The 129,698-nt window shown below is 46.2% G+C and overlaps 1 protein-coding gene across 3 annotated transcripts; it reads right to left on the bottom strand.

Moving 5' to 3' along the window:
- Positions 1 to 11,719: 11,719 nt before the first annotated feature.
- Positions 11,720 to 112,874, bottom strand: COX10 (cytochrome c oxidase assembly factor heme A:farnesyltransferase COX10). Of its 3 annotated transcripts, none has more exons than XM_072025868.1 (7): positions 112,740 to 112,874; positions 111,411 to 111,535; positions 110,276 to 110,600; positions 101,085 to 101,209; positions 44,834 to 44,904; positions 26,071 to 26,303; positions 11,720 to 14,046 (listed from the first exon to the last, which is right to left on the bottom strand). In XM_072025868.1, the coding sequence occupies exons 2-7, from the start codon at positions 111,411 to 111,413 to the stop codon at positions 13,604 to 13,606; spliced, it is 1,200 nt and encodes a 399-aa protein (XP_071881969.1). In that variant the 5' UTR covers positions 111,414 to 111,535; positions 112,740 to 112,874; the 3' UTR covers positions 11,720 to 13,603. The 3 variants fall into 3 exon arrangements, with proteins under 3 accessions (XP_071881969.1, XP_027327036.2, XP_071881970.1); XM_027471235.3 differs by lacking the exon at positions 112,740 to 112,874 and adding an exon at positions 112,139 to 112,294; XM_072025869.1 differs by lacking the exon at positions 112,740 to 112,874 and adding an exon at positions 111,611 to 111,931.
- Between the last annotated feature and the right edge of the window lie 16,824 nt (positions 112,875 to 129,698).

Here is a 129,698-nt window from a genome sequence, read left to right as displayed (position 1 = left end):
ACGGAGCGGGCGGCAGGGCGATAGGCGACACGGCCACGCGCTGTCGCGACAGGCGACGCCCCACGCCCGTGCTGCTCGGGTGCTGCCCTCAGCTCCCAAGTCCCCAAACCAACCCCCCTTTGGGTGCTGGGGGCTGCACCGTGCCTCCGCCGCATCTCCAGCCCTGCAGCCGGGGCTCCTCCGCCTGCTGAGCGCTGTTCTCCCCGCTCTGACCCCGCAGCCCCCAAATTTCGGAGCCCCCCGAGCCCTGCTGTGGGGTGGGGAAGCGGCACCCGCCCTGCCCCGGGCTGCCGGCACCCACCCCTGAAACAGCACCGCGGGGGGGGGGGTTCCTCAGGGGCTGTGTCCATGGGGTCTGCGCCTCGCCTCCTGCTGTAAAACCACAAAAAATGGGAGATTTAAGGGGATTTCAGGCCCGAGCCCACAGCATGAGATTTCTCCCCAACCCGGTGCGCCCCCGATCCCCGTGGGGAGCAGCCTGGCCCCAGCAGCCTGGCCAAGACACCCCCAGCCTGGGCTGCCCCCCGGGGCCTTCACACAAGAATGTTAACCTTTATCCCCAAACAAGATGTAATGACAAAATAGTAAGTTTAATTGCTAGAGGAAAGACGCGGGTTCAGAGGTCTCTCTACTGTACAGACACACAGGAGAGCCGTAGGACAGGATGATGCAGTTTGGGATTTTGCCTGTCAATCCGCATTGCCCTGGGTTCGGCACGGCTCCAGCTGCGGCCCTCCTGCAGGCCCTCGGCCAGGCTGGGATTCACGGGGACCCAGGACCATCCAGGCTGGGAAAGACCTTCAGGATCACGTCCAACCACCTACCAAGTCCCTCACTAATCACGTCCCCATGTCCCTCACTCCCCTGCGCTCACTGCTGCAGGGATTTCCCAGCTGGGGCTTGGGCACTCATGGCACAGGGTGACACTGGGGACATCTCTGCCATCGCCTCCTCCTCCTCCTCCTCCCCAAAGCACTCGGATGTGTGAGAAACAAAGTGGTATTTCTGCAGAAGGATGTGTTTGTGCAGTGATCGTTTCCCACAGATATGCCTCTGCTGTGGCTTTTTGATGAGCCACCCTCCCGTGGCTCTGTGTTTGACGAAGTCCCTGCCTCTCCACAACCCCCCTGTGAGGTTGCTCACCGCCCGTGTGCTGGGAGCAGCAGAGGTCAGGCAGCAGCCAGCAAAAGCAGAATTTGTGCATCTGGCAGAGCTGACTGCGGCAGCGCTGGGAGCCTCCGCTCCAGGACCAGGTCACGCCGGTGTTTTCCAAAAAGCCTGCGGGAGCTTTGCACACACCACGGATGTGCCCAGTGTGACGCTCATCCAACACGCACACAGCCTGGCAGCTTCAGTGCACGTTCAGTGCAGCTTTTTCTACCACTAAAGACGCAGAAAATACCGTACTGAATGAGCCTGATTTCAGAGCTCTGTTGCTCTGAGGGAACAGCGAAGCTTTGCTGAAACCTCTGCCTTTTTTAACGTTTGGCACCAAACTGTTGCAGAACAACAGGCAAATCTTTTACCCACCACGGGCCTTGATCTTGTGTGTCAGAAGTGACAGTGTGATGCCGATTCCTTCATGTATCAGCTTTACTCCTTCATGTTTCAGCTTTCCACCAGCTCATGAAAAGCCCCGTGGAAGAGCTGGTGGTTCTGATCACGCTGGGTGTCGTGCTATATCATCTAGTAAAATTACCCCTGCTACAAAGAGTTACGGACTAATTAAACCAGACAGATCGAAGAGGAGAAATAAGGCCCTGAGAAGTGTGTGACTTCTCCAGGAGTTACCCAGAGAGCTACCAGCAGAGCTAAGAGTGCTCGGGCCACCCAAAGCCCACCAGGAGCAGTGCCGGGGAACCATCCTGCCCAGGACCAGGTGTGTGCGAAGCAGGCGTTGGGAGCACACAGGGAGATCCGTGCTGCAGCTCCGGAGCCAAACTGCGAGGCATCTCAAAGCACTCCTCTGCTGTGAGCTAAAATAGACGGCGTTGCTGGGCTGGCTGGGGTATGGAGGGTGCCGTGAAGCAAGCAGTGATGAGAGGCAGGCGCAGGAGGAATTGTTTTCTAGTTCCTCTGCATGCTGGCAAAGCTCTGCCAGCCGGGTAATTGGAGACAGAATTAAACAGGAGATGTCCAGGGCTGAGCCCCAGCTGCGGGCAGCAATGTGCCTGCAGGTGGCACAGGCTGGCTCTGCTGGACCCGGCCGCTCTCCTCTCTGCCCCGTGCTTCCCACAGCCCCAGAGCCTGCTGCTTCCACGCACAGGTTGCTCCCTACAGCCAAGGGAAAGAGGAAAACCCTTTGGATGGAGCAATTCTTCCTGTTCCTTACGTCTACCAGCACCAGCCAGGCTAACATCAACAAATGTCACAGAAAGTTTGGTTTAAGCTCTTAATATATGTCAGCTGTAGCTTGTAAAAGCTGGATTGGCTTTTTAAGCAAAATAGCCCCAAGATAGGTTTTACTGTAATTGTATCTTCTGCAGTTGGCCTTCGGTTTTCTTCCTAGGACTGCCAAACAGGTAAAGTATCAGAAAGAGCAGCCGAGCTGAGGCTGCTGGGCTGCCCATGGAGCAGGGGCAGGCGGGGAACCAGCGGGGGCTCCGGCCAGACCCACCCGGAGCTGGGCTCCAGCAGGGCTCCAGTGCCTGCCCCTGGCTCCTGCAGTTTGTCCGTGTGCCACCTGCAGCAGCTGGGCTGGAGCACGGGGCTCCTGCCCTGCTGGTCAGAGCAACCGGGGCTGCATCAGGAAGGAATGGGCACAAGGAGAAATGCCAGGCTGGGTTTGCTCCGTGCTGCTGCCCTTGGATCACGGCAGTAGCAGATCACTGCTCAGCCCCTAATGCCAAGCTGCTTCTTGCTTTGCCTTTCCCCAGATAGAAAATCCGTGCGTCCTTTTGGCAAGAGATATTTTTTTCTGCCACTGAAAAGGCCGTTCTGCAATGCCAGGTGTCCTCTTTCTTTTTTTCTGAACTAGGAAGACTTTTATGTTCACGACAGGGTGCGCACAGCCCTTCAGAGCTGTGCAGGAGCAGCTGGTCCTGCGGGGGGAGAGAAATGGGAGCAGGGACCCGAAATCAAGGCAGAGTGCTCCTGGTCCCACTCCAGACAGGGCGCAGCTTTCCTGATGTGGTCTGAAGCACTTCTCTGTTTCGTCTGAGAACAGTCATCACCTCATCATGATAATGACATTAATCAGGTGTGTGTTCGTGGGGAATTGAGTATTTGGAGCAAGCAGCCCAGGATTGCTGTGACATGCAGTGACCTGGCCGGAGAGGAGGTGGCCAGCCCAAAGCACCTCCTCCTGGGGACCGTACAGAAATATGAGAGGTTGGGCTTTGGTCTGCAGCTTCTGCTTGCTACCACTGCCCTTTTACATCCACACGTATCCGTCTATGATGTTTTTTCTTTGATGGCCTTTCACAGCACGCTGAGATGTCCCTAAGTCACCAGGCCATTTCCCCAGCCCTTGCCCCTGTGCGGGGTCCCAGGGAAGAGAGCTCCTGCAGGTGTTTACCCCATTTCTTCCTCGCTGAGCAGCCCTCGGTGCTGTCCTCTCTTCCTCTCTGCCACGTGTGCCCTCTGCAGGGTGTGCTGCGGTCTGGTGCACCGCTGTGATTTTGGGGCCAGAGGAGGGGAGCTGGGACACCCGGCGTGTGTCCTCTGTACCCCGGCAGCTCCCTCACTGTCCACATCCGCTGCGCTCATTCTGATGTCACAGCAGTGAGGTGACAGCCAGGGGAGAGAGCTGAGGGCATTTTTCTCCCGAAAAACACGTGCTTTAGTACCAACCCAGGGGGCACAGCTTGCCCTGAGCGCTACCTGGGCCGGGACTGCTGGCAGAGCAGCCAGTGCCCACCCCAGGGGGGTGCCAGGGCTTTTACCCCAGTGCCACAGGCTGCCCCTGAGCTCCCAGATGTGGCTTCAGAGCCACGTCAGTGCCCGGGGACACCCTGAGGACGTCGCCGCCTCTCGCAGCAGCTCGTCGCGGAGGCCCGGGCGTGCTCCAGCCGGGCAGCGGGCAGCACCACTGTACAGATGTAAGAGGAGATCTTGTTTCTCTCAACCTGAAACCATTTCCTTTCCCCCGCTGCCCTCCCTCCCCTCCCTCCCTAATTTGTCCCCGAGGGTTTAATATCTATTTCTCCAAGTGCCACGGGCCAAATTTACTGCTCGCATAACTCCACCGACTTCAATGGAGAAGAGCGTTTAGGGTGCTCCAAGGAGGCGTAAGTAGGAGTGATGTGATGGAATTGAGTAAAGGAAAATATAGCCTGATTGTCAAGAAGAGTTTCCTACCAGCGAAATCTATAGACTGTGGAAGTTTCCCATGGGAACAGGCAGAAACCAAGTTGCTGAAGTCATTTTAAAACAGCACAAGAGAATAGGAAATCAGCCCAGCGACCGGCCAAAAGGAAAGGCGAGATGACATAATGCTACTTCTCCTCCTCTCGTTTCTGTGGCTGCATTGCTTTGTCTATGCAATTATTTTCATGCAACTGGATTTCTCCTTGTTTCTGAGCGATGCGACAGCCCTTGCTGCTCCTGCAGATGTTTGGGTTCCTGTGCTAAATTCTGTCCTGGCTTACAGAAACACCCGCTGCAGCCCCCGCTGCTCCTCCTGTTTGTCCTGCTGAGCGCACACCTCCTCTGGGCTCTCTCCAGGTTTCTCCCCTGCCTTACCTGACTCTTGGGCTCCTGCATTTATGAGGCTGTACCAAATCAGTCAGCCTAATTTGGGAATAATGGCAGGGCTCCTTCAGGTTGACACAGGCTACGGATGCTACCGATGCATATCTGCAACTTACTGGCAAGCAGAGGAGAGACCAGGGCTGGAAATCTTCCTATCTCCATGGGTCCTTCAGGCAGATTCCTGGTAGATCATCTGCTGGAAAATCATAAAGGCAATTAGCACATCAGGAACACTCCTTTCCCTGGTGACTATCGGGTCCGGCAGCTCCCGCCTGCCTGTTTCGGGCTGGGTATAGGAAACCAGGTCCGCACACGCCGTGGGCATGCCCAGCTACGACCCGGTGGCTTTTGCAATCTCTTGCACATGGCACTTTCTGATGTATTTATTAATGACTTAACATTCGCTCATCGTCTCAACATTAGCAACTTAAAGCTTTGCTGCTCGCAGCCTCCTACCTCGCACAGATAATTACAGATTAGAAGCGGCTAATTTTTATTTTTGTAAAGCTGTCAGAGATCTATGTTTGTTATTATTGTCTCCTAGGTTGCCAGTTGCATAAATACATATGTAAAAACCCCTTTGATCTCTAAGTATAATGACACAGATTTATCAAATGTTTGCCTTTTTCTGTCTCTTTGAAAAGCCTGATTTATGGAGTGCAGTCCCTACCTCCCTTCCTCTCTTGAAATATGAAGTGTTTGTGAGCAGCCAAGGTAATATTTAATATCCTGCCAAGAATCCTTTGCACTTCCTAACAAATGAACTACAACCTAACCAAATGGTTCACATCTGTTTAGCCTCTTCTCCTTTTTAACTAAACAAATTAGCATTAGAATACCTGGGAGGCACACAAAGTCCCTTTCTAGATGACAGAACACAGACAATTATTAGCAAGGGGAGTAACTGTACTGAAAGGAGCAGGCATGGACCCAGCAGATGTTTTCACATCTCCTGTAGTGTCCATGAATGACCCGCACCGCGGCTGACATGCCGCCGTGGCCTTTTGAAGGGGGTGAGGAGTCCATTCACTGCCCCCTCTGAATGCAATTAACGGCAGCGGCCCCTGCTAGTGAAATCACGCCGCATTTCATCACAGCAAAGGTAAAATTTGGTGTTTTTTTTCCCCCCAAATGGCTGAAAAAAAGAGCATCGCCCCGTTCCTGCCACCTTGCAGCCAGCTGTCCCGCTCGGAGGGAGAGCGTTCCCCGTGCTTCAGACAGGGAATGGGCAATTCTGGGGTTATTTCTGGTTTTGCCTGTGGCTTATCCCAAGTGCCTCAGACCAGCCAGCTTCATTGCCAGTCCCCACTGTGAAAGAAGGAATCAGGAGAACAGCAAGGTGTAACTGCACATCTGCAAGGTAAGGTCGGGATTAGCACGGGCTTCTCCTGCTGGCACACTGGCACAAATCCACACTCCTCCAGCCATGTGGGGCCTGTCAAGCACCCCTGTTCCTGCCGGAGTCTCCAACACCTTTTAATCAGGCATTTATGAGTGGATTTTGGGGCTGCGGCAGGACAGGATGCAGTGGGATGAACTCTGCCGAGCGCTCCCTTAATTGGATTCATCGCTGACGAAGGGAGCCAAGTGAAACACACGTTTTATTAGGGCTAACACTCAGCTTTTGTTGTAAACGTTTTGAAAAAGAAAACACTTTAAAGCCTCGCAGAGATACTGCTATTAATATATCATCCAAATAACAAGTGATTAAAACCAACAACAGCTACTACGAAAATGTGGCTTTGTAGCACCGGACCGCATGGGATGCAGCAGGGAAAATCATTATGAGCACACCAGCAGGGTGCAATTATAAATAAACCCAGCTCTGTGCAGGCTACAAAAGCAGCAATAATCGGTCCAGTCTGTGGTTTAGTAAGGGCTAAAGCCATTAACCGACGGCGCTATTTATTACCAGAGACAGGGACACGACTGGATTGCGGGGTGCAACTTCAGGATAAGTCAACAGAGGGAGTTCAGTGCCACCGCGGCCAGGCGAGGCGCAGCCTGTGCATCCCAGCGAGCGGCTGATCATTGCCTGTCCCTCTGCCTGTCTGTCCATCTGCCTGTCTGTCCATCTGTCCATCTGTCCATCCATCCAGCGTGGCCTTCGTGCAGCCCCCATTACAGCACGCGAAGGGCTGCTGGTGTTGGAGCAGCCTCCTTGGCTCGGAGCTGTGGGCTCCGCTGGAGTCCCTTTGGTGCCGCGCTAAGGACAGACCCAGCAAGGCTGAGCTCTACCGGGCTTTGGCAGGGGTTTAGCAGTGGGGTGAGCCGGGCTTTCCCCAGCGGGTGCCTCCCCAGCTCACCCAGCAGTCTGCAAGCGGCCTCATGGAGCCAGGAGGGCTGATCACGATCAGTCCCGATGTATCGCCAGCTCCTGCCACCACTCGGCTCAGTTACAAACCAAGCAAGCTGCAGACTGGGGAGAAGACATCTCAGGTCCTCCCGCTACCACAGGGTGACTGTGTGGCCACGGGCTGCTTGCCTCCCCCAGCTTGCCTCAGTTTCCCCCTGCGCTGGCTGGGAGTCGCTGCTGACGGGTGGCGCGTCCACCAGCGAGCCCTTGGCTGCTCCGGTAGGAACCTCGGAGGGAAGCTGATAAACTCAGCCTGTTCCTTCCCCCGTCTGGATGCCGTCCAGCAGCTCCCCTGGAAGCACGGCGGAAATGCCTTAATCACCTCGTTTGCATCTCCGTTTCAAGTTTAATTTGATACAGCGCCTTCTCTCCGCAGCCAAAAAAATCCCAACCATCTCCCAGCCTTTGTTAGCACCGCAAATCGTGATCTTTTTCACTGCTTGGAAAACAAAAGCCGAGTCCCCGTGCCAGCCACATCTTGCTGAATGAGCTCCCACCGCCGTGTGCTGGGCTCCGTCCTGGCAGCCAGGTACCCCCTGGCAGAGGACGACCCATGGCAGAGCCCCCCCTGCCCGGCTCCTGCAGGGTCCACCCCCCCCAAGGAACCACGCTCTGGTCTCTATCTCTTCCCTGACCCAGGGGCTCCCATTTTCCCCATCCCCTTTTTGGAGGAGGATGATGGGCAGCTCAGTAGGGTCCCAGTTTAGGCAGTCTGGGAGAGGCTTGGTTTTCAGTCTCTCAGGGCTGAATTCCCTCAGGTTTGTGTTTGTGTTTAAAGAAAAGACCAACTGGCTACAGCTGCAGTTTGTACTGGTATGAACGGTGTATTTTGTAGTACAGAATTCATGAAAAATAGATATCCAAGGAGAGCCAGTCACAGCAGAAGGTGGTGAAGAGGTGAGGGGTGACCAGGACAGACCTTGCCACGTGTCTTGGGCAGCACCGCGTGAAGTGCAGCAAAACCAGGGGGACAAAACGATTCCCCGGGCTGCCCTGGTGCTCTCGGGGCTGCACGCTTCTGAGACCCACCAAGACACCCTCTGGGTGTTGCACTCTGCATCACTTAATCATGGGATCATGGAAAGGTTTGGGCTGGAAGGGATTGCCAGGGATGTGGCACCCCCAGCTCCTCGGGCAGCCTGTGCCAGGGTCTCACCACCCTCTGAGCACAGAATTTCCTTTGAACATCTGATCTAAATCTCCCCTTTTTTTACTTTTAAACCACCCCCCCCATGTCCTATTGCTATCTGCCTGCTGCTCTCCAGCTTTTCTATAAGCTCAAGTACTGAAAAGCTGCTACAAGGTCTCCCTGGTGCCTTCTCTTCTCCCTCTCCGGGCACCCCTTTGTAGCCCCCGGGCACCCCTTTGTAGCCCCTGGGCTTCACTAAAGCAGAGGGACCGTGGCAGCAGCTCCCCACCAGCTCCCCGGTCGGCTCCGTGCCTGACACGCTCTGAGCACCGGCTGCATCCCTTCGGAGCCATCAGCAGCAGTGCTCAAACAAGCGTTTGCAAACAAAAACCTCGCAGAGGCTCGGGGAACTCGCAGGATCATCACACATGGACGCACCGACCTGAGCCTGCAGAGCCCGCTGCCAAGGCATCAGTTCTCGTTCCAAGGCCTGGAGGTGCCAGAGCTGGGTAGGAGCAGAAGGAAAAACATCTCCGCATTGTGGGAAACCAGCTCCTTTTGCCAGCCCCGTCCTGCGAAACAGTCAAATTGCGCCTTTTGAAACACTGGAAACTCAAAACCAGCCCAAGGCACTGACCTCGGCTGGAAAATCTGCAGCACAGTTAACGCTGGCGGCGGAACACCAGAGGTGGCGGAAAGCGAACGAGGCAAAGCCGAGGGGAGATGCACTGCACACATGGAGCTCCCACCACCTCCTGCTGTTCGGGCCAGGGCAAGCCCGACCAAAGCGAGCCCCAGCAGGGCACAGCGATCGTCTCGCTTCCAAAAAATCCTTCCCATCGGGCTGACAAGGTTTGGAGGGCAGCTCCCGAGCTTGCTGAACTGTCACAGCCCTAAAAGCCGTTCTCTTTGGCACGATGGGGATGCAGCTGTGGGGCAGCAGCCCTGCCCTGCAGACGGATGCTCCCCACAGGCAGTGAGCAGAAGGGGAAGCAGCCCCACGAGGCTGAGCCACGGCCACGCGGGCAGCACGGGTGACACGCCGAGCCCTGAGCCCCCACCGCGGCCGGCTCTTCCCATGGTTAAGAAATACCAGGACTAGAAACGCCTGCCACGGGGCTGCTAGTGTTACCACCACCAACCGGGCTGCCTGGTAGGAAAACAGCGCTGCTATTTCTGTTCTAAAAGCAAAGCCTCCCGTAGACAGCGTTTCTAAGGGGGGATATCTAACCACCTCTGGAGAGCAACCTGGATAACATGCTTTCTATCTGTAACCATCATGATTTCTAATAGTATCCCTCTGTTTCCATCCCATCCTCATGGGACTGCCGGAGCTGAAAAGACCGTGTGTGTTTTGTGTAAGCCCTGAAACGCCGCGGCCGGGCCGAGTGAGAAACGCTGCTGGAGCCAGGGGAGTGTGAATGTGCTGCTCTGCTGGGGCAGATTATATCGGAGACTGATACAGGAAGCGAGAGAAAAACATGTGGGGAGAGCAGAAGGGAGGGAGCTGTGTGCACAGGGGTTGGGTTTCCTCCCTCGCGCTGGAACAAAGCGGGGACCCCCACCGACCGCTCGCTTTCGGGGCCGCCTGTCACGCCGAGGTGCCGCAGGCGCTGCCTGGATTCCTGCAGCAGCCCTGGCTCCTGGCGAGCGCTGGAGCTCGGGGCAGTCTGAGATCACGGAGCTGGGTTTCCCAAGGCCTCCTGCCTGCTGTACCGAGGTTAAGCAATCTGCTGAAGGTCAGAGCAAGGAGCAGGAGCGCAGGGGGACGCACGAGGCAGCTCTCCGCAGTGCCGCTCAGATGCCAGCACTCTCCTCCAAGGCCCGTGAAGAACAATGGGCAAGGGGCTGACAAAACTTGGGCTATCGAGCTGTTCCCTCGTCCAGCCAGGCTAAATATTATCATCCCTACTCTACAGATGGACTGCATTTCCTCGGCAGAAATCTGGAAAGAATGAAGATCCCCGGAGCCTTAGGGCTACTGTTTTATCCACAAAACCAGACTTGGAGGCACACAAAAGGTTTAAAGTTCACATAGACTAAAACAAGCTTCGTCTTCTCCACTCACTGGCCCAGATTCCTCCGTCAGCCTCAGCACAGGCTTCAGGAGGTGCAATGCTGCCAGCGAAGGATTTCCTTTGCAGAATGCCATAACAGCAAGCCCCAAAAGGGACCACCTCGGCACCAGCAGAGCCCGGGGCTGGAGGGAAACAGCACAGCGCTGCTGCCTTCTTCCTTCCACACAAAGCAGTCTGCCCCAGGAGGGCCAAACCACACGGAGACCCCAAGTAACCAGGATAACGGGATGCCAAAGAACCCATGCTCAAGTCCTGTACACAGGATAACAAAACAGCATTGCAGTTCTGTGTAGAAACCATCGCTTTGGATCTGTGGAGCTGTGCAAAGCAACCCAGTGCTTGCAGAGTCTGGGACAGAGATGGAAGCCCAGCTTTAGCCCCCGGCATTTACAATCACAGCAAGTCACCAGCATGCCCCTCACCTGCTCTTCCCTTGCAGCATTCAGGCACTAACATCAGCGGTGCTGGAGCAGGGAGAGCCGTGTTAATCCTGGATGCAGGGTCACAGCGATCACAAACACCTTAGGATGTGGGCAGGCAGTTTTAGAACCTGTCTCATTCCCACAGCAGCACCCCGAATGCTGAAATGGACACCTCACACGCCTACCACGCTGTCTGTACGTACCCGAGATTTCCATTTGGCAGTTTTCATTTTCACAGTATGAGCAACAGCAAAAATTCCTGTAGGCAGTTAAATGTCTTCATCCATATCTGATGCGTGGCCATTTTACGGCATGGCACAGAACACCTCCTGGCTGAAAAAAGGCAGTTTTTTTCTCCTACCAATAAATAAATAAATAAATTGTATTTCTTACCTGTAAATTCCGGATCCACGCATTCCAGAAAGATGCTCTCTCTTCAGGCCAGACTGACCAGGTGCGGAGATGGTGGTGCAATTTCGTGACCTGCATTTTGCAGACACTCAGTGATGATTACAAAGCTCCCGTCTGGACTGAAAACCCGTGAATGTTACACATTCTGGCCCAAGAAAAGAAGATGTCCACTCTTCAAAACTGAACCACAGGCATGTCCTCAGGTCCTTTAATCAAAATCGACTGCCAGGACAGCACCCGTACTTGCAGGCCATCCTGAGGCTGAGCTCAATCATGACTTAGGAGAAAACCACAACCCTCCTGTTTCAGCACTGCTTTCTGCCTCTGGGAGCCAATCCTGCGTTTTTTGTGAGCCATCTGCTATTTTCAGGTTCCTCTCCCAGCTAAAGGTTCACCAAATTCTTTGGTTTTGCTCAAACTCTTTCCATTCACATGCAACCTATTGCAGTGTGCTTTTTGCACAATAACCCAGTATTTTGCAAGCCATCCTCGCTCTTGCAAAGATCAAGAAGAATACTGGTGCTGGGAGAGATGCCACAAAACTATCATCAAATAACTTTGCAATTAACCAAACAGTACCAGAGTTTCAATTACACATCAGTTGTTTAAAAACAGCTTCCGAGCACTCCTCTCTTTTTGTACAGTATGCACTTTATTGCCGAGAAGACTGAATGCACTTTTAAAACAAATTAAGAAGTTGTACAGTTGTACAGTTTCCAGATACTTGCACGAAGCGTTCCCCCCGGTAACTTGAGAATGATGGAGATGCCCAGAAACTGGGAACTCAATCCTGTCATCTGCAATCACTTGAGAGAGCCAGGAAATCTTGCAACCGATTATTTAAGAGCCATGTAAAACAGGTGGCTCTGCTCCTGCGGAGCACCTCCGCCAGCAGCACAGAGGTTACCGGTGTCACTCCTGATTTACACCGGCGTAACTGAGACCAGAAGTTGGGCTTGGAGCATTAAAGCCGCCAGGGAAGATTTTATGGCAGCTTGATACACACAGGGTGGCAGATTTGTGACGTCTCTTGAAGGGCTTTCTTCAGGATCAGGTTAGGGAACTGTCTCCTGTTTCAGATATTGCTGCATCTCTGGGTCGATGTACAACTGTGCCGCCCAGTTCTCCCCACATGGGAAAGAAATCTTGGCATGGAAACGCATCAAGTCATAACAGGCATTAACTACCACAATAAACTGGAGCACGGCCTTTGTCTACACGGGATGCCGGCGTGTTTGGAAGCATCCCAGCTGCTCGCAGCCAGCCCCAGGTATGCTGAGGGTGAGCCACAGCCCTGGACTGGCATCACAGCCACGTTGCACCGTGCCTAGGGACACATTCCATCACATCACTTAACAAAGACAATGCATTTTCCTAATAGGACCATCCCCAACCGTTCTTTTGAGAGACACTGGCTGCATCAGCAATTTGAATGGTACAATATTAGAAAAAAATCCTAAACATTTTTTTTTTCCCTATAAAATGTGTTTTCTTACTGATGACAAACCCCAAGCGAGACCTTCTCTCTGATCCACAGTGGTGGGCCACCAGATACCGTTCGAATTCTTGATGCAAGTCCAGAGCTCTTTCAAGGACACTGGGACCGAACGGGCTGGCACAGGACACATCAGCACAGAAACGCCTTACAGCTACCAGACTGAGATCTGCTCCCCTCCTCCTACACCTTTTCAAAGCTTGCAATGGCAGTTTTTACCCGCTGAAGATCTGGCACACAGGGCTCAAACCTTAATGATGTAAAACCACATGGGAGCTGGAAATTCACCGTGATGGATGTAGTAGGAAAATGGCTAAGAGTGTGTTCAAGTATATGCTACGGAATAGCTGCTCATCTGGAGGTTGTTTAAATGCTGATGTGTAGTGTGCTGAAAGACAGTTTTCTTAACTCGTTTAGCATCGTGAAAGCATTGTGAAAGCTAGGTGAAAGCTACAAATATCCTAGGGTGCATGGAAAATCTTGGGAGAAGTAACTGATAGGAAAAAGGCTCAGAAACGGAAGGTTTCTGTGTAATAACAGAGCAGGGACGGCATAGACCGAGATGATACAAGCTCACCCAGCCCATCATGAGCCTTAAAGCTTAATTTGGAAAGGATGCTTGGGGCAGGGGTGATAAATCATTCATTTGTCGCTTCCTGACTTCTTCGCCAAGGCTGCCAGTGCTGGCGGTCAGTGAGTGTGCGCTTGTGACTTGCTAAGCGAAGACCCATCCACGAGGTGAGAGATCAAGACTCACAAAGGCCGTGGAAGGGCATCCGAAAGTGTGTGCTTCTGACACAGGCAAAATTTTAATCTGTGGTGAGTGAATGAATGGGCCTGCGGCCCGTGAATGCTCAAAGCAATCTCGTCTATTCCCTTTGAGAAGAAAATAGAAAATCATCGCATGAAGTGGTCACCAGGCACAAATGATTCTTCTTCAAACAAATCCCACAGGTTTCCCCCTTGTAACTACTAAAATACACTACCTGATGTGTCATGAGGATGACAAATCATTGACATTTAAGGCAATCTCATTTCCATAGCCCTCCCGGGACTTCCACCGTGCAGATCGCCTTTTTCTTCCTTCTCCAGCAAAGACTTCTTGCAGGAGAACATGACGAGCAGCAGCATTGGCAAATGCCACAGACTGCAGAAGAAGAGCTTCCTGGAGCTGCTGCGGTCTGCATCCCTGTAGAACCGAAAGCCGAGGTAGGAGATGTAGAGGTTAATGGGGAGTGAAATGATGGGGAAAGTCCACGTGGTGATGTCGAGGACGGGAGCCACCGTGGAGAGTCCGATTAAGGCCACGCAGTGCCGCAGAGCCACCCGCCTGCACAGCCCCGGGTGGGTCACGGACATCATACAGTAACCTCCTCGGGAGTAATCTTCCCGCAGCCCCCAGCTCAGGGCGTTGAAATGAGGGAACTGCCAGGAGTAGAGGATTCCTCCCAGCAGTAACGCACCTGCAGTGGGACAGAGAGAAGGAAAACGGGCGTTAGAGGGCCCAGCTGGGCCACCACAAGTGCTGCAGGAAGACCTCAGCAGATACAGGGCTTGTTTTTGCAGAAAGTCAGTGCTACAAACCTGCTCCATGCTCCCTGCAGAACGAGGCATGCTCTGCTTTTAACAGCACTTACAACGGGTCGCGCTTGGTGGTTCTTCTGCTTTTGCCACTCTTAATTTGCAAATCAGTTCAACAAGTTGCTTCTTCCCAATGAACCACTGCTGCATCACTCCCACTTTTGTCCCCTAGTTCGTGCATCCAGAGGAAGCCTAGGGTCCGAGTGCTGCCTCACAGCTGTGCTGCTGCCCAGAAACGGGGGCCCTGCTCGGTGGGAGCAGAAGAGGAGAAGCTCACCTCCTCCAGAGAGCTGGGCCAGCACCCTCAGAGCCTGTTTGTCTGCTGCACAACAGGAGGAGAGTGCACACAGCAGGGCCGTGCTTCGACCACGGACCCCAGGGGCAGCAGAACTGGCACAAGTGGCTAACGAGGTGGCAGCAGGTGGAGAACCGGGCTCCAGAGCTGCTCTGGTACCGTGCAAATAACCTCAGCAAGTAGCAGCTCACACTGACCAGCCACTTTTACGGTGCAAAAGCAGCTATGAGCACACAGCGTTTTCAGCACTGTTCCAGCTATCCCCAGGACGTGATACTGGTCTTATCAAGGCAGAAGGAGCTTATGCTGATTTCAGTGAGCTTCAAGGAGGCCCTCAGACTAAACTCTGATCACAAGTTTTGACTGAAGACACCAAAATCCCCCAAGGCTGTTGCACATTATGAGCATTCCTGGATTTTCCTCCCATTTCCCCAGCTCCCAAGCACTCTGTTCCAGTATTAACACTTTCTTTGCATCTTCCTGCTTCCACAAGTTCATCCTCTATGGAAACTGCTTCTCACTTGGAGCTGCAAATCTATCACTTGCTTAATGAGTCGACAGAAATGGCACTGCTCTGAGGTTCGTCCTCTCTCTGACTGTTTTGGCTGCATGTTCCTTGGGGCTGGGCACATCCAGCTCTTGTCTTAAGCAGCACGCCATGCAGCGGTGTTGCCGTGCAAATAATGATAAGAGTAATTTGTTTTAGAAGTTTTTGTTTGTTGTTTTTGGTTTTTTTTGCCCTACTTTATCAACAAGTGAAGGAACGGAATCCTAGAATCAGTAAGTTTGGAAAAGACCTTCAAGATCACCTGGTCCAACCATCACCCGACTACCAACATCACCGTTAGACCTCATGCAGGTTTCCAGTTGCCTACAAGACACAGCAGTGGTGTAGAAGACCTGGCTCATCCCTTTTTAAACTGAGTAACCACCACCTCCGCCAGGTTAGTGCAAGCCTCTGAAAGTTGATTACCTTAAGCACGGAGATGGAGATGCAGTGAGCATGCAGCTTTCAGAACAACACTGCCTGATACAAATTCAGGTGATTTCCTGGCCTATGGCCAAAAACATTTGCAGATCCTGCCATCTGACCCTCCCAAAACCTTACTCCCAGGGGACAAATGCTTAGTGCCTCCTCTAAATCAGAACTTCATAAGACGGTTCAAATGGTGCACCCCAAAGTCACCATTAATTTCATGGCCAGTGCCAGCAACAGTGATGTTGACCCTAACAAGACAGGATTTGGTTCAGTTCTGCTGAAACCGAACGGCGTAGGCTTCACTCAAATAAACTGAAATAAAACTTCCTCAAGGAGCACCTCAGTTTCACCCTACTCCAGGAGAAATCACGGGGAAAATATTCCTGCAATATATCATTCTTTAGCTTTTTCCTGCTCTTGTAAAACATATCACCAGAGGCAAGATCCTGAACGTGATAAAACTGGGATGGGAATACCCGTCAAGTCTCACATCCGAGGTGCTTCGGGGACATCAGGCTGTCGGTTTGTGCAGTGCTGGGAACGGCAAGCTGCAGTTCCCCACCGGCAGAGGAAATGTGCGGGGCTGGAGCCAGGGCCAGGATTCGCACAGAGGCTGCCCCCGCTTCCCACGGACCCGGCACGGGCTGCGAGGCCGCCTTCCCTGCTCAGTTCTTCAAACGCCGTCTGCAGCCAAGCTCCAAACACGCCCTAAACCTCAAGCACACAGAACGCTTTTACGGTTCTCAAACTGTAACACCATTAAAAAAATAGTCATCTGGAGAAACTTTGAAACACAAACAGGGCAACCCGACTACTTGGGGCTGGGCTCCCATTTACAAAGCTCTGGTTTTTACATGCAAGCCTTTGGAATTTAATTGCTTTGATTACATTACAACCATTGAGATAATTGATATTTTACAGAGAAGCTGAACAGTAAAACAATTTAATAGCCCATTATGAAGATTTTAACTGGCCTGGTCTTTTTGTTAGTTTCCCATGTGCCTTGGACATCCTGCAATTTCCTTTGGAGATTGCCAGGCTGTCGGAGATTTCCAAGTGTCACACAAGACCGACGACTTGCAAAGCACAGCACACGGTGAAGGACGATTCAGCAACAAATAAGCCCCAAGCAGGAGTCCTGTCAAGCCCAGAGCAGACACGGTAATACTCAGTAATTACTAGATGCATGTTAACTGTGTCATAATTAGGTCAGTCGTGTTTTTAAGCAATACTGTAGTGAGACTGACTCTGGAGAATTACCTGGTTCAAAACCCTGCAGTCTGCTGTTTCTTCCGAGTAGTTCCCAACAATTTGGGAACTCGGTTTAATCAAAGCAAATCTCCTTTTTCTCCACAGAGCTTATAATTAAGTGAAGACCAGGCGAGGCTGTTCACAGCAGATACATGTGGAGCTCTGGATTTTTATCCAGACTTTCCATCCCCAAGCTCCCCTGGCTCCTCCGTGGCACATGAAGGTCCTGAGCACACACCAGCCAGCACGAAACACCCCTAAGATCTCCAGCTCTCCCTAAGTGGTTATGCATAGCAAGACCTCAGGGATATCCCAAACTCTTTTGCCTTTTTGGCCAAATTTTGAATAACTGCAAGTTGAGCCCGTTTATCACCACCTCCAAACTCTTTGCTTCCCCAGTGTGAGAGCTGCAAGCAGCCCCGTATAAACCCCGTAACTTGGCAGAGGAGTCCTGTTTGATCTCGGAAACCAAATGGAGTCTGTTCAGGGAGACAGAACCCAGTATTCTTTCACTGTTAGGTGCAAAATAGCCATAAAGTGTTTTCACTTCAGTTCCCGTTGTTTAATTGGTTTGTACTAGCTTAAATCATCTGGAAAGCCAGCCTCGCAAAGGACCAGGTATGTCCCTATAGCATGCGCAGAGTTAAAGAACAGATTTTACCACTCATCATGAATTTTAAGGTTAAGCTATTATTTTTTTTCTTAAATTCTTTTAAAAGTACTTAAATAGTAATAATAGATCTTCTTTTTAATAAACAAGAACAAGCTGAGATTTTTATTTTATTTTAATATCTAAGATAAAGCCAAAATGTCAACGGGAGCTGAAGAAGGTGGAAAATGGTTATTTCTTTCTGTAAATATATTTTTATCTAGTAAAATACTGAAGCTCTATAAATTGCACCTTTCCTAAAACAAACAAGAGACTAAATTCCACAGACATTGGGAAACTGCTTGGCAAGACATTTTAAGGTTCAACAAATTTGAGTAAGAGTTGGAAATAACAGTGAGGTGACTTCCAAGAGCAACTAGTGATGCCGGGCTTTCAAGCTGCAGTAGTTGACAGTCTAATTCTCAAAACACAAGAACAAGAAGCGTCCACCTCTGGAGTTATGCTGTTCATGGTGTCAAGAAGGCCTTGCAGTACCTCAAAATGTTGATTAAAATTTTGTGCTTTATTCCTTTTAAAGCAGTTTATGGTGACACCTAATCTGCAGGACGTCCCGAATCCCAAGCTAGGGAGTGCCTGAGCCCACTCTGTCCCTGACTCTCTGCTAAGAGCACAGTGAAGAGCAGGGAAATAAATGGGAGATTGTTCCCATTTATTTGGTCCCGCAAATCCCTAGTGCAGTCCCCCAAATCCCTAGCAGAGTCCCCCAAGCTCCCCACACCCTGTGAAGGACCCAGAGTCTTTTCCAACCCAAATATCTCTTGCTGAAGAAACGGTGGGCACATTCCCTGCTGAGCAACAGTGCCAAGAGAAATCTTGCTGGAAGCATGGATCTGAACAGTTTCCTTCATGTAAAGCAACCCGAGGGCTGCAAACCTCTTTCCTCAACCCCTGCAGGGCAGAAGTAACCTCTGGCTCCTGCTGACCCCCCTGCCGAGGACGCTGCTCTCTGAAGCCCTCGTCTGAGCAGGGTCCTGCTGGCAGGCGATGCCTCCCACCGTCACGGCGCCGTCTGCAGCGTACAGCCGGCACGTGGAGCAGCGCGACGATTTCACCCACAGCTGAATTCGTTCAGTTTCCCACTTTATAACAAGGCACAATACTCTCGGACGATGTGATCGAAATTCTCTGCAAACTTTCTGCGGGCGAATTGTTCCAGGGCAGAACAGGAGCGGAGCAAGAGAGGGCAGAGGCTGGAGCCCCGGGCACGAGCTCGGCACCTCGGGCTGGAGTCCTGCCAGCGCGGCGCTGCCTGCGCATGCTGGGGCAAACGTGCCCAAGGTTATCTGCAGGGCCGCTGCTGTGTCGACACCATGTTCCTGAAAACACCCAGACGAGCAGCTTATTCTGTCCTCTTGTCCTTCCTACTGCTCTTTAGATAGCACGCATGGTGCTTTCTGTTCTCACCCAGGGACCTGCAAACCTCTGCTATCGCTTGCAAGCTCTGGGCAGGACAAACAGCCAGATACTTAACCAGGACAATAAACCAACAAAAAAAGAAACAGAAAGAAGGGGGAGCTGATGTGTAGCATCAGTTCAGGAATGGACTCACTCCTTCTGTCGTTTCTTTGGTGCTGTGTATGTATGACTGGGAACTGGCCAACCAGGCATTAAAATAAACACGGAATGGTTAAAATATCAGCTCCAAAACAGATGTTGAAATCTTATTGCATTTCCCAAAGCTGGTGTTTACTGCCTTGGCAACCTAAGAATGCTGTTTTGCTTAAAGCACAATTTTAGTAATTCTTCTGCCTTGAATAATGCGAAGGAATTTTCAAATTATTTCCAGACCTCGGTAGCTCCCCGCCTTATTAGAGGGAAGCACCGGCCTTTTGTCTCTAGGAAACTGCTCCGAGGTTGGCTCCTGTCAGGAGGGGAAGGCTTTGGTAGCCTAAGCTTCGCCTCTTAATGGACTGTAGTCAGGAAACAACCACACACCGTTTTACTTGATAGCACACAACTGGCTCTCCTCAGCTAAGAGATGTCGAACAAATTGCTCCTCTTTAAGCCAGACAAGGTAGATTAGAGCTCCGAGCCTTGAACTGCTCCAGCTGTATCCACCTGCTCGGAGCAACCATGCTGTCTCCGACTGCATTTTTCACCTTTTCTACAAGAAATCTGACATAACCGGTCCAAAAGGTTTCACCGTGGTTCTGCAGGCTCTTTACAGGCTGTCACACCGGCAGGAAACGTACAGGGTACACCCCCAAAGCTTTTGTTTTCTGGCTTCCAAGTGTGTTCACAACAGGTCTAACCCAGGAGATTCCCCGGAGATTTCGAACTACGCAGCAATTACAGGTGTAAAGGAAGATTGTGAAATCTCATCATAACCGTGCTGCCCACTGCAGGTACAGTGACACACCAAATATCCCCAGGGTTATCTGGGGGAGCTGGGACAAACACTCGGCACCCACAGCACCGCTGTCCTGTAGGAACTGCTTCACAAAGCTGCCGGCAGCGTCTTCTGTTTGTGCAGCAGTCGGGGCACGCACTAATTGGGATCTTTCCTTCAGCTTGTTTCAGTGATGGAAAATAACTATTAGGGTAAATCAATTGGCCTCAGATTACATGTGTTCAAGATACTGCCCTGATAAAATCTCCCCGAGGAAACATTTTACCTACTATTTAATTTTTACCATTGTCTTCAGGAGCAGAAATGGGATTAGCTCTACAAAATTTACATCTTAATTCGTGATTACGAAGCATTCTCAGCCACAAAGGCATTTAGGAATTATCTGCTCACAAACCTTAACCAAACCGAGACAAATTCCCCCGTACTTTACCACTGCAGCGTTTCCTACATTAGCAGCAGAGCAAGACAACAACCGGCACTTCTGCCTCCACGGGGAAACAAAAGCACATGCTATTGCTTGCTCCAGATGACACGCGAGTGGCTAAGCAGCCTTGAGGAAAAAAAAAAAGGAAACGTATCGCTTCCAAAGCCTTGCACAAGGTCCCTCGCCGTGGACAATGGGGCGGGCTGCGGCGCTCGGCTGCCTTTGTGAGCCTCAAGGCTGTGCGGGGGAGAGCGTGGCAAAGCTACAAAGCTTCATGGTCATGGGTTTCTATAGGTGGCTCTTTTGAGGGGTGGCACAAAAGGCTTGTGCAGCAGGACTGTCTCAGGGCTGCAGGAGATTTCTCTGCGGGAGCAGGTAAAGGGGAGGGGTGCTGGGGTGTGCGCGCTCTGTCGGCAGAACAAGAGGAGCACCCTCGGTGTCCACCACGAGTAGGAAATGAAGTTGGCAGTGGGGTTTCTCACCTCCAGGGAACGTTGCTGGCCACTGGTTTTAGCAGAAGGAAGCCAGATGTCCTCATGTGTGCTCGCCATGGGGAGAAAGATAGTTGCCGTGTGCAGATACTGCGTACAGGTGAAGATATCACATACAGATACACGCAGGCACGCACAGTTTTGTGCAACACGCAACCGGTTATTGCTGCTGACAGCCCCACAGGGAAACACCTTTCATTGTACAGCCACGGTTGCGTAAAACAATGCCCTACATAACTCGTCTCAGCTACCCCAGCAACATACACCACAAAAAATGCGAGCCTGGTGGTTACGATGGAATTACCAGAGCATTCATTTGTGCAAATACGTCCAGGAAGCATTTGCCAAAGTTTCCCGAAGGACCGGGTTCAGCAGAGGACGGCAAAACTGCACAGCCACGCGGGGGCTCCCCATCGACAGCCTCTTCCAGGCTCCAAAGTGGGAGCCCCTCCTGTAGCCCCCGGCTGGTGCCTTCTCCTGAGGGTGCTGTGCACCATCCAGGGCACCTCCTGGGGGTGCTGTGCGCCACTGCACGGGGCAGGGATGTGGGTACTGGGGTGCAGCCTCTGAATTCCTGGGGTCAGTCGCTCCAGGTGCCCCATTACTGGAGCTGCTGCTCATCTCTTTTGAAGATGGAAAGAATAAAAAAAGCTCACCAGCTTTTGTGCTAAATTCAGACCAGCTGCTTACTAGTCCTGTCCCTCCACCCTGTTTTTTACAGTTCCTGCCCACACAAAGCATACTCCTGGCCCCCAGCTTCCAATTCTCAGATGTCGATAACGTGAACATCCCCGTTCCCTCTGTAACAGACCACTTATCCTGTTGTCTTTCGTCTGAGAAGTGAAACCCTGCACAGCTGATGTTGCTGGAGGGAGCTCGTGGCTGGAGCCCCCTCCCGCAGGGCAGCTCCCACCTTGAGGGGCTCGGAAAGCTCAGTGCTCAGCTAGAAAGGCCGGGACACTGAGATGTCCACGCTTATTTTGCAAGCAATTAAGCTGTTGCTTTGCTCTCCCTCCTCCTGGCAGCCAAATGCTACATCAGGGAAGGTATCGGAGACCTCAGGCACTGACAGGTTGGGCCACGGCCCCCCTGTGCCCTGTTTTCTTTTTTTTGTTCCTGAAACTATCCATCTGCCAAATGTCACTAGCTGATAAGAACTGCCCGTTATTAAATCCCCATTTGTAAATAGATGTTGGCTGACATAATTAATGTCTACCATACAACATAATTTGAATTACAAAGTAAAGGCAATTTAAAAATCAGCCTCCAAATGATTACAATTGATACGCAGTCTATAAATTCCATAGCCCCCAGGAATTATTTAAATTTCTGAAAATGAATGAAAATCAGTACAAGATGTCTTTCAGGAAAACGAGACCAGAAGTGGAGCATCTGAGATAAACTAAATAGTCTCTTGAGATAAACACTCTTTGGTGCAGTAATACCTATGGCTCCAGGCCACCGCGGGTCTGTAATGTCTGCTGTTGTGTCAGGGCCGTTATCTGCTGTGCCACTGCCACCTACTCAGAATAAATCCCCTTAACTGATAAGCACATTATGTTGAGGACCCCTGCCTGTCACTTCCATCCAACTGGGTGGTTCACACCAACGCTGTGGCGCTGAACTGCTCCGCTCCGAGGCAGCGACACCGCAGGCTGGGATCGAGCCGCCCGTGTAGGAGCGCAGGGAGGGGAGTGGAAGAAGTGCGAAACGTGGAGAAGCAAACACGGGCTGTGGCGCTCGGAAATGCTCACCGCAGATTTATTCCTCTGCTAACTAAAAATAACAAGTTAAGATGGGCAACAAACACTGTTAACAAGCAAGCAGCAGCGTTAGGCTGGGGAGGCAGAACAGCAACGCAAGGGTAATTTAAAGCACACATACGTATGCCCCTCGCACGCCAAGATAAATAGCTCTGGTACTTCCTCCAGACATCTGCACGATGGCATCGCACAGGCTCAACAGCAGCACGGCACCCGCAGGAGCACTGCAGAACCCGGACCTTGCACGCGGCAGGGCTCTGCTGAGCTTTGCCTCTTCCTCCTGTCTTTATGCTACCACTTAGGGCTTTAAGTGTGTTTCATTATTTTCCTGCTAGTCCTTCCTTCAAAAAATCAGCAGAAATCATTTGAGGGAGTCTAGATTTACTAGAAAAACAAATATCTTCATAAATAAATAGTACCACAAAGGAGCAATGAAGTCTGCTTTCAAGGAAGCAAACATGCTGCTGCAAATCACAGGCTGGCAGTTAAGTTCTGCATAAATACACCAGATATGTGGTAGTGATATCTATGTGATAAATTACATTTATCACGCACCTTTGACCATCTCACCTGCACTCGGATCACCCAGCGAGGAAATGTTAACATTCCCAATCTTTCATCAGTTTCAAACAGCTGCCATTAAAAAAAAAACACACACAGAAAAGCCCCAAACCCACAACAAAGAATTCCACATCTTCCCAGAGATAACCTTATCTTTCTCTTTTGAAATGTGAGGTTTTCCCTAAATTGCATTGGCACAAAATCCAGGGTTGGGGGCAGGATGCTCAATCAGGCTTAAGAGCATATAATTAAAGACCTATCAGGGACAGAAAAGGAAGCAAGCATCACTGGGAATCACCAGATCTGCAGCAGATACGTAGGGTAAGAAATATAAGTACTTATTTGCATCACTGGAGATAGAAGGTCTCAGATTTTTATCTGCAAAAATGCAATATTTGTTTCTTCTGCAAGAATCTGTCGAGGAATTACCTTTGAAATAAGAGTTACAAGTAAAATGAGGACAAATGAAAGCCAGGCTGCTCAAATCTGAGACATTTTCTTATTATCTCTGGAATCAGAAACTAGGAATCGCCTTCAGCTCAGATGGCGAGATCACCTCGCAGCGCTGCCACCGAGCCCTGGACATCGAGAAGGGTGCAGAAGGGGCTGTGCTAGGGCACGAACTGGTGTGGTGTAACACTTGGCTATCCCCTCAAACAGTAATGAAAGGTCTACACTTAAATACTGTTTCCTTTACAACTAGCAATATGTACAACAATGTGGCTGCTGTGAGATTACAAGGAGAGAAAATCCATAATGAAATGTAAACTCAAAAAAGGCCAGTTAAGCCAGGAGCACCTTCCTTCTCATTAGCTTTCTAACTCCCTTCCATCACATTCCTCTTCCTTATTCAGTGGAATAATCAATCTTTTTTTTATTTTTTTCCTTTCTTTCTTTCATTTTTTTTTTCTTTTTAAACGAGGTGCAAATGCATTTTCACACCTCTGCTTAAAACTAGGTTAAGTCTCCAAGCTAATTACACATTATTAATGAGCTCAACAACTGTGGGTAGGCTGGTTAGAGAAGGGATGCAGGTCTGCACGTCACAAGTGTGTGCATGAGGATGCACATTTGTGCTCCAGGTGGGATGGAGTCTTCCAGGTGCTGAGCTCTTTTATTTTGTAGTAGCAGAATGCAAAAGACTGAAAACTGTAGTTAACAATGCAGCTTTTTTTTAAACTATTTTTCGAATTATTATTATTATTAATACCAAAATGCATTAAAATACTACATTCAGGCCACTGTTTTCAAGTGTCTCCTCAAACACGCTTCATTACAAGACTACTGGGGTATCAGCCCAATAGGATTTCTTTCATTAACCAAAGCTGCTTGGCCCTGCTGACATGGACAGAGATGACTGCAGAAAGTTTGAGCTAACCAGAACAACAAGTACGAACAGCAGGTTACACACCAGCACAGATCATTGTGTTCTGGCAAAATCTTGGGTGATTTAAAAGTTGTCGTCTTCCACGACTGCATCAGTGCCAGAGATTATCCCCTCCGCAGCACAGCACGTGCACACCGTTAGTTGCCAACAGATAGGAAAAGCTTGTATGGGACACGGATGGTGCTCTCTGCTGATTGCTGCACAGGGACAGAGTAGCTCTTTGAGAAATAGGTCTTGAAGAGCAAATTATAACATGATGATAAAAGACAATTAAAGATAGCAAACACCACTGCCAGTTCCCTTTAACGCAGTGGGCTCTAACAGCAGCGGTTTAGCTCTACAGCAATGCCTCCCGGGAAGCCGCAGCTCCTCGCTCCTGGCTGGACTTTGCAGGGGAAGCATGGGCACAAGACAGACATCTTACAGGATCAGCTCTGCAATGAGATGCCAAAACCAACACAGGAATTCCTAAACATCCTCAGATCCAGGGTCTACACCACGGCAGTCAGAATGATATAGTTCTTAAAAATATGCGTTCATTTTGCTGTTAATTCATTCTCTTTTGAGAAATACAGAGCTTCTAACGATGTCTGTTATGCACTCCTTAACGTGAGACACTACACATGCACATACACATCATTTATATGTCTAAATATATAAAAAAAAAAAAGACGATTTTCAGAGACATAAATGTTTGTACAGAAGTAGTACGCACAACTATCAAAACAAACAACCCCTTCATCCTAGCTCTGGATTAGATCTGTATCGGAACATGTGTACACACAGCCAGCACAGCCTGACGTTTATAGCAAGCATGCAGCATAAATGAAGAATGGTGTGCTATGGATCTTGCACAGATTCTGATAATTTCTGGTTAAAAGCCTTCTTGTTGAAAGTATTATTCAAACCTTAAATATGCCACGCTGTGGGATGAGTGTGTGCTAAAAAATTCTTAACAGACCTGCTAATTGAACTTCATGCGTTTCTTCAGAATACAACTATGCGGAATATAACTATAACCACTTTGATTCTTTAGTTTCTAGCTGGCAGGAAAAACAAGCCCTAATTGTGTCAGAGTTTAGCTGCTGAAGAGATCAGTGTTTTATGAGGGATGTAAAAATGGTTCACAGTTACTAAAATAGAATTTTTTGTTTGCTTTTCAAGGAGGGGGGAAAGGAACATTTATAACTTAAGAGTCTAAAAGTGGGCAATTAAAAAATACACCAATAAATTAGTCTTCCTAGGATATTTTCTGGCCTGGGGAAAGACAGTAGTAAACACATCTGGGAATTTTCCTGCTGAAAGCTCCTGACTTGTAAGTCAGATCTAAGTGGGTATGGTTTTAATCCCAAAATTACATGTTTTCTTCCATGCAAACCCCATTTGCTAATACTCTACTTTCCTTCTAGATTTTCTTTTCAATGTGACCTAAATGCACATTTTATAGGAGAGATTCTTTTATCAGCTCATGCTTACCCCTAAAATGCCCCCATAAGGAGAATGATGCCATCATGCCTGCTTCTTCAGTCCTCCCAGTACTGTGCTGCAGGAGTTTATATTCCACCACAAACAGCGGAACAGATCTACTTTTGCAGCAGAGTCAGGCCAACAAGCATCAAGAATGGTGCTTAAGAAAAATCGTTACTTACTGCCTTTCGAGAAGGTACGTTTAGGAATCCCAAAGACAATACTGACAGTGGCTTCCCCCCGACGCGAACGTGGATTTTGCACTTACCAGCATCAAGACTACCAGTAGCTGCAGTCCAGCCCATGACAGGGGGAATGGCACCAACGACAGCTCCCACCCACGTGTTGGCAATGCTCATCCTCTTCATGGGTGTGTAGCAGCACGTGTACAGGAAGATGTTGAAGGCTCCCAGGGCGCCGGTGAGAGGGTTGACTCCCAGCGTCAGCAGGGCGATCCCCGGCACCCCGCAGGAGGCGGCGAAGCACACGGCGAGCAGAGGGCTGCGGGAGGAGAGCCGGGGCACACGCTTAGCACAGGAGCTTGTCTTTAAAGAGTTACTAGAGCCCCCCTCCCCTCACTCTTCCTCCCACTCCTCCAGAAAGCTAAGATCAGATTTGGGTTGTTTTTAGGGATTTTTATTACGCTTCCAACTCCAATTTTCACATCTCCCCCCCATCCCAAGGCAAGCCTTTCTAAACAGTCAAGGCAATTTTGCCACAGGTTTGCAATGATTTTATCCTCGTGACCAAATTTAAGCTATGCAGGCCAATAGGCCCCCCGTAGAATTTGTGCTTCCAGCAGGTCATTTTCTTTTATCCTAATAGTAGTACATTTTGACCTCTGGAAAAGGCACTCTGCGTTCAGAGTGAACGAGCATGGTTGCAGCCTGCCAGATTTTTAACTGATTGCAATTTTCCAAGGGATCTTTTGGAAGAAATACAACAGGGTTAGACATAAAATTAGGAAGCATTTAAGAGGAAAAGAGTACATTCAATCATTTTGAAATTATGCTAACAGAAATAAAGTATTTTTTGGCTTTTCAAAAAGCGGCTGAATTCTCCATGTCCCCATTTAGCTCGCACGCTCTGCTAAGCAAGGGTAGCACACCAAAGCAATTCCAGTAACAAAACCAAAATTAAAACTCATCTTCTAAGTGTAACTGGAATTAACTGAAGATATTTTAGGTTTGCCTGAAAGAACCAAACAATAAAGATGCTAATCACTTCTGCTGATTTCTACTGCACAAGAGCTAAGAGCCAAGGGAAGGCTGGAAATTCCTGTTAAAATCTGTAAGAAAGTGGCTGAAGCTGCATAAACTTCTGCTAATAAGTTCCACAATAAATACCCAAATATGATGAACAAGGATTTTTTGTTCAGCTACCAAACCCACACTTCGTGGGCAGCAAGCACCATGATGTAACCCGAAGGAAGCCTTATTTGTGTTCCCTTACCGCGATCAACATGTTTGCTGCTGTGAAAATCTCTTCACCTGTGCTTGTTCAAGGACATTTGGTGAAACGGGAAGAGAACGAAATGCCACTAAGAGGAATAATGTGGTGTGAGAGACCTGAGGAAAATGCCATTAACTGTGTTGCATTAAATAACCCATGCAGCTAAATACACACTTTTAGTCCTACATATAACAGCAAAAAACACATGTGCTTGCAGCAATGTCTCTGCGTAAACTTTAGCTTTACACGTTTTGTCTAATTTCAAACTATGCAGCCTTTGTATTCTACCATTACCCTGCCCTCTGGCTGAATCCTTAACCTTAAATACGTGTTGCAAGCACTGCTCCAACCCTTGTAAGGAAAATTTGCTGGTGGGGATGGATTTTATGTGAGTTTTATCAGCAAAAAAATCCTCCCGTTCCAATTTTTATTTTTAAAACCTTCATCAGACCAATACTGCATGGAAATCCTAAACAACCACAAGGACTAAAACGAGCATATCTCATACCAAAGATCTGCCTTCAATTTAAATTAGATTGACTGAGTTGACACATCCCAACATTTTATCCAGCTTTTCAAATCCATTGCTGGATTTCAGGTTACAGAGCACGTTTACACTCTGTGGGCAGCTTTGGGGTTACAAAGGCACTGCGGATCCAGGCTGGGCCCCGCTGTGCCGCCCAACGACAAAGCCATGTTCCCAATATGGGAACGTTTCCATGAGGGTCCTGTGAAAGGATTCAGATGGAGCTGTGCCCTTTGGGTTTGCAGCTAGTGGTGCTCTTTTTGGGAAAGGCAGCAAAATGCATCCTGCACAGTAAGCTGCCTCAGCGCTGCCTACCAGTGCTGTACTTTCCAGGCGTTGCCCCTCTACAGAGAAAGCCTGACTGGGTTTGGTTAAACAAATCTGTCTTGACTGATTCCTGACTAAAATACCATCAGGCACACAGATGAACACCAGGCTGGCACAATATATGCTCCAGAGGCGACAAAAGACCAGCCCGACGCTGCGAGGCCCAGTGCCCATGTCCGCTCCCATGGGGCGCACAGCCCTCAGTGAAGACACAGCATGACCTAAGGGAGCGAACACTTTTCTCACTAATTGAGTGAAGACCCCTCTGCATCTCTCCGAATCAAAGGGGCACCAGGCACCACGAGCCACTGATGAAGCAGCAGACATCAGCACTTCACCTCTCCTTGGGAGAGGGAAGGAGGAGGCCAGGCTCTCCATGGCGGATCCAGTCACCGCGGCCTTCCCTGCAGGGGCAGCCCTGGCACCACTGCTGTCAGAGCTGACCAATGGATCAGAAAAACCCCGCTACAAAACACATTTTTATAGAAAGGGAAAGGTGAAGTTATGTGATTGAGACCTCCAGAAAAGGCGTTCTGTTCCTGGTGGATGAAAACACGTTTTTGTTTCTTGGTTTCTTCATTTTTGCTTCTTTAAAAGGAAGCTCCTGAAGGCGGTTTGATCATGTCTGTATGTGTCTGTACACAGTCCCACAGATCTCAGGGGAGGGCATTATGTCAGCGGTGGCTGTTCTTCACAAGCAGTCAAACTGTTTTACCCTTAGACATCTAGAAAGTATCCCATTTTCTACCCCTCTCCAGTGTTTCCTTCAAAAACAAGGAACTGTAAAATTCTTCTAGAAGAGTAGTTGTGTGACTGACAAGGGCCTGCATCAGAAACTCCAGCTGAGGTCTGAAACTCCGACTGTGAGCTGATGAGTCCGCTTTGTTATTTCTGCCCCATAAAACTCTTTCACATTACAAAGACACTGCACTCAGAAATTAGGACCTGCTTTCTTGGTGAGACGCGAGGCAGAGGAGAATTCAACTCACTCTCCCAGAAATACGTCATCTTTATAAGGTGTAGAAGTATAAGCAACTCCTCACTGGGAAAGAGACAGTATTTGAGGAAAAGATACAGAGCTTTGAATTACTGGTGCAGTTTTTACTGCTTCAGTGACTTGCAGGATTTTAAGCTGGAAAAACTTAACCCAGGTTTCAATCTCAGCAGTGTCAGGGTATTCTGATTTCTAATAGCTTATGGTCTCTTAGGGACCGTGATGTGCCTCCATGCCTACGTAAGTTCTGTGAAGTCTCATGGATGTTGTGTGGTGCTCATCGATTTGAGGCATGCTCCCTTCTGTGCCTGTGCCTCACAGGAGATCAGGAGCAGGAGAAAGGCCGTGATGCTGAGCTGTCACCACATCTGCCCACTGCCTACAGTCCACAGCATGCCCCCCACTACAGCTTTGTGCCATCACGCAGCGCAGTGCACATTGCAGGAGCACAGGTAGCGGGGAGCCCAGCACCAGGGAATTCTCACATGGTGGTCAAAAGTGGCTGCGGGGTCTCTGCTGGTTTCCTTCATCCCAAAACCATCCATACAGTAAGTGCAGGCTGATGACAGACGCTGGTGCATAAGCCTCATTTCACTTGGGCGTTCACTTATGCTGAGGGAATCACTCCCATGGGAAAAAAAAAGGGCAATCTTCCATTGGAAAATTGGCCAAGGAGCTAGCTGAGAAAGCAAACATATTGAGTAAGAAACTGGGTTTTATGATGGATTCCTGGGAGGAGTTGGTTTCAGTTATTTGGCTGATTAAAATCAGGCTCTGGAAAAATACTACAAGTGCCAAATGAGTTCTCTTCAAATTTCAATGCTAAAATACCCAAGTATGTCACCACATAGGACACCTCCTACAGGAAAACCAAAAACTGGTAGTTCTGCCTCATCCCTCTCCTCTCCTTTATTGAGAATGCCTATGTCAAAGTCTGCCCAAGGAAACCTCTAAAAGACTTGCACATTCAGCTAAAAGCTCGGGAGAGAACTTCAGCTTGAACAGTGATCAAACCCTTACAAATCCAAAGAAAATCTGATGAGATTTCATTCCTCTACAGTTTGAGGAGGAGGAGGGGCAGGGGAGCATGGCTGAAGGACAGCCTGAAGCTGCTGTGGGCAGGAGGAACCCCTCGCACACACCACCCCGAGGGACCCACGTGAACCCTCACTCATCATACTGCTAACGGTGACTTCGAGACACAGCAGCCTGCTTTAATTCATGTGCTATGGCATCTTTGAATCTAGGTGCCACTTACAGATGAGCTGGTTATACATATATAATGATCTTGCACATGTGTGCATGAAGCATATTTATTTAATAGGATCCAGAGCCATGGGTAATAGCACCTATTGACTCACAGAGTTACTTGGAAAAATTGAAACAGGAAAACAAATTAAAGCATTTGCCCATCTATAAAATTAATGTAGTATTTTACCTATTTCACAGCAGCATTAGCAAGCTTAATGTCTATAAAGATCAATAGCCTCACTACTATGCATGCTCTTCTACACTATCCTTGGCATTTTGTAAAGATTGCTATCAAAGTACAGACAGAGCTACAACTAAAAAACCCAACAGTATAAAAAAGGTGATAAGGAGTTTAAAAGCAAATTGTATTTGGAAAAAGATATCTAGAAACTACACAAAATTTCCCCTTAAAACATATCAACATTCAGAAATATGAAAAATTCCAGTATCAGCATCTAACACTTCGACCTAGCTCTGTGAATATATTGACACTCATATACACATAGAGACACAAAGCCCCTATGAATTCTGAATAGGTGCATTCAAGCAATCAGCAGTTGTATGCAATTCATGTTCAGATGTTATGTAAATACATAAGAAACTTAATTTGTGACCTTGTGTTAATGGGAAATTGGGCACGCAAAACATATTTGCATAAAAGCTTAAGCTTGCGTCTAAGTGTCCATTTAAGATTGCCTGCATATTTCTCAGGTGAAGCATAAGTGCTTATATTTGAAAATTAGATTCAAAGCCCAATACAGAAGGTAATAAAACAAATTCTCTCTTCTCCCTGTCTGTCAAAAACCTTTTATGGAAACATCACCACTTCTAAAAAGGCAAACTGAAAAAAAACACCCAAACAACAAAACAACAGTGCCCTTTTGTTCTGCTGCAGCATGCCCAGAGTACCTTAATGGACTGAAACATTTAAATTCCTGGTTGGTATTTTGTATTAGATCTTACTATTACTGACAACAGTTCCTCAAGCCACAAGGCCAGGGATCTGTTCTGCCAAATGCAGGGTGCAGAACTAAAAGCTACGGGATGGGGACGGTGAAGAACAAAGCGTGGGGGCAAAGGCTGGGCTTTGGTGGGGCAGGGGTAGCGGCAGCTCGTCTGCTCCCCGGCCACCCCCAGCCATGTTTTGCCTCCTGAAGGCAATCACATCCTTTGCATCCCAGGATGGGTTTCCCATTTCCTCCAAGATGCAGCCTCAGCAACACCCCTGTGCTTCTCCCCTCACTTGTTTGCTGCAGCTGCCCCCAGAAACAGGGCTGCCTGAGCACTGGCTTCAGCATCTCCCCTCATGACAGGTAAATGAGATGATCGAGGTGAGACTGATGCCTCAGACTGATCTCAATATCGCTACTATGGACGTAAATTTCATCTGCATATAGTGTCAAAACAATTTGTCGTAATAAGAAGAGGAACAGCCTGCACCAGCCTAGCACGCAGATGGGTTGAAACTACTGGGAGCTCTGCAGTTCTTTGGCAGCACAAGAACACGAGTGATTTGCATCTCTGCAACTCCATTTTGCCATCATGGTCTGAGATACGAGTCCAGTGCATGAACAGTGTTCCAAAGCCATAATTAAAATCAGATTTTGGGAATAATCATCATAAATTGCTTATTATTACTGGAATCTGTAGGTACTAAAAAAGTCCCCCGACTACCCGCCTGAACGAGGCTGCCAGAGGAAGCCCCCTCTTTCTAACTTTTTCCAGGTCAGCAAGAAGTTATTAAGGCTTCCGAAGCCAATTCCAAGCTCAAACAAGAGCTGCAGACTGAGGTTTTTGCATTTTTCCAGCAGCGACGAGAGGTGACACAAACCAAAGCAGAATTTGCTTCTCTTCAATTCTTTCTGCAGCCAGGAAAGCTCGTTTCATGAGGGGAAGATGTCCACAGAAATCTCCAGTACAAGCCATCACCCTCCACAGCTGGTGATTTAGTTTTGCTCATGTCTTGGCATCTTCTTGGCTCCTTTGGCCAGACAACACCAAGAGTTGCCAAAAGCCAGTCCCGGGGTGGGAGCTGAGCCTGGATCACCACGACTGTCAGGAGGTACTGAGCTATGGCTCGGCCACCTCCCGCAGCTGGAGGAGCACCAGCAGGGGATTTTCTTTTTCTTTTTAAAGGATCAGCACCCAAAAACTGCTGAGCCCTCCTTGGAAACTTTGAGATCCAGCAGGAAAACTGAGGAAGGCCATTGGGCCCGGCAGCTGCCCTGGCAATCCCATACAGCTTGGAAGGGCAACGAGGAGCTGAGGATGTTACACACTGCAACAACATATGACTGTATGAAGCCTTCCTGCTCCTAGGACTTAGGTAATGGGGAAGAAAGACCATCTCCTTCCAGCACACATCTGGACTGTGTTTGCATAATTCCCAGCTCTGCTTCCCCAGATGGACAGACGCCTGAAACCGGCAGCGGGGTTGTCTTCTGGCACAAGTGCCGCAGTCAGCTGACAGCAAAAAATGAGCCAGAAAGCTGTAAAAGGCACATTTTGCCCTGAATAGCAACGGTAGCTTCCCTGAAACGATTTTGATGGGAGGCTAAAAAAAACACTCCAACAGCTTCTAAGCTCAAAGTAAGGAACAGATCATTCAAACCCAATCAGTAATCATGGCAGACAACTGAATGATGGCAATCTACCAACAGTGAAATTGAAATTTAACTTTCCACACAAATCCTTTCAGGCTGCATATTTATATATTTAGTAATAAAAACCATATTCATGACCATTGTCAGCTGTAAAAGTTATATAGTAATAACAACAATGCTAATGGAAACTGAAACTGGAACAACATTGTCTGGATCAGTAGCTTCATCACTGATGATTTTTCTAAAATGATTCTAATTTTTTGCAAAAGATATTAAACCCCAGAAGAGCCCTCCAGATAGACTGGGCTGCAGCGATAGAAAAAACATTCACACTCTGGGCTGAGATTTTAAGTCAGAGTGGTTACACGGGGATGCAGGATGGCCCCTAGTCAGCACAGCCTTGAGACAGCACATCTTTTTTACATACTGCGCTTATAGCATGACTAGCAAAATGTTTTTATATTCAACTACAGCTTTCAATTACAGATTTGATTAGTTTCAAGGAATAGTATTTCTTTCCAACTAAAAGGAAAAATAGCTTTAGCCCTGGCGGAATGCATGTGTTGCCAGACCCCTTTCTTCTTTCCTACAGATCCGACTCGGCATCAGGCAGCTTTACTGCACACAAGCAACTCTCCCTCGTGTATCATCTTCCCCAGGTACATTGTGGCTGAACACCATGAAAGACCCCCAAGCCTGCTGATTAAGGGTATCTTGCAAAGTACCAAAATGACATTAAACTGAACAAAATCTATCATAGAGCTAAACTGGAACTTTCTTAAGAGAAAAGTGTAGAGAAAGCTGTTACTACACATCCATTTATTCTCTCTCAGTCATGCAAGAGAGTCCATGGCTCATGACAAGGGCTGGAGGATGATTGATTTTAAAACTAAAATACGAAACTTTTAATTGGGAAGTCAATTTTTCCCCATTAGCTCCAAGCACCAGAATATGGGCTTGTCTGTCGTTTATTACCAAAGACTGACAAGATGTCCTTTGGGAGGCAGAAACAAGTGGGAACCTCGTAAGTCTTTTTTTTTGTGGTTTCCTTAACGAGTTACTGAATGTTGTCTTCACAGGTACAGAGTAGAATCTTCATTCTGCCGGTGTTCAGCCTCCGGTCTGAGCTGTGAGCAAACTGTGTCCTGGTGTCCCATCCCAGAGGATGTGCTCCGACAGCAAATCAGGTTCTGCAAGCACTACAAGAACTGGATATCAAATTCCCTTTACCTGGGTATAGCACTACCCCAGATTTTAAGATAACGTAGCAGACTTGTTGTAACTCTGCCTGCTGATTTGTTTTTGTTGGTTTTGTATTTGTTTTTGTAACCAGATTTTTGTAATTCAGTTTCTGGTAATAACTATGACAAAGACGTTGATAACCTGAAATTGGGCTGTACTTTTCCCCCAAATGTAACAATAAAATATGGGAAAATAATGGGAAAAAATATATACATGAAAAGTTCTAAAAGTGCTTTGTAACACAAAATCTTAGCTGGAGAGGAATGAAGTCTCAAGGGGAGGGAGGAAACTTGCAGAGTGCTCCCAAGGAGCTGGGTTAGCGAGCAGCATTTGGGCACTCTGAGATGAGGAGCTCAGCCTGCCCTTCCAGCACTGCCTCTCCTGATGAAGTTTACAGCCCTGCATTTCCAATGCACCTCTTTAAAATGCAAATCCCTTCAAAAGGAGCCTTCTAGAGGCACTAGGACATGTCCTTTGTCCCGGGGTCAGGCCAGGCCCATCAGCACCAAGCTGGTGGTGTTCTGAGGGCATCAGGACTGAGAGCAGGGCGACCAGGCAGGATTCAACCCTGAGCGATCCCTAAGGAAGGGATCCCCAAGGAAAGCAACACAGCGAGAATTTGGCATCCACAGGGCTCAGTGCTGGGTAAACTCACAGAGCTGGCTGGATGCTGTCAGGGAGCTGCTTTCTGGAGCTCTGGCACTAAATTGCCGACCACGCTCTGGCTTTGCTATCCAATATACTCGTTCAGAAGTCTACTTAGTGTAAATAAATACAAACTAGGATAAAATATCCCGTGTCTGTGTCAATTCATTTCTCTCCCAATGAAGAAACAACCCATGCATGGAGCCCAAGCCTCCCTGTCAGGGCTGTGCATCGCTATTGTTTAAAGGAGTAATTGACACTGTATTTTAACCAAATTGGAGGCAATTAGCTTCCCTCGCTCCTCAAGAATCTGAGCTGCAGATGTTCTGTCTCCCTTGCCAGAGCCAGGGACTTTAAAACTATCATAAACAAACAGGGCTAATTTAAAAGAATCATTTCATCTTGAAAGGGACACATCTCTCTTTTTTACACTTGCATAAATCAAAATTGGCTCAATTGATTTTGCTGGAAGTTTCCACAACGATGCCACATTTATGCTGAGACGAGGTAAAAGATTTCAACTCAATTGCAAAAAGAGAAACTGGAGTCCCACGCCTGGTATGGAGCTTTTTCCTAAGCACATCCTGCTCTCACTTTACCACCGTAGCTCCATGCCAATGATGCCAGGATCTGTTTTTTTGCTGCTCACAGATTCAAGTGTCTGCAGGAGGACTTGGACCAAGGCAAACACAGCCTGGGATGAGACAGCCTAGGAAACCTGGGCGCACTTGCAGTTTGTTAACACCATGTTAGCTAACGTTCAGTGTTTGCTAACAGTCAAAGTGAAATAAAACTTTTTATGCTGCCTGTTGTTACTAAGCAGAAACTTCAACTGGGCCCCATCATTTCACTCGAGGTAAGAAAAAAATTAAAAACGAAGAGGACCCGTACTTACAAAATGTTTATGCTCCCATTACATTCGCTATACACACCAGAATGCTAATCATAACAACCCTGAGCAACCCTGCCGAGCGTTAGCGCGCTCCTTGTTGTATGTCTTTGTTAGGTAGGAGTGAAAGGGTGACTAATAATATTCACAGCTTCCCCGCAGTCATGAAAATGTAAATATTTTTTTAAAGTGCTTACAAGACAAACCTACAGTAAATTTGAAAAATGTGCCCCATAATATTTAAACTAAATCCTCCTCTTTAACCTAACAAACCTAACCTTACAACATGGCAGTTAAGTGATCCATTCATTTTATTTCAAAATCTCAATTCTCTCTTCATTTAAGAACCGGAGGCCAGCTGACAAACAGAATGGATAATATGTTCTCTCCAGAAACATTTTTCTGTGATTTAGAGTGATTAAACCTAACACATGCTTCTGCTGAGCCTTCAGCCAACACTCGGAAAGCAGCAAGTAAAGAAGTCTCAGGCCAGTTCTCAATCTCGTTAAGACAGGGAAAACTGAAGTTTTAGAGGATTTATCAAACTAGTGTTCAAAAAAAAACATGTGAAAAGTTAGCCCAGCCATTCTTGATTGTGAAGTACAGGATCACAGACTCTAAATACATTCCTGGGAGCAATGAAAGTGAAGGAAATAAGTTATTCACTGCATCCAGAGACAGCAGAGAAAAAGCAATGGTCTGCAGCATGAGGACCCAGGCTGTAGACACCATTATTTGGAAGAGCACCTGAGCAGATGAGCCTGTCCATGTGCAAGGTAGGTGAGATCCTGCCTGTCTGTCTGCAGTTCCCTCTCCAACACTGTGAGCACGTATTCAATGTTCATCCATCATTTTAAGACACCACAGCACGCTCTAAAGTACTTGCCGTGTATCACCTGAGACACGAGCACTACACATCCTGGTGGCCGCTGCTACCATGGAGAACTTCTTCTAAGTCAGTAATTCCTTCGTTCAAAAACAAAGCCTGTTTATCCTTCCAAGCTACCCTTTCGTTGCTACTTATAACCTAGGTATGGTTATACTCTGACAACTGCCAGAAGTTGTCACTGACAACTGCTGAAGTTGTCAGGGTCCCACTTTTAACCTATACCAGTTAGGATCAACAGCTCTCAGTTCTGCTAGGATCAATGGTACCGAGAATGCAAAAGACAGTAACAAAAAATACCTTTGTGGTCCCTCATAAAAGACACGGGTACCTCACTGTGAGAGTACTGCAACCAGGGCTTCCATCGCTGTTTGCCAGGAGCCCAGGAAAAGGACCACAAACCGACCCTCCAAGAATGCAGGGACATTGGGCACGAATTTCGGACGGGCAGCGTGACTCAGTTCCAGGACTGGCCGCCAAGAACCAAACCCTCGGATCCTTCCTTTTTCCTCTTTCCTACAGCAAAATTGAACACGTAATGTTTTTGGGAAAATGAATCAAAACCAGAATCTCATCTCTAAAAGCCAACTGACCCTAGAGCAGGGCAGCCCACAGACACCATCTCGGCGATGAGCGCTGCCACGCCTGGCACACAGCAGGCACCATGGCAAAGCTGCTGCTTTCCCAGACTAGAGGAGGATGAGAACGGTTGTGTTTTGGGATTCCTGCTTTATTATTTTGGTGTGTTGTCTACTACGGCTAGCATCTGGAGTTATATTTTACAAATGTTCAGAAGAATAAACAAAAAAACCTCATATACCCTCAAAGTGCACAAATATAACAGAATATTGTCACACGCCGGCAGCAATATGAGTCACTGTGGCTCACACTCCTTTACAGCATGATTTATAATATAATATTCCTGTGATTCTGGACCCTAGCAGAAAAAAATCAAACAAAACATATCAAAGAGGCTCCCTGGACATCTTAACCTCAGGAATGCTGCTTTTCTAGACAGAAAGACTAAAGAGCAAGCGCCCGTGTTAGCACGAAGCTAATTAAAGTATAAGAAAAACCTTTCTTATATCTGCCTTGCCAAGTTGATAGCATGTAAATTATAACTTGCATAAGACATGATAAACTCTGTCCTTCACAGAAAGAAATGCACTTCTAACATGACTTTCTGTAAACAGATCTCAGGGCATAGCAGCTTCTAATCAGAGGCAGCTCCGTAATGGACTTGTTGAGCAGTGACATTTCCTACAACACTTGGCACGCGGTGAATAATGATGCTGTTGTGGTTAAACCAGATAAGGTTCAATACTAATACAGGGAACAAAGTGGGGGATTTTGACTGCATTAAGCCAAAATTTACAAACATGAACCTGAAATGTTTGACAGCCACGAGGCGAAAACTGCGCGGGACTTGGAGATAGGATCCTGGGTTTGAAACTACATTTTGGCTTGCTTGTGCAACATAAGAGAAAAAACTCTCTTTAACATCACCTTTAAAGAAAACTACTCACCACAAGTCAGTTAAAGGGATAAAAATTGAGGGCTAAAGCCAACGTCCAAAAGGCCCATCCACAGCAGGCACAACACTGAAGGATTAGTACACAATAGTTCGGCTGCCTCCAGCTAACGGGGCTCTACCCCCCGGCGAGGAGCTGACATGAGAGGATAAGACAACTCCATTAGGAGCCCGTATCACTTCTCTGCAGTGTTCCCCACGAGCAGATGGAGCAGCTATTTAGCCAAATGCACCGTGACTCCTGGTTTATACATGAGCATCTGGGATGTTTCCTAACGTGAGGCGATGCACAATGTACGCCGATTTATCAACTGTCCCATGTGCAATTAAGGATTCTGATAAATAATTTGGCGGTAAAGGCCCCTCAGCTGAACTGAAAAGCAGCAAGGCGTGAGGGGTCAAGTGTTTCCGCAGGATTTATATCCACCAAACAGAGCTGCCTACAAAGGAATGTCTCCATTGAGCGGCTGCAGAATCGCGGAGGGGCAGGAGGAGGCTGCTGAAGGCGCGAGCGATGCCTCCGCTTCAACTGAAATGAATCTGAATGTAATGTTAGTTCTTAGAACAGCCCTTTTTAGTGCCTTAAGAAACAAAATATAGATGTAGTTAGAGCTATGTAATTTTCTGCTAATACACATTTTGATCTAAGGATAATGTGCAGTATCACCACTTTGCTGTGAATTCTACAAAAAGACCCTAATACCTTAGAACCATTTAATCAGCATCCTATGCAGGCAGTGAATAGATAATTGAAATATAAGTACTGTCATCCATATCCCCTTTGGGAAAGTGACACAATAAGCATTATATCATTCCATTAGTCCATCCTTTGATGTGGGTTTTATTCTCATTAAACTATGTTTTAGCCTCAAGGTTTCTCCCCCCACTTCTCCATGACGTGGCCATGCCAGAAAAAAAAACACACACACACAACCTTGCTGCTCAAAACACGGCAACTACATTTTTACAAGTACTTGTACATGTCAAAAATATAAAGCTGCCTTTCTAATTTCTTGTTTACCAAATACAGTCAATGACAGCTTCTAGAAAACAGGGTGAAAAAAAAAAGGCAGCCAGGAGGGTGGTGGTGGGGCTGGAATGCATTTACTTGTTTTCAAATAATAAAGGTTGAATACAAGCGGGATAAAAAATGCTTGAAAAGGCTGCTCTGGTGGTGTCTGCTTTGAATTGTGCCCTGTTTAAACAAGAGGAAAGCCTCCCACTGAAAAAAGAAACATTTTTATCATTCAGAAAGATCTCAGGGCAGCCCCTTTAAAATGAGGTATTTTCTAAACAAAATATTGGAATGTTTCCCTGCAGGGAACTAGCATCTGATCTCTTAAAAATGATTATTCTTGAACTGTAGATTTATGGAGTTTTTGTTTTATTTGTTTTAACTTAAATACAATGAAACCTGTCTGAAATGACCACCCAAGGGAGCAGACCAATCAGCTAAGTAGAGGCTGATCTTTAAATGGAACCAAAGTTGTACCGAAACCCTTGGGGAGATTTTAAACTGCTGGCTTAAAACCCAGGGCTGGCTAAATGCTTAATGCGGGTCTCAGCCCTAAGCCGAGGACATGGATTTCCTCTCACTTACATCAGTGTAACTCCACCAACTTCAGGAGAAACGTTCCTGATTTACATTAGTGTTAGCAAGCAAAGAATCAAGCTAATTACGCTGAGTTATCAACAGTGATTACAGGAGATTTTTTCTTTTTTAATGCACGTGCACTTCCTCAGCACAGCAGCAGCAGGTCTGCTACAAGCAACCGAGTAGAAAACTCCGCTTTACACTGCCAGAAAGAACCAGACCTGAGTCTCAATGAATTTCTGAGTAAATAAAGGAAGTCTGACACGCTGCAATTTCCTATCAGAGAGCGAATCTTCAAGTTACGTACTTGCAGCTGGGACTACAGCTCATCAACACAAGCCATCAGCCAGAAATATTCCTGCCTTCAGAGCTCTTTTTGGGCTGATTCTTCAAGAGTTTGTCTTAGAGTTTAAACTGACCAAAGTCAACACTGCACTCAGAAATGTCAACAAGTAGGAAAAGTATTAACGTCTCCATTAATTACGGCAATAATTAAGAGTGGCCATAAGAACCAGGAGCTCATACACAACACGGAGGAGGTTAATGGGATTCCAGGAAAAAAGGTATTTACCAAACAAAACGAAGACTTATTTCTTTTGAAGCGTCCAAGGCATTATCTGTGTTGTGCCAAGTGAGCAGACTTAAAACTTCTTAATTGCACACGGAAAAGGAGAGCGAAAATATTTTGCATAAGGAGAGCACCGTTAAATTCCACAGCGTGTTAGTCACATGCTGAAGGTTTTTCAGATGAGACTGGATAAAACCTGGAGTAACCTGGTGTGACCTCCCAGCTGACCCTGCTGGGAGCAGGAGATGGGACCACAGCTCTGCGCGGTCCCCTCCAGCCCGAGCCACCCTCCGATGCTGCCCGCTACGACCAAGGGCTGTAGGACTGGGTCCCCAGAATCGCTGCGAGCTGCAAAACACTGCAGGGGCAGGACTGGAGGGGGTCTACACGGTCGTGAATTAGTCAGCTATTTAGAGCATGCTGTTTGATGACTGATGCGGCAATTTCCCACTTTTTGTTTTTCTGTTTTTAAGACGAAAACTGTTTTGTACAACTATTAAGTTTTTATGAGTGCTTAGCACAGCAGATCCAGCAGCACTGTAAGTTCATAAAACCAGACGCTTTTTAACAAGTGGGTATGCGGCTCCACGTGGAAGGGCAATCAAAACTGCCACTTGTACAACATAATGGAGCAGGACACTTGTCACACGAGAGGCTAAGCTCACTCAGCTACTGCAGCTAATACTGGAGATTTATTTAAATTAATCTCCAGGAAAATTAAATCCATTACTTTAAGAAGCGAGGGAATAAATCATACCCAACAGGAAACTAGGAAAAGCTGCTGCCATTTCAGTCAAATCTCGGGAAGCATGAGCACACCAAATTTCTTCTCGTCAATGACATAAAAACAACTCATAGCAGGAAAAATAATATCAGCTGTTGTTGTAATGCAAAACACAAATAGCCTTGATGAGTTTAACACTGCAACCGAAGTATGAAGAACATCTTAAGCTGTTTGTATTTCCAAACAAGACTCGAGGGGTCAGAGGAGGGAGGAGGACATGTGGGCAGGCTGGAATGATGGATGGTGTTTAGTGGCATGCTGTGTTTGGGTCTACTCTTGTTATTTTTGCAACAGGATGTCTCTGATTACTCTCTGAAGAGAGAATAAGGATGGTTACGTCTCATTGCTCAAAGGGGAATTTTTTCAGAGCCTTACAAATTAAATAGGACGTCGGGAAGCAAGCGGTCAATGAACCATCAGGTGCTGTTTGTCACAAATCTAGCAAGAGCATCAGAAGGTTCCCTGGGGGCATCAGCAGTGGGTTTGGGGCAGGCAAAAAGCTATACGTACTCTTTTCCTATGTACAGGAGACCCCAGCTCTGCAGAGTCCTTCGGTGTCATTGCCTGTATGGTTTGCCTGGTGTCAGAGCCAGAGGATTTTACAGCAGGGGCATACTGAGCGTCTTGGTAATTCTCTCAGCCATGAAGTTGATGATACAACATGTGGAGGACGTCACAAAGGATGGAAAACAATTACTGTCCCAAATTGCATCCTGCCAGAGATCTTTGCAGAACCAGCTCCTGGCTCACAGGGCGCTGCTGCCTGGTGTGATGGTCGGGCTAAAGCTGCCTTGTGTAAATACCTTTTAAGAGTGAACAGACACTCTGTGTCCTCACTTGAACCTCAGAGGCTCTGGTGACACAGACACCTCACAGCACAGCCCTGTTTCCTCGAAAGCTCCTCAGGCGCACTGATGCCAAAGCAAATTGCAGCGATTTGAACAAAAGGCTCAGTCGTGGGGACCTCAAACCCTGTGAACATGAACGCAGGTAACATGAACACACAAAAGCTTTGCCTAGACAGTTTGTTTTGGTTTGCTTTCTCAAAGCAAAGGCTTCAGACAGAAAGGACAGAAACATACAGGCTGTAAACACTTCCAGGGATGGGGCATCCACAGCACCCAAATGCCTCACCCTCTGAGTGAAGAATTTCTTCCTTATATCTAATCTTAATCTCCCCTCTTTTAAAGTGATAAATGGGGGATGGGGAGAAACTTTACAAGTCGGGTCAGTTACATGGACAGCTTTTCTTAAACCTAAATAACCTAACTAAACTGCTGAAGCTGCAAATGGAGGCCACAAAGCGAAACACATGAGAGTAATTTCCCTACTAGAGCCTAACATTTCTGATGAGCCAACCCCATAAGTTGGCTTATTGGCAAGAAAGACGTGCGCTCACCCAGGGCCTGGATGACTCAGGGACACGCAGGACCTCTCGCTGGGGTGTACCAGTGGGATTCTGGCCCAGGTCCCAAGCATCTAAGAGCTGTCACCAACCGTGACATGAGTTGCTGCAATTACTGGTATCATCCTGCTACCCGTACTGTCCTGACCCATGCAAACTAACTAGGGTGAATAAATCAAAGGGAAAGGAAGAATGGAAAATTAAGGAAATCACGTTATGTTTATGAGCAGTGACGAAGAAGGTGGATTGTAAAATGATGCACTGGGTATCACAGATGTTATACCACAACATAGTTTAAAAAGCACCCAACATCTCAGGATGTGAAGCAGCTAAAGAGAAGAAAATGTCAAAACTCAACTGTCAGACACATTTTTTGGACAAGAACTCAGCATAGACCCCAAGCTCTCTGGATTCTTTCCCAGAGCTGCGATACCAGTTTACCTACAATTTATCCAGTCTGTTTTTGACTTATTTTAGCATAAACATTTAAGGGTTTTATTTAATCAGCCAGAACAAACGAGTTCAAAGAACACCAGGGAATATGTGGCAAAAAACAGCAAGGTTAGATCACTTGCACTGGATTATTCTCCTCTGGCACACCGCAGCAGAAATAATCCCCGTCATGGTCTGTGTGTTCAAAAGTCTACAGGGAATTAGGTCAGCATTATTCAAGGTAAGTGACACTTTAAAGAACTTTAAATTAGCTGTTGACAGTCAGGTAGATAGATTGATGAGTGATTACATGAAGTCCCCAACATTGCCATTTTGTGGTGAAAGCAAATATGAAAAGGGGGAAAAGAGTAAGAAAATATGGTGAGATGGGTTTGCCGATCTGGGATGCAGTTGGTTCATTTAAGGACACTGGGAACTTCTACAACTAATTGTTTCCTCTAAATCAAAAGCTGTCAGAAAGTTTCCTAGCAGAATCACTGCAAGCAGTGCAAGTCAACTATGTAAGAAAGAAAGAGGGAAAGAGGAAGAGAGCTTTCCTTATCATCTTTCTTCCTAGCTGGCTGGAAGGGAGCAAGCCAGTGCTTCTGTTGCCGAAGGTCCACATACGAGGAGAGCAGAAGCGCAGAGCCCCTGAGCTGCACAACTCAGGCGGGCTTATTGCATGTACAACAGATGTCCTTACTGCAGTGGTCCCTAAAATACATTTTTAAATAAAATTAACTCAACTCAGGAATCTGTAATTAGCACCATCTTTGAGAACAAATCAGAACAAGTTTATTGAAGCGCTCTAACTATTTACAATGAGAGCAAATTTACCCTCAAGGTTCACTTTACTATTTTGTCTCAATTTTCTTGTAATTTCATCCATCACATTTTTTTCAGTCCTCCAAAGGTGATGGATAAAACACAGAAATAAATAGGACCAACTGTTCGCAGAAGCCTAAGGGAAAACAGAATTTTGTTATAAATAATCCTTGGCACAAATCATGGAAATGCAATACTAAAATTGTTTGTTGAATCATTTATGAATTGGGCCTTCAGTTTTAGTTTGCAAATAAGTTACAGTTTTTGTTGATGTTCTTTTTCACTTTGCTTTTTTAGCTGGAAAATGGCCTTTGAGAAACTGAACTGGTACATAATTCAGAAATCAGAGTGACTGATGGATTTTTTTAAGGGAATCCCTGTGCTAATACAGGACTCTTGTTGTATTTCAAGACAGATGATGAGAACCTAAAGGACAACCAACTTTTACAAAACTTTCTTAAGATGCCGCCATTTGGGGTTTTCATTTCAGCTTTATGCTAAACACATAAAAAGGGCAAAAACAACACGGTGCCTTACAAAACCACTAAAACAAAAAGATTTTCCACATAGGTCATTTTTAGCAGCACCTCTATAGGACAGTTTCTAAAACCGTTCAGGAAATCTTCCAAATACCTCTCCCAGGAGATTCAAATGAATGCATGTGATCCAACAGATAAATGGGAATGCTAAAAATAAGACACAATCTTGTGTTCGTTCCAAGATGGGGGATTTTGAAGATTTGTTGTTACAAACTAATGCAAACCTTGAAGGGAACATAATGGTGTGCTGCCACGCTGTGCATGTAGTCCTGTCACATGTACAGAAATCCACAAAGGCATGGAAATTTTGCTTTCTTGAGGATTTCGGTATTTTAGAGGACAGCTGATTACCCAAACTCCTCACATGAAAGTTATAAACATGAAAAAATATCAAAGAACAGAGAGATGCATTTCTTTCTTAGACTTTTGTCTGTAAATTGCTATTTTTCCTCATCTGAAGAAAGAGAGACGCTTGGAGACAGATAAAAGCAACGTAAGACCATTTCTCATTAGCTGGAGCAGGTGTGCTCAGCCTTACCTGATCTGTCCTCGCACCAGTGGTCTGTTTTTTGTCCTGTTCATATTCGAGTCAAACGGAACCTCAAAGAACTGTAAGAGAAAAAAAAAAAGGAAGAACCGAAATGAAAGGATGCCGGAAATCATGCCATGCGTGGAATGTGCCGGCTGCATCTGCAGGTGCTTTCATCTCTAGTTTTGAAGGTTCAGAAATACAACTGAAATGGCAATCTCCTTTTACTGAACTTTGATAAGTCTGCATTAATACTTTTGGCATCCCCTTAGAAAGAAAATCACCTGGAGGACAAAAACAGTTTGCACAAGTCCCCAAAAGTTAATCATTTGAAGTAGAGCCCGATTCCAAGCTCTGTTCTTGACAGCTTTGACGCAGCTTTTATACACAACAATTATATATAGACATACATGCACATATACCTCTGCCCCCGGTTTTATATTAATACAAACAGCCCTTACAAATGTTGTGCTTCTGGTATTTTAAAGACAAATGCCATAAATTTTTTTCAAGATCTTCTAACTTCTGAGAACCTATAACACACCCAAAAATCAATCAACTCTTGTAAAATGCTACTGAAACTGCACTGAGCATCTAGTTCTAGCAGCAGGGAATGAACACACCATATGGTGTTATTTAATGTCACAACCCAATTTGACTTTAAACACTGCCTATGGGAAAATTCAGGCGGCACTATCATCACGCTACGAATTCCTGCAGGCTTTTGTACGAGCCGCTTTTTAAAGAATGTTACTGGAAAAGCTGAGTGCAGTTTTCCATGCAGCGAGCGTAAAGCTGTTTCACTCTACATGCACAAACCAATAGTAAAAATGAAAAAACAAAAACAAACAGAAAAAACCCAACCATCATAGTTAGAGATTCACCAAAACTTATTTAGAGGCAGAGTAACGTGTACTTATAGAAAGAATATCTTCTACTGACATTATGTCTGAGGTTTTGGGGTAGGATCTGAATTATAGTGAATACGTAGGACAAGTAGCATAACAAATCGTAATTCCAAACAATCAGGCTGACAATATGTTGAGTAGTCAAACTGCAGACAGATTTAAGATGACTACATGATAAGATCTATTCTATTTCATCACGCTGATGCATCCTTCTACACAATAGAAGACAAAATTAGCAAATATCCTCATTCTGACAGTGCCACATTGCTTGCACTTAATGGGGATGTGTTCCCCAGTGCAGAGAGGAAATGATCATTGAAATCTATGCAAAAAATAAAAATTAAAAAAAAATATCCAAGGATTTTTAACATTTGTACATTGCAAAATTCAACGGATTTCACACGTTTATCCACACAGCCTCTTCCACGCACCAACCACTCTGGGAGGGCTGCAGGGAGCAGAGCGGAGCCCACTGAGGAACTTCCCACACAGACATGCTGAGAGGACAGCACCCACCTCTACCACTGATTGCTTTCACGTAATTAGTGCATAACAATTTGGGAACCTCTGCTGTTGCTCCTAAGTACTGCAAGCACAGCGGGGAGCAGACACCCTTGGATCACCCCACCCAATGCCGGCAGCATTCTCCCCTTGAGGTGAAGGCCCAGGTGGAATCACCTTCCTGGCAGTTTTGGTCATCCCCAAGATCGAGGTTGGAAGAAATCCTTTCTGCCTGGGTATGAGGGAGAGAGCACAGATGTGCTCGAGCCCACGTGCTACGTTTTTTTCTGTTTAAATAAGGCTTGCCAGCAATACGCTCTAAAAACAGAAAGTTTGGCAGTGGGCATCACCTCCACGTTCTGTGATGCTGATGAAAGTGCCCAAATTTGGGAAAGAACGAGGCCGAGGGAAGAAGAGACAAGGACTGGGCAGCAGCGGGGCACCCCCAGACTCCTCTCTGCCAGCCTCGACTGCCAGACCCCCAGAAAAGCAATGGCCTCGTCCCCCTCTGGCGGCTGCCCATGGTGTATTAGTGACTGCTGCTGAAGGCCCTGCTACACACTCACGTCCTCAGCGTGTCCGTGATGGTCTGAAAGCTGCCGGGGCCAGCACAGGAGGAATCCTGCACTTGCTGGCACCTTTACAAAGCGGCCTCCCCAGACAGTGGCTGCCCACTCGGAGGAGGACAGGACTTCACGGAGGAAGAGGGCTGTTTTCTAAGCCTCGTCCTCTGTGATGAGGCTGGAGATGCTGCTCCAGGAGCACCAAGAGGTCCCGAGGGTGTGCACCACACACCACTGGGTGCAGACGGACTGGGTGCTGGTGCGAGGCTGCGGTGGCAGCGCCGGGTGTCACACAAAGAGCCTCTGTACGCAGCGGCAACAAGTTCGTTCCGGGAAGAGAAAGCTCTCTGCTTGGATGTGAGGCCCGTGATTGCTTCTGACAGCTCAGCATTTTGCTAATGGGTTGTTTCACTGTTACATTTCAGAGACAATTATGTTAAATGAAGAAAAAATGTCATTTGACATCCGACTGGTAGAGCAATGCAAGGGAAAATTCTATAGAGCTGAAGTCTTTTCTTTCTCTTCTCCTGGAAATATTTTGGGCTATGTGCAGTTTGGGTTTGTCTTAAAGGCCCGGTCTTCCCTTTACTGGTACTTGCAAAGCCTGACTTCCCAGCTTTCGTCCAGTTTGAACTTGTGCTCCTGAGGAGATTCTGGCTCTTAAATAGTCTTGGCTAAAGGTACTCAGTGTGCGATGGATAAAATCAAAATAGTGCGTACATTTTAAACTCCATGCTTCTCAAACGTAACAGGGCTGAAATGAAGAACAGTTGGATGCTCAGCACCACTGAGAGAATTGGAATTAGGCAATCAGTATAACCTGACAAAACTATGATCAGTGTATGAAATATTTCCATATATTTGACATAGCAGTTAACCCCAAACATAACTTATTTTGAACAAGAAACTTCTCTGGTAAGTTAAGTAGTCCAAAAATGCCAGTCTCTGCTGTACTGTGTGACGTGGCTGCTCCTGAAATTAAGGTTACTGCCTGGTTTAGGTCTTCTTTGCTTTTCTACATCTAAGTGACAATCTGCATAATCTATTACTGTCAACTGCATGCAAGAAATTACATATCTGATTGAACTAGGGTTAGGAAAAAATCCTTTTATTTGCAATACCCCAGATTCCTTCACTGAGGAAGTTGCAATTACGTGTCAGCAAGACGCCATTTGTCAAACTTTTTACATTTTGTTCCCAGATGTTCAACAAAATTCTCCTTCCACTTGAAATTATTTCCCCCTGATATTCTAGAAAAAATGAAAAAAACGTGCATCTCAAATATCATCCCATAGGAATGAAAGGGTGAACTCAAACATCCTATCTGAGGCCAGGCCAACACCGTCCTGCCTGCTTTAGCAAACAGTAAATTCAGGGAGATGAATCCTGGCTAAATAAATATTTCAGAAGCTCTCATGAGACTATTTCTCCAGGAATGCATCAGTCCAGCCAGACGAGGCAGAGTATTTTCTCCCCCAGGTATCCGGGAGGCTAGCCACCAAAAGGACAGACAGAGGGTTAAACCTACAGCATCTAAAATCCCTGAGTGACAAAACTTGGCAATGGCTTCCAAGACCCTAACCTAAATTTTAATCAGTACGCACGAACATTTAAAACACGATGTCAGAAAAAAATAAATCAGGCCAGCTAGTACTTTGTGGTTTATTTCTCTGGCAGACTCATCAGACTCTTTGTGTAGATCTCATCTAGTTAATACGCAGTAATTATATCTTAAACACGTAACAAATCTCAGATTAGCTGTCACATTACTGCTTACAGTTATTTACAGTCGTGTTTTCACTTTCCTGAGCTGCTTCATATTGGTTTCCTCTTTGTTTCTAAGAGAAACGTTACGGATTGCTTCGCTCCTTCCAGCCACCTCCTGGCCCAGCAGCCAAGCGCTGACTGAGGGCTGTGCATTAATGCCAGCGTCTGGGCAAAGCCAGAATCACAGAATCACAGAACTGACGGGGTTGGAAGGGACCTTGAAAGATCATCAGGTCCAAGCCCCAGGCCTCACACAACATCGCCATAATGTGGCATTACGCTCCGCTGGCACTGGCAGGGTGGCACTTACCCACTTACCCTCTACCTGCACGGGATGCCCGCTCACTCTTTCCGTATCCCCACCGAGGAGCTGATTTGTAGTTCCAGACAGCACCTACTGAGCTCTCAGACACTCGGCCTGACTGCTGGTGGTTAATTTGGTCCCCGTGAGGGGATGGAAAGCCCTGAGCACGAGCCGTTTGCCTCCGCGGTCGTCCCTGCGGGAACAATTTCAGCTGCTGAATTATGACAATTCAATACCTTGATTCCTGTTAACATGCAAACGTAAATAGAGCACGTTAAGAGGAACAACATGTCACACAGTTTCTCAAATGGGTCGCCCACGCGGAGGCTAGCAGACCTTGCTCATACACCTCGCTGGATTTAGAGCGCAGCCAGGCCCAGCCTGGCCCCCGTCCAGGGCCTGCTCTAATCTGGGACACGTGGTGGAAAGAGCAGCCGCTGAGGTGGGCACAGCTCTGCCGTGTATTGACATAACATTTTGCTCTAATGCTAAACACATATTTACATCAGAACTGATAATCCCACAGGTCCAAAGACGCAGCGTATCCCTGCTATTAAAAGACAATTTAATTGGAGGCGACCCGGAGACCTTCCTGCTGCGAAACCAACCCCGAGCCCGAGCCGGTTCCAGAGAGCTCCTGGGCAGCAGCCCCACTGCTGAGGTGTCACCCCGGCCTCCAACCCCAGTCCCCTCGCCCACCAGGACACCCCCAGATAAGCTCCTACGTAAGGCTCTGTGCTCAGAAGAAGCACAAAAACTTCAGCCTGATCCTAAGGAGTCGAAATGATGGGCCGTTCCCAGTGCCTCACCCCAGACCTACAGCGTTAACCAAGCACAAGCAACTTCCAGATAAATTGCAATTAAAACACAGCAGATCAAGTTTCAGTGCGAGCAGGTGGGCTTCGAGTCATCCTGCTTAATGTTGGAGCCTTAACTAAGGCGCCGAGGCGAGGCGTGTTCTGCCCTTGGCTCCCTGTGCATGAACACAGAGGAATTAAAGCTGAGCAGCCTGCAGGCCTCAGGAGCCGCACTGCCCTCGGGGGGGATTTTGTTCTCTCCCAAGCCCACAAGAGGAGCCAAGGGCAGTTCATGGGACTTGGTGGCACAGATGAGGGCCAGACAATGTGGGGCTATTGCCAAGGGACCTGCACCTCCAGCTCCACAGTGCTGCAGTCCCCAAATCTCCCCCACTCTGCACCGCACTGCAGGGTGAGACCGAGCCACGAGGCTGAGTGGCAGCAAAGCCTCTCCTCGGCTGACGTCTCTTGCTCCAGACCCAAGCCAACATTTTAACACAAAGCAAATAACAAGTACAAGGAGACTCCCTGTGTCACCAAATGTCTGGGCTGCACGTCCTGTGCGCACTCGTCTTGCTGCATGGGAGGCTTTTGGCATCCTGTGACTTCCCTGGGCTAGAGGAAGCTTGGTCCTCTTTGGGGTTCCTTGGTATCACCAAGGAGCAAATAGCTAACCAGAAACACCATTGAAACACACACTGGAAACTAAAAAGGCAGAGGGATCGGGGAAGCATGGATGGAGCAGAACCAGGTGGAGTGTGTGGTGGCAGAGCCGAAGCCGAGTGCCCGGACAGCACCCGGAGCACTCCTGCGAGGGGGATGTTGAGGGAGCTGATCCTCTGCCAGCCACGACGCCTCCGAATTCAGCAGTTTGAGCACCAGCCCTTTCCTGTAAGGTCTGCAGCATTTTGCACGTGCTCGGGGAACAGTTGCTACAATGAGTGCTGGGAAGGCATCCGACTCCCAAGGTTCAAGCCCCTCCTTTGAGGTCTCTTCCCCTCCACGGTATCTGGTTATTTTTACTCCGCAGGTTTTCAGTGATTTATCTTATATTGTGATAAAGTAATATATAATTACACAAAAGGGAAAGAAAAACCTAACATATAATTTATGGTAAATAAGATCAAAGTCAAGATTATTACTATAGGTTTTCTTCTGGTTTCCTTTCAATCACTTTTATATGAAAACAACAAAGAATAATTAAAGTATATTACAAAGGTCTTTTTATTCAATTGTACACAGATGTGTTTAAAAAAAAAAAGCGAAGGGAAGGATTTTCAAAAGCACTCATGTACTGATCTAACACTATTCTCACTGAAGTCAGTGGCAGTTTGACTTCAATGAGAGCACAGACAGACCAATACTGAGTGATTCTGAAAATCCCACCCTAATTGTACAAACAAGGGAAGGCTTTAGAGATTGCTGGCTTGGAGATTGTATATTTGAGAATCATAAAGGGCACACAGCACCTGTTTGTCTTCAAGATATGAAAATAAAGCAAGGCAAATATTTTAAGGATTAGAAATGGCTTTTTTTTTTTTCTCTCTCTTTTTTTAAAGCAGTATCTGAAAACCCTCTGGCTCTGCAGTTTCCAGTCTAGCTATAGATCTGCTTTAATATTTTCCATTTCAAAGAGGATTCTAATTAAAAATGAGATTGATGCAAGCCTGAACAATGTTACCAACAGACAGAGAAGGGCAGCTAACCCCCAAACTGTCATTTCCCAGCGAACCCAAGAAAGGCTGCTAGGTAAAGCAGCTGCCACAGTTTGATTTTTTTTAAAAGACGCATTCCTCATGCTAGCCAGCGTTTAGAAGCCCATTGCTGTGTACAGGGAAGAGGACAGGAGGTAACCGCAAAGAAAATGTTGAGATCTGTCACATCAGAAGCATATTTTTAGGACTGAGGATGCAAAGACCTACAGACTTCAATTAGCACTTATTTGTCCTGTAAGCTTAATACCATGCCACACAGGCTCACCTTCTGGGTGCTCAAGAGAGGACACGCTGCTATCTCCCTGGCCACTTCCAGGTGCATGACTTTGTAAGGATGCTCAGACATACACTGCCCCCCAGCCCGGGACACCTTTTAGGTTGTGTTAAACACCAGGTACCCTTACTGGGAAGTGTCTCCAGGCCCCATGGCACGCTGGGGACTTGTTTTGCTGCCCCCCAGGTGCCTTCTGATGCAGTGACATCCTCCTGCTCCCACCACCCCTTGCACTCTGCTCTGAAACCAAACGAATCCCCAGCACACTCAAAGTGCTTCCAGAAGAGAGACAGCGAGTACTCGGGCAGCCGAAACCTCCAAAACCTCCGTGCCGTCCTTCACCTGGCTTTTTGAAGCAAGGCAGTGCCAGCAGGGCGGTGTGCCTGCTCTGTTTGTTGTCAGCTCATCCAAACCCCATTAGTGGGTCTGACCAACAACACAAGCACTCTAATATTAGAGTCTTGTGGCTTGCCGGCCTCTTCGTCAACGCTTTTGCCAAACAATTTCCTCTGGTGATACCACAAGCACTGTTACAAGATGCTTGAAAAGCACGCAACTGTGATAACACACAGGAGGGATAAAGGGACACGGTCCAAACACCAGCATGCCTCATTCCTGCTGCTCTGCCTGCAGGTCCCGTGGTGATGACAGACGCGTCCTAAAGTACAAAGCCCAAGGCTGCTGAAGTGTGGCTCAAGGGGCTGCTGCCACCGCAGGTGGGATGAGCGTGGGGCTCCACCTGGGCTAAGGGAACAAGGACAAAGCACAAGGCTCTGCGCACGCATAGTGTGCCCAAGCAAGGCATTGATGAAGCAGAAAATAGCTGGGACTACACGTGGTCTTCAGTTGTATGAATAACATTTCATGGGGTGTTTGCACCAAGTGTCATTTATCTGCTCCATCTTTGAATCAAATTTGCTAGCATCAATGCATAAAAAAATGAAGCTTGTTCCATCTCATTGTTCTCAATGCACAAGTAGTTCAGGACTTGAGAATGGGATTTAAAAATAAAGAACCTCCTGTTTTGGTGCTCCTGGGGGACCACTGAGGAGCCCAGCTCTTCCCACTAAAATCATATTTCGCTCAGAAGATTTTCTAACAACAACAACAAAAAAGTAAAAAAAGTAAAACCAGGCCCTTATTTTAAAAGCTGCTCAATCCTGAGAACTGCTGACAGCACGGGCCACCAAAACAGCATGTTCACGAGGTCGGCCACAGCCTCGGGGGCAAGGCAAGCTAGGTACCGCAGCCAGACGCTCACCTGCTGCGATCCACCCAGGAGAAATAACTTTCCTGGGAAGAAAGACTGGTTTCTGGCCCGCTGCCAAAGGCTTCTAATAATATTAAATATTTACCACCAACAAGTTCTTTTTATTTAGCACACAATGAACATGTCCGCAAACAAACGCTCCCTGCTTCAAGCCTCGCCCCGGCACCGCTTGCAGGAGGGGGCTGCACAGTCCCTTGCCCATCGCCATCCTCGGCCTCCTGGAACCGAGAGGAGCAATTTCCCAGCCCAGCACACGCTGCTTGCCCATCCCTTCCTTCCTTCTGGGCATGGACTTGGTCACCACTGTGCTCCTCCTTTTCACCTTGCAAAGGAAACTGCTATAAATGCGTTTCACAGGTCTGAGCTCCCCGGTGAGACGAACACCTCACGCTCTTCCCTTGTGCCAACTCACCAAATAACCTCACCTGGCCAAAAGGAACAAATTTCCCATTTTTTTTTCCCTGGAACATTTTTTGATCTATTTCACTGGATCTGGTCACCCTGGGTGAGAACACAGGAGAGGCAGGGGGTGAAGCTGTGACTCGGCTCCATCAGGGACCCCCACGAGTTGGCACCTGCGCAGAAGCAGCCACACAGCAGCAGCTCTCACCTCCAGGGGCTGAACTGCTCTCTCTGTGCAGACTCTTGGGATAAGGCAATAAAGCAACGTTCAACTCCATCTGTTGTGTTTCCCTGGAATAATACGGGAAAACGTAACCTACACATACAAAATTCAACAACTGGACTGCGGTCACCCACCACCAGCTACCTATTCACACAGGATTTGTGTAAGTTTGTGAATGATGAATTAGAAGTGGATGCCTGATACAGAAGCACATACTTTCCATTCTTTAAGGAATATTTAATTCCTATACATCTCAGGAACAATTATGAGAGCTGAAGAAAAGCACCATCTTTGTGCCTACCAAAATGCATTCAATCACTTTGCAGCGCCATGCTCCCGAAGAGATTCCTTTGCATTAAATCATATTTGTCACGATGCCAGCATGCCATAAGTGCAATGTATAATTTAAAAAACAAACAAAACTTCAAATAACAATCTCTTCGCTGAAGATAGGAATTGCACAAGGTCGGTATCTGGTTTAAGTTACTATATGTCCTAAAATACATGAGGCCAGGTCCTCTGGACACAGTGCAGCTGCTTTGAGCAATACTGCAGATAAAATCCGATACTGAAGATGGCTTAGACAAATTCCTGTGGTGGAATAAAGTTGTTACTCAGGAACTCTTGGGGAAGTATTTCTGCTCCCCAGTGCAACTGTTAAGTCAAGCAGGAGCCCCGGAGTCAACTGGGAGGCACAAGTCTCCTCCAGATGACAACTGAGAGCGAACAGAGGCAGCAGCTTGCCTAACGCCTGACCGAGACGCAAAGCCCTTATTTCTCTTTAGTAACCAACTACACAGGGATCCTGAGCTCCCAGCTTTGGCCAGGGCAGTTGTAAAAGGGGCAGGTAACTAGACAGCCCTCCACAATATCAGTATCAGCTGCTTTCAGTCCCTCGTGGCTACTATAGAGAGCTATAAAATAAAGCAGCCTTGCTGCTGCTCTGTTCTTGCCCAGGAGATTAGAGCAAGGAAGTGTAAAGGTGAGATTTAAATCACTTCCACACATCCCCTGGCTCCTACCCATGTGTCCAGGATCCAGGTCATTTTAATCAGCTTTTTATAATTTGTCACTCCGATGGTAAGAATACTAATCCACCACAATGTGCTTCCTGCCAGGCACCCGAATATTAATCCATAAACTGATCTCTTATATCATATGTAAATGTGTTCATTTTAACTGCTTGTGTCTGGCACAGCCTGTTAGCATTGTTTTTTTTTTCTTACAATACAGACAAAAGTAGCACTGCAGCAGGTTTGTCTACTTTGGGCCATAGCGAGGTTATGCATTTATTTGTATGCACATAGTTTACTTACTCAAAACACCTTTTAGTTTTGGAAATATAAAAGTAACTTTTTTTTACTTGAAGTCACTAGCACATGAGAAAAAATAATTTGCTTTGGTTTGTCTGTAGTTGGCAAAAGAAAGAGTCTTCAGCTGCTTTAGGAAAAAATACCTCAAAAGCTCGCCAACAGTAAAAAAATTAAATTAAATTAAAATCCCACACCAAAAAACAAGGAACAAAATCTTGGAACAAGATTTTAAGTGTGAACAAGGGTGTAAAACGGCATTAACATTTACTAACATGCCTCAGAAAAACAGCATGATAACTTTGCCCAACTGTTGCAAAACTGATCTGCTGGACTTAGAGCAGCTCAGACTTCTTAATATTAATAAAATCATTCCTCAAGATTTATTGCTTTAAAGTACTGAGGAGTTGATAGCAGGAAGAGTTTTAAATCACATTCTTACATATGGCATATTTAGGGAATCTACTGAGTCTATTGGAGATAATTTCAAGTACATCCTTCAACCAAAAATAAATAAATAAGTAAAACAACTTTTTCTGTTGTTCAGATGTCTGAAAAAAAAAAAAAAAAAAAAAAAGATCAAGAAATATCTGCAGGGGATTTTGTGAGTTACATTTAACTGGCAAGAGAACTTGCTTCCAAAAGGCATCTACTTTCTTCTGTTCTGCAGAGCTGTAAATGTTGAAAGACAGCATCAAAGACACCTTGATGAGTGCAACACCAACTTCATTTGTGTGATGCTGGTTTTATTTTTTAAAATAGCTTGGCAATAAGGCAAATTACCAAAAAAACAAACCACCCTCTCTCCCACGTGAACAGAAATTAACTGAGAGCTCTCAATAGCTTCATAATACATATTTTTTTCTTACTGATTTGACAGACCACAAAGGAAAGCCGTATCTCTGCTGAAGAACTCAGTAAAATGCAAAACTTCCAAAAAGCCTACAGCTAAAGATAGATGAGATACTTTTGTGAACAGCAGGATTCAGCCAAGGGTCATCAGCCTGCATGGAAGGGGTCTGTGAAAGCCTACCCAGAAAGGCAAGGTGCACACGCAACGTGGCCGGCTACACGTGGGGCAGTTTAAAGCATTCTCTGCTTTGTGAAGCCAGCACAGCTCTGCTGATCAAAAGACACAGCAGAGTTGCTCACCAAACTACATGAAAAATTTCTGTTCAAGCCTAAGGATCTTTCCCAGAGTAAGTAAGTTTTGGTAAGGACTCTATCTTCAAAATATCATGTAGAGCACGTAGACCTGCCAAATACAGTAAATAAGTACAATAAAATAACGCATATACAACATACATTTAACCAATTAGCTCCAGCTTTGCAGGTAAAACCTAGTACTTTTTTTTTCTTTTTATAAAGCATCCCAAACAAATTGGGACCTTTAAATGAGGGTGGCCGTTATTATGCTCTTCTGTTAAGGACTAGATGACAAACCTCTACACCAAGAATTCAAGTTACAGAGACATCCTGGACTAATAAACAGGTCTCACCTTTTCTTCCCCTTCATTAAGAAGAAAGTGAAGCACCAGTCTTCCAAGGACCCATCAGAAAGCACAAACACCCAAACCTGTTGCAGGGGCATCACATCATCCATCTTGCTAAAGCTGTCATGAAATGTTTGTCATTCCAGTACTGCTTGCATCTCCCCAACGCTAAGATAACACGCCCATCAATCTCGGCTAGAGTTAAAAGAGGAGTTGAAAAATAAATAGTTCTGAGTCATGTTACTAAGAGGGATTCCACACACTATTAATTTAAGCTTGGAAACCAATTAAGACACCAAATTAGCATTACTTCCCCCCATTTTGAAGGTAGAATGACCTATTCGCTTTCCGAAATTTATTTATTTTACGACAGCGATCCTTTCAAACGCTTAAGGAGCTTAAACAACAATAGTTTTAGTCCTGGCTTCTGGCAACAGGAGAATTTTGGCAAAAGGGGGTCAAAGATATGGCTGAGATAGTGGGATTCTCTCTACTAGTAGGCGACACTTAATACCAGAGAACAATAATGAGTGTAATGGCATCAATAGCGGGGAATAAACCAGTTTCTACACAAAACCTGGGATGTTCTTTGTCCCTTTTGACCTGAGCATGGCTCCTTGCTGCTGGTGAGGCCTCGGCCATCCCCTGGGGCTGCACAAGCTGCACAGTGCTCCCAAAAATGCCTGCCAGAGGGGAGCTGTGGCCTGCCTGAGTGACAGAAGGCCTCAGCTGGACTCCTGCAGCCCCATGCCACGGTTATCGCCACGAACCAGCCCTGAACTTGCAGCGCCTTTTTAATATTGACATGCAAACGTCACTCTTGGCAGATCCGTCTGCCGGGTGCCTCAAATGTCACGTGTGTTTGCTAAGTGTTAGTCCGATATGATGCTTCCTGAGTGCCTATGGACAGAGGAGAGCAGCCCTGCCCCTCGGTGGCCCCGCTTTCCCTGGGTGCCGGCACCCAGGGGTGGGGACCCTCTGAGGCCTGCACAGGCCCGCGGGATGGGAAGCCTGCACCGAGCTGAGCCGTGTGCGAGACAAGGTGCCAGTGCCCCAGGGCCTCACTAAAGCAGACCCGGTGTTTTATTAAGCCACAACAAGGAAAAAGTCACCAGGATTCAACAGGGGGGCTGGCTGACTGGGGGTCTCCGTACGAGGGGTTAAAGCCAGGCTCTGCTTTGTGGACGCATCTGGCACTGGTTTTATTTTCCGTGGAACTAAACCCAGAAACCTGAGGTGTCTTTCTGTGGTAATGAAGTGCATCACAGTGTCCGATGGCAAACCCAAACCTGGATGTCTTTATTCAGAAAAGTAGGAATGTGTGTGGGAGAAGACAAATGGTCACAAGTCCAGTATCAAGGTTTTGCTGATCCGAGCAGGCTTCCACTGCTGGCAAGCAACAGATAAACCAACGGATTTAATTTGCTTGTCTTGAAGCCCAGGGTAGTTTATGATGCCATCCACCCCACAGTACCTGTGTGCAAGCATAAAAATTAAAAAATAGAAATTTATCAGGTCTTTTCAAGACAGGACTGTAAAATCAAAATAGTCCCTCATGGAAACTCTCAGAATTTAAAATACAATAAAATAAAATCACTACAAACTGGAATGAAAACGGACACCGTAGTATTTCTATGACAAAAAAAATATCTGTTGAAACATCTACTTTTGGACCAGGTTCAAAATTCTTCAGTGAAGAAAGTAAATGTATTTGTGAAACACCACCTTAGCCATGCAAAAACAAGTTTGCAACAAAAAAGTTCTTATTCCAAAATAAAAGTAACCATAAAAAAACATTCCCGAGGAAAAAAAATGCTTTAAAATTCACATCCTACTAAAATTCAAATGAATTTCCCTAGGTAGGCAAGTCCTTAAATGTATACCTCGATTTAATTACACGGCAGTTCCTGTGTAGACAAGTCCCAAGATGCACTTACATGATAATCATTAAATATGAAGTGGTGAAATGAATTGCAACATTTAGTAATGCTTCTTATGAACTAAGATTTATAGAGGAAGCATGAAATAAAACTGAGAAAGCACATGGTTACAATGTCTGTATGTTGTGCTGAACACGAAAGGGCAGATATCAACACAGCCACTGAGAATCCTGAACGGCCGGGCACGGGCATCTTCCCAAGAGCTGTGCTGTAGAAGCTTACGCTCAGCCCACCTACCTATTTAATCCACGTAATAGGGGTATTAAAATTCGAATGCAATCTAATTACATTTTACAAGTCATTTAAACACGTCGTGAAAATAATCTGCAGAATTGTGCTATTTGGTAAATACCATTTTTTGCTTAGATCTGCACTTTAGCACTTGTTAAAATTGAGCGGTGGAAAGTTCAGGTATAGCTCTCAGTTTCACTACATAAAAATCAGAAAAAAATCCGGTTTTGTAAAGCAATCATCTGTTCACGGCTGCAGAAATGACATAAGCGCAAAATATATCAAATTGTGCTTCCAGCAAGAAGAAAAAAAAAAAAAAGAACAAAATAACAGCAATCAGATAAAAGAAACTCTGAACGCAAGTGTCTTGTTGCAGGGAAACGCAGCTGGGCATCAAACCCCTTTATGCACCTTGGCAATTTCTGTCTAAACATCCACCCGTACAAATAAAGGTTTAAGATCTATTTTCTCCACTAAAACATACACAAAACAGGTTTGGAGGATTGCTCATATGGCTTACAAGCACTTCATTTCCACACAAGCATATGCATTCACTATATAAATATTTATAGTTTGGCAGTTCATTCTCCAAATCTGCACGGGTTTTCTCTGTTGGGTTTAACCAGTGATATTTCCTCTGAATTTCCACATTTCCAGATGCTTTGCTCATGCAGCCTTGATGGAGAACAGTTGTGCCTATTAGCAGACAAGCTGCTGACAACTAAGCCCAGCTTCTAAAAGCTGGCAGAGAGATAATCTGGCACCGAGATCTGATAAGCTAAAAGAGAAGAGGCACGATGGCCAGCAAACAGTGGGAAGTCAGAGGAAACCTGGTCAAGCCCGGAGCCTTTCCTTAGGGCGCTTCTCATCTCAGTCCAGAGCCCTGCAGTCAAAGCGAGGAAAAAATCTTGTCCTAGTGAGGAAAAATCTTGTCCTAGTCGAGCAGTCTGCTGGCCAGCACCGCTCCTTTCTCAGCAACCACAGCCTCTTGCACAAAGGAAAGAGATCGTTGCTTCCCAAATTTAAAGGAATTTACTACAGACATATTTAAAAGAGCTGTTTCTCCTCCTTAGCAGTGTAAAATACGATGAAGGTGGGAAAAAAACCTGTTTTATGTCGCTATAAATCCTCTTGCCTTGCCTTTCTGAAAAAAAAAAAAAAAAAAAAAGTATAAACTGCACTTTAGAAAAGACAACATTTTGGGGGAAGAAAAAAGGAAAATGCATCTGGGAGGCTGGCGACGTTTACTACGAGTATTCTCGCCTTTTGTGAAACTACCTGAACACTGGCACTGCTGTCCCCACTGAGCGCTGGTACCGAAGGGCAGTAGCAGATGAAGTCCAAGCAGCTATGACAGCAGAGCAGCCGTGCACGTCCCTCTCAGCTGCTCACTTCCCAAACTCCTTTCTTGCACAGTTTTGAGCAGCCCATCAGCCACCACGCACAGCAAGAGCTGCAGAAACGCCCCAGCCAGGGCTCCCCTTTGCATCCTTGCGCTTCGCCCCCTCCGTTTCCATTTTCTTAATCCCCTGGCTGCCTGTCTGAGAGGTGGCCGTGGGTATAACGGGGGACCTCGGACTCAGCCTGCCAGGGCGAGCGCGGGGCCAGAGCTCAGCAGCTTGGCCCCAGTGAGGCTGCTCCATCCACCCGAGCAGCAGGTCATCCCCGCTTCCCAACGGGAGATCCACACCAGCACATCCCAGCACCATGCCAGATGGGACGGTGACTGTGTTTAGGCAGTACTGGAGTCTTTCCAGGGCAGATAAAATCTGTTTGCCTTTTTTTTTTTTTCCATGCAAAGAACAAAAAACTCATCAAAATCCAAGACCTCATTTAGACTCTTATACTCCTCCTCAGGCATTCGGTTTTGGCCACTGTTGAGAGACAGGATTTCTTTGTTTTGTCCCAGAATGACTTTCCCAAAGCATCTTCCAGGTGAAGGGAATTCCCTCCCCCTCCCTGCTGCCGCCCTCCCACCCACTCCTTAATTAAAGTCGGTACCAGCAGAAACCCTGTTACAGACTAAAAGAACACAAAAAATACATATGGGGATAGGTCTGAGAAAACAGACCGCTAGCAATTATTTCAGCGTTTGTTTATAATCTTTCAACTGTTTCAAAATAGATAACGAGGATTATTGCAATTTAACAATAAAGAGGAGGAGAAAAGCAGAAGGAAATGTGCTCCTCACTTCTGAACTTATGCCAGGGAACAGGGATCTCTTTAAGAATGCAACTAATTAAAATATATCTTTTCCAAAGTAACAGGGCAAATGGAAGCGGTGCTTAACCCGAACCACTGGAGTTCAAAGCACCGAGAGAAGCCCCACCAGCTCCGTGTTTTGGCTGGGAGCACACGGGGGCTTGCCGCCCTCGCAGACATCAAGGCCTTCGCAGAGAGCCGAGCTGCCTCCACGGTCAGGTTCATCCAAATACCTTTTCCATGAACTAATCAAGCAGGCATTTATCAGCCGAAAGAGGAATACGCAAACCAAAGGGGTTTATGTAGGAGTTTTTCCCTTCATAAAGAGTCCCAAAACTTCTAGTCCAGAAGGTCTTAGATTATCACGGCACAGCCAGACCCACACAAAGCATCCCTGATGTCTAGACCAAATGAAAAGATTAGCGGGTCTGCTCCCGTGCTGATTACACCAGGCTCATACTGTTTTTCCAGCGGATGCTTTCATAATTAAATATCAAGTAACAGGAGGCACTAACATTTATGTCACCCTCACCTACGAAAACAATAAAAAAAAAAAGTTTTTGCATTGAGAAATCTAAAGGATTAAAATCAGCCCGTAGCTGTAACAGTGACCTGTCAAGCTGCAAAGAGAAATCTCGATCCAGCGAAGAGCATCCCTGGGGAAGGGCCCGGCAGCAGCGCGTACTGGCACAGCAGAATACCAATCACATTATGCCGGTAACTAATATGAACAAAGTGGAATGAGTAATAAAAGCCAACAAAAAACAACTTTTACTCTGATTAGTGATCGCAGACTAATAGGCTTCAATTGCAATTTAAAATTAGGTGGCACCATCAATCACGCGGAGCACTCCGAGCTGTAACCGCTGCGCCTGCGAAAGGAGGCGAGGGGCCACCTTCGAGCAGGATTTCCACTCTCACGGCTGCCACAGACCGAGGTTCCTCGAATTTAGCAATTGAGTTAATTTGGAAGAGCAGCACAGCCTGTAACAGGAGCCCGAGCACAAGAACGGGCCTCAGGGGTGGATTCTCCAAGCTCTCCGTTTATTATTTTTTTGTAAAGGCACCAGACTCAGTCCAGACACAGCCATCGACTCCTTGCGATGAAGAGAGGTGACAGATTTTTGATGGTTTGAGAAGCTGTTGTTCTGCACCATGGAAATATATCACATTGTCAATTCAGACAGGGCCTTCACCAGGAGAGAGAAAAAAAGGTTTAAAAAAAAAAAAGATTTCCAAATGGAATGAGCATTTACTAGGGAAATAAACAGCCAGAGAGAAATCTGTTAAACAACGTTCATACTTTCTCAGTATTTTCATCAAAACACAAGAAGACAGGCCGGGCTTTGTAGGGGTGCTTTGTTTTAAGCAGCTGGGTGCATGTCCTGAACAAGTCACTCAGCCCCTTGCCAAAGCCCCCTCGCTGCATGAAGCTGCTGGGGCCGAGTCATCTCTGACGTGGAGGCATCCGCAACGTATGAAAGGGATTCCTGTTTTATTAATTGCTAGAGGTTTATGATGGTTGGAAACCTCCATCTAATTTTTGCCCATTTGTTTTTTTTGCCTGCACGGTTCTCCAGTTTGACCACGTCCTTTCCTCCCTGGCATCCCCCAGTGTATGCGCAGAGCCATCGCCTCCCCATCGGCGCTGTTCTGCCCGGCCACGCAGCCCAACTCCTCAGACCCACACCCCAGCGGGGCCTTTTCAGCACCCGTTCCCCTCGAATTATTTCTTCTAGCACACAGGAGAGCAGCCCCGTACACGGTTTTCCAGATGCCTGCCTGCTAATGGCATTCCTAGTTCCTTATCTCTGGGGAAATGCAGGATCGCCTTTGCCTTTTTCACACTACTGCACAGTCATGCTCTGATTAAGCAAATTAGTTGTTTTGTTTTTTTCTTTTCCTTTTTCAGTTCTCTCTGCCTGAGAAGCCTTCAGGCTTGATCCCAGAGCAGATAATATTCTGAATGAGAAAGCAAAAAACCTGGCTATTAACCTAGGTCAGGTATTAACAGCCCGCAGAGCGATCCTGAAGAAGTCACTCACTGTTTCCACGTTCCCCTTTTCATTCCCACACTTGCCTATTTAAACCCGTAACTCATTTAGGACAGGAATCACCTCGTAATCTAAATTCAGTGCCTCTCAAGGATCCTGCTCAAGGCTGGAAAAATCCTCATGTCTCCCAGGTCGGAAAGTCTCACGGAGCAGTCGAATTCTCAGGTTTTGTCACCGGCTTGTCATCGGTCGGAGAGACCCCAGTGTAAACGCACACCCCCCCCGTAGGTGTGGGATGTGGCTGGGTGTGTGAACAGGAGAGCTGCTGACGGCACTGAATCACGGCGAAGTCTCAAGGCATTTCCAGGAACCTGCAACTTTGCCGGGCCTTTTGTGACTGCTCCCAGAAACGTCCACTGCTGAGCAACCTTTGGGGAGGCTGCGACGGGTGTGAAATGGACTGAACATGAGAAGAGAAGGGGGATTCAGGGAGACATAAATTCTCCTGGCAATTTGCAATGTATGCCATAAAACCGGCCCTGGTGGGGCCAGCGTGGGTTAGAATTACTCTGGTCCCACAGCCTGTCCCCATAAACACGGAATGGGGGACAGAAGATGTATCTTCTTGGGTATTTTTCAGGAGTTCCCATAAACTAGAGAAATGGACGGTCAGCACTAACAGTGCTCGTAAAGAAATATGTAAAAACTGAAATAATCATCAGTGCTAGGAGAAAACTCCTCACTAAGGCTGTGCTGGGCAGAGGAAACCAATTCTTTCAGATGTGTCACGGGGAAAGGAGCCCCAAGCCCTGGTATTGATACAGCACCACGGTTATCAGAGACCAGCCTCACACCCCAAACAGCACCCAGACAGGAACTGGGTGTCTCCTAGCCATTGCTTCTGCAGGTTTCAGCTTACACACAGAAAAAAAGCCAAAATCCAGCCAACTGCACACCAAACGAGAACCCCACCAAACGCAGCCACAAACACTCCTAATTAAACGTGTAAGGGTGTAAGATGTGTCACTATTTAACAGAATCACTTCTGATTTTAGGATCTAAGTGCTAATTACTGTAGGTTTTTATTTTCCCCAATCAATCAAAAATAACACAGGCTGGTGCAGCAGCCAGCAGGGCGCTGGGGTGCTGCCCAGACCTTGCTAACACGCGGCCAGGGAAAGGCCTCCTGCGTGCAGTGGGACACGGGGTGAGGCGGGAGGGATCCCAAACAGCACCCTGGCCACGGAGTGAACGGGAAAATAGCTTTTACCTTGTTATCACATCAAAAGCACATCCCACGTGATGCTCAGTGAATGTTGAATGGCTCGGAGCGTAGCTGCAGACCCCCTCGTGGGCTCAGCCTGGACACATGGGTGGGTGGGAGCGGAGGAAGGTGGCAGCACTGGGAGGACTCCGGCTAATGGGGCACGTCCTGCACCCAGCCAGACCCTTTGTGGCAGCCAAGCAAAGCTCCTGGCCAGCTGGAAGGCTTTGAGAGAAGATCACACGGAGATTTTGGTGCAGTCTCTCTCCAAACCCCACACTGCAGTCACGCCGTTACGCTGCCCCGGCGCTGTGCCCTCGTGGAAGGCCTGCTTTGTTACACACACCCCTCTGGCTCTGAGAGCCTCCAGAACCCAAATGCTTGAAATATTTATTTAAAAACAAACCAAAAGAGGTTATCCCCACTTCTTGTCCTTGTGGCTCATCTCATCCCGAGCGCTTGGAAGCAAACCAGGCGCGTGTCACAGCTGGCAGCGAAGGGCCACACGGGAGGAAAGCTTGGTGGGACACCAACACTGATCTGTGGAAATAACCACAGGGCAGCCAGCAGAGCCCTGTAGGTGCACCCCACAGCACAGCCCAACCCAGGTGAAGCAGCTGAAAGCTTAGAAAACTACCGGAGGTGAAATATTAGGAATTAATCACGCTGGAGAACCGGTGATGGTTCAAGCATCGGCTGCCAACCCTGCTGGCTTCCTGGGGCACCCACGGCTGAGCACCAGCAGGGTGGCTGCCTGTGGGGTTTTGGGGAGCCAGGCAGAGATAAAAGCTTCCCAGGGGCTGCCAGGAGGCTGCTGGCACACCGAGACCCAGCAGACCACCCTGATCCCATCCATAGGGCCAGCACACGGCTCTGCTTCACGTGGGTAACACACACGTGTGCTGGTGCTTTGGATATCACAGATTTTCATGGCAAAACTCAGCCGGGCACCTCTCCCTGTTCTTTCCATGACCTGAAGACAAACACGTGGTGCTGAGCCCTCCGTCCGGCTGTGGGACCGCCGCCTGCGCGAGCTGCTCCTCCCAGCCCCGGCCTTCTTCTCAAGCACACGCAGGCACAGCCACCACGCAGCTTTCCATCCTGAGCACTAGCAACACTTCAAGGAAATTATTTTTATCCCTCATTACAGAGAAGATTACCTGAGAGGTTGCTGTTATTATTACTATTAACTGCAATTAGCACGGCGCAGCAATTCCTGTTTTCCAGACCCCGATACCAGCATTAGCAGTGTCTGCTGGCAGAAAGCCGTGTTATCCCCATTGCGTGGGAAACAAATTACAGAATTCAAGCGATTTGCGTCTTTACAATTGAGTTGGGAAGCTCGTACAAGACTTATCATGCAAACGGTGCATCGGGGATAGTTTCAGGAGACTACAAATTATTCGGAGACTCTCTGAGTCACTCCCGAGCTAAACGCTCTTCTTCTGAACTCTCTTACAGGCAGACTTCACTACAAAGCGAGAAAAACTTAAGAAACCACTCAGAAGAAAACACTAATAAAACGCCATAAAGAAAAATCACTTGTAAAACCATCATTATTAAGAATTATATTTGGACTCCAGGCTGAGAACTCAGCTGATGTAAATCTATCCTAATGCCATTTAATTGAGTTATATAGATGCAAACCGCAAAAGAATCCACTCCCAAGCCTACCAGGAAAACAATCTCTGCTCGCATTCTTTGCAAATGTTGGTCACTATAAATACATCCTGAACATGCGAGGATGAGCCACACGCCCGCAGGCTTTGGATAAAGGAATATTATGTACTCTTAAAGAGCTTTAAAAGGCATATATAACGCCCAAGGCAATGGAGGCATCTCCGCATCACGGGAGATCAGACTTGCTGGGGAGCCCCGTTCCTGACCTCTCGGCGTGGTCAGGAGCTTTCAGGAACTGTTTGGAGTGGAAAAAAAGCAGGGATCCCCCAGGGGCTGGGCACAACGCCGGGCTGGCAGCAGTGGCAGACCCCAGCACCCCACCCAACGCGTCCTCGGGTGCTGCTTCTGCCACAGCAGAAAGTCACAGACCATCGGGGAGGTGGGAAAAGGGGGTATTTTAACGCTCATCTATCACAGCGCCTCCAGTAAGTGGCAGCTCAACCAAGACTTTTCATACAGAAGCGAAACATCTGACATTTTGTCTCCTCGAATCACTACCCAAAAGCTGAATTTTGGAGGAGGGAAGAGTTACGAACCTCACAACTGAAGAATAAGGGGAACAAAACCCCACGCACCAAGGGATTTCTCAGCAAAAGAATGATATACTAGACAAAAATAAAAGGATATACCATATGTCAAGTAATAAAATTGGCAAACCCAGCCAGGTTCAAATACTGCTATTCCACACATCTGGGCAAAACGGGAAAAAAATCATTAAGCAATCTGAGAACCCCCAAACAAAGAAACTGTAAAATTCTGAACTGTAAAGCAAAGGAAACACACTTAATCCCCCGGGAGTTGAAGTATGTATTTCAACTGGGCTATCCCAGCCCTCGCACGGCCACGGAGGCGCACCGAAAGGCACAGACACAATATAGGCACTGTGAGCCTGCGGGCAGGCAGCCAGCTGCCCGCCGGACCCAGCGCCCGGGCACCTGTTGGGTTCATCATCCGCAAATGCGTTACCTCTGCGGGGCACGCAGGCAAGAAAAACACTCTCTGAAGTGCCCGGCTGCTGGCAAAAGCGCACGGCCGCGCACTGGGAACGTTTTAAATTGGGATTTCCATCCGCAAAATGAGCCCCCTTCGAAGCTGACGGAGCGGGGACGTGAGCGCATGCGGAGGTGGCGTGCGGGAACACGAGCAGGCAGCACAAAACCTAACCCTGCCCTCGTGAAACTCCATCTCATCCCCAGCCACAGACAGAACCTCCTCCCCAGCCTCCCCGGAGGCTGATTTACTTATGAACGTTCCCATTAAAAATAGGACCACGCATAGGAACCTCCTTTCCAGCGGGCAGGTTCGGTGCACAAACGCCTCGTGGCAATGCACAAACGCCTCGTGGCAATGCACGCACTCCTCGTGGCAGAACACCTCCGAGCAGAGCACGGTGCCCCCAGGCTGAGCACGCCGCCGTCTCCACCGGCCTCTCGGGCTGCCCCAGCACCGACACCAGACCCCTCGTGCTTTGGGTGGGTTTGTTTTTCCAAAGGTAATTCAAAGCTCTGCGGCCACACCGTAAATTTGGAAGGAAATTGCACAGAAGCAAGCTGCTACTATTACTTCTGATTGCAGCATTAAAAATACTTTTATATAAATATATATGTATATTACACAGATTTTTTTTACTATAACCTAATACAACAATAATACAAATTGCTTTTTTTTTTTTCTTTGATTGTTTCTCTTTAGTTTTTGACACAGTTCTCAAGATTCGTGGCAGTGAAAGGTTTGCTATTACCCCTGCCTTACGTGTTACGAAAAGGGAGGAGAGGGCTTTGCCCCAGCAGGGTGCCGGTGGGTACAGACGACCCCAGGATCCACGGGCAGTGCTGGGGGAGTTTTTAGGGCTCACTTGAAATCGTATTCTGATAAAAGGGTTTTGGGGGCATCAGGTTGGGAGAAGGGGAAAGAGAGGGAGTGTGGCTGGCTGCAGGACTGGGAAACTTTCTGGAACATAGGGGATGATGTGATTAAAAAAAAAAGACAAAAAAAGGAAAATGCAAGAGCAAGAGAAACGTGAAGAAGGCTTGGAATAATAGCAGGGCACGAGGGGAGGAAATGAAACTGAGATGCCTTTGAATGCTGAGTGCACAGAAAGGAAAATCTCTGCCATGCTTTCATCCCCAACACCACTGACTTCTGTTCGGGGCTTCTGGAAAAGCACGTGGTGGATTTGGAAAAGTCTCCAGCCATGGCGAACGACCACGATGGAAGATCTTCATGCAGGGGATGGCCTGGCGAGAGCCTGACAGCTTTCAGCAGCTGTCCTCCGAGTCCCCGCCGCCCGCGGCCGCTCCGCCGGCGGCTGCGATCGCCCTCGCTCCCTGCCTGTCATTCCCAGCCCATATCAAATGAAAGAGAGATGGGGCAGCCCTGGCAGCCTGCGTGACGGACGGGCAGGAGTGGGACCACAGGAGGAGCTGCTGAAAGGTCTGAACTCGCTGATGTGTCCCGCAGCATGAAGGACACTTGCCATGCATAATGGATAGGATGCTGACTATTTTCCCAGTATCCCAGTTGGCCTGCGGACTGCTTGCTGCCTGCTTCTCAGAAAGGAGGAGGGGGGAAAAAAGAAAAGAAAACGAAAAACCAACCCTGTGAAATGCTCTGATGTGGTTATCGCAGAACAGTTCCTAGGTTTTGAAAGACTTGTTTGTACACTGCCACTTTGCAGAAGCAACAAAACAAAATATAAAATAGTAATTAAAAAAAAAGACCCCCAAAAAATGCCAACAGAGCAGAAGACAGTTCACTGCTTGAAAACCAACATCCAAACCAAGTTTAACAGTCCAAGACGCTGGATGCCCCCTGTGCCCTGGACTTTACCATTCATTCAGGATCTCAGCCATTCAGTGCACTGAGCCAAAGCTTTTCTGGTACCCACAGTGGATTGGAAAGGAAAAACTTTAAAAAACAACAAAAAACTGAGTTCAGCTTTTGGGGTTCGCGGGTGTTGCGCTCACATTTGGCTTTTACTTAAACCCACCCCAGCAGCCTCAAGCGGGCTGCCGCAGCCCTCTGCCTGCCATTCCCAACGTAAAACACGCAGAGCTGAGAAATTAAGGCACCGTTTTTTACATCCAAGATCCCAGCTATTTCCTTCAAACCGTATTTCAAGTCGTGCTGGTACAGAACTGCAGCACTGCTCCCACCCAGCCCGTGGTGGCTCTGGCTGCATGGGGAGCACGGCCGGGGGGGGATGCACGGGGACCGCCTGCGCCCGCTGCACCCCGGGCAAGGCTGCACAAACTGCGAAAAATCGATTTCACTCACCTCCCCCAAGTGTGGAAACGGGGTTCTTTTCAACCAAATTAACTCCCAAATGTAATTAAATCCATAAAAGCTATGAGGAAATTGAGTTTGTGCTAACGCTTACATAAACAGCATGAAAAAAAACGCACGGGAACAAACACATCGAGGTCCACGCGCTCATGTAGCAACGTGAGGAAATTCTGTCCTGTTACGCTTGTTATGGCGTCCTACCACCAAAAGCAACATTTTGAGTTCCAGTTTTACAAATCTGTATTGGTGTAAGCTGTATCCCACCACAAAGGCTGCCAGAGCGGGGATTTGGCTGGATTGGTGTCAGAGCAGGAGCCGGAGCTGCTCCTGGAGATGCAAGAGCGTGGGCAGAATTTGGGGGATGTTAAAATAATAAAAATAAATGGCAATTACGTGTACTGCTGCTCACAAGACTGAAAACTTAAGCAGAAAGAATAGTAAAATAGCATCAAATATGTATGACTCTGGACCATGTTTTTTTTGGTTTGTTTTTATGATGTATAAAGAAAAACCTGACGGAATACACACTTCTTGTGGCAGCTCCTTCCTTCATTAAAACTCATCCAAAATGACTGATTTCTTTAGTTAGCAGCAGTACATACAAAAGATATCCTATATTCTGAAACAAAGTGCTACACATCCTCTTAAACACACTAGGGTACACACAAAGTGAAAACAGTTTAAGGGTAATGTATTCTTGTATTTAAACATTTATATTTAAAGATATTTTAAGGACAGCCCCATGGATTGTTCCATTGAAACGAGGATTTCTTTTGCACACATTTTCCTAAAATGCCTCATCTACGATATTCAAGTCTGGGTAGCGTTATTGGTCTCAAAAGGTTTTCAAGAGTTGACACTTTGCTCCCAGAGGTAACCTCGAAGTTGAACATCAAAGTTCACATTACTCTTCTGCATACATTTTTTTTTCCATTTTCTTTGTTTTTTTTACTCTGTATCATTTTGGAAGACTTTATAAAATGCAAAGAGTGCATGATCTCAAGAAACAACTGTCAAAGGATTGCTAAAATAGTTGATGATTACGACCAGAAGCTAAATAACAGAATTCTTCTGCAGAAAACACTTCTGGAATATTACCTCTAGAACTCTATGTAGGGAAAAGCTCGATTATTTGATCCAAATGGGGCCGATCACTTAATGCAAAGCGCTGTGTGTGTTTGGAGACAATAATAAAATACAGCTATTAATGTGCTCACCAGACTCCCACTTTTCAATTGCAATGAAGAAAACTTCATAGATTTCCAATATCGCGTGCAGCATAATCAGAAATCTCATTTATAAGGACTATTTCCTAGCCATTTCTTTTTATTTGAGAAAGATTTTCAGGATACCGCAAGCCAGCTCTCCCCTACGTGTATTTTTTCCAAAAGCACAAGGCACAGGAAACAAAGATTTTCGGATAAAGAGGGAGCACGCTGTCTAACCCAAATCCCCGCCGGCATTCCCCAGAACAAGAAGCATGTGAAAGCTGAGAGAGAAACGGGTCAGTTGAGAAGCCGGAGCTGCGAGAGCGCAGCAGAACAAACACGCGGTTATCTGATGGCTTCAGGAAAAGGAAAGTGTAGGAGGAGGAAATATCGGGGTCACCCCGTGCGTACCTTTCGCAATCGGAGCAGGAGAGGCTGTGAAAGGAAATATCGCAGCTCCACGGGCCCCCACAGGATTATAAATCTTTTGGCTCTTGGGAGCAGGTAGAAAAAAAAAAAAAAAAAAAAAAGCATTTCAATCATTAAATAATAAAGAACAGCGCTGAAACCGTAGCGGTGATAGCACGTGCAATCAGGTGCTGGCCAGACGGGCTGAAAGTGATTTACAGCAATGGCTGCAGTGGGGAAAGAGATTGGGCTTTGTAAATACAGAAAGATGGATCTAATTTACTCGTATTAAAAATCAACATGTAGATTTGGATAAATTCTCTAATCTCACAATGAATTTTATCATGTGGGAGTTCTTGGCCAACTCGTTGTGGTTTCTTAAATAGTTTTATGAGCCGAGGGAAAAGGATGAATGAAATTTTTCATTTATAGGAACCTTATTAATTTTAAACCTCGGTTTCCAACTAAAAAGCAATTAGGTTACACGTGGAACACCCCAAAGACAGGCCCGAACACTGCAATAAATATCTGAATATAACAGCGGCTTCCTCCTTAAACTCTTTCCTTGAACAAACTGGGAAACAGGCACGGATCACCAATGGAAAATGTGGAACAAAGCACGAGTGATGTTTTTGTCTTCTGTAACATCCTTCAGAGTTAACAGGAGGCAAGTAAAAGATCGCTACAGACTCCTCTGGGTTGGGATTTATGCACTACAATGCCATTAAAAACCCAGAAAACACCCCCCAACTCCACCTTCCCAGCACAGTCCCCTCCATACAATCACTACGGTGAAATAAAAATATACAGATATAATAAATAATTTATAACACAGCACAACATGTGAAACGTTAAGTGGCAGTTGTTAACAAGAACAGTAGATTTTCACATATTTTTTTGAAAAATGCTGCGAGTTGCTGACAGAGAAGATACAGAACAAAATTATCCCGTTAGCTAATTGAATTCCCAGGGCTCTTTCTAAACAGGAAGGGTTTGGTTTACTTAAAACATCTCCAGCATTTTACAAGGAGGCTTAATTTTTCTTTTTCATATATGCATATACTTTAATGCACTGATAATGAATTATAATTTAGATCAAATTATTTACAATTCTAATTAAATTACACTGCACTATAGGATTGCAGATATTGATTTAACTAATCTGGAGCTACATGATAGACGACTCAGCTGCAGGAAACAAAAACTCTAACGCTGATCTAAAGAGGCTTTATAAATTATAGGGACCCAAATCTTACAATTAAACTTTGCTCCCAGTTTTTAATCACTGTCTAAAAGAGACAGCCGGGGCGATTTTCCTCCCAACAAAGAAGCGTGCTTGCAGTTTGGCAATATTTCTGGGTTGAATTGCGTTTATTTTTTTCAGGATATGTTAGCTCAAGACCATACTACAAGTTTTAAAACTACCCGTGATGGAGGCAAATACGAGCACCTTTATATCCGTGATGTAAGCAGCAAGTGGATGTAATCCACGCTCCCCCCCAGAATTTCTTAAGCCCTGCCTTGATAGAGAGGGGTGCGTTAGAAAAAGAGACAAAGGGAAGAGCACTGCCCAGCAACCCCGCTGGTAGTTTTGCTCTGAGATCTGTAAACTGTAACTCGAAAATATTCTCAGAGAGAAAACTGAGACTATTCCCCACGGGCCAGAGCAGGCCGTTGGATTAAGCTGTGTTTTTATTATCTAGTTTTTTATACAAGTTTTGGGTATCAAACGGAGGTTTCTAGGTGTTTATAAAATGTCAGAATAAACAGCGGGTCATAAAACCCCACTTGCAGAAACGGGCTCTGCATTAGGGAGACCTAAAACCCGCTGGCCTCGTTAGATCCCCCCACGGGTCCAGCTGCTCCGGCAGCCCTGCCCCGTGCCCACCGACCCGTTTATCACTGTGCTTGTTTGCGGCCACTGAATGAAAGCAATCAGAAACCTCTGCCTGCCACCACCATCCTACAACACCCCTCTGCCCACCTCAGGCAGCGTGCCCCTGCTGGGGAGGCTTTTCCATCCAGCATTGCCTAGAGGAGATGTCCCAGAGATCCACGTGCACGCGTTTGGGCCAGCAGGCACGGGGCATTCGACACACGGCCATAACACGCCGAGCTTCAACCCAAATAATTAAAGAACCGAATTATTTCTATGAAATTGCTTCCTTTCCATAAAGCCTCCGCTTGGATTTACTTAGCTTTAAATCCAGCTCGCCTGCAAAATGGTACCGCAGCCCGGGCTGCATCAATTAGCGCTGACCCCTCACCCTTCCAGGCAGTGATTAAGGTCCAGAAATGTTATTGATTTGGCTGTTCACTCCATTTCCTTCATCTCGGAGTCCAGAAAACACTTTGTGCCACTTACTCTGCTCGCTGCCAGAGGAACTTCACCGTGTCCTCTACCAGTGACTGCTTACACAACGCAAAGCTGCTCTGACATCAGCTACCCACGGAAATTCGGGAATTAATGGATGCCATTCATCTGGCAGCAATTTTTGGTAAAGCTTTATTAGTAAAAATGGCATCATCCTTCTGATGTGAAGGATGCTACGTGGCTATTGCTCCCCAAAATGCAGGACATTTGCCACCCTCCCCGGTGCCATTCCAGCCACACCACGTAAAGGATTTGCAAGTCCCACTGCTGCAGCACTCAAACCACAGCACGCATTTAGTAAATAACAACTAATGCCCCATCCCCAAAATTTTCAGGGTACAAACAATGTGCTGCTAAGGTGTTTTTTGTTCCCCTGGTGTCTCTTAATGGAGAACAATCCTTCCCTGAGCCACGCGGTGGATTGAACTGAGAGTGCTGAGGTTTCACCTCCCCGCCGGAGTCACAGCCGCAGCTGCAGGGGAGCGGTGCTGGCACAGCCCCCGCCTGCTTCCCAAAAATCTGCACCCACAGCAGCAAAGACGGACAAAAGGAACTTTAAAAGTAACTGTGCTGTTTGGCCTAACGAGTATAGCCTCGAAAAAAGCAGAGGGGAAGTGTACTAGGGAGGAAAGTTAGCAAACTAACTCAATCAATGCCAATAACTGGAGCTGCTATTTTTTTTAAACCATTCCTATTACAAACGTTTTCCCAAAGAAAAGCGAGGGAAAGCAAAGAAAGAAAAAGAAAAGCAAACAAAGCCAGAAGTTGAAAAATATGAGCAGTTGTGCCAGCAAGATTAACTAAAGTTTTAAGCAAATTGTAGAAATTTGACAACTGAGGGAAAACTTTCCCTTACGCTAATTCACATTTATTTAAAGAATATTAAAAGCACCGTGCATCACCAAATGCACTTACTGAACCTCCACTCACAAGGATGCATTTCTCTTCTGTCAAGCTTCATTTTTCCTACTGAATCTAGATCTTGAATAATCCAAATATTTTTTTCCCCAAGTTCTCTCTCGCTTGCCTACGTAAATACATTACTATCTGGAAAGACCCCTAATGTTCTTATGGGGGCAAAGATGCTGCATAAACACCAGCTTGGTTTTTATTTATATTAATGTTTCAAATAGCTTTTAAAACATTCTAGGAAAGATGATTCTTATTTATAGCTTAGATTTTTGTGTGTCACATTTTTAAACAAAGGAGAGAGGGGAGCGAACCTCTGCTGTACCCAGGAGATGTCAGGCAGACATCAGAAAGGTGTACAGTCTCGGAATCAGAGACCAAACCATAAAAATAACATCATATTTGCTTACATTACCAACTTCTCCTCTCCCTGCTATTAAAGCTGAAATCCTGTGTTGCAGAGCAGGATTTGGGGAGGAATACACAACGCTGCTGAGAAATCTGCCCGAAACCTTCGCGGCATCGCTGCAGTTCCGAGAATAAGGAATTAGAAAATGTGACATTTGACAGGCAGCGGATAACAAGGTGCAAAAACTGCAAAGTTGCTGTAGGTAGAAAGAAAGCAAAGCAATGTAGTGGAAGAAAAAATTCCTGACAGCTCTGACACATGGGACCTATTTTTCTCCTCGATGCACATGTAGTTCTCCTGCGAGAATAATGAGTTGTGCGCATATGGGGAAGAGAAAAGATCGCTCCACACAGCAAACCCCCCAGCCAGCCCCCTTTAAAAATATTATGTCAAAGAAAATATAAAGATGTTTGGGGAACTTTTGAGGCAACTAACCTGTTTGCAAAGGCTTTAGGTCACTTCAAAGTAGGAGGAGGAAAAGGCAAATGTTTATAAGGGCTCACCGAATGTCTAATGCCTCAAATCAATCACTTGTCTACTCCGAAGATAAGTCCTCAGATTCCAGTCCCAAAGTAACAGCTACATCAATCCAGCAGAAAGCAAGGATAAGAGGATTGATGGCAAAAAGGGAGATCTCAGTGATTAAAAAATATTGTTGAATAGCTGAATTACTCAAATGCCTCCATTTAATGTTATCGATGAATTCCTCCAGCAAGGGCGATGATAGGAAACCCTTGTTACCGCCGAGAGACAACGCTAGCCCCAAAGGAGAGCACCTGGAGGACAGCAGCGGATCAGCTGCGATTAAAATCCTCCTATCTGGAATTGCACGGAGGTTCAAGCACCGAGGCACATTATGTGGACGTGAAGGGAATATTTTGGATGGCAAACGGTGACGCCGTGATCCCAATTCTCTGCGCCGTCCAGGCAGCCCTCAGAGCGAGCTGTCACCCAAACAGACGTCCCACTGCTTCACATTGAGGGCTGTGATTTTTGGTGCTGCTCTTTGCTGTGTCCAGGCTGCGGGGCTTAGAAGCCACCCGGCAGCCACACGCGTGCCACAAACCTGGGGTGAGGGTCGGGGGTGCGCGTGGAACAAACCCGGGCTTCCTGCAGTGCTGTGCTCCAAACGTCAATCTGGAGGAGTTGGCTTTTTGCCTCCATCAGCAGACAGCCCTAAAAACCACTTCTGTACCTCTCCCATATTGGAAAAGCTCAGCTCGGGTGCTGCCACGCACACACTGCTCAGGAAGATGCCGTGCAGGCGAGCTGCAGCCCATCAGGCTGAGGCACCAAGGTCGGGTGCCCGGTTCAGGGCAGGAGCTGAAAGCCGGACTCTGACCGCATCGTCTGGACAGAAGAAACAAGCACAAGATCTGCAGATCTTCACCGCAGCAGCACTGTGATAGCTCCTTCCAAAACAGCACCCTTTAGGTTTATTAATTAATTCTTAATAACTTTAGCATGAGACTGAAGAGCAGGCTGCACCTCCTAGCCAACGGCTACTGAAGAACAAAATCCATCATCTGAACGCACGCTTACACAGAATACAGGGGAGGTTGATTAAATGAGATTTCTGCTTATTTTAAAGATGTCAAAACCCAAAGTCTTAACACAGCTTTATAAGTTCCAGGATGCACCTTTTACATTTATTAAAAATGTAACCGTGTCATCCTCTTGAAAGAAGTAACAGATATTCCCCACTTCTTTTTTATTTTTTAATTCTTAGGAACATTTGTCAGCTCAAATGAAGTTCCATCCTTAATAAATAATGCTTTCCAAATGAGAGGAGAACATTAATCATCAAGGGAAAAGAAAACCCCATGATGAGCAATCCTCTTGCCAGCTTGCCAAGAAAGTGTGAGCTTAGTCTTCAAAGTTTTTAAAATTTGAAGCAAGCTCATTCTTAAAACAAACTAACTGAACATTAACTTCAGTGTTCCCTGTCCAGCCTCTTGGCACCATTTTCCCTGAAACAGCCTCGTTTTCTCACGAGGAATCACACCGAGGCAGACAAAGAGGTTCCTGCACCGCAGCCCTGGCAGGCAGGCAGGAGTGCACAGCATCCGCGTGGCTCTCTGCAGGATTCGTCTCTTCCCTGTCTGCTTTCAGACTCCACAAACTGTTTTAGGAATCCTCCTGCCACCAAACTGTGCATTAGCTGGCCAGAGGGCTCAGCCCAGAGTCAGCAAGCCCAGGTGTGGAAGCAGAGAAAACAGGGGGAAGAAACCAAATCATAGCAGTGTGGGGCTGCAGAGCACTCAGCAGGATTTGTTTCAAGAGCATCCTTAGGCACTCCGGATCTGCGCTGAACCACACTCATGAAACCTCAGGGCTGTTTGGAAACACGCGAGAGAGCAGTAAGGCCGTTCAGCATCCCCAAATTGTGAACCAGCTGGGCAGGGCCCACGTGGGCGCCCCGTGGTGGAGTCTGGACCAGCCGATGGGGCAGGGATCCGTTCCCCTGCCCGGCCCCACAAAGCCCTCGGCCCCAGACTCGGTCTCACGCAGCCCACATCCAGGCTTTGAACCCCAAATACGCCAGCACATGCACGTGCACGCACGCACACACACACTTAAAATCCCCTTTAAAACATTTGCAGAGTTCCTCCTCTCCTCGCCTGTGATTAAATGACTGAAAACCTAAATATTTGTAAATTAAAACTCATAAGGATTTAATAAAATGGACAGATATGAGAGAAGAGCTTAATAAGGATATAAACAAGGCAGCCTTTAATCCTACACCACAGTTGTTGCAAAGAAACGTGAATGGGAAGCCTAGCTGCCATCTAAAACGAAGCACGATCCCAGTGAGCAGCCAGCAGAAGCAAAACAGCAGCCTACGTGATAAATATTTAGGTGCATCTTTTACGCATTAAAATCCTACCTCTGTCCAAAGAGAGTCAACTTTATAAAAGAGGCAGAGCACGGATCTTTCCCCTGAAACTGATAATCGGTGTTGTTAATTCACTCTGTAAGCAGCTACCTATTTTTTAAGGTTTTGCAGCTTTTGTCCCTCCCAGCAGACTCAAAACCACATGCTAGGATTGTTCAAAGCTAAGCATTCAAAGCACAGCCAAAGTCAGTGCAGAAACCCTACCGAAATAGCTGGCTCTTATGAAAAGTACAGACTAGTACGTAATACATAATATCCTGTTTAATATAACAGTCAAAACTTAGGAAAATGAGAAAATGTTACCATATGTGAGGATGGGCACTTCTATAAATTAAAAGCAGAAAAAATCATTTCAAACACAAAAAAAAATCGCCAGCATGGTCTAAAATATAACTCCGGAGGCGTCCCGCAGTAACCCCGTTATCCTGACCCAAAAGCTGACCCCCAGCACCAGCGGAGGGACCGTGTGCCACCCTCCTGGCCCCAGGCTCCTGCACCCGCCGGGGCCATCACATCGTGCCCAGAGTGCCCACAGGCTCGAGGCAAGGTGGGCACCTGCAGGGCGTAGTAGTGAAAGGGAATTTTGTGCTTAAAGACCTTCAGATGAGCCGGCTGCATCCGTGTTACGCGCCAGGTTGCTCTGCTCAGGCTGCTCCTGCTTCTCCTCGCTGGACACTGAGGCCGGCTGCTTGGTCCGGTACCTGAAGGGCTGCCAGCTGCACGGGACAATGCTTAAGCAATAAAAAAGTAGGCTTGCCCTAAAGCAGTAACTGCTAATTGAAAAAAAAAAAAAAAAGCACTATTTAAATGTATCATTCATTTTAAAAATGTTATTTTGGGGGAAGAAAAATACAGAGCAGACAGTTCCGAGCAGTGAGAGGGGTGGGTTTGGTGTTTGTTTAGCTCTAAGAGGGACCCCGTGGCCATAAATGCTGCCTTCTGCCGCATGGGGCTTTGCTCTGGGGCAGCTCTTGGGGTAGGAAACCAGCGGGGCTGGGGCTGCTCAGCACCAGGAGCCCAGCAAGCGAGCGCAAGGGGCAGAGCAAGGCAAAGCCCAGCCTCCTGCACCGTGTTTAGGCGAGGTTCCCCACCGACTCCAGACATCACCTCTCACTCCGCCACACTCCACGCCCGAGATTTTGATCCTGAGTTCTTCTGACAGGATCCTTTTAAAGTTCTCCACGGCAGAACGGAGGGAAGCCAGGCAGATTTACATGCAGGAACTGCAAAAGCCGGGCTGTGGGCTTTTTGTCTTTGCGGTTTGCTGCCATAATTTAAAAACCACACACGGCGCTGAAGTCTTAGACCACTATTAGAAACGCAACTTTGGAATAAATTAAGAACACTCGTGGGAAGGAGAAGCGAACTTTCATGTGGCTTCCTGGAGGCTGTTTTGGCACTGCAGGAAAATCAGACACTACACAGTAGTGGCTGGGTAATAAACCAACCTGCGCCGGGCCTTCCAGCGGCTGTCAGGCGCTCAGCGACGCGGACACAAAGCATCTGCGGGCTGCAGCCCCGCTCCCGTTGCACGCCGGCATGCAGCAGGAATTCTTCAGCGGGTGCATAAATACACACAGCCAGACACACAGCCAGACAGACATCCACGCTGCCGGGAAGGACGGACGGGAGGGTTTTCCGAGCGGGTCTCTCGTTTGCATCCTTCTGACTACTAGCAGTCATTAGTCATGTTCTCAGAAATAAATGTGTCATTATTCGGATAATAAATACAGAGTGTATGCGTAAAACAAATAAGAAACTGGTGAGATAAAGCAGGGCTGGTGAGGTCTTCAAAACAAGAAAGAGCTTCAGCTGTGCTAGGCATAAAGATACACGCAAACTACTTCTTTGCGATTAAAAGGTCTGTTTCTGGCAATTACCACACCGCTTCCTCAAGTTTTCCATCTTCTTGGGCAGGCAGTGATTTAATTCATGTTTTAATTATGTTACAGAGATTATTACTCCGTAACAGATAAATAGCATGAGGTCAGTCAGAAGTTATTTCAGGCATTATAAAGTTCCCCGGGCTCCCTGCGGCGCGGCTCCCTTCTCCTCCAGCACCGCTCCGTCCCCTGCGAGCGGCAGAGACCTCCAGCACCGAACAGAAACCAGGGCTCCGTGCCTCCCAACGGGAAACCAACATTGGCCACGCACCAAGCACACCAGTGGTCACAGATTAAAAAAAAAAAAAAAAAATCAAATTAAGTTGACCGTCTCCCAGCACTCCTGATTACTCCAATGATGAAATGAAAGCCACCCCACGTTAGCAGTGATGGCAGCGGGGGGATGCATTAAATATGCTTTCCCTAGGAGATGTCTTCTGCTGAGGTTCGCTGCCCTCCTATTTTCCGCTAGTACATAACAATATTCCTATTTAGCTCTGTAGGATCAATCCCGTTCCTGTTAAAGGCGGTGGAAAATCTGCCCCTGATTTCTGTCTGAGCAGACTTTGGCTGAAGAAAAAGCAACAATGAACTAACACCGTCCCATGCGGTTAAACCTTAAGCATCAAGAAATTAATCATTTTCTAAGAACCCTTACATGAAATAATTAAATCTACAGTTTAACTTTTTTTTACTAAAACCTTTATTTTTGCTAATCAAAGCAGTTTTTTGTCCCCCCACCCCACCCCCTCCTCCAAATCACTCATAAGAGTTTAAAAGCCACTCTGCTGTTCAAAACACCGAACAGCCGATGCTAGAATTTACCTTTTCAGGCAAATTTATATGAGAGCATTTGAGGAACAATGTTGATTTGCTGGCAGAAAGCGGTGGGACAATTAAAACCCAACTGTTCAAGGCATGGAGGCAATTAGCTGGGATAGCACACTTCAGAAAAGGACGGAGAATCCCCCGAGATCCCCAGGAAAAAATGCGAGCGCTGGGGGCACGCTGCACCCCCAACAACCAAACACAGATGTACGATTAAAAGGGCAATTAAAGGCACATTAACCTTTAGCCAAAAATATAACAGTAGTTTAAATTAGTCAAGAAAGTCAGAGCAGAATGTTATTTCAAACTCCTTTTCCTACGCAGGCTTCTTTAAAGCGTTATCCATTCATTTCTGTTTTATGAGGGCAACACTGCCCATAAAACTAACATTTTTGAGGTTAACACATGGCTAACTTGGAGAAACAATGTTTTTGCAGGAACATAAAAAAAATATCAAAATGCCAGACTGCAGCGCACATCTCCAGCGAGCAGTCTGTGTGCTGTGAGAGCTGCGGTGCCGATGCAGGTTAAAGCCAGGATCCACTTTTGGTTGGATCCGATCTGTCACTAAAGTAGGTATAAACTTAGCGATGCATCACAAACCACGCTTACACAGGAGGGAATTTTAAAATAAACTAATTCTGAAGACAACCAGGATTTCCAAAGAGGCTGAAATTCAGGTGTTACACTGAGTTCTGTTTTTTTTAAAACTGAAGCGAGCGGCGTTCACCCATTTACCACGCTACGTGACCAGAAGACGCATCGGCACAAAATAAACTTTGGAACAAGGTTTAGAGCAGAAACGAGCTAGCCAAATGCATCCACGTGAAGTTGCTTAAATAACACACGATGCGTCCAGAGACGCACAGAGCAGGAGGAGCAGCGAGCCCGGCGGTGTGGCAATGAAGCACCAATTCTGCATTCGGCTGCGGTGCAGAGCCCGCGCTGCTGTGTGCCCAGCTTCAGGGCAGCCAGGCACCGAGCCGCTGTCTGCTGCCACCCAGAACATCCCATCTGAAGGCTTCTCGGAGGGCAGAGAATAGAGGTGAAACCCTTTCACGAGTGGCATAAAAGAAATGCCAGTCCCGCTGTGCATGCCTTTTACTCGCACAGCCCTGTGTTGTTTTGTTTTCTTTTTTTTTTTTTTGGCTTTACTATTACCAGCAACAAAACTTTCCTGTAATGTGATTTTTATCAAAAATATTTTGTGGTTAAGGGTCTGTTCCATTTTGTTTAGCTCTTCAGTTCCTCTAATATATTTTCTCTTAACTGCCCAAGTTAGATCTCTTAAAAATATTTTAATAACAGTAGTCAACATTTGTTTTTCGTACCATATTAGTAGGAAAAAAAAAAAAAAAGAGTAAGCCATTCAGTGAATGACTTGAAAATATTTACTTTAAGTAACAGGTTAAAAAAATACACAAAATTTGCCTTGAAAATTACTTTGACGGTATTTTGGGATTTAATGGTATACTTGCTACCATGGCTATTTTAAGTATCTGTCAAAGGGGCATTTTATTTGCTTACATTTACTTGCAATTGATTGCTGAAAAGACTCCAAAGACGAAGCTAGATGTTAATTAAGGTTAGCTTTCAAAAAACAAATCCTACCGATGTCTCCAGAGTAAATTTATCACCTGATTTTTGAAGCTGTGATCCGCGGAAATGTAGGCCACTAGCACAGCCGATGAACTTGAAATTAAACTTCAAAGGGAAGACCTGACGTTCGGAACTGGTTTAATACAACGCAAGAACGAGACAGCTCCCAAAGTTAGTTTTATTAATTGTAGACAGGATCCTCACAAGGGTGCTCGGCTGGCACACCGAGAGAAGTCTGCAGCCCCGCGCTGACAAGATGCGCTGCGTGCACGGTGCTTGCGGCAACGCGAGGGACCACCCAGCAAGAAACCCCACAAAACAGCTCTCCCCCCGCAGCACCAGCTAGCAGGGCACGCATACACTGAACGCAGTGTCTGAAGAACGACAAGCGTGCCAGCAAGCTACAGTAGAAATCCACGAACTGCACGAAGTCAAGCAGAAAATACTCACTGCTCAGCTGGCGACGGTAGGGCTGCTCCATCCTGCAACGCCTGTGCTACTCCAGTCCCTCAGCAGATCTGTCCCAGTGCTCTCTGGTAGAACTAATACTCCAGAACAAGAAAGGAACTTGCAATTTACGTGAATAAAAACATTTTCATGCCTTGGACAGCAGAGAAGTTGCTTTCAAGCAGCTATACATATCCGAATACTTTTGGATCAGCCAAAGCAGGAAAGCACCGCACAGTGTGCATTGCCATTTCTCCGTGATATTAATGCTTTGTTTTCACTGCATCTGTTTTAAAATATCACAGAAGACGCGGTGCTGAAAGCTACCAACCAGCCGAGCACCCTGTTGTCTCCACACTCAAGCCTCAGTCGTGTTTCTGACCCAGGCTGATGCTGAAGCATCATTAAGGGCTCCTCAGTCCCATAGAAGTGCACGGAGGCAAGCACACAACCCTGCAGTCTCCCAAACTGACCCAAGCACTAAGCAAAAAAGCAGAAACGGGCCATCAGGCACTTACACTACCTGCAGCTGTTACTTTGGAGCAGGAAGATTAAAATTCAGCAACTGGGCATTTTCCACATCCCGCTGCTGGGTGCTGCGGGAGCCTGATCCACAAAGGCACCGCAAGCGGCTGACGGGATCGCATGAGAAAAGTAGCCGTGGACCCATATGGTTTGACTTAATATTAACTGATTAAAGGTATTTTGACTAGTTCTGCAGTTAAATTACATGCACCTGTTACACACATTAGTAGCACCTACATCCCGCTGCAAACACAAGGACGCTGGCCCGGCGATGTAGGGCTCAAGAAGATTACGTTTCACGTGCTTAGCACTGGAACAGAGTAGATTTATTCATCAATTTCACAGTTCCCTTGAAATAAACCATTTACATTAAAATAATTCCACCTAATATGCCATAAAAATAACATTCAAACACTCTAATTTATACCTTCTTATACAAATTGTACTCTTAGTTTTATGATCTGTGCAAAAATAATTTATCAGCATCTAGTTTGCATTATGTATTTTCAGGTTTTCCAGAGCCAAACATTATGAATCATGGGAGAAAACGTTCCAGCCCTGCTAATAGCTTTAATTTCAGTAAATAACCATAACAAACAAAGCCAGTCTATCCGACCTGTATAAACTTTTTAATGCATTAATTATTTTTGCTCTGACAGCCTTCAGCTGGTCACCACTGTGTGTGTTTTCTCCCCCAGAAACAGGCTGCTTGTTTGGTTCACAGCAGTAGCCTGGTACTGGGGAGATTCGGCTTCAGTTTTGGGTCTGTTTTGGGTCCATTTTGGTAAAACAGAGAGACAAAGGGGGATTGTGAATATAAAGCAGCCAAACTATGCCTTGTGGGTACATCCATACGCAAGAAGGTAGCTGTGCTGCATTTCTAAAACTTTCTTTTCCTTTTGGTTAGCAGAACAGCGGACAAGACTAGCTGGGAGACAGAACACATTTTATTGGAGCAAATGATATAGTTTGGGGGGAAAAAAAAAAAGATAAGCTTTTGAGCACAGCAGTGAGCCTCCAGATCTGAAACAGATGCAGCCGCTGGGCTGAGCTGGGCAGGGAGGAGTTACTTTCTCTTCTGAGGCTAATGAGAAAAGCAAGCTTGCTGGCGAGAGAGACGGCACGGTACAGAAATACTTGGAGCCAGCCTATATGAGGGTCCTCCACCAAAATAATCAACACACCAGACGGGGACTAATGAGAAAGGAAAACAGTACGATGACTCGGGATGCAGTCTGATTTCAGCAGCAGAAAGCATCTTCCTGTTCAGATACACCGAGCCCGTTTTGAAAGGACTCCAAAGGCAATGACTGCCTGAGCCCTTACTGGTGGGTTAACACTGAGATCCCCACTCTGAAGACTTCAGAGCCTCATTCTGTCCACGTTCATCTGAAGTTCAAAAACTACATTCCCAACTGTGCGTCCAAACAAACACTTCAGAGATTTGAACAGCAAAAGCTTGGAGCAACTCTTGTTAGGGTACGGGGCACAAAGCCATCAGGAGTCCTGGGCTCACACCTCTCATCAGCCAGGGTAAGCTCAGCACACACTGCACGTGCAATCCCTGCAAATCAGACCTCTTCTGATGTTCCTGCACCAAGAATGTAGGGGAGCTACGTGCTTAACTCCTACCTACCTTTAAAATACACAACACAGCAAACCTGTCCTGGATGACACATCTGTGGTGTCCCTTTCAAAAGATGTCACTTTTTCGTAGCATGAGAAGGAGGCAGCGGTGGCTGCAGTGAGCTCTGAGCTGTTCGCCCTGCGAAATGACCCCCTGGGCAGTCGGAGACAGGTCTATGGAAGCCAGCCACTACACAGAAATTATTTTCAAGAGAAAAGAAAACAAAAGCTAGAGACACTGCACCAGAGATAGTTGATTGCTGTGATTGATTACTGTCCCAAGAGCTCTCATCTCATTCTAATTACATTAAGGAGTTGATTAATCAAATTTGCTGTTCCCAGTTCTACCCACCACCAGAATGTGTGTGTGTGTGCACGTGCACCCGCCTGTTGATGCTGCCCTACACTTACACTGCCACTGTGTAAATCCCTGCCTATACTCTCATCAGACGATGCAGTCTGGGCCATCTTTCTCAAGGAGAAGCTCACAAACCTGGCAAAAAAGCACAAAGGCAGGCAAAGGCACAGAGCAGCTTCCACACAGGGGTACCAAGACAAGGAAGGGAGAATATGAGAGGTGTCGATGGAATGCAAAGTGGAACGGAAAAGCAACAGGAAAATGTCCAGTCTTGTCTCTTCCAGTGCTAAAAACGGAGATTAGCAAATGAAATGCTCAGATTCAAAACAAATAAAAGGAAGGGGTTTGTCTTGCAGCATTTAAATATATGCCTTTGCCAGAGCATGCTGCTGAGTTTTTCACAGTTTCAACTGGAATTCAACAAAAAAGAGACGATACAGCAGGCCAAGGAGTGCTGAAGGGACGATGAAAAGGAGAAGGCAAATCTCAAAAACACACGACCAGGAAGAGCTGGGAGCAGGGACCAGCATCTCCTCCTGGAGATCCCACAGCACCTGCGGGTACTGCAGAGCTCGTGGGGCTGCCCAACGCTGCCCCACAGGGCAGGAGCATCCCATGCCAGGCTCCCTCCTCCCCATTACCTACGGGGCCAGGAAAAGATGAACGAGGAGGTACTGTACTCAAGCTGCACCTTCCAATTTTTTCCTTTGGGAACGTGGAGCAAAGCAGCCCCCCGGCATCCCGTTGCCCACCTGGGACGATGACAGATCCTCAGCTCCAAGGACGCGCTGCAGACCCCGGAGTTAATGCTGGTGACATCTCAAGCCATAAAAACAGCCTTATGGAAATACAGCGGCGCGCTCTGCCCCTGCCGTCCCAACCCGTTCCGAACAGCTCAGCTGTCTGGGATCTGTGTGCTGCATGATTTCGTCTGCCCTCAAACGTAGAAACGGATTCATAAATAAGTCAGAACCCATCACAATTAAGCTACTCTCAGCATTCAAGATCATAATCAAAATCAAAGAGATGATTTACTCTGAAGATTTCAGATGACATCTGCTGAAATAAAAATATAGTTTGGAAAAAGATTGTAAAAAGATGACTACGTTATTACCAATAACTTTTACATCTGTCATTAATTTTCACTTGGTTTTATCTGCTCTCCTAGTCTGCATCCAATTTCACATTGACTTGTGTTTTATTACAATCCCAATGCGGATCCCATCAACTGAAAAGACTAATAATTGCCTATGAAATGCCTATGAAATGCTGCAAATAGTAAGGATATTGTTTCCCTGTCCGTAGCAAACCGTATGGTCTTCAGGTCACTCGCACAAAGGAGCATCGAGAGCCTTTAAACTCTGCCTTTCCCCGACATACAAGAGGATATGAATACACGTGTATAAACCAGCATTTTTCCCCTGAAACCTGGAAAGGGTTAATTTAAGTTACACTTCTTGAACTGGTTAGTGAATGACGTTGAAATGGCACAGAAACGTTTTCAGGCACGGCGTACCCGAGACAAACTTCCCCCAGTGACCATAATTTAAGGCTACTTTTTAAAGGGCCTTTCAAAGCTCAGCCTTACAGGGGACTGCCGAGGCCTGTAACAGTATCTCCCTTGCCTTCCTTCCCTGAAAATACACCCAACTCAAAAGTATACATTTAACACCCAAGGGTCTTACCTGTCTTTAAGGAATTTTTATAAAGTAGATGGTTACCTCGGGCTATTTAAGTACTTTGTAGTAAGACATCAATGGCATGTACAGAGATATTCCTTTGATCATTACACCACTGGGGAAAAAAATAAAAACCCAACCCCTACCTCCTCACCGTATAAATTTACACTTGGAACTCGGCTACGTAAGCATCATCACGCTACAAAACCACAAGCAGCGTTCAGTTTATTCTCTGTGTTCTTGCTAATATGATAGCCTTTGATATTCTGCGGGATGAAAAATGAATACATTTTACTACAAAGATGCTTTCTGAACAAAGCCCTTTTTAATTGCAGTTTTCCACTGAAGAACAGAAAGAAAAGAAAAGTTTAAGGGTGAAATCAATAGCTAGGCCAATTATTAAACCCAACCAGCAGTAAATGAATTAAATTGAGATTTTCTCTTTTGTAATTTCTAGCAACATGTTTTTCGCTGGTTTGTTTTTCAGTTCAGGATATGAGGCAGAATTCAAACAGTTTGCATTTACAGTGCCTGCACTGGAGATATGCTACTGTCTTCCTGTAGCTGTATAATGAAAAGCTCAAGCAAAAAACCCCAACAAGTTACAGAAGTTTTATTTTAAGGACGGCTCTTGAAGAGCAGGAGGATGTGAACATCTGTGAAAAACAAGTGCAGAAAGAAAACTAAGATATGTAGATAAATCATTAGTTATATTAAGATATGAAACAGACACCCAAAGAATGGCATAAAATGTAAATGAACTTTGGGATCTGGTCTCTTAATTTGACAGCTGTTTGACAACTGCAAAATGGAAAACTGACCTCAGACAACTGTGTATAAATGAGACTATTAAGCAGAAGAATTTCACATGGAATGATACAATATACACTGCAGTAACTCCTCACAGGGGAATAGATAAATGCAGTCTGGAATTTTTATTGTCTTTGAAGGTGGTGATGTTAAAAAGACTTGAATTTCACAAAGAAGAGCTGTACGCTACATTATCACAATTAGTGGCACTCTCTGAAATCTGACGACTCGCACACAGAAGTACAGCCACACACAACCCGTGGGCATTTGTACAGATGGATGTGATGAAGCTGCTCAGGAAAACACAGAAGCAAATGTATCTTCTGCTTTGGAGATGCAAATCTGAAGCCAGCAGAAGTACACGGTGACTAGGTCGTGGGTAACTGATTTGAGGGTTTGTTTGAAAGTTACAGGCAGTGACAAGCACGGGTGGCAATGCCCACCTCCAGAGAGCACCGGGACAAGCAGACTCTGACCCGTGCAGAGAATGGCTCGGGGAAATATTCTGCAATTGTGGCCCCAATGGGGGAGCCTTCTTGGAAACGGGGGTGAGACAGCAAGGGGGAAACTTCTGCTGTGACTGCCTGAAGCAGGGTTTAAATCTGATAGTCTCATCAGTAACAGAAAATTAAACAGAGAAGAGGGAGAAAACCTACTTTTAGATGTATCCGACCATTTCTACTCATAGTTCTGCTCCAGATCCCAGTGAAACAGGGCAGATCTTGCAGGAGCATCCCCAAGCACTACTTCTTCACGTTCCCTAGCAGTGCAAAGAGCTATTTGTGATAAATACGTTTCATTCCAAAGCAGTTAAGAACACTGCTGTTTCCTTTATCCTCTCTTTGGGACAAATACTTAAAATCAACCTTCCTTACCTTTGCTTTTTAACCACAAAAGCGGCAGACGTACAACCTGTACCACAAGAGGCAAAAAACCACCCAAGCACTTGCAATGAAATCCAGACTTAAAACAAAAGATTACATCTCCAAGCACAAAAGGTTAGCAATAACAGCAGCAGAAGCAAAGCAGCTTTTCGAGGTCAACTGAAACCAAAGAGTGGGGTTTGGGGTAAGAAAGCAATTCACTGTGCAGCTTCTTTAAGCTTCAGTGGAAGCTTTGTTTAAAACCTCATGCCCAGTTGTATGTCTCAGTATTGCTCAATTTGTAACAAAAATGAAGCTAGAAAATAAACACAGCAAATCCCAAAGATGCAAAAGAAATGAGCACCAGCACCAAACCTTCACCATCCAAACCTCCTGCAGCAGAGTCCTGCAGTTCAACTGCCCGCTGGGTGAAGGACAGGCTCCTCTTGTCCTTTTAAACCTGCCTTTTGCTAAAAGATGACATTCTTTCAAGACACAGTAAATAACTGTTTCCTAATCACCTCCTCCCTGCCACTTGTGCTTTTACACACCTTCACCACTCGCCTCACTGCCGCCTACTTGATCCTATTCGGAAATCAATTAGGGATTGTATCAATACCATTGATTTATTCTTACACAATGCTGGCACAAAGACAGCTCTCAGAGTCCACGCTGACTAGTTCCTAGTTAGCATCAGTGCTACAGAACTACAGCTGCAGGATGACTTGAGGAAAGTTTGTGTTTTATAGCTTATCCTTTTTATCCTTTCTCTCTAACTCCAGCAGTACTTCTAATAAAATATTTTAACTCTTCCTACAAAAGCTGCCCTGCTCATAAGCATCTGCATCACCTCTTGGCCCCACTTCAAAAGAAACTTTAGAAACACCCGAATCAGGATGGAGTTAAAGACAACCGTCGTCTTACAGAGGAGGCACGAATGGTTTCCACCAGGAGTGGTCCTCGCTCTGCAGACTTTAATCAAGGACGAAGAACGTGAGCCCAGCGCACAGGCTGAGTTTAAAATTCCCCCGTTCTGGCTGAAGCTCGGCCAGACGATATTCTGCATTTGTTCCTTCCAGACACCGCTGTGCCACTTATCCACAAGCTAGCAGGAACATTCCTCGCAGTGAGAAAAACTCCACCGACCCTAAGCAGAGACAGGCAGGATTAGGCAGGCTGTCCTCCGCCCCGCGCGCTTCCAACGCCGGGAAGCTGCCGAAGATGATGGCAGAAACGCATCAGGAATTGAGCTCTAAGAGGCACAAGCAGCAAGTTAACCAGGGCAGAGACCTTAACTTCATCCCAGCTTCATTTCCTATTACCAGTTCGGCTGCCTCGCTGTCTAAGACATTTTCAGACAAACATTTTTCTAAAGGATGCCCTTCAAAGATAATATTTTGGTTTTATTGCTCTTTAATAAACACAAGACATGCAAAGCCTTAATGCATCCTGTAAAAGATTATTATTTTAAAAAGCATCTAATTTCAGAACATAAAAATGAGTTTGAAGCTGAATCTACTCAGCTTGCTTTCAAATGCCATCACCTTTACGATGCTCTCTGAAGTTAAAACGGATTGTCATGTCTCCGTTACGAGCATCAACATAAATCTTGACCGTAATAAGAAACAAGTCTTAAAAGGAGGATTACAGGGACAGATTTTCATCTTCTAGAAGTCTGTTTTACTTCAAAAATTTACATAATCTATACAGATCCAGACAGAGTTAGCCTTTACAGTGACCTGAGAATACCAAAGCTCAGAGATTTGCAAACGTGTTTGGTTTAAAGTCAAAGCTTGTATTATTAAGCTGCTACAACTTTTATATTTCCATGCACGTGTCCCATTTGATTTCTTGTCCAAGTTTAATGATACTTTCAACATGCCTCGTGCTTTTTAATCTGAATGATGCACCTCATGATTTTGGTATTGAAAACTAACTTCTCCTTCGGTTTCCATGCAGATGTCATAAAACCCAGAAGAAATGGATTACTGCCCAGGGCTGTGGTTTACTCCTTCGTTAAACAGCTTACGCTTCGAATCCTCTTAAAAAGTCACTTAGTGGTAAATGGCTATTCGACACTACAAATAAAAATGTTTTAAAGAATTTACTACAGCTTTCTATTCGTACCAACGTTACAATCCCACTGGGGTGCTGCTGGCGTTTGTGGTGCAATGGGGCTGGCCATTTCCCCATGGAGTCGCAGGCACCAGGGAGCAATCCGGATGCAGCACCTTCCCAAGAAGCGTGTCAGACACCCACCTGCTTAAAGCACAACAAATTTCAAGAGAAAAAAAATAAAAATCCAACCATCAGCAATTTTGTGTGGAAGAGATCTTTCAGGATAACTGACGAATGCCCCAGGAGCTGGCAGCATCGCTATGGCACATGCCACGTTTGCTCATCCCACCATAAATCAGGCGGATGACAGACTGGAAACCTCCCGAACAGAGCAGGCACGCTTCCAAGAACCAGGCAGCGTACCTTGCGAGTGCCTAGAGCGATATCCAAACCAAACTGTGAGCGGAAATATTGGGAAAAACTAGAGGGCATTTTAGGAGTAAGAATTTTAATCAGCATAAATCAACTCACAGCGACTCTCCTGTTTCTTTTAGGACGTGACACGCGTTGGTTTTTGGTAAACTCAGGGTTGACACTAGTGAACAGCCTGCTCGACAAACATGAGCTTTGACAAACCTCAATGCTTCCTTCACCCCTTCCAAGGTCCAGCAAAGTCACGTGCAGAAAGAAGATGGATGCACCTTGAGTTCGGACATGCTGAATTCAGCTAGTTTCCATTCAAGATTACAACTCCTACAACGACAATATCTTCCTTGATTCCTACCAATCTCATTTCAGCCTTCCCTCCGTGCTCCCCTGAAAAGCTGAAGGAGGTGACTCAGAGAAGTGGGTTTGGCTTTGTAAAGGCACACACGCAGGCTTTCCTGCTCTGTAGCTTCCCAGGCTGCAAACTGCAGGACACGCAGCCTTATCTTAACCTCCAACACCACTGAACTCTCAAGACACTGTTGCAATTAAAAAATAAATACATACAATTCTGTGCTAACACCAAGAAATTGCAAAGTAAAGATATGAAGGTAGGCATCCTCTGCAAGTTGCATCCACCATGACCCGCTGACTCTGCTTCGGTGCCTTCAGAACTGGAGATGCCGTAGTAGTGACACCCCAGCAGATGACTGCTATTCCACATGACGGGGAGTTTTCAAAAATGGAACCAAACCCATCTATCGGTGCCTCACTTATGTCAGAGAGAGCCTGATCAGGTTCTCAGTGACCTGCTACCCTGCCAATCCCAGAAGTGCTTTTCCAACGAAGTACTGACGGAGTGTGAAGGAAAAATCAAAAGAATTATGTCACTGCGGTACCCGTGCCAAACTACCAGGACAGTTAAACTCCCCATAAATGCAACAAAAAAGGATCAATATGACCAAGGAAAGAAGAGGGGAAATACTTAAGCACTTCATGCAACTTTATCATCAGTCCTTCTACTACTAGCATTACTACTACTAGTTATCGCATTGCTTACAGAGGCATTCACCCAAGCATGCACTGCACACGCGTGCGTTTACACCAGACCCCTACTGAGACTGAAACGGTTGCTCTGAGCTTCCCCATGTCCCCATGAAGACGATTCCCTAGGACACCCACCTGCCCCCAAACCAGCTTTGGAAAGGCTTCACTGCAAAATCTCACAGTTTTGGGGAAAAAAATGAGTCAAGAGCAATGTAAGGTAAGGTAACATCTTGCCACCCACCGAAACAAGCACATTCCAAGTGCTTGCTCCAGCCCTCCGTGCCTTTGCCAACGCTACCAGGCAGCACTCTGCTAGTGAGTTTTGCAAAGTGCCTGGTGTAACGTGGACAAAGCAGAGTAAGTCTTGGTACAAACAGCAGCAGCAGTCATGCAGAATTAAAGAGAGGGGACTTTTAGTGGTTTACTGCACATAAATCAAATCCAACGCTATGAAGACACAGAAGAATCTGAATTCCTGGCATTTACATAATATTTCTCAACAATAGAGAACTGAAAGGGAAAACCTGAGGATCATTCAATAGGAAAGGGACTGTTAGAATGCTCTGGGTTTGTGTTTCAATGAGCTATTCCCTAAAGAAATGGTACTGGGAGGCTGCATCAGGGAACCAGGAAACACTTTTCCTTAACCCTTGCGAGTCAAACTTCACGGTGCACTCGGAGTTTTTCGTGGAGCGCAGCACTCACGGCACTGGATTGCCACCGTTGTCAGCAGCCTGACTCAAGGCAAGAAGAAAAGAACACAGTTTGCATTACAAAAAGATGATGACACTTCAGTAATTACCTGACTGGGTTAGAATTTAATATTTGCATTACTAAAGAAACTCTTGTCGATTTGGAAAATGTCAAAACTTCTTTAAATACTGACAAATAATATTGACTAGTTATTTCCACTTTTCTGTTTCTAAGCTTAGAAAGGCAATAATACCACTATGGATCAAAAAGCCAAATAAATCTTATTAAGTACTACGTTTCCCTTTTGTCTGCTTCTCTCTCCACATTCCATCATTTCGGTCCTTTGAAATTCCTTTGTTCTGCCTGTGATCAGGGTTTCCAGGGGAAATCTGGCATTGGATCTAAAGGGAACCCCACACCACTGAAATACTCCTGACAATTAATCATTTGGTAAATTATTTCTTTCCCCCTACCTCCCTTGCCTCCAGGATTTTCAGGGAACATTTCAGTACGGCGCTAACGAGACAAAACCTCCTGAAGCACCAAGGTGAGGGCTACCTCGAGGGTTCGTTCACACGCTGAAGCTAAGTGGTGCCTGCAGAAACCACCCAGACGTTCCCATCTGTCAGGCTGGTGTCTCAGAATAAGGACAGGATTTGTCTTTAGAGCCACCCTCAGACTGCACGTATCACCAAAAAGTATCCGTACGAAAGAGCTGCTTCAGCTAGGGAGAAGGAAAACAAAACGGGCAGGGTGGCTTCCCCGTCTGTGTCCTGGTGGCATGGAAAAAGCCGATGTCCCCTCAACCACATCTTAATTCATTCACCGGCCTGCTGCCCCGTGCTTGTCTCAGGCATGAGCTGCTCACCAGTGAATGCAAGCAGGGAAAGAAGGTGAGCACCCAGCACTTACATGTTAACGAAATAACAAGCAATGGGACGAACTTATTTTGCACTCCTACTTATTCTGCACTCTCTTTATCAAATCCGGAAGCACAGCAATCTGGAAAAAAGGGACACGGCATTAAAAACAGCTTCATACCCACTTCCTTAGGCTTTGTTTGTTTTTTTCTCCTTTTTTTATTTATTATATATATATGAAATGTAACACAGGGAAAAGAACCCAAATAAAACATTTTCATCTAAACTTTGCTAAAATCTGAAGCTTTATGCTAATGCATGAATGCCACAGAGGGAGGCAAAGTAGTAAAAAACGATGTTGTTTTATTTATTTGCATTGCCTTTGTTGAAGATTATGCTTTGCTACAGGGGTCTAAGTGTCCTCTCTCGCCAGGGCCATGGGAAGCCATCCAGGGTCTTCCAAAGCCTCTTCATGCGCAATAGTCACGCAATATGCGTAGGAGGGGAGAGGATTTCTTCCAACAACGGTACGCATTAATTTATAACATTTATCCAAGATCCTTTATAAAGTTTCAGTTGTAGGTCAAATAATTTATGCTTCGGAAAGATAATCTCTGCATTTAAAATTTATCGTTCCTTCAGAGGTTGGTTCTCATTAGCGCTCATCATTTTCCCTGCTCATGAAATACATCTCCACGAGCCGAGCCGTTCCCACTCGATAGCAGGGATTCCTGCGCGCTAACTCGATCTAACTGCGGCAATTACCGATCATCTGACGGAGCCGTAAGTTATGCTCCTCGATGACCGCTAATGAAGGCTGCCCAGCAGTTAAAATATCCGAGCAGCATATATCAGCACGCTTCGGAGCGCAAGATAGACTTCCAGTGTTGCGCTCCTCGTGTATTTATCGTACGCTGTAAATTACCTCGCGGGCTGCCTCCGACACGGCCCGTCCCGCGCTGCAGCCAGACACCAGGTTTTAATAACCACTCCTGACAATCTTTTGATCGCTGGGGGGGGCAGATGAAAGGCAAGGCCGCCTGCTGCAGGCAATCTGCTCAGTCAAAACAAAGGAAACTTCAGAGGGAGACAGAGATGCATCAGGTGTTAATCTCCACCGAGCGCGGTGCGGGCTGACTGCCTCGCTCCCCACTCCGAGCGCCTGCAAGCGGGCGCGCTCAGGATGCGGCAGGAAAGGAGAGGTGCTAACAGCTGGCCGTGAAACGCTTTGATTTGGGAACTCAAAGCCTCAGAAAGTCATTTTAGGGTCCTTCTAAATTACTTTAAACTGGTCACTCGACTATCTGATGTTTCAGATGTGCCGTATGGAACAAATCCTTTTTTTCTTTTCGTTGAGAACAAGTTCTCTTATTCAAAAAATGACAGCGTAATAATCTGCTAGGGGAAGAAGCAAGATATAAATATTCAGGGCACTTAAAAAAGTGGAAAAAACAGAATATTGGAGAGATGACTTGGGAAAAACCTCCTGCATGGACTGGAGGTGGGCTCAGTGATCTGGTAGAGGTCATCTCCACCAAGTTGGGTCTGAATGAGAGCATAATGAGTGAGTAATGCTGGTGGCATCATAAATCCAAGTTCTCACTACCTGCCCTCAGACACGTTTTTGGTATGAAAAGTTTAGGCGTGAGGAGACAACACCAAAAAAACAGCCTTGGTTTGGGACTATGAAAGGAACGACTGCTGCTCTCTCTTTAGCGTTCAATTTCTTTGTGGGGAAATAAAGAGAAAGGTCTGGGGGACTGCGGGACTTCTGCAATTTCTCTTTGCTTCAGTAATCCAAGCGTCTCTCGCTATCATTTTATGTGCATTACTTTAACCCTTGCTCTATTTTTTTCCTATCGCTTCAGTCCTTTTAAGAGATTTCTCTGTGGAGCTGTTCAGAAACCACAACAGCTCTGAAAGGAATACAACAACTAACGTCACATCACTTGAAATCATTCCTTCCAGGCACTGAAAGCAAATAGTTTACTCAATGTCTAGTCCAAAGTGAAACATTTTAACTTCAACGGTCAAAAATCTTGCAATAAACATCTCTCAGATGGGGAAACTTTGAAGCAAGAAGTTTTGCAGAGCATCTCATCACAGTATACCTAGAGTATTTACAAAGCTTTCATAAACAAATGAAGATGCAAGTGAAAAAGCCCAGTGCGGGCGAGACACATCCAAACCTCCCAGGTGCCTGCTCACTCACAAAAGCTGTTTCATGGGCTGGGGGAAGAAGGGCTGAGTTAATACTTAGGAAAAAAAAATCGGACACTGTGTCTAATTCACATAAAGTTATGGCTGTTACCGCTTGACAGCCCTGAAACAAAACGTGAAGCTGATGAGCAGAAGACTCCTCTCCGTCCTGGAAGCTGGCGGCACATCTCCCACCGCCTTCCTCCTCCCCACGGCGCACGTGTTTGGGATAACCGATTCCTCATGGGCTTTTTTCTTGCTTTTAAAAATGAATTACATTTTTAACTGGCCAAGCAAACTAAAACAGTTACAGCCCATAGATCTTCCGAGAGGAGCAAGGTGTTGGACTCCACGCATTCCTTCATAGCATTTTCTTCAAAATTAAAAAAAAAAGCCACCCTCCTACTTACTTTTTCCTACTCCTTTCATCCAATTATGAGATGTTAAACAAAAAACTACATACACCAGGCATCCAGTCACTGTCTGAGCACTGGACTGTGAGCCCATCAGTGCAGCTCCCACTGATTGAGTTGTTGTTTGGCCATCCTGGTACAAACTGTTCACCTACTTTTGCCCGTTTTCTTTCCTGGGCTCCAAGTACCGCTCATTAACCCATTTTTGCAAAAACAAGTTTAAGAATATTGACTTCGGACCATCACTGCAGCAAACAATGGCATCATCTGCAGGCAATGGAGACATGAGCAAGGCTTCAAACCACTGCTGGACTTGTGAGCCTCCCAAAACGACCGCACTGTAGGTACCTGCACACCTTAATCACTGGTACTCCAGCAGGCTAGCAGGACCTCCTGCTCATATTCCCTCACAAAACTTGAGAGATTTACAAAAAGTCTCTGAAGAAAGACAAAACCAGAGTATTTCCAGCACCAGTGATATTGTCTTAACCAGTACAATGAGCACCTGTAATAAAAAATACTGAATCTGCTCACTGCAGTTGACATCCTCTAGAAGATGGTGCAGTAATCACTTATCTAAGTAGGCTAATTAATTTTTTAACATTTGTTCCTCTGCTTTTTGAATACCGGTCAATCAAGTCATTACAGAATAGCAAAATATCATCAAAAGTGAAGTCCACAACTCTCCCTCTGACAGCGCAGAGGTAGGAGTGGATTACAAACGGCAGGAAAGGCTGTTCTGTTCTGATTTTGGTCTGGGGCCCGTCGCTGTGGTATCCCAGTGACTGTCACGGTTTGCATTAATACAGAAGATCACACGCAGGGTCCACAAGCTGGCAACTGAACTCAGATCCTGCATTTGACTCCACTATTTTAACACTGAGCCCATCCTTCCTGCCCATTAAAGCCGCACTTCTAAGGGATCGCTGCTGTCAGGGGAGGCTGTTGTTAAAAGCGAACGCAGCCATCAGATCAGACCCCGAAGGGACAGGGATGTGAGCTGTCCTCGGATCCGTTTCCTCACCCTGATTAACACACTTACCACGGTTCTCATTTCTGGCTCTCCAAGCTTCGCTACGACACTCAGTCCAGTCTGCTTCCTTTTCAAGGTGCTATCAGTCAAACCCGACCACATCGTTTTGGCTCTCAGTTACTAAATTCAAACCATTTTAAACATCCTGCTTTCATCTTTATAGCTCTCTCCCACTTTTTAACCGTGCTGCAGTTACAGAAGAATGTACTTGACATATAAAACGTGCACATGATTCTTTTAACATTTTAATGCCATGTATTGTGTTGTAAACATCTCTTCATGTTTTATCTCCTTCCCCATAAATCAGAGGCTAGTATCTTAGAAGTCTCAGAAATGACATGTTTTCTCCATAATATAAATGTAAGGCTCTACTCCTTGAAACCTGAGTCAGCTTTCAAAAACCATCAAAAAACAGAACTAGGAAACAGCAGCAGATTATCAGCTAAGTTAAAATTATTTTTTTCCCACTCTATTAGCACGACAGCATGATCATAATACACAAACAGATATGTTAGGAGATAGGTCTTCACCAGGCTATCAGAAAGCCAATGTTTTGATTATTCTTTGTTGTCACTTCTGCAGAACACCGCTGAAGAGAAATACCTTCCTTTGTACCCAGACCAGTGAAGGATGCTGGAAGAGTCAGGAAAACAGACATTTAAAAAATAAGTGATATGCTAGGAATAATTATTTGGTTAATTCACAATTAACATGCACTGTTTACAAGATTAAACCCCAAAACAGATTTCCATTTTCCTTACTGTAGCTGCAATTAGTAAGACTGATCTCTCATAATGAGATTTTCTGGTGCATTTGGCTGACTTAGCAGTACTACAGTGAAAATGTGTCTCAATCTATTCCTTGGTAAATACATTAGTCATTTATTTTATTTTTAAAAATTAAAACCACTGTAAAATACTTATTCTTTTGAAAAGAAAGAACCCCAATCGAAAACACCTGTCCAAAATAACTTTAAGTTACTTCAATGCTGGAAAAAGAAAAAAGAAGAAAAAAAGGAAAGCAGTTTTAGCAGGTGGGACTGAGAAGTGGTGACATGTTGTAGTACAATACTGAAGGGCTGAAGGATGTAACGCAGTGTTGCGTGATGTGGAAGAGAACGAGGGACCACTGGATTAGCACGCCACTAAAATGCTAGATGAGGTGAGAAGTACAACTCTGAAGTATTGTGATATAAAGGAGTGAGGCAGAGGCAGAACTGCTGGTAGAGGACAAGAGAAACAAAACACGATCTTTTCTTGGCACCTTCCAGCAGGAATTAACTCTCGCACAGGCCACAGCACAACGCTCGATTCTCAACACCCAAGATTCATTCTACAGAAAAACTCAAGGATTCTCCAGTATTTATACTCATCACCAGAATTCATACATTTTTCTACAGGGCTGTTTCTACCAAAATGCTGTCTAACACAAATTACTGTAATTACTCTTGCAATTTGGACACGAACACTTCTAGAATGACATGACGGTAGAACATGCACCACGTTACCTGCTAATGCAAGCCCAAACCAGGTAATTTTTCTCTGTATTTTTCAGGATATTTTCAAACAACATTTTCACTATCATTTATCAAAAATAAATATATAAATAAAAATAGTTTCTTAAAAATCATTACCCAGTTTCAGAGAATTGTCATAAAAATATATTATTTCTACTTGCCACCAGAAAGCACAGCTAGAATTTATGCCTGTGAAGGGAACATGTCTGTAAATACATGCCTTTGGTTGATAAATATCCAAACTGCACTTCTATAAACAATGGAAATACACGGTGCTGTAAACTCCCATCCTTTTTTATTATTGCTTAAGGACAGTGAAGTGAGAAGCTGCACGCCGGTAAATTGTTGTACCATGCTAGCTCTTGTGGGTAGGAGAAAAAGAAGTTTCAAGTATCACAGCAATCTGAAATCAATAGGGCAAGTGATAACTAAAAAATTATTTCAGACCAATTTCCTAAAGCAGCAAAGTACGGCTTCGTGGTCCCTCCGCCTGACTCCAGGCAGCAGTTTGGAGCAAGCCAGCCGACTTCACCCCACGTTGACAGCGCTGACCCGGCCCCAGCTCCCTCCGGATCGTTGTGATGTGGTCGAGAGACGGAAAAAACAAAAAGAAGCCACAGAATTTGAACGTTTAGAAGTTTGTAACCACACTTCTCGAATATTGCAGAATCTCTATTACATTTTCACAGGATCAAGTTCTTCACATCCTGTCCTAAATCACAGGGAGGAATCTGACACGATCAACGCCTTACCTTCCCACGGTATATTTGAGGGCTGTAAATTGCGAACGCAGATTTGTCAGGGAAATGAGGGGTGGGAAAGACGAGTTGCCCTTAAAGATGCACAGATTTATAGCAATATGGGAAGCGGAAAGACGGTTATCATATAAAAAGGTCCTTGAGGACCAGCAAGGAGCACCAAGGGAAACATGAGTCATGAGCTGCCAGGGAAGAGGATGTGCGCTGGGAGCAATGGACAGAGCAAAGTAGCAATAAAAGGAAGTTCCAAGTCAAATGTGCTCCTTCCCAAAGGTCAAGACAGATACCCGAGCTTACAGTATTTATTGAAAATTAAATTCCCATGCAATTCAGACACAAACAGCACCAACAGCAACATCAGAAAATGGATAATCATCGACTGAAAGGGTCTATTGATAAACAAGGTCATAAACCACAGCTGTTTTCTTTTGCTTTGTTACCAACTCTGCTTTATTTTCCTTAATAAAGCCTTGAAGGTCTGCCTATACAGGCGAGTAACAAACTAAAGAAGAATGAGAGTGCAAATTTAAAGCACTCAGCCCTGCTTGTGCAAAAGAGTTTTACACTTCAAGAGGCTGCAGTAAGCCTCTCTTTAAGGGCACAGTAACAGCTGTTCCTATGGGGAGATAGCAGCGAATAAATCGTGAACTATGAACCCAAACACAAGGTTACTGCACTCTTAACTTTCCTTTCCCATCCCAGCAAGCCTCGAAAGCGCCAAACTCCAAATTATGGTGCAGGATTCCTGGTAATCCCAAGCGTCTCAAGAGTTTAAAAAACACCAGTTTAAAAAGCAGCTCCCCAGAGGTTAAAAACCACATGCTTTTGAGACAAAACACAACATCAGGCAACGCATAGAAGCTGAAGACAAAGAAAACCAGTTATTTGCGCATGAATATCACCTCGAGGAAGATATATCAGAATCTCAAGACAGACACATTACACAAGAGTCTCTGAACAAGAAATAATTAATTCTCTTTTGCGTCTAGTAGTATCCATGTCAAAAGGGAAAGCAAATATGACAGTAAATACTTAAAAGCATTGACAGGTCATGAAACAAATTCTTAAATATTAAAAAAACAGCAGATAGAGAGGAAAAGCATCTCTCTGAAATTATATCAAAGCCAAGAAAGCTCCACCTCAGTTAGAACAATTTCTTCATCCAGACCTCCTTTTGTGGAAAAATATGTGCAAATGTGTACTTTTTTTCAAGACTAAGTGTTGTCACCTAAATATTTCTATGGAATTCACAAAAATGCAGCATTCTTTCTATTTTACAAAGAAAACAGACATATAGTTATCTGCTGAGCCCAAGTCCAAGCTCAATGAAAACAAGCACCATCACCTGTGCTCACTTGAGCCTGAACAAGAGGTGTTCCTATGGGTGTGATCCCAAAGAGCACATCAGTGCCAGCAACTGAGCTGTTAAGAGGCTTAAGCACAAAGAGCCTGCCCCAATCAGGGTGTCTCTGGGAGGCAGATCACAGCAAAGCTCCATGACCTGCTCCATCAGCAGTGTCCCAGGACTCAGGCCCCCACTGCCCAGGTGACTGCAGACACCACAAAGGGCTATCGAAGGCACTGCCACTTTTTTCAGCTCGTATTTACAGCTTAAAGTGACCGTGGCTACCAATGCTTTGTAACTCCCTTCCACCCTGCGTGTGACCTGCTCAGCAGTTTGTCTCTCCTTTAGGACTAAAGAAGAGCCTAAGAGCAACTTTGCTTCACAGCTGGATCGATTGCAGGAGAGCTGAGAGCTCAGCATCAAGCCCCGCAGGAACTCTCCCACATGCAGGGAAGCTCAAGTTCAGGCACCTACGATGTTTGCAGCATGAGACACAGCTACCCCACAGCTGAGATTCCCAGTGTTTAACAAATGCACAGGAGATATCCCCATTCCAGACACACTAACCCCCCCGGTGCCCCACTCCGAGCACTGCTCCGAGCCTCCCCTCAGACAGACCCCACAAGGTCACGCAATAAAGCCCCCGAAGAGCCAGGCCCGTAAGGCTGGAGCCCTGCTGGCTCTGCTGGTACTCCAATTACACAGCTCTTCCTGTGTCATTTTCAGTGATCCATGCTCGGCATTATCAAGACAAACATTATTATTGGGAGGCTTAAAACCTCATCAGCTCAATTCTGAACAAACACGCTGTGCCCAGCGACTCTAATTCACCGACACGGCCTTTCTGCGGTGTCGGTTTTAGCGGCCCGGAGCTGGCTCTGCGGCTGCAGGCAGCGCACGCGATGCCGCCCGCTCGCTCCTGGCAGCGTTTCCAAAGGCAGAACGGCAGCAGCAGGGCAGCACTGACCTGATTGATGGAGTTGGCAGCGCAGGAAGCCAGTCCGGTTCCCAGCGAGGCGAGCAGGAAACAAGTCAGGTCAAAAGGGACCGGGGCCATGGCAAACCCAGCGGACGCCGTGCACACAACCAGAGCTGCAACACAAGAGCACAGGTCAGGGAATCAGCAAGAAACCATCTGCTTTATACGTACCACTAGAGTCAAGGTTTTAAAACCCTGTAAGAACTACAGCACAGATTAACTTCTCACTAGTTTTTGGATCAAAGTAGCCCCAAGAACAGAGTACAAGGAGTGGCAACACTCTGCATAATGAAGGCAAAGACAGAAAGAAGAACTGCCAGGGATGAGACACCCAGTAGCAACAGAACTTAGACAGAAGAGGTGAGAATAAAACTTACGCCACTGTATTCTCCATTTTGTGGATTGCTAAAGGATCAAACAGCTTCATACAACATGGACATGAGATACTTTTCCAGTAGCCCACATGCCATTGCAAAGTGTAACATGGAGGAGAAGAAACGGTAAGGAAAATCCCGAACTGAGAGAGAGAAATTGTATCAAATTATAGAAGAAACTTCAGCAGGGAAGAAGAACAAAAACAACAAAAGAGGAAAATAAGGCTACGCAGATATACCTGGTGAAGCCAATAACTTCCCTGTAAAAGCATCCGCTCGCACTGTTTCCATTTGATATGCCCACTTCAGGCAGAAGGTACAATCACACCACCACATGGACCTCACAACACCTAATCCACTCAAATTTGGAAGTCTTTAACAAAAATCCACTTCAGTTTTGTCATCCAAAATTATAACTTTAGTATAGTGCTGCTAATCACACCTTTAAAAAGAAAGTTACCCTAATCTCAATCCTAATACTGCAATTACCCAAATAATAGGTTACATGAAACTCACATTTGGCAAGAAATGCTATAAAATAAAAATTTCTTATACTATAAAAGTCAGGACTTACTGAGTTTCTTGCTCATGACCTTGAAACTGACAATTGAAAATTAATAGTTATTAAATAATTTTAAAATGTCTTGTGTGTAATTACATGTTCCAGACCTCAAATTAAAAGTATGCATCAAAGAATCAAAATGTTCTCATCTTCCTGATTCCTGCAAAGCCTCCTATGTGTCTAAAGTTATGTGACAAATAAATAACCTTTGCTGACTGAAAATATCTGGATTATCTGCTGGGTAGTGTTACTGGAGATGGAAGAACTAAATGTCACGGCAGAGACCTGTCACAAGGATGTACAGGCAAAGCACTCGTTTCAAGAGCTGCGCCTACATAAGGACCTTAGGATTTAATCATAAAAAGACAGTGAAGATGACATGCTGCTCAGCACAACTTTCCGCTAAGTATTAGAATCTGTTGGCAGATGAATATTATTATAATAATGTATTTCACATTGTCATAAACGTAACTTATTTAGCCTGGTTATGGATTCTCAGGGTGCTGCACGGACGGCTGTGACACAAGTCTCCAAGAGCACAAGGTTTATACCACGCTAAGCCACAGCTTCACCTCCCGTGACAGCTCCTGGCTCTCGCTGTGGCTCCTTCAGCTGCTTTCAAAACACCTCGAACCTGCACGGAGCCTTACCATTACCTGCTGGCATGCAAACGATGATCATTGCCAAAAGGCTGGACCCCAGCTATTCAGAACTGAGGGACAGAGCATCCTGGTTTCAAACTTTGACCCTTCTTCATTGAGAATAATCAAGAAATAATTTCAAGATTATAATTTCAAGGAAACATGAAATTCCTTGGTTTATAGCTGATAGAGTTAAAGAATACACTCAAAGAGGATGGTGAAACAGTGGCGTTTGCATTTCTAAGAATGATTACATTCATCTTTTGGCATAATAAATCAGCCTTCCACTTCTAGACAAGAGTTTAATTAAAACTTATCTTAGGGAGCACTTTATGCCAATTTATTATGGGAAAACACCAACTCATTTACTGAAGAAGAAAGGTGGAGCAGATTGGCAAACAGTCTATGTAACCTTACCATCACACTGACCTCAAAGAAATCCTAATACAGCATAGCTACAGCACTAATTAAAGTCCCCATTGATTTCTCTGGATTAATTTCAGCCCGTCATTTCAGAGTGACTTAGCAGGATCTCGTTAACAAAGGCCAGAGTACATCCTCTTACTTATCCAATTCAAACAGGTATTTTGGGTTGCTCGGCAGTGCTCTCAACACAAGGTTTTCCCTGCTTGTCTCATCACCCTGCAATTCAAATGCGACATGTTAAGAGTAAGTAGGAAAACGTTCCCTTTGGATTGGGAAGTTTATTTGCTTTTGCTGGGGAAGCAATAATTTACTCTTCTACTTTTTTCATGGAGGAAAAGTGTATTTAATTGAAATCACATCAAGGGAATGAGCTCATAGATTGTTTGTTTTTTAATCCCTGTTAGTTTAGTGCTTTTGGGGTCAAATTCACTTCACCTTATTATAGAAAAATGGAATTGATCCTTTCAAGATTTGTTGATGAGAGCTGGCATTATCTTCAAAAAGAAGCCAGGATTTAAACTTATGATCTCAACCTAAACCTAATTTTATGTCTTTTAAACATCTTTAGCTTTAACAGAAATTAAGAAGGGGCATTTGTCTACAATTTCAATGTCAATGAAAAAGAAAATGCTAATGCACTGGTGGGGGGGGGAGTGAATAATGGTATTTCCAGCATAAGAACACGTTTGAAAGGACCACGGTGCATAGTATGCTTTGCATTTCTGTTTGGCTTCATTGTAATCTGCCTTTATAAATCTTTATTTGTACCGTGCAAATCACCACACTGTATTTTGGTTACCTCCTATTAGAAAGAAGCCAAATTGAAGTGGATGGGAAGAAACCCAAAGCCAACCACTTCAGCTTTAGATTTCCTTTCTGTTCCCGTACTGATTATGTATCAGTGCATATGGAAGAACAAAAGCAATTGTATTCCTATTTTAATTTAAGAAGCAATTTTACCATTTTATTACAAGTGTTTTTGTATTCCTGTAAAGGAAACTGGTTTTCCAAGAGCTGATAGAACTTCTCTTCCTGAGTTTCCACTCTTTGCTTTCAGGAAAGCCAAGTACAGCCTCAGCATTGGTGCTGTGGGTCTGACAAAGGTTTTCTTCGTAAACTTGGGTTTGTCTGGGGTAGGTGCATCTCGGTTTTGTTGCAGATTCTAACCTGCACACTGAAGACGGCCAAACTCCTGAAGCAAATTTAAATTTGGGACAGTAACTGGAAGCAAGTCTTCACATAATCTCATATAAAATTCAAGTGCAGTAACACAAACACAGCAAACAGCAATAATCTCTTCTACTGATGGAGAATTTTAAAATGCTTCGCAAAAAAATAAACTGTAATAATAGTTTGTTTTTCTTTCATTAGTTTTCTTTGTAGCATGGAAAACAAATTGCTAGAAAACGATCACTGTGAAGCTTTGTCTCTTTGATAGGATAATAGTTACTGATTTAATAACCACAAAATGAGAACTACTTTGACAGACCTATAAAATATGTTTAGGACTGGAGAATGCATGTAGACTAGTAACAATCTATACAAGGAACACTGATAAATCTTTGTCAAAGTTTCTGGCTATATTAAAGCCACAATTTAAACGAATAAATTGTGCTCTCAGCTGAAGTGGAAATGTACTGGAACTCCAAGCAAATGGAATTTTTTTTCACTAGAGCAGCTGTTAGCAGATTTTTGCCCATGCACACACAAGCACCTTATTTAGTGATTGATGCCACATTACTTAGCAGTTCAGCAACACTCAGAGTCATTATGCAAAGCTGGATAACCATCATCTTCATTTCCCAAACACGGAACGGACGCAGGGATGAGGCAGGGTGTTAATGATCACACTGCAAGCCAGTAGCAAATGTCTCACGCTTCTCATTTCCACTTCAATACGTCTGTGCTAGATGATCACCAGCGCACAGACAAATTCAGATGTAAGCAATACAGCTGATGAACTTGGGTTGTTTTCTGGTAAAGAAAATAGGATTATTCTCTTAAAAGTGTGCATAAGAAAAATACCCTAATTTTAGTCTCCAAACCTGAAAATGCTCACAAATAATGTTTGTCCATTTTTCAAAATTTAAATATAGCTCAGTACGTCCATGATGTAGAAGCTATAGATATTTTTGCAGCACGCAGTCTCTGCTCCTAGGACACCGTCTGACATTGTCTAGCCACATCAGAGAGCGGTTCCGACTGGAAAGGATTTCAGGCGATCGCCAAGTCCAACCTCGTGCAGAAATGAGGGTCAGTGCTGAATTTAGGCTGGGTCCCTCAGGACTTTTTCATCTCCAGGGACAGAAATTTCACATCATCTCTGGACAACCTGCTCTGAAGTTTGACTGTCGTCATTGCAAAACCGCTTTTCCCTTAGGTTAAGTCAGAACCTCCCCTGATACGATTTATGAAACATTTTTCTCTATGCCAAGATTCACAGCATATTTAAGAAAAAAATGAGGACAATCCTCTTTTCTTCCAATCCTCTTTTTAAAAGAATTTTGGCATCTGACTGGAGAATGTCCAAATCCTTCTTCCTGTGGAAGAAGCTACTAACGATCAGGTAGCAGCAGAACGACACACAAATTTTTACCTTGAAAACAAAGGTCAAAAAAATTCATGGGCCTCCTCAGAGAACTGATTCCACCAGTCCTGGGATTCAGCCTGTAACCTACACAACACTTTGGCAAGGAAAAAGCTTAAAAAAAAAAAAAAAAGGTTTGATTCTGATCTAACCATGGTAAATCCTGGAATGACTCTATTAAAGATGACAAATGACTCCAGATTTACTGAGGTATAAACACCCCAGGCTGCCCTATTTTAGCTCTCTCCTAAGGCTGATCATGACAAGAGCAGAGAGAATTTACTCCCAACTATTCTTGCATAACACTAACAGGATTCTGGGCTGAAATCTCGGAGAGCTAGATATAACCAAACAACGTTTCACATCCTCAGTGAGAGATACACAGAAAAACAAACTTTGGAGAAAGTTTCCAGATTTCATAGTGCTTAGAGAAACAGCAATACACTTCAGTTGAAGCTAAGGGGGGGTTTGTTATATCCACCACGAAGCTTTTCAGCAGAGGACACTAACACACTGCAGCAGGTCGCACAGGGAAGCTGTATATTCTGTGCCTTGGATGGTTTTTAGAACAAACAGAACACCATGAAGTCAGGGATGATATGCCTAAGGTTGGTCCTTCCTTGGGGAAAAATAGATTAGACGACCTCCTAAGTGTCACCTTGAGGTCCCTGTGATTCTGTGGATGCTGCACGTGTGGAACCAAAGCAAGCCACCCAGCACAGAGGTCTCTCCAATGAGATCTGAAATAAGGCTTCAGTAATCAGAACAGAAAAGAATATTCATCATGCTTTAGCAGATTAACTGTTGAACTGCATTTTGGAAAAATACTACCAAAACTCTAAAGTGGTTTCAAAGGTTTGGAAGTTACAAGTGCTTTGCAATGAGGTGATGTAAAAGAATATAAATATTTTTGGGTGAAAGATTGCAACTTTGCATAGGATCTCCAGATAAACAGCAACCAGTTAACTAACAACTGTGTATAAACAAGAATCATTAGATGCAAATTAATACGTTTATGATGACAACTGAAAACGTTCACTGTAGTATATTAAAATACAGGACAAGGAAAGACAGGGAAATGCCCACAACATGTGGACATTAATGTGCCTTTCTTCAAGAAACTCAAGGTTTGTGTTACAGTAGCCAGAAGGAGAAACCAGAGTTGGAATTCAGCTCTTACAGGCACAGCAGAGAGAGAAAAGCTAAAGACACAGTCCCTTCCTCAGCGAGCTTGCAATTTAGATTAGGAAAACTACAACAGTTCAGAAATTAGCAATTAAGTTTACACCTTACTCATGTTTACACATCCCAGACGTGTGCTACATAACGTGCTGTGCGTCTGGCTGGTCATTGTCACCACAAGTCCAATGCCCAGGGCATCCTTCAGTGCAGGAGCAACAAGCACAGGATGGTCACAAACCGTAGCAAAGCAGCCAGCGAGAACACCCAGCACTCTGCACATCGTGCCTTCGCTGCGCTTCCCCCAGACCAAACCCTGGAGTTTCTTTCCTGGGTTTTTCCACACAGCTCATCTTAGTATTCATCTGTGATCACTGCAAAAGCATGAAGTTTAAGAAGATGAGACCGCCTGATATTCTTAACGATGTGTATGCATTACAAATTACTAGGATTTCCTCCTATCACCATACCTCACAATTCCTTTTCCTATTTTCAACTACACATGAACTTTGGGATAAAGTTGAAGACAATAACATTTATAATTCTGAAGACTTATCAGGCAGATGCATTAGCTTTCCAAGCGCCAGGATGGCAAGATGCAGCTGTTCAGGCAGCAGCCGACAGAGAAAGCAAAGGATGGAAATCGAACCCGAAAAGGTGGATTATGCAAAAAGTAATTAAAAAATCCCTAATCATTTTTTATGGCAAAAGAATATAAACAGTTTTTTTTTTTCTCTTCTGTTGGAAAGGCAGAGTCATAAGAGCTATAGTTTACATGAAGCAGGAGGGTATGGTAATAGCTAAACTCATTTCCTTTCAAAGGTGAATTGCAGTTCAGAATACAAACAAACATCTCTTTGCTTCAGCAGCGGGAAGAGAAGAGGGCATGAGGAAGTCTCATTTTAGCATAATGCACAGTTTGGTTTTTTGTTATTTTATACCCTAAAAAGTATAAATAAAGAGCCTGCCAAAATAAACACATAGGATATGAGATCTATCAGAACTTCATGGGTGGAAGGAATTGAGTTGCGTGTCATTTGTAGAATAAAAGTGACCTCAGAGAATCTATTTTTTCTTTAGTAAAATAAATAAATAAATCAAAGAACGACACCACCATGCTCTTTACAGAATTTGTATTTTTCCACATGATCGCACAGCTTGGAAAAAGAGCTCAGTCTACTCCCTTGCTCTGCACACTGCACCGAGTATTTTTCCTGCTCGCTTCCTACACTGTCCTACGACCAAAAAGACCAACAGAGCTCCCTCCTGCAAACCCTCTTCATCCAAAATCCAACTCACACTTTTATAATTTCTATTTTCAATACAGTCTCTCCAATACATAAAGGTCGCACCAAGAAGAGGGATTCACTTTTTTCTGTATCTCTAGACCTTCTCAACAGAAGCAGAGTTTATCACCTTGGCTCAAAAACAGCACATCTGAGAACACACTTGTACAAAACAGGCAGTCTTGAACCAAATGAAATTCCGTAACCTTTGCCTTCTACAGCTTTCTGGTAACACTATGCCTTAAAAACAGAGTGGTGCTTTCTTGCCTGCAATGTTGTTTTTTCCATTTCAACAAGAGCTACTAGAAGCGGTTCAGAATTTTGGCACCAACAGTGAGGCCACACGAAGAAAGTAATACATAAAATCATTTTCCCCAGAAAAAAATACTCATCCATCTTGGTGAAGTTCTTCAAACTCCTGTTTTGAGAAGCAACAATAATGGTCAGACATGGTACAGAGCTCACCCATAAGGACTATCAGCAAATTTAACACATTTGAGGCTTTTAAAACAAGAGCTGATTCTCTCCCTTTCTCCACCTTCTCTTTCTCCTCACCCCATTTAAACGGATCACTTAATCACAGAACTTTAACTTTTTATTTCTGGATCTATTGAGTTTTTTTAATTTAATTCTATTTCAATAACCAGCATAGGCTTCAAGCTCACATAAAAGAGGCACTTAAATAAAATCACCTAGTTGAAAATATGCCAAAAGAGTTAATTGTTCATACAGCACTTAGACATTATCTGTGGTGAGCACTGCAGAAACAAAATGCTGCTAAAAACTTAACAGCATAAGGAGGGAAACCAGGTCAGCTCCACACAAAGAGAAGAGGCAATGATTTCGGTTGTACGCGTCACAAAACTGTTGCAAACTTGGGAGTGCAATAATTCTGATAACTGATAAATGTGCCAGTAAGAGTCTTATATGCCTAAATTTGAAATGATCAAGGCTAATAAATAAAAGGGAATCATTAAAGTATCAAAAAAAATATATTTTTTTTCATACATCAAGTCTACTAACTCAGCTCTTGACCAGCACAAAATAAATACATCTTGATTTTTTTTAAATAACAAGGAGGAACATTTGGACATACAGACAAGATTGGTTTTGCAAGTCCAAAACATGAGATGTCTCACCAACACTAAGAACTAGAAGGCTTGTTTATTTAAGAAAAAATTAAATGACCATTGTACACTGCATGAGGCCAGTACAATTTTTCCAGGGAAAACAAAGAGGGAAAACATATATACTGCAAGACAAAAGTTTCAGAAAGCAAACTGAATTCTGGATTTTTATTATAAATGGTTGTTAAAGCAAAGAATAACAGTTTTATTACTGATTTATTTTTTTTTTTAACTAGAAAAATTCACCCACTGGAGAGAGCACCACAGCAGGGACTTCAAATAATTGTACTTCTGTTCTTGGCCCTGATACTGACAAAATCTAAGTCTTCGGTCAGATCATTACAGCTTTCCTAGACATAAAGCATACTTAACACTACTGCTTGGCAAAGAAACAATTTCTAGCTGTTATGTATTACTATTAGAATAAAGGGAACATAGTTAGGCTGCAAAGCAATTCCTTAAACTGCTGGTTGGAAGGTACAACTCTTTTAACAGCTACAGAATTATACTTTCAGAAACTTTAATTGGTCATACCTGAAACTTTTCCTTCATAAACTTTGAAATTATTACGCTTATCGTTTGTTGGTTCTCCAAATATGAATTTGAAAAGAAGCAGTGTTAAAATGAAAGGTAATCAAGATAGAATGTTGGTAAACTTAAGCAAAAAGGTTTTAACTTAATGCAAGGTTTATAAAATCTTTTCCTGTTCCAGTTTTACCTCAAAGTATTTCTTTTTGTACAAACTCTTGCTTATGATCCCCAAAAGCTAACCAACAATATAGTGCAAGCAATGATGATTCTAAACAATTTAATAGGCAAAGAAATAACTTTTATAAAACTATGTTTTTTTCCAACACACATTTGATGGAACTGACCCAGGTACTTTGTGTCACCAAAGCAGGAACTATCACACAAAAACACACCTGTACCATCAGCACGTTAGACAAGTCTTAATATCAAACAGAATACACAGAAGTGAAAAAACAACCAGTAGTACCTGTAAGCTTAATTTTGGACAAACGTGCCAAAATTCCTGGCAAATCATCCAGCCGTAGCTTCATTTCTTTCCATTGTCTTTCTTCTTTGGATTCTGCTCTTAGTGGTGTGGCTGAGCCTCCAATTTCCGCAGCTAACTTCGTTTCTCTCAGCTCATTTATGTTTGATGTCTTAGACAAAGGTTGATGAACAGGAGAAATTGGTATAATCTTGTGTATAACTTTCTTTTCTTGATCCAATTGTTGACTCTCACGAAAAGGAGATGCAACTGAATCTGACTTAGGTTTTGCTCGTTGGCTGAGGTCTTTGTTGTACTGTGTTACATACTAAATAGAACAATAAATTTTAAGATGATTAGCTAAGAAGATGTTTTCATCCATTTTACGTTGTTATTAATGCCAAAACTATTGCTACATTATTCTTCTTATCAGGTTTACTTTACTATAACAGGTTTACTATAGTGACATGACTGAGTTAGCCTTCTTTCAAACATTTATTTCACACACAGAAAGTTTCTGAAGTTGGACAACATACAACAAAGGCAGTTTTCCATTTCACAACTGCTTCAATGGCATTTACGTAACCTCAAAGAATTGTTTTTGGACAAAATATAACTTCCCTTGTAGTTTTGACCGCAAACTTTACTTAATTTGTCTTCAAAACTACCAGGCAATATCACTTGATTTATAAATGATTAGTTCAACCGTAAACAAACAGGTACGCATAGGTCCATAACAACTCCAATCTCCAAAAACAGGAACTCAACTTTTTGCATCTTTACAAGATTTAAGTGATTTTCGTACTAGCACTTAAACGAATAATAAAAGTAATTTAATTTTACGTTTCCCAGCAGGAGATGAGCACTCCACTTCAAAGGCACAGAAGGCTCCACGAGGAAGAGGACACGCTGAGCACAAGGCAGTACCTGTGCTGCAGCGACCTTCCTCCAACCTCAGCTGTTTCAGATCCCATGTGCTTAACTCTGATGCAATGCACAAAAGGAGATGCTTGGACTTGCCTCAGCTTGCCAGATAGGAAATTTGTTTTTTTTCAACCAATCTCCAGTTTGACTTGCCACATGAGACAAAGTTAATCAAGGAATGAGAAACACAGGATAAGCACACTCCTTGACTTACCATTCGTTTGAGAAAGTTAAAGTACTGAAACGTGATCAATCTGTCATTGGCTACTCGGCACAGATGCACAAACTGGCATGGTACTTGCCGTATTCCTGTTTTCTTCAAGTGCCAAATAAATAAACCTATTAAAAGAAAAAAAGGAGAACATTAGGTTCCGGCTCTGCCCCTGGATTTGCTTGTAATTCAGCCTCCAGCACCTGTTGTCTGCTGGGACGTGACACCACCACAAATGGGAACCTGGACAGGGGGAGCCACATTTGTGGAGTCCTACTGAAGAAACCGAAAGTGCAGGTTGCTCTAATGGTTTGCAGTTTTTCTTCCTAATTTCCCAGCTCCCCACAGACACGCTTTTTTAAGCTTCTCTTCCTCCTCCACGACCCCGCAGCTCTCTCAAGTGCGTGCATCTCGGCCACACAGCATGAGCAGCGCTTCAAGGAAGCAGCTGCCACAGGGCTGCAAGATTACACCAAGGCCACCCGCACCTGATGTGACACCCACGCTCCTTTATTTTATTTTAAGAAAACACCGCTACAAACCAACCACCCCACGACACCACCCGACCCCGAAGGGCACCCTCAGCCCCAGCACTCCCCGCGGGGACACCCCTCATGGGAGCCGGCCATGCCCGGGGACACCCGGCGTGCGCTCCCCACCCTTCTCCCTGCCAAAACCAACCGGCCCCGCTGCCCCCAGAGCCACCCCAGCACCGGCCCGGCCCGCGGTACCTGCCAGCGCCCGGGGCGGGCTGCAGCGGCGGGCGGCGCTCATGGCGCTGCGCTGCTCCCGCCGCCCTCTCCCCTCAGCTCCTGGGCGCCGCCATCTTGCGCGCCCCGGCCCCGGGACGCCATCCGGGTCGGCGCTTCCGCCGCCGGCTGAGGGGAGCCCGGCCCCGGGGGCGGGAGGGGAGCGGGGAGCGAACATTGCTGACCCTCGGCTGCCAAAGAACAGCCCAGATCCCTGCCGGGGTACACAATCGGCTTGTTTCTGGCGCTGGTTATTAAAATATTAAAATCTATTTATTTTTTTTTCTACTGGATCGCAGTGTTTTTATTAAAATTCGCGGGCTTAGCGCGCTGGCAGTGACAGGAGGAGGGTGCCGGGGGAGGGGGGAGGTCACAAAATACTTGTGAAACAACCGAGTAAGGGGTAATTAAAAAGGTTAATGTGGCAGACAGGTCGGTGAGGACACGGAGTCTCATTCCCCAAACTACCTGAATATTAAAGATCATAGAAATCATAGAAAATCATAGAATCATTTCGGTTGGAAAGGACCTTCAAGATCCCATGGCTTGGTTAAAAACAAACAGCAAAAACACTTGTATTGACCTGCCAAGGTCACTTGGAAATTGGGATTAGTTTTCTAACCCGCTCGGTTTCAGTTACACGCTGCAGGAGGTCGGATTTAGAAGAGGGATACTTCCCAGAGGGTCCTTACTGAAGGCATCCTCCCTTGTACCAGTGCTGGTGCTCCCTGGATCCTTCTCCAAGCAGATTCAACTTGCTAACCTGAAAGGAAAAAAAAAAAAAAAAAAAGTACTTATTTTGCTGGGTTAACTGTTTGCACCCACACTGTGCAGGGGCAGATAGGCTGAAAGCTGGTACAAGGCATGAGGAGGAGGCCTCTGCTGTGCTCCAACCAGAAAGGCAGGGGAATAGTTGGGACTGCTCAAGCTGTAAAGCGTTATTGCACCCCCAGGCACCTTTAAAATGTTTTCTCTTAAGAGTTTAAGTTCAGGAGATGTAGGCTATAAGTCACTTAAATGCTTTAGAAAATCATTCTCAATATTTTAACATGGAAATCTGCCTCAGACCCATCTTCCTCCCGGGCTTTCATTTCTTTATAGTGCTTAAATTCATGCAAAAGTCATCTTAAATCATTATTAGGAAGATAAAATGAAAACACTCACTTTAATTCACCAAGAATATCCTACTTTGAAGCATTTATTTCCACTCTGCTTCTATTTGGGGAGCTGGGGAGAAATTAGGACTTCACATTTCTTACAATTAATAACCTGTTTTACTCTGAGTTCTCATCACTCAGCATATATCACTTGGCAGTTCCTGTTTGCATCTCCAGTTTTTGTAACTACCACAGGTTTGGTCTCAAGTTAAATTTACACCTGCAAAAACAAAATAAACATCACATAGCAAACACACAATGGCTACACAGAGGGCTGGAACGGCTGGTTGGTTTTAGGGCACTTCGGGTCACAGAGAAAAAGGGTGAGGTAGCCAAAGGTTCCGTGTCAGGGCTGAGATTTAAGGTTTGGTAATTTTCATTGCCTTTCACTTGGGCAATAAATTGCACCCCTGTAGAGAAGGGGTAAAACACTACTTTTCTAATTAAGGAGAATGTTATCCATGGGCCTCCAGGCAGAGAAATGCCTCCTTATGAAACGATAATGATGATTTAAGGAACACAGAATGTCACACATCCGTTTGGGTTTAACCACTAAAGTTACTCCTTGGAAAAAAAAAAAAAAAAAAAAAAAAAAAAGGATTTTTAGTGAACACAAGTATCCAAGCGTCAGAGTTACATTTCAGCCTAAGATGGCTGCACAGGCTTTGGGTCTTGTTAGCAAGGCGTTGGGTCTGCAGAGTGCTGATTCTGCACAATCTGCCTCCACGAAGTACTGAACGCTCCAGCAAGCGCCAGGCACCGTAACAAATCATTAAAAAGGGCACGTGGCACTTCCAGGGAGCTCTCAGCACCTTGCTCACTCGGGTCCCCCCGCCTCGCCCCCGGGCAGCATCGCAGCAGGACTACCTGCAGGCTGCAGGAGCAGCACCCTGCCTGTCTCAGGGCTCCAAGGCCAAGCACTGCTGGGGCACAGCGATTCCCGAGTTCTCTCTGCTAATTGCTGAGATGGGCAATTGCTCCGTACCTATTGCTACTTCTCCACGGTTATAAAATAAACACCGCACCTAGAGGTCCGTTTTCAGGGTGATGCAAGGGGTGTTTAACCACGCGACTCCCATTAATGTTAATTACAGAGCACATATTAACAGCGTTATACGATCCTTTTTCCTATTAGCACTATCATAAATCTGATTGGTGGGGCTTAATTAGATCTCAGCAGCATAATGCAATAGTTTGATACACGAAAGGGCAAATTCATGGAGACAGCATACTATTATTATACTTTAATCTCAAAATCTCTCCTTCTCTTACTCATAACACCAACAAGGCTTCTTGTAAGATTGATTTGTTGTCAGAAAATGATTTAAAGACCGACTGTAAAAATATTATATTTTCCTTGCTTCATAGAATGCGGCATTGATGTTAGAGCTCCACAGAGACTCGATGTACTTTCAGATAGGGAACTTTAAAAGCCAAGTGCAAAATAAATAAGATGGCATCCTGCTGTTATTGTGGTAACCTTTACAGATCATTTCAGAGCTATGACTGTTGCGGAGTTCAGTAATACACCATGTGGGAAGCTGTAGCTTTGTGGACTTCTACCCCTTTTAGCTTAAGCCCCACTGTATTTGCTTTGTTGGGACCCAGCTGTGGTACGTAGCAGAAGGAATGGTGTCCAAAGCGAAGGGCGCAGGATTTTATAGGTATATTCTCCCTGCTGAGATCTCCTGGAGTCAGAGCTGGTCCCAAACTCAGAGGCTGAGAAACTCCCAGTGATGCTGATGACCATTTAAGTAGTTCATTGTGTCACCCGTAATGGGATAGATTTGTGATTTTCCACAAATGAGCATTTGTGGTGCACAAGCATTACATTGATGCACAGATGTGTTTTGGGCTTGAATGAAGAAACCTCTCAACCAGAAGCAAAATGTACTGGTTCCAGCCGAGAGCCTGAAACATGCCAGTTCATTGCTGTTAAAGCCTTGCGCTCAGCAAATAACTCTAAGTGGTGTGTAGCGGGTTAAAAAAATATAATAAAGAAATCAAAACCCCTAACCCCTCCCTCCACCCCAGTCCCAGTGCTCTGGAGTAGCTGAAGCTTCCAAGAGCAAATGAAAGAGTAGTCCTGGTAGATCAGGGCTCAGTAGCCTTTCCGAAGGGGTGTGCCAGACTGGTTTCTTTCCCCAGGCAGAGTTCAAATATACCGTAGGAAATCAGCAGAAGCTCAAAACTGCTGCCTCTTCCCAGCTGCCAAAGGTGGCCTTGTGCTGACCCTGTGGTATGCCGTTTTTGGCAAGCCTGTATGGCTTGCTCACCACCTGCAGTGGACTCTGAGCTGTAATTGCTTCCTTCGGTTAAAGGACTTGCAGCCTTTCCATGGTAGAGCTTCGCTGGGTGCCTGGTGTAAGCTCAGCTCTGATCCAGTTCGGAGCTGCTGTCAAGCCTGGTGCAAACCTGCAGGCAGTGGGAAGTAAGCAGGGACGAAGTGAGCAGAGATGAACCGTGCCAAGGGAATCACCCCTAAACATGGTGAGACCTAGAGAACAGAGAATAGTTCGGCTGGAAGGGACTTTTAAATATCAAGTCCCACTGCCTGGCCATTTCAGGGCTAACCAAAGGTTAAAGCCTGGTACTGAGGGCAGTATCCAAACGTCTCCTGAACACTGATGGGCACGAGGCATCAACAGTCTCTCTAGGAGTCCTGTCCCACTGTCTGACCACCCTCACAGTAAGCAATTTTTTCCTAATACCTATTCTGAACCTCTCCTGGCACAGCTTTGTGCCTTTCCCTCATGTTCTGTCACTGGTTACCTGCACTCTGGCAGCAGAAACAAGTTCACAAAGGAGCTACACAGCCCCCCATGACCTCCCATCCCATCTGCCATCCCTTCCTAACTCACCGAGACATTGCTGTTCCTGACAGGCAGCGATGCCCCTTACAGTTCTCAGCCAGCATCAACAATAGATTTTTCCAGCAGCCCTTTGCCCAGAAAATAACCCTCTGAAGAAAAGAACCTGTGTCCTGTGCTTTTTCAGCTGAGAATTGCTGCCTGAATATCTGCAGACCCTGCTTTTTTTTTTTTTCATGCCTCCTTCCAGAGGTCTTTCTTTTCCTGGAAAATCTATGTGAAATTCCCAAGCTGCCTAGGACTCAAAAGATCTAATAAAAATAAGATTTATTAAGAGCAGAGGGAGGAAATCAGATTAAAACTGAAGAAACAGCTTGCATAACTGATCTCTTATACTCAGCAAATGCTCAGGAAGTGCTCGGTGCACACATTAACCGTTTTGTGGAAGCCCTCTCCACCCCGGCAGCCAGGCGAGGCGGGCGGTGGGCTGCAGCGTGTGTCTGCTCCGCAGCCATGGCCATTAGCTGCACAAAGCCCAGCAGAGCACACCCACAGCTTCTCAGCACCAGATGCAAAGCTGGGTTTTGCTGACCCACAATTAACCCCTTCTGCCTCCCTGACCCCAGCAGATGCCATTGCTCACTGGTGCAGGCTGAGACCTTCAGGATTCCTGCCTCTCCTGCCTTTGCCCATTGCTATTTTCTTCTCTCCCCAGGTCATGCTTTGCTACCCCATCAGCCCACTGCCCTACTCAGGTCCAGCTTTGGCTTGGCTTAAACCCGTGCACTTTGCAGGACTCTTCTGACTTGTTTTTCTCCCTGGGCAGCATTTTGCCCAGGTAGGCAGCTCTCCCCCCACAGCATTTACCTTCAGGGACACGACAGCAGCACCCACCTGTGAGTGCCTGCCTCCCATCCCTCTGCGGGGGCTACCTGAGCGTGATGATGCCCCACGAGCCAAGCTCCAGGAAATGGAGTTTCAGCTTCCTCCTCATTCCAAATGGTGCTTAAACAGTCCTCAGATCAAACAACGTGGACTCCAGCTGGCAATTTTTTTGCTCTACTACCCTCACTTGGATGCTTTTGCATCCTTGAATGAAGATTTTGGACTGGTTGGCCCCACCAGCCCCATTAGCCAGGTATCTCCCTGCTTACCCATTGCTGAACCCAAGCAGGACACGTCTCTCTCTCTTCTGCTTCCACCGATACAACTTCTATACCTACAGTTTCTTCTGCTTCATGGAAGACCTCTCACCTTGCCTAGCTTGACGGGCTGCTACTTCATAAAATCTTCATAGCTTCTTCTGGCAATTTTTCCTATTCTTTCCCCAACATAAAACAAAGAGGGAGGAAACAGATTTTGTCTGACATCTCAGTGCACACCCTACGTGGTGGATGCAGTTTTGCTCCATGTTTGTTGCCACCCCAGCCAGGTGGGCAGGGATGCTTGTGCTTGGAGGGTCGGGCATGGAGATGGCCACCATGAGACAAGCACTGAGAAACGTTCTGCAGCATGCCAGTGGCTGTGAGCCCTGGCCCTACACGTGCAGGAGCCTGCGTGGCCGGCTCCTGGTTGTCCTCAGGAACCTTGTCCTCTGAACCCACAGGTGTAGGTCCTGCAGGCATCTGCCGTTCCCTGGTCGGGGATGAACAATTTGCACTGCCTCAGCTACTGCCCAACCCAGTGAGTGAGAAGGCAGCAAAACCACGCCGGGATATTTACAAATTATGTTTTATAATTATATGTCAATGTGGATTCTGGACTTTCAAATAATTCAGCTCGAACTTCGAACCGCTTGATCCGCACATCTGCGTGCTTCATCTTGAAACTTAAGCCCCAACTGGCTGTTCCTGAAATCAGTCGATACCTGCCACTGCTGCCTTACACCGGAGCTGAATCAGACCCAGTGCTCGTGCATCCCTGATGAAGTGTCACCACGCCACCAGGGTGAACAGGGATTCCTCAGTGGGAACGAAGCCCCACTGGACTCCGTCCCTGCCCACAGGGGGTTTGGTGGGTGCGTGGGACACGTCCTGTCCTGCAGGACCCACAGCTCAGCTCCCTGTAACAGCAGCACAGCCAGCTCGGCAGCTCGCCTCCTTCGGCTCACAGCCTTCACAGCTTCCCAGCGAATCTCCCATTCTGCGTGACTTCCCTCTGCCCTGCACTATTTCCAGCCTTTATGTAAGAGGCATCGCAAGCCACTTAACGCTAGTTTGTTTGGACAGTTGCTCTGCAGCAGAGTTTGTTGGATTCAGCAGAAATGCCTTCTGCTGTCATAGCAGCACCAAACACGGACGTGCAGATGACTGACTCGCAAGGGTAACGGCACTCCGGAGCCCTGCAATTATGCACAGCGCTGCTATTATATAATTGATCCGGGGATTTCATAAATTATTCTTTTTATAGTTTCTGAGAACACCCAAAGTCAGGTTAGGGAGAGCTTTAATGCCCACTTTCCTTGCCAAAAGCACATTGCTTTATCTCATGACCTGGCGGCTCCAGGAGCAGCCTTGCTCCTGCCCAAAGCTGCCCGCTAGCCGGGGTGTCTGACCGGCAGCATTTCTGCCTGCTTTTCTGCCCACCTCATCCTCGCCTCAAAGAACTGCAGGTGCAGTGACAGCCGATCCTGGTAGAAATAACATAATCCCGGCTACAGATGCCATTTATTTTTTAAAAGGGCGTGAGACGGAGCTGCCAGCTGGAGGGTGCACAGCAGGCAAGGGCTCGGTCCCCTCTCTGTCACCGCTGCTTGCCCTGCCTTGCGTGGCACGCAGCCAGGCTCGTGGTGCCATCTTCTCACATGGAAGCAGTCAAGCAAAGTTCAGCCTTGTTATTGCGTGGATCGAGCCCTCAGGATAACCCGTGGTGCTGTGAGAAGCACCCTGGTTGCTACCCAGTGTTGCTGCTTTTCTGTCTGGGTCAGGGCTGCATCAGTGGACCCAGTGCAGTCCAGGCACAGCGTGGCAGCCAGCGCCGCCCTCCAGCTGTGGGACATCACCAAGCCATAACCCTCATGGGCTCTTCTCCCCTGGCACTGCCAGACAAACCACGGCCTCAGGGCAGGGGCAATTCCTCGCAGGCAGGAGGTCGCCTGCATCCCTCCCTCTCCTGGGTGAGAAGCCAGACAAGTCCCTCCTAGGAGGAGGATGAGGAGCTCCAGCGTTTCCCTCACTGTGAAGGAATCACTGGTTCATGTTTTTCTTCATTAGCGTGTGGATCAATTTAGTTTCTGAGCCCCCAGTAAGAACTAGGGAAGGGAGGGGTGGAAGAGATGCCTCAGCCCTGCTGCCTCCCCCAGCACCTGGCAGCCTGGGACGCCAGATGGCCAAAAGAAATGATAACCTCACTTGTGTTTCCAGTTGATCTTTACACCACAAAATGTATCTAAAGCACAGCAAAACTCTTTTGCAGAGAAATACTGTGGGTGTCCTATTGATTGCAAACTCCACCGGCTCCACAAGACAAGGGGCCAGAGCAGCCTCCTGAACTTGATGAAACAAAGGAGATGAGAGCAAGAGGATGTCTTGATTACAGAAGAGCAGAACACACAGCCTCCTTATTTATGGGCAAGACGTTCAGGGAGTCAGAGCTGTTATAAATCATGCAGCCAAGCAGTCATTTTTTGTGAAGCTCTCACATCCCAGACCAACTAACCATGCTCATATTAGCCTCAGCAGTTGACAACCATAGCAAAGAACTCGCAGAAAGGATAACATTTATGAACATATCAAAATGATTCATAATGGGCTATTAAAAATAGCAAGAGATGAAAGAGGCAGCCCACAGATAAGCCATTCTGAGATCCCCAGTAATTCAGAGCACTGTTTTAAGAAGTCAAGTTTTAGCTATCACAGACCTGTCCCTGCTGCTCTGCAGATAACAAGGTGGGCTGTTCCCAGCAGGGTGAGGGCTCTCCTCCACCCAAGGCTCTTTATTTCACTCTGGCAGCTATCACACAGCTATTGAAAAAAGCTGTGCATAACTCACACCCACCTTCCGTCTCCACTCTGCCAAGTGACAAGGCTGAGCACACGTCGCGCTCAGCCTTATTTTCCGTAGGCTGGCTCTGCGCAGCGCTCGCATATTCCAAGGGTTAATTTTGGCAGCCCAGGGTAGCTGGTCAAGTACAGCGCGCGCACCCCCTGGGCAGTTTTCGTAGCCTGTCAGGCACTTGTTAACACACTAACCCATTCATTTTTATTTTTTTTTATTTTTGGATGAATTTGTGGCATGTTGGACAAGAGCCAGAGGCTGAGCCGGGAACAATATTTATTTATATCTACACACAATAATTCATGTCTGCCCAAATCACGGACTTTCCCTAATCCGCTGTATTTCAAAACATTTGCAGTTCTCTCAGCCGATTAGCAGTGGCTTTGCTTGGCCCGATCGAGTGGAAAGAAACGTAAGACAGCGAGTGCAGCTGAATGCTTTGATTCACTGATAGAGGTTGAATGTTCGGCCCCGGCTGCTCCACCAGTCCCTAAACTAAAGATCCTTCTAGGTGTAAAGAGCCGCGTTTTGTGCCATGACAAGGCACGCCGAGCATCCAGTCCTTGTTCCAGTCCTTTGCTCTGCTGTAGCAAACACAAAACACGGTGTTTGGGATGAGGAGGGCAGCAGGGCACGGAGCTACTGAAGGTACAAAATGTCCCGGATACATGTAAAAGGAAAAAGGGATTAAGAAAGGGAGGAAACAAAAGAGGATTCAGAGGTTTGTTAGGCAGGTTTGGAAATTATTTGGGGAAAATGCAGCTTGGATGCAAACAGGTTTAGTGTCAAGTGTAACTGGGATGAGAGAAGCCTGCTGAAACCAACCCCACGTTTGGGTATGACCACAACAGGATGCTGTGCCTGGACGGAGGGACTGGTGACTGTGTAATAGGAAGAGCCACCTATCAGCCCGGGCCTTTCACGGCCTTTGGAAGATCAGTGGCATCAACACCGGCTGCAGGGAGGGGAATGAAGCACAGAGAGGGGACAGGATTTTTTCGATTCACCCAAAATACCATGAAGAGACCTCCGTGCCCTGTCTGCCAGACCATTTGCCCATATGTAAGTGCCTGGGCTTAGGGACAAGGGATCGGAGACAGATCAGGAATCAGAGACATCAGAGGCATCAGAGCAATCAGAGGGCTGCCCCACTGGAGCTCGGAGAGGGGCCAGACCCCCTCGCAGGGTGCCGTCACCCAGGGGGGAGCTGGAGCAACCCCGCAGGGTCTCACAGAGGAAGAGCTGTACTTTTCTCTTGCCGGTAGCAAATGTGGGGACTGAGTTAAATCAGCCTGGCCGGTCTCACTGCTTAACCAGCCTTACATTGGTTTGTCAAGGCAGTGTTTGTTTTCAAAACAGCCAACGTGACTTATTTATATGTGGTGGTAGCCCGGGTCCTTTTGGTCACATATTCACCTTCAGGAGACCTTTGTAATTTTCCAGGCAGCCCAAACAGTCCGTCTTCAGTATTCCCAAACTGATTCTTTCTTATTGCTTTAAAAATGAGTGGAGTTTAAGCCTGATTTTTTTTTTAATATATTTATATTTTTACATGGGGAAACTTGAAGGGGTTGCATCATTAACAGCAACTTTATCTGACCTGAATTTGGCTACTGCATAGTTTAAATCCCTCAGGGGACCTTCATTACTCCAGCATTAAGGAAGCTTTCGGAGTTTTAAAAATCCTCGTAAATGTTCTTCTCAGAACCACACTATAAATTCAGCTTTTTATCACAAACTTTTCCCCTCCCTAAATTAAAAAAAAAAAAATAACTCTCAACTTATTTCACTCTATTTCATGACAGTGTTTTAAAATAGAATTTAATACTCACGAAGTGCTCTGCAAATCCAAGTTTCGTGTATGCGGGCTGTACCAAGGGGGGATGTTCTGAATTTGGCCAGGGCTTTTTTTTTCTTTTTCTTTCTTTCCTATTCTCACTCCATATTATTTGAATTAAACTCCACATGTATGCCAGCAGAGATCAAGATCGGCTGGCACTAGGTGCTATAGAAATGCAGGATAAGGCACAGCCCAGCCCAGAGATAACTAAAATCGAGGAGATAAAGCCAAGGGAGGGAGGGAAGTGCTCCTGTCACCACTGTGCACACCTGGAGCAAGGGCACAAAGGAAGGAGCACCCACACCAGTTATCTCCAGCACTGGTGCAGGAGCCTGGGTGCGGGTGCAGGTCCCTCCTGGCAGTGGGTGCTCCCAGGGGAGCGTACATCCAGAGCCTGAAGGGGGGGACATGGGACAAGACCCTGGTGATGGAAGGAAGCTGCCCCAACCTCCTGACCCCTCCAGGTGGGTAATTGGCCTGGTGTTGGGCTCGGTGGAGAGCTGCAAGAAGCAGCAGTTTGTTTCATTAAGGCACCGGTGCCAGCTACGTGGGCTGGCTTTGGGATGGAGAGGGGGTGTGAGGTGAGTGTAAGGTGTGCTGCTTGCACTAACATGCCCGTGAGCCCCAGAGAGATGGGGTTTGTTGAGAGAAGGGCTGTTAATTACAGGTATTCAGAGATGACATCCAGTCTGAGATATCCGTATCCCCAAGAAACTGAAATGATGCCCATCCCAGTTAGAAGCATGGCAGCCCATCGCCTCTGAAATGAGGGCTTTGGGGGGACAGAGGAGAGATTTGGGCCCCCAAAGGTCTCCAAGGAGAAACAAAGTGCAAGAGCAAACCACTCCATCGCTCTGCTGGAGAGCGCAGACACAGCTTCGCCCTGCTGCACAAGCCTGGTGCAAGGTGTGCACACGAGGGCACCAGGAAAGGACCCCGAGGCAGCTGGGGGACGTGCAGAGACCTCTCTGATTTTTACTGTAAGGAGTTAAAACTCAGCTTTCTTTTCATTTCTTCACCCCCGTCCTTTACATACACTTGTAATTGTTTCTCTATTCTAGACACTATGAATAAAAGCCAGTCAACCAGGCATGCAGAGTTTGGTTCCACATTAAATAACTGTAATAGGAACTGATTATTTCCCCATGCAGTAGCGCCAAAGGTCACCTCTGTTTACATTTTTCTCCTCTGCAAAGTCCATGGGTGGAAGCTCGCTCAGTTACAAGCTCCCTTCATGCACACTGTGCTGCTGTCCTGGCACCCATCGCCCCATCCCCGGGGCTCCCCCAGGTTCAGCCGTGGCTGCTGCGTGCCACATGGGGTCTGTGTGTGACAACCCCAACCCCTCCACCAGTGGCTCCAGGGGGGCACAGAGTGGACAAAACCTGGAGACCCAACCCCACGAGTCTCTGGTTTGGAGGCTGCTCGGCTCTCAGGGTTTGTTCAATGGCTTGGAGGTTTTTTCCCTATTAGAGACAATGTGAGTGTCTCTCTGGGCTGGCTGGGGACATGGCACGGTGCCACCACTCGCTGGCTCTGCAAGGGGAACTCCTAAGGAACCGCCTGCACCGTGCCTCTGCCCCTTATTTTTCTTGCTAATAACTTTATTTTTTTTTTTTTAATGGAGCTCAGCAGCTCAACCATCTCAGAGCCACCATTAATTTTATCTTCCCCCTAATTTATTGATGGAGCTCCTTTCTCCCTTGCCTTTTCTGTCCCCGTGATATATTTCCAAAAGCCGGCCGGTGCCCACGGGAGCAGTCTCTCCCCCCAGCTCCCCGCCAGCCCCACACATGGCCCTGCACCCGTTCCCTGCCCTGCCACAAAGCCCCCGCTGTGTCTGGCCATCCCAGCACCTCCCTCATTTGCTTTGTTTGCTGCTCCTCACACGCTGCATTTTTCTCTTTCCATGTAAAAACACAGCTGAGGCAGGGAGTGCACGGGCACCAAGCGGTGCAGCCCCTTCCCATGGGGTCGGGCTCCCTGGCTCCAGCTCCGCTCTGTCCTACTTTCTCTGCCCCACCACTCGCTCCTTCAGTTGGAAAAATCACCCTTCCTAGTACATCGTGTTCACCAGACTCCTTGGTTTGAGATCTACAAGCTTCTTTTACACCTGCATTACAGTGTTGTAACAGTTGTGTTCATTTAGTATTAATTAGCAGTGCTGCAATTTAGCTCAGTCCTCGAGGACACCGTCACGGCCCAGTTCTGGCAGCGATGGCACGCTGGCACAGCAGGAGGCAGCCCCTGCCCCAGAGCCTGAGCTCTGCAGATGAGTCAGGAGGGAAATCTCATCCTCCCGTTACACCAGGGGAAGGAAACCGTGCAGAGATTTGTGGGGGAGTTCACAATCACCTCTGATGGTTAAGCTCCCACGCCGAGCCCAGCTCCGTTAATCCTGCCCAGGTGGGTGGCGCAGGGAGGTGCGGGTGCCACGGGGCATCCGCATCGTTTCCCATCACATCGGTGCCCCAGTGCCATCAACTTCATCCTGGGCATCAGCCACTGGCTGCAGGGACCCCACTGCTCACACCTGCCCCACCAGCACCTGGCGGGGAGAGGGGCTGCCTGTGCCAGCATGTGAGCATTTCCCAAATGCAAGGAAGGTTTTGGTTTGCTTAACTTTTAGATTTCTCTTTTGGATCCATTGCCCATCCTGCTGAATTATTTCATCCTTTCTGAACCAAATTGCCTCCCTGCTCAACGACCTTCAGTTAGGACAAGGCATCCCACGGCTCACACAGAAATCCCAGCAGCAAACGGAGAGTGGCTGAATTCCTCGTTGCTCTGCAAGATAAGCTGTAGGCCAGAGCCAGAGGAGATTAATACCTGCTCCAGATGGAACAGGAGGTTGTTTCTTAAGCGGGTAAAAATGGGTTCAAACATGTGGGTGTGTGGCCAGATGGGCTGGGTGTGCTGGGAGCACACACTTGCTATAGAAACTTAAATATTTTCTTTAAGGCGCAGCAACTATTCGTTTCAAAAAATAATGCCATCAGGTTTCTGAATCTAAACAGGAACAAAGAGCAGTACATAATGGTCAGTACCTGCAGCTGCAGGAAGTGCCTCGGCAGCGCCTGCGGTCCCACACAGCTCGTCCCCCTGCACGCCCCCCCAGCCATGACTGGGAGGCAGGAGCTTGTTGGTGACATTTGGCTTCTTCCGCGTCTTTGTGAAAGAGGTTTCTTTACGGTGCTGTTTTTGTGGGGAGAGGAATGGGCTGGAAAATGTTGCTGCTGGAATAGGGTCGGTCCCAGCTCTCCCCAGCTGGAGCAGGGTGGGACGAGGACGGCTTCCCCACATCCCAGCCCAGAGACCCCGCAAGGAGCAGGCACTCCAGCTCTGCTGTGAGCACAGGGTTGCAACACAAAGCTGCTTCCATACAAAGCACTGGGAAAGCCTTCATTTCATCCCAATGGGGAAGAAATATAAATTAAAAAAGCCTCAAAAAGTGCTGGGAAAGGCAAGTGGCTCGCTGGCACCTCCAGGCGTGACAAGGGGAGCGTGTGGTTCTCTGCCCTCTTCATGTACCAAGAGCGTTCATTTCCCCCGGGTGAATGTGAGCAACCAAGAGGGGTAGAAATCACCAGGAAATTTGGGCTGGAATGTGGCAAAGCCCACAGCAGCCATCTGCACTGCCCTGAGCGGGTGTGTGAAGGGTTACCCTGCATCCCCTCCCGTGGTGCCCTACAGGAGGTGCACCCACATACATCTGCACAGAATAAACTAAACCATCCCCATCCCCATGGGGTAACCCAACACCCTCTACCCGCAGTAACGTCAGTGCCATGAAGAAAAGTGCAGGAAATCTAGATACAGCCAATTCTTGATGGTTTATTGCCTTGCTGAAGCTGAGCTGGAGCTATAGAGATGGGGGACGTGGAGCGATGCACTTCTGGAACTGCGCGGTGCTGGACGGGACGAGCTCCTTGGATGTCCCTTTGTTGCTCGGCTTGCAAACCAGGCTGTGGGTTTGGGATCCTGACTTTGGATACTCGATTTTTAAAATAATGGCCTTCATTTCTACCAGAGGCAGAGAAAAAAGAAATTGTCTGCCCTGGAAAACAGCCATTCAGAAACAATTTCCCCTAAAATTCTCACTAAGGGTGATGAAAATCCAAAGCAAAGGCGGGGGGGAAAAAAGAAGCTAGATGAATTAATGCTCTTTTAAAAAACTTTTTACAACTGATTTCTAATGAGGCATGGCCAATGTTGTTGACACGCAATTGGATCAGCTTCAACTCCTGGGACGACTGCTTGATGAATGGACAAATTCCAGGGCTGGAGACAAACGCTGCCTTCCTCTCCCACAACTCAGCACTTCTCCCACAGACTACTTAAACCTCCACCAGAAACGACTCGACTCTATATTAGTAGTTTAATTAAAAGTTTCCATATGCAAGTTGCCTTTGCTCTCACCAGCTTCTGAATGTGGAAATTAAACGCGCAGCAACAGGGAAAGGCTTTGAGCTGGTTTTATGGGGAAAGCTGCTAACCCACTCCCCTGACGCTTACAAGACACTGACTGTACCCTGCCTGGCCAAAAGACTGCGGCCAGCGAAGGGGCTGTGCCTACATAAAGCAGCTTTCTATAAGCTCAGCTGCAAATATATGTATTTTTATCCTAAGATGTTGCAACAAAATGTAAAAACAAGAGGGGCATTAATGGCAGGAGCTGCTGCTCTTATTAAAGTCACCAGTGTCTGCGGATCAGACACCAGGTGTGCTTTCTGGAGAAAAGACTGAAAGTTTGAGACATTTGCATGCCCCTTTGCCAGGGGGCCATCACTTCTAGCAGCAGAGCTGGGTGCTCCCCATGCTCATGTGGCCGCGGGCAGGCACGGCTCCTGCTCTCAGCCCAGCTCTTGGCTGGATGTAACCAAAGCCTGAGTTCAGAGCTTCTCTTCTGAGCCAATCCACCAAGGATGTGTGGCTGTGAGATGCTCTGGCCAGCTCCTTCTAGGAAAGAAAGAAAAAAAAAAAAAGGCTCTTTGGGGGCACTGGAACAAAAGCAAATGAAATGCAAATCCAGCTTCAAAGAAATGTGGGAAGCAGAGAGTGGTTTTGCAGCAACTGTGAGCCCCGGGGGTCTGCACCATGCTGTAACACAGTCCCTGCATAGCAGGCTCTGGGGTCAGCCCCATCCTCTTGGTCTTGTCTCAGCAACTAGAAACATATTTTGCAATTGGTGGAACCAGTCCCACTGATGGGATGGATGGATCTTGCCTGAGCATGTGTTAGTGGTTATCTTGTTGGAGCCCTTGCGTGCGAGGAGAGGCCCCAAAGTGCCCTGGCAGCTGTGGGAGCTGCTTCCTGATGTGCTGGAGGGAGCCGGGAGATCCCCCACGGCAGGGCTCCCCACCTGCCTTCCCTAAGCAGAGCTGTTTGAGCTCTGGGGACACAGCTGAAGCCACATCGCCTTCGTAGATTCCTCTTTAAATAACAGTAGCATTGTCCTTACCCCAAAGCACATGAGGCCAACCAAAGGACCGATGTCCAGCCAAGGTCCCCGGCTCCCCGAGGCACCAGCAGCGGTCCCAGTTCATGCTGAGAGCGGGCAGCGCTTGCTGCGCCGGGCCAGGGGAAAGTCAGGCGGCTCCCTTCAGCCCCTAAAGTGATTTAAGATTCACGCAGGCAGCCTGTTTCAAAACTCTTGGCTATACTCTGTAGTGCCATCAACCATGCACCTTTTATGAGCATTTTATTCATTTCAAAAAGTCATCTGAGTGGAAAAAAAATTATACATATATAAACATGATATAGGGAGCGAGCACCTTACAAACGGGAGCTGGGGCGAAATAAAACCCACTGCGGCGCTTAAAGACCATTCTAAATAGATTCACACCAAGCTTTGCTATTTCATAAAACATTAAAGGGTTTAAATGACTTTAAATACATCTGTAGAAATACAGGCCGTATTTTATTAAAGGTGTCAGGTCTGTCTAATCTCTCCTGTGTAAGATGTTCATTTCGCAGTAGCAAAGGCACAGAGATCATTAAGTCCATCTCCAGTGCTAGCAAAGGCAGCTTTTGCCAGCCACCAAACCCTCTCCTCATTAATATTTTAACATTTGAGGTAATGCCGAGGAACTTTCCTTTGTCACAGACACCGGAGAGATTAGCAGGAAATCTTTTCAAAGAGAACCACGGCACCCTCGGCACCAAGGGATTAGAACTGGAGCTGCACCGGTTCCTGCGTGACGGCACGGCGCTGGGACACAGCCACCAACGGGGGGTCCTCAGCCTGTAAACACAGATTTGGGGGTTCTCAGCTCTGAAGCCTCCAGTGGCAGATGGGATGGGCGAGACAGACCCCAGACTGACCCCGCATGGAGAATTTGCACCTCTGGAAGGCAGCGCCATGAGGGCCGGGGGACAGGCAGGGTACAGAGGGAGCCCTGAGGACAGCCCGGGAGCAGTGGCCTCCTGTTAGGGATAAATCTGACCTGGTGCCCGCAGAAATTAAACACCAGAACCTCCAGCTTTAGGAGCTGCGGGGAGGGAGAGTGCCAAAACACAGAGGGCGTTCAGGAGGTGACAAAATCAGCCCAGCAGGCGATGGGGACACCCGGCTGGCCCCGTGCCTACCTTGCTGGGGACAGCAGGGATGTGCCACCGTGGAGCAGCAGGAGCACTGTCCTTCACCTGGGGCCACCCACTCCCCAGAACATCTAGACTAGGTCCTGTCTGCCCCACTGTGACCCCTCTGCTTTGTGCTGAAGCGTTTTAGGGAATTTTGAGGGAGAGGCACTGAAGGATAACGCAGTGATGGGGCTCACAACAGTACCACTGGATGGAAGGATGATTTGGGGTGAGAAAATGAGAACCAGGGATTCTGGTCCTGTTTCTGATTGCCACAGGCATCTCATGGCTGCTATGGGGCAGACAAATTCTCTGCACCTCAATTTTCCTGATCTTTGACATAGAAAAAGGAATTCTCCTCCCAAAGGTCGTGCCTCCCGTATGTGCCGGCACGAGTCCTTCCCTGCTTGGTTAAATGGACAAGTTGGAAAAGGAAACAAGGCAAACATCTTGCATTTGGAGGTGTGAGGTCCAGGGAGGACCCTTAATCTCTCAAGCACTGATAAGATGGGAGGGTCAAGCAAAGCGACGAGGCTTAGAGGTGCTGAAATGGGACAGAAAGAGGCAACCCAGTGACAAAGGGTGACAAATCCTGGGGAACATTGAAAGGCAGAGAGCAGAACCGCTACACCAGCACCATGCAGGTACCTCTTGAGAGGCACCAAGGAGGACAGCGAGTGATAAGACAACAGATGTTCTACCACAAGGACAGCAGAGGGGAAAAAAGCAATTACATGCTAAGATGGCACTCCAGCGCTTGCACGCGTGGCTTTGAAAACAAAACAAAACAAACAAAAAATCCCCACAACACTGGGTCTGAAATGTTTTGGCATGCGATGTTGTAATGAATTTCCTCCCTGCGCACGTTTTATGACCTAGTTCATTTGCTGTTTGCGAGCTGCAGCTAATGGGCACGCTGTTGCTGCGGGGCTAGGCAAGGTGTGCTGCTGCATGCACAGGAAGAGAACGCAAAAAATAACACCAGCACAGACTGAAAAGCATTTGAGTGAAGCAAAATATGTAAATGGAAAGGCAAGCAAGGAAGCCCACAGACTGCAAATGAGTAAGCTCTAGGAGCTATGCAGAAAAGAGGTGTGGAAAGAGCACCGACCGTCAGCATCGCTAAGTGAGAGCGCTTTCGGAGCGGGGCTGGGGTC

This window comes from Anas platyrhynchos, chromosome 19 (assembly GCF_047663525.1).
Source record: "Anas platyrhynchos isolate ZD024472 breed Pekin duck chromosome 19, IASCAAS_PekinDuck_T2T, whole genome shotgun sequence".
Classification (NCBI taxonomy): Eukaryota; Metazoa; Chordata; class Aves; order Anseriformes; family Anatidae; genus Anas; species Anas platyrhynchos.
Note: the sequence above shows the minus strand (reverse complement) of the source record. Positions and strands in the feature narration are given on the sequence as shown.

Excerpts from the sequence above, each read along its gene's own strand:
- COX10 (XM_027471235.3), bottom strand. The coding sequence starts at position 112,181 with ATGAGCGCCGCCCGCCGCTGCAGCCCGCCCCGGGCGCTGGCAG. Across the intron at positions 111,536-112,138 it reads CCCGCCCCGGGCGCTGGCAG|GTTTATTTATTTGGCACTTG; the intron begins GTACCGCGGGCC and ends TTCTTTTAATAG. Across the intron at positions 44,905-101,084 it reads CTGCCAACTCCATCAATCAG|TTCTTTGAGGTTCCGTTTGA; the intron begins GTCAGTGCTGCC and ends TTTCTCTTACAG.